Source organism: Euwallacea similis, chromosome 8, assembly GCF_039881205.1.
Source record: "Euwallacea similis isolate ESF13 chromosome 8, ESF131.1, whole genome shotgun sequence".
In the NCBI taxonomy this organism is placed as follows: Eukaryota; Metazoa; Arthropoda; class Insecta; order Coleoptera; family Curculionidae; genus Euwallacea; species Euwallacea similis.
The window spans coordinates 2,528,731-2,648,623 of NC_089616.1; the positions used below are offsets into that span (position 1 = coordinate 2,528,731).

The 119,893-nt window shown below is 33.4% G+C and overlaps 7 protein-coding genes across 16 annotated transcripts; 5 read left to right on the top strand and 2 right to left on the bottom strand.

Moving 5' to 3' along the window:
• Positions 1 to 309: 309 nt before the first annotated feature.
• onecut lies at positions 310 to 18,198 on the bottom strand. 5 transcript variants are annotated; one of them, XM_066392791.1, is made up of 5 exons: positions 16,166 to 18,198; positions 7,777 to 7,849; positions 6,516 to 6,539; positions 4,203 to 4,315; positions 3,301 to 3,430 (listed from the first exon to the last, which is right to left on the bottom strand). In XM_066392791.1, exons 1-4 carry the CDS (start codon positions 17,499 to 17,501, stop codon positions 4,204 to 4,206), a joined length of 1,545 nt encoding a protein of 514 aa, XP_066248888.1. In that variant the 5' UTR covers positions 17,502 to 18,198; the 3' UTR covers positions 3,301 to 3,430; position 4,203. The 5 variants fall into 5 exon arrangements, with proteins under 5 accessions (XP_066248886.1, XP_066248883.1, XP_066248885.1 ...); XM_066392790.1 differs by having other exon boundaries at positions 4,203 to 4,325; positions 6,514 to 6,539; XM_066392786.1 differs by lacking the exon at positions 7,777 to 7,849 and having other exon boundaries at positions 311 to 3,430; positions 4,203 to 4,325; positions 6,514 to 6,539; positions 16,166 to 18,196.
• A 3,739-nt stretch (positions 18,199 to 21,937) lies between these two features.
• Positions 21,938 to 28,936, top strand: LOC136410307 (calaxin). The gene is made up of 5 exons (XM_066392398.1): positions 21,938 to 21,965; positions 23,905 to 24,150; positions 28,026 to 28,146; positions 28,344 to 28,597; positions 28,690 to 28,936. The coding sequence occupies exons 2-5, from the start codon at positions 23,918 to 23,920 to the stop codon at positions 28,910 to 28,912; spliced, it is 831 nt and encodes a 276-aa protein (XP_066248495.1). The 5' UTR covers positions 21,938 to 21,965; positions 23,905 to 23,917; the 3' UTR covers positions 28,913 to 28,936.
• A 151-nt stretch (positions 28,937 to 29,087) lies between these two features.
• On the top strand, positions 29,088 to 37,455 carry Nhe3 (Na[+]/H[+] hydrogen exchanger 3). Of its 5 annotated transcripts, none has more exons than XM_066392264.1 (13): positions 29,088 to 29,540; positions 29,944 to 30,236; positions 30,791 to 31,080; positions 31,366 to 31,515; positions 31,594 to 31,694; positions 31,753 to 31,955; positions 32,023 to 32,134; positions 32,225 to 32,378; positions 32,431 to 32,482; positions 32,668 to 32,697; positions 33,357 to 33,575; positions 33,705 to 33,797; positions 36,026 to 37,455. In XM_066392264.1, the coding sequence occupies exons 1-13, from the start codon at positions 29,306 to 29,308 to the stop codon at positions 36,098 to 36,100; spliced, it is 2,007 nt and encodes a 668-aa protein (XP_066248361.1). In that variant the 5' UTR covers positions 29,088 to 29,305; the 3' UTR covers positions 36,101 to 37,455. The 5 variants fall into 5 exon arrangements, with proteins under 5 accessions (XP_066248361.1, XP_066248363.1, XP_066248364.1 ...); XM_066392266.1 differs by having other exon boundaries at positions 36,134 to 37,455; XM_066392267.1 differs by lacking the exon at positions 33,705 to 33,797.
• Positions 37,456 to 38,324: 869 nt separating this feature from the next.
• Positions 38,325 to 66,504, top strand: wdp (windpipe). The gene is made up of 2 exons (XM_066392751.1): positions 38,325 to 38,620; positions 64,284 to 66,504. The coding sequence occupies exon 2, from the start codon at positions 64,292 to 64,294 to the stop codon at positions 65,999 to 66,001; it is 1,710 nt and encodes a 569-aa protein (XP_066248848.1). The 5' UTR covers positions 38,325 to 38,620; positions 64,284 to 64,291; the 3' UTR covers positions 66,002 to 66,504.
• Positions 66,505 to 72,062: 5,558 nt separating this feature from the next.
• LOC136410558 (solute carrier family 41 member 1-like) lies at positions 72,063 to 102,696 on the top strand. Of its 2 annotated transcripts, none has more exons than XM_066392752.1 (10): positions 72,063 to 72,216; positions 90,231 to 90,333; positions 95,079 to 95,243; positions 95,452 to 95,618; positions 95,753 to 95,932; positions 95,991 to 96,135; positions 96,463 to 96,609; positions 98,169 to 98,319; positions 99,191 to 99,396; positions 102,180 to 102,696. In XM_066392752.1, the coding sequence occupies exons 3-10, from the start codon at positions 95,081 to 95,083 to the stop codon at positions 102,512 to 102,514; spliced, it is 1,494 nt and encodes a 497-aa protein (XP_066248849.1). In that variant the 5' UTR covers positions 72,063 to 72,216; positions 90,231 to 90,333; positions 95,079 to 95,080; the 3' UTR covers positions 102,515 to 102,696. The 2 variants fall into 2 exon arrangements, with proteins under 2 accessions (XP_066248849.1, XP_066248850.1); XM_066392753.1 differs by lacking the exon at positions 72,063 to 72,216 and adding an exon at positions 82,252 to 82,332.
• A 102-nt stretch (positions 102,697 to 102,798) lies between these two features.
• LOC136410157 (VWFA and cache domain-containing protein 1) lies at positions 102,799 to 111,894 on the bottom strand. Its single transcript, XM_066392167.1, has 9 exons — positions 111,553 to 111,894; positions 111,130 to 111,406; positions 110,260 to 110,514; positions 108,058 to 108,249; positions 107,593 to 107,805; positions 107,055 to 107,294; positions 106,670 to 106,995; positions 106,422 to 106,611; positions 102,799 to 106,204 (listed from the first exon to the last, which is right to left on the bottom strand). Exons 1-9 carry the CDS (start codon positions 111,706 to 111,708, stop codon positions 104,415 to 104,417), a joined length of 3,639 nt encoding a protein of 1,212 aa, XP_066248264.1. The 5' UTR covers positions 111,709 to 111,894; the 3' UTR covers positions 102,799 to 104,414.
• Positions 111,895 to 113,349: 1,455 nt separating this feature from the next.
• Positions 113,350 to 118,231, top strand: LOC136410520 (piggyBac transposable element-derived protein 3-like). The gene is made up of 6 exons (XM_066392713.1): positions 113,350 to 113,911; positions 114,023 to 115,350; positions 116,418 to 116,802; positions 116,880 to 116,912; positions 116,991 to 117,092; positions 117,870 to 118,231. The coding sequence occupies exons 1-6, from the start codon at positions 113,824 to 113,826 to the stop codon at positions 118,229 to 118,231; spliced, it is 2,298 nt and encodes a 765-aa protein (XP_066248810.1). The 5' UTR covers positions 113,350 to 113,823.
• The last annotated feature ends 1,662 nt before the right edge of the window (positions 118,232 to 119,893 follow it).

Consider the following 119,893-nt stretch of genomic DNA (forward strand, 5'->3'; position numbering starts at 1 on the left):
CTCCTTTAGGGGCTTAGACGCCCGGAGTCCCCCGGAGGGATCTCGAAGCGCCGGAGGGTTTCCCTAGTCTACTTATGTGCGAAGCGTTCTTTGCAAAAACTATAAAAGACAAGGTGAACAATTCGCCTCAAATGCATAGAAAATATTTTAGAAAATGAATTTTGTAACACTGTACTAAAATTTTGGTAGCTTGAAAGGTTCTTTTAATAACTATCCTGACAGATTACCCAAGAATTCCTTCCCAAGTTTGGGATTTTGTTCAATCATAACCAAACCCAACGGAAACACATGAAGGGGAAATCTTGTGTAAATGATCCCAAAAATTAAGGCTGGGAAAAAGGAATGGTAAAAAAAAACGACAAAAATTATAATGAAAACAAGAGCAAACGTGAAATATAACACATACAAATATTCTTGGGATCATTGAATTATACGAATTAAAACCAATACTGGACATCTTCCAATTGGAAAAAAGTGAGAAGTGAAAGTGTTTAATAATAAAATCAGCGATTTTAGCTTAAACTCATACAAATGCATGATATATAGTGTCATGTGCATCATTCTATTGTCTTGTAGAGATATTTTGCTAGACACGATACGTATTGATGTCAAAGCTTTGCTTTGTTATTGATCTACGTAACAAGATATTACTTTTTGTACATTTTCAACCAGTCCGCTTGTTTCGCAGACGGTTATTTGTGCTAAAATATAGTTCAACATTCATTACCAAAATATATAGTTATACAACCGAAGTACAAAATCTTTACAGCGTTCTTTCCTTTGATCTGTGTTAAATAGAGAACTGTATCACGGATCAAAGCGAAACTGAACCGACTAAGGATGGCTATAGAAGTACACAAATCATATTAAATAATCTATCATAATCCTACTTTTAGAATCTGTTTGAAACTGTCAGCTAACTAACTACGTATAAATTATTACTCTATACAGTAAGGTTACGTCAAAAACAACAAAAAAAAAAGATTTTTATGTACATTTAATACAGTTTTACTAGAATATTTTACAAAATAAATTGAGGTACACTCGTATAAAACAGCCAAAATTGAAAATGCAGCTACAATTGGAATGTAATTTATTATTTCGGTAGGTGTTTGTGGGTCTCGAAGACAACTACTGATAAATACAATGCGTTAAAGCCACAATAAATAAGTTTAATAATAAATAAACAAACAATAAGTAACAAATCCAAAAATGTTCCTTTAAATCCATCGCACAAATTTGCTAGGGCTGAGGCATTTAAGGTATCTGCATCAGTTTTGACAAAGCGTAACAGAGAAAATTCATTTGGATCTAAATTGAATTAAATTTTTTTCGAGTGCGTTCATTCCTTTAGTGTACAATTCTGGTTAAAAAAACTGATTTTATGTCTGTATAAATGTACAAAACGAGGAAAATTGTGAAAAAAAGTCCAAAAGTACCAAATATGATTCATGACATCGAGTTGAGGAGCGATGCAATGCCCATTGAACTGCTTCTCGCCTTATCACTCGTAACTGTGGCAAACATTGTCGAAAGTACTAAAGCTAAACTAACCTTCCGCATTGCTCAACGCTAACTGAGATTAAATCATAGAAGTGGTAACTAAAGGATCCGGTGTATTTATTGGTCCCATCGCCGTTGTAGGCGGTGCAGAGTGCAGATCCACGTTCCACAATTGCACCGTTCCCTACACTTCAACTTGATCACTAGGCGCATTCAAGGTTGTCAATATATGCGCGGAATAGTTATTATGAATGACTCAACGGCAATGATTGTGAAGGTGCCGCAGGAAAATGACGAGTAAACAACACTGGACCCTCTAGTTGCTGCTTTAGTTAGCATCAAGAAACATGGGAGATTACTTCTATCATCAGCATCTTTGATAATCAGAGCTAAGTGAAAGAAAATATTGGTAATTGTATGACTAGAATTATTGTCTTTAATATATGTTTAACACAGTTCCAAGTTTATTACTTTAGATAGGTATAGAAGTATTTTACACCCATATACAGAGGGTCAAATAAACGTAAAATTTCCTTAATTTGAATTTTAGAAATTTTACAATCGGTGAAAAATCCAATTAATCGCTTCCCTAAAATTCTCGACAACTTGAGCGATGAACTTACAGAAACATATAAAAGCGCAGTTAAAATCCCCTTTACTCATATCACAAATATGGCAATCTGCGTTTTCACTAAACAAATACGCATTTTTAAACTTTTTTAAACTAATTAAATATACGAGCCTGTGAAAAGTTCCACGGCTGATCAAATTACAATCGGAAATATCTTCCGGTTATCTCGGCCGTTGTCCAATGGAACTGGACGGTCGGCCGACAACTGTGACGGACGAAATGAATCCGCGGCGCGGGATCCGAGAATACGAATTCTTGATTGCGTCCCCCGCAGTTGTAGGCGACAGGTCAGGAATAGTTCCGCTGAAATACTGCTTAGACCGGAGGAAAATATTTCAAATTTTAACTAAACATACTCTTAAAAATGAATGACTTAGATCATATGGCATGAGTAACTTTTCAAATCTAACGTGCGAAAACTAATATAAGGAACAAGGAAGATGTATACATTCAAATTAAGTACGCATAAGTACAAAAATATAAACACAATGTCAAATAAATTCAATAAAAAGTTGTATCTGGTGAACAGTCAAAACTCGTTGGAACATGCAGTTAGGTAGCTTTAGCCGTAGGACTTGCGTGTTTCTTCTAGCAAAAAGAATTGAAAACGCTGTATATCCCATTTTTATGCCTGCCAGTTAATGTGTTCTCCCAGTTCCTGTTTACTTATTTCCGAAGTTTAAGGCTATTTGTAGTTATATTTCATGGTTTCAATTGCATCAATTTTTGATGAATTATTGGGTAACAAAACAGCAGCTTTAAAATAATAATTTCGCCACTTTTGGTTGGTTATTACTGTTGACCCGAGTGTCACGCATCGCTCGTGTCATTAGGTCATAAAATGAATTCAAATAAATAGAAGGGTGCAAAAGATTGTCATAATATTCGGAGGCAAATTTGCGAAATCATTCTAATATTAGCAATATAAGTGTCTTTAAAACGTTTAAAAAGGTCAAATACACAATTGTTATCTCGTGAATCTAAGTATTTATAATATGGCTCTTCACAAAAAAATTAGTGTCACAGCAGTAGTAAGTGACGATCCCGGAATGCATGTCACAAGACATCCTCCTGATCATCCATATCATTGTCCATATCCCCGTCTTGATCCAAGTCTTCGTCCATGCCTGGTGACATCTGTTGATGAATTCCTCCAGCAGATTTTGGATCTTCATCTTTCCACTTATCCATTGAACGCCTTCGCGCATTCATGAAGAAGTTGCCTACTGTTGTAGGCTCCAAACCCAATTGACGTGCGATTGTTACCTGCATCTCCTTCGACGGCCTCTTCGTTTCCTAAAAGTAAATTTGTATCAGTGCAAAAGGCAGAAAGTCCGCACAACAAACATCTATCTGGAATTCATATTGTTAAGAGGAATTACTCTCTTCCTAACAATATTAAGTTAATCCCCTACGGGAAGATGACGTGCGAACACATTAGATTCGAGGACGTTTTTTGGTGGGCATAAGACCATCGGTGAGCGTATGATATGTTTGTTCTAAACGAGGTTTTGAGATCATTGCTTTAAGCTAAAAATTGGGGCACACTGTACATAAGAGTGGATAATTCTTGGGTGCAGGGAGTAAGGTTTAGAAGACAGTTATGACCTATATACTAAAGATTGCCTTCTCTTCACAAAGAAACAGCAAGTCTAGCCACTTTCCTTCAAATTTTTCCATGAATTATTATTGAGCCGGTCAATTATTAAATAACATCCATAATCAAATGTCATTTCATCAATCGTCTTGTTCCCAACCGTTTTATTTTTAATACAATGTACAGTTTCTCGCGCCATAAACGGAAAATCAATAGTCCTTTAAAACTCCCTCCTCCGTAAGTTGGCGCTGCATTTTGAACACTAAATACACGTTTGCTATGTGTGTCGCTGAGTTAGCTTCGCAAACAAGCTGAAGACTGATGAGGAACGCAAGTTTTCGCTTAGTATGTAGTTTAAAGTAGAAACTCAATTCGTCGTCTTCGCCTCTTTGTTAACTTTGATGATGAGAACTTTAATGATGTTGAAATGTTTCTAGGAACCAAGTCAATGATTAACGGGTGGAACCATACCTTAAAAATAGCTTGTAGAGTACGCCTCTGGAGATCGGTGAAAACCAACCGCGGTTTCTTGGGTGTAGGCATCTGTTCGGTATTGCTCGTAGCATCCTCTTTCCGCTTGCAACCTAATTCGGAACCAATAAACAGAATATTATTAATATGAAGGAATCCCTCAGTGAACTGTGGTTTCAGAAACCAATCAAGCATCTTCATTACGTTCCTCGAAAGCATATTTGCATCGAAAATGTAATTGCGATTAGTTTCCGATAAGATTCACAATACATGTCTAAAATTAACAGGTATATTTGGTATATGCAGTACTGATACGGGTACCTAATCCAATTTGTACTCAGTTTCATATCTGAGCATTAATTAAAGTGGTGTGTGGCACAATGTGCTGCCAGCGAACCCGAAAGAAATGCTGAAACTTTTAAGGACATTTATTGGAAAGTTGCGGGCTTATGGAAAAGCTAACTTCAAGTACTAGTCCATTCCACAGCGCATAAACGGCTATCTTCGGGCGCACATACGCAAATATTTTTTTTAGTACTGCAACACACGCATGCGTTAAATAGTACACGCTGGTCAATTGCAATCGTGTTCGGTTGTGTTCGTTGGTTTTCGTTCGTCTAGTGCCAACGCGGTTTGATATAACAATCAAAAGAATTCGTTAGGAAACTGACAGTCAAATGGCATGGAACTTCTATTCGCCACTTGCCGTTCGCGTTGGCTTCGCCACCGCTGGGTCGTTTAGTGAGGCTACTTAGTATCTATAATAGCGAATATTTTATAAGTTGATTGTTCGTCTTGCGCCTAATGATATGATTTTAATTGAGACAGATCAGATTAGCTCAAATTGATGACAAAAAATTTTATCCAAATTCCCAGCTTCCTTATACCAAATATCATGATTCATAATAGCAAATATTTCCTTAGCTACCAATTGAGGACACTTCACCTAATCTAGCTTCAAGCAAAAACATTATAATTATTAGGAGGAAAGGAGTTAATTATAAGGATGTCTGTGTTACAACGTACGATCGATAAATTTGCCCATGTCCAGTTAGATCAGATACATCTTGTCTGAATATACTGAGGTATTCGCTTTGATTAATCGACTGAATTTTCTATACACAGAAACTCTGATGATAAAGTTACCAAACTTTATGATCCCTAACGGTAAAAATTCGAAAATTCTGTCCACCCCGTCTGAACCTCTGAATTTCTGCAATTGATTTATGTGGCAGCATTTCGTGTGTAACATGACCAGGTTATGTCCAGACCTCGAGCTGAGAGATCTAGTCAACCAAGTAGGAAGATAAAAAGTTTACCGATAAGGTCGCGTCGTGTTACGATCCGCAACAGCGAAGATTCCACTTGATCCGCTTGATCAATCAACTCTATAACTAATCTTGTCTACGTCCAGGTTAGTCAAATTGATTTCGAATGAAGTCTCATATGAACGGAAGCATAAAGGGATACAGAGCGGAATTTTCCATTTTCCAATATTCGTAAAATCAGTTGATATAATGAGCCGTTGCTGGCCAACTACGTATCTCCTGACGCAAACGCTTCATTTTCGAGAAAGTTGATCGTCGCTATGGGAGGCAACAAATCGAGATATGATAAAGTTGCAACTAAGGAACATTTACTGACTAACAGACACTGAAGGTAATGGCAAAAGTATAGTTTTGCAGGGAGGGGGTATACGACCTCGCCCTTACCATCGTAAATCCCGAGTTTTGCTCAAGGAAAGAGTCGGAGCTGGAGTTTTGACCGCGACGCGATTTTGAGCCCGAAATTTAAGGTCTGGGATGCGTGGGAACATGGCAATACTGTTAGAACGTAGACTTATGACCGAAAACCTTAAGTTTCTGCGTCTTCAATAAAACGACAATTGACCTATTTGCTTGTGAACTGTACTCAGAGAATTACTGAACATGCTTGAGGATTTCCAGGAACCACGAGCTGAATCCAACGACACAGATACTTCAATTCTTTGAAGTCAATTTTCGAAGGGGGTAGCTACAAGGCCCTGGAGTTTTCTATGCTGATTGATTTAATCGGGGAAATCGAATATTTGTGAAAGCATGTCGTGTTTGCTGAAGAACAACATTTCGGATGTTTGAGTGCTTGTCCATATTCGCACACAGACAGGCACATGCAATTTGGGAGCTCCTAGAATTAGGAGACATACTGAAATTTTTAGTTCTGTTGCGATATGGTTGCTTTAATGAGAAATTAGGTTCCTTATGCTCAATGACTTAACCTGTTAATTTTATACTACTGAATCTACCTCTACTCTAATATACTCAAGTTACTCACTGCCTCGTTGGGGTACCTGAGCAGCTGAAACAAAAAAATATGTTAATAAGTTCGCTCGTTATTTGAAAATTGTGTAATTCGATTACATGTTTATGAAGTGCATACAGGTTAATTCAGTTACAGCGTTAAATTTGACGGTCCTGAATTTTAAATATCGAATTGAGCAAAGTACGTCTCAAGTTTACTTAAAGGAGATTTATGGAACCATGGAAAGCGTCAATTGAGGTGACATTTTCTTGTTTATCGAATATGTACCCAGTAATATGTGCAAAAATGTAAGCAATCAATTCCTTTTCGATGAACTCAAGCATGTTCCCGCCTCTGTTGTTTACGGAAAGAGAAATAGATACCGATCCAGATATCATATATTTTCATTTGTGTTATGTGATTGATGTGTGTCAAGTAGGTGTCTAATGTGTAAACAAAAATTGGAGTAACCGGCAATATGAAAGAGGCTGCGCTAAATCAAGGTCAAAGGGGAAGTTCCAGAAAGATGAAACCTCTTTTCCAGGCGCTTTCCGAAGTTTTATGCTTTGGAAAGTGAATTTTTCCAAGAGACACATACTTCCATTATACCCAAGATAATATACATTTTTTAATTTCTGATTTAATGGTAAAGGTTTTTAAATAAAATATTAATAGTACATTTGCGAAAACTAGCGCCAATTCCTTCAATAATATTATATTTTAAAAAAACAGTAAAACGATTGCCTAGAAGGCTTCAAAAAAGCTACAAAATTGCTTATTTCAGTTTATCAAGAATCGCAGCATTTCTCAAAAGACTTGACATGGGCATTTCAAGTCTTGCTTATGGAAGGTTCATAATGGTTCCAAGCGGGTCTCCAAAACGTTCTGATGTGTTTCAACAGCAAATTTGTCAAAATTGACAATATGAGGCACACAATTAATTCTTAAAACGCCTGAAAAACTCATCTTGGCAATCATCTTGCTGAGCTGACGTTAAATACAAAACATGCCACATAGAACATTCTAACATTAAACAAGCAATGAATAATATTCAAAACAGTATTCTTAGGTTTTCTGATTATGAAAATTTGTATCGTAAACAACGAATGATCATGAAGTTGGTGAACTCAATAGGAGAGTGGTTCACTCTCCAATTGATCATTTTCTGAACTATTCCAGACTAAATCGAACAAGAAACTTCTTTCATTTTCGATTTCGAGCAAAAGCAGTTTCTTCTCCTATACAGAACATGCAATATTCAACATTGGAACATCAAGTGACAAGTAAAACTCACAAGCATGGTGATGGTGGCGATTTCCTTCGTTTGCTGTTGACTGCCCTCACGTTTACATTGCGCGTCTGGCAGTCTGCAATGAAACAAGAGAGTAGTCAACAACATCAAAAAGTATAATATGTGGGGTATAGAGGAAGCAATAACGTCTCTAAAAATAAGGATTAAAATTAAATTACATTTTCAAATATCTCAATATCTTTCGGAAGCATAGAGAGGAACAGCTCTATTATTGCAGCGATTCCGATGGTCAAGAGTAATTCTCTGGCCATACATGGGTAGTCAAATGACCAATGACCAATGACCAACAAAACTTAGTGAGTTTGGACACCAAAAGAAGCAGTTATGGTGAAATAGCAATTAGAGTTTGTCCAAGTTGCCCGTAGAGCTAGTTATATCTGAGGCCACAACGTACTTTACTTGAAATCTGAGTCACCTTAAAGTTATGCGATATGGTTTTAGGTCACAGTCAGCAGGGTGCGATTTGGTGGAATTATCACGCTCTTCCTAATTATCACCAACATATAAACTTTGGTATAATCCAATGTGAAGCTTGAATGTGCTGAAATAAACCATCACCGTTTCTCAAGTCTTCTATCGATAACATACTTATATTCTTTCTCTAACTACGCTACTTCCACATCTTTAGGTATTAGGTTTGTTAATGTCAAATCCACTGAACTAGTGAGCACAAGAGAGTTTCGGTGCGTAGTAAATAAACTCTATTTAACCTGACACTAAGAAGCACCGGATTCTGGAATAGAGAGACAAGTAGTGACGGGATAAAATTCCAGAAGAAGCATCCGCCCGATGACGACCCTATAACTATCTGCAAAGGAGAGACTAAAGGAGAAGCCTACCCCTACGATTAAGCTAAAAGTATCCTTCTCTACAACCAGACTGATTGTCAGCTGGATGTTGTTGAAACGCATCTCACATTCCTCTTAGCACCCTTAACAAACGGTACTGCTAGGCTCGATGCCAATGTATATACAAGTTTTCTCGATTGTCCGAAGGCGTTTGAATTTTGATACAAGTAGCTACAGTTAAACATTGTCTAAACGATCAGAACTTCTCGATGCTCACAGCTCCACGCTTCATCGAATCAAGAATTTCAGAACCTATTTTGGTCTTTTGCAGATTATAACGCCATTGCGGGTGTGAAAAGGAGTCAAAACTAAATTCATCATATTAACTGTTTTCCACTGTACAGGATTCGTGAGCTGAAAGTTTGTTGCTTTAATGTTACGTTAAATGCCTGTTTTACACCAACCACGCGGAAAAACAATAGACCCTAATATAGAGCCTGGATATAGGGATAAAAATAGGGATTGGTACTGGATACGTTGCAATTAAACAGTATTCTTGAGTAAGTTTACTTAATGCAATTCCATATAGGAAATTTATTTAAAAAAGACTAAAATAACCATAATTTTCACTAACAGGGATTATTTTATTAACTTCAATTCATATTGCATACGAATAGACAGCTACTAATTATTTATTCGTGCTGCATAAAGGGTTACTAGCGACCTCGTATTTAAGGGGGTAGGCACCCTAGTCGAAACCCGTTTTCCCCGGCAATTCAAATACATACATTTATGTTGGGAAGCCTTTTTTGGAGATGGATTCCAAACAAAATTAACGTATTGTGTTGTTGTGGCAGATATAAACCAGCTCGAGTTTTCGTTGGGGGTGAGTCACACTGAAATAGGTATCGCAGACACTGATAAAATAAGGAAACGCTAATTTGCGAATTGGTTAATGAGGAAAAGAAAATGGGACTTCCTTGGAGGGGGCTCAAAGACAAGAAACCCCATCAGTGAGTTAAAGACGATTTATCATTATCTACCAACTAAAGTTAATGAAAATTAGCCCTGCAGAGAACGAAAGAAGCACTTTCCGGTATTAAGTTAAACAGCACTGGTGGAAATTAAACACCGCTAAACTACAAAACCTCCTTCCGAAGACGTAGGTTTATAATTGATTCTCTTTATAAGTTTCTAGTTTATGAGGAAATAAAGTAAAAATTACGTTGAGCTGATGAAATAAGTTCTGGCAAGATTCGAAGACCGGACCTGGATGGCAATCATATAATGTCAGAATGTATTGATTGGCTCAAGTAAATCCAACACACCTCTTGAATTAATAGATTTTGATTAGCAAGGGAGTTTGGCCTTGCAATGCCAAGAAAATGATGGCTGTCTTAGTGTTCTGACCACAACAGATTCTCGCTAAACTCATTGTTGAAATGCATGTTCTATTCTACAATTATTTCTTTTACTTATCAGCAGAGTTTACCAAATTCCTCTAAAACTAAAAGGCTTATCTTGGCTCAAAATTCCTCCCCACACAACTCCCAAAAACGTCATATATGCCATTTTATCTCCGATAACCATCAGCCGATCCAGTTTCCAGAAAATGTGGAACACTTCTTATAACTCTGGCAACGCTGTCCTCGTGTGCTGAATAACGAAGGTACGGGAAAAATCGATATCAACGGGATGATTCACCTTCGCACGAAAAGAACAGCTTTTGAAGGCTCGCTTTTCTATCCAGGTATGAGCTCAAAAATTTAGCTTTTACCTGGATAGAAATGTTTGGATTTGGCATGTTTCTGGGGCAATTCAAATAAGGGGCCCTTTGATGTTTTATACGAAAATTCATTGGTTGGAAAATGTTTGCTCATTATGTAAACCAAATCGATATATCTATTGGAAGCCTCTAGTGACCTCGAGATCTGCTCATGCTTGATAACGGCAGGCTCTCTCTTCAGATAAGCTCATCGTTTGGACGAATGACTGATGTGGTTATTACGACTGCTCAGTCCCCATTGCTCCTACTCCGCAGTAATGTCACTTAACATATTAATGGCAATTAATTGGCATTGATAAAAACACTATTTCATGATCTGTGATAATGCCTATCTCGCAAATGTTCGTACGGGAAGCGATTTCCCACCTATGATAAAAAATCATTTATATTCCATGCATATCTTAAAATGTTGAAGTATGGTACGAATATGTCAATATTTGCTTCATTGATATCCAAAATTCTACGCTTTGTCGGTATTTGAGTGTTACTTCTGTTAAATACATACAATAAGGAGTAGCAAAAAGCTAGAAAAACCTAAAAAGGTGAAAATTAGGACCCACTTTCGCGTAGAACGTAATGATGCATCGAGAAATATTCCGAAGAAAACTTTCCGAGTTATGCAAATTCGTATGTTTTTATGCAGGCAATCTGCTTTTTGAATTGTTGAAAAACTTTACACCAGTGGTCACTACTGGCGCAAGTGATTTCAGAAGATGGCAGCCTTTTTCAATGTATGTGTGCAAACAATGCCACAAAAAGCCTACCATCGTTAATTTGGCAAGTCATCGAACTCCACCTAACTGGAGCCTGATATAGATACATAATGACCATCATACTGATCAGGATCTTAGTGACGGTGAAGGGTCAACACCAGGCAACGATTAAATTTCAATCAATCAAAATTAAATAACATCACCATCAAACGATAGTGAATTTCATGAAAAGATTTATTTTTTTGCGAGTAATAGTTTAAATTGGAAATTTTTAGGGTTTATGCAAAAATAAGTGCAATGAATATGAAAAAAGTGATAAAACTACAAAATGGAATTTGGCAATCAAATCTGCTTTGCAGTTTATCCATTGATTGCACTTGATTATTACAGATAAATAGAGACCGAAACTGAGCGTAAATGATGAAACTGAGCATCAAATGCCGCAGATAATTGAACAAATTAAGCAAAAAATTAGATATAATTCTATTTATGAGCCAAAGTCAACATACGGAGTAAACGAGTAAAAAATTTGGACATTTTTGGACAGAATGGTTACTTTTTGCAGATACGTAAAAATGTTTTTGGAACCTTTATCCTGAACCTGAAACCTTTGGATATACATATATCTCTATAAGCAAGCTCTGTTTAGTTGCAAAAAATCAGAGTAAGAGGTTAAAAGAACCCAAAAGAGTCCCTCCCTTTTTTGGATTCCTTTTCCGAATAGGTCATATTTAAAATAACTAAAAATGAGCTGAATACGTTAAACACCCTTGAAGCCAACCTTCGTTGGTTCACTTTCCTTTCAGAATATGAAATGAAGTGTACATTAAAGGAGCAGTAAAATTGAAAAAAAATATCTGCTTTTTTCTGACATTTGAATCGCGTTTTATGTAACTGAAAGTTGATAAAGCCTGCAAAATGATGCGGAAGAAGTTAGAAGTACCATGCCAAAATTATATTGTAGTTTCACTTCGTTTGGAAAACGTAGGCAATATAAGTTGTGTACGAGATATTTTGGCTGATGTAAAAAGCCGATAATGAAACATTTTTTAATTAAAAATCGGTAATTTTTGCAATTTAGTCCAAAAAATAATAATAAGAGGAAGAAAAAGTTAGTGATCTTTAAAGATCAATCAAAGTTTAACTAAGACCTTTTAGTGACACTACAGATAACGCAGTAAATATTTCATTGCTTAGGCATTAATTTTTTTTCAATCACTGCAAACTGCATAGATATGCGACAACAAAAGCTTTTTCTGCCTAAGCAGTAAAAAATTTTAAACGGTAAAAAAGGCAGTAAAAAAAAATCAAACGAAAACGGATTTCAATCGATATTAATCACAGAATGAAAAATTATGCGTTTTACTCGTCTTTGTTGTAGTAAATTTACTATTTTTTTACCTTGTGCAACATCTAACTTCTTTCAGTTGGTCTTCACAATAGTGCTTTCAGGAGAAAGTTCTTGAATTAATGCTAACATTAGCAATCCATTAAATACCGTAATTAGTACCATGCTAAAACTATCCAATACCCGAAGAGACAGGTGGTAGAACTTAAAAAACACATTTGATATTTTTTTCGGTGTCTACGTGTAACCAAGTTTTCGAACCCACACCTGCGTATACCGCCCGCACGTGCCACATCAATTTAGGCGTTGGGTGGGTAAAACAAGGGTTCCAATCTAATCACAGTCCGGATACTAACTTAGGGGTACACGCAGATGTTCATAGTGGGTGAAATTTGATAACGATATTTAGTGGCTTGTGACAAAGCTTCATTTATCGGCAACTGTTACTGATTCCAGTAACCGTCTAGAATGTGTTTATGAAACATACAGCAATATTATGATTGGGAGAATCCTCAAATTATTGATACCTGAATTCATTTAAACCATCTGCGGCGTTATCGCTAGTTGGCCCATTAGATAATGGAGGTGTTATGGCTTCAGGTGGTGCTAACAAATGTTGATATGCTGTACTGTGCTGACATCCATTAATCATTAAGACTTAAATGCAGGAGTGCAGAGAAATGAAAAATGCATTCCGCGTTTTTCTTAATTTTTCTCTCTTTGCTCTAACACCACTCTAATTTTCGGGTTTATACATCGGTTTATTATAGAAATTCTGCTACCTATAAAAGCAAAGAAATAAAAAAACGTTTATTTTATGCATTGTGAACAATTGTCATTGAAGTGTTTGTGTCAGACACTAATTTAAAATTGCTCCCTTAACATCTGTATGTTCCCACATTTAGCCCTCGGCCAACGTGTACTTACGGACAACCATTTTTGCTTTGTCTGTATTTCTGTATTTACAATGAAAACCCTTAAAGTTTCTAAAACTACTGTAGGTGTTATTTTATATAATAATTCAGTCTGAGGTGGTGAAGCGGGTCGAAGTCTGCAATTTTTTAGCGTTTATGCAGAAGTGGACACCATGAGTGTGAAGTAAGTAATAAAATTACAAAATGAAAATTTGCGAGTAAATCTGCTTTGCGGTCGTTCCACTGGCTGCAATTGATTATTAGATATCAATAGAGCATGAAATTAAGCATAAATAGCCGCAAAACAGGGTGGATAATTCAAGAAATTAGGCAAAAACATTGGTTTTGAAAAACGAATCAACCAACATATGGAAAAAATGGATCAAACACTTATCCATCTCTGGATAGAGTAGGTGCACTATTCATCAGTTCCATATGTTTTTCTTTCATTCACATGTCACATTTAATATCTTCGTTTATCAGCTTTTCTTGTGGCTATTTATGGCCAATTTCATTCTCTTTTGTAATTTTATTTTTAATATCTATTTCGAATTTTAGTACTCACTTCATAATCATTGCACCCACTTTTGCGTAAACGCTAAATACTCCAAACCATTTCTTGCAGAAAATAAATCTATTTGATTCTATTCACTTGGGTTGATGTTCCCAAACAACAACGGGACCCCGTTATGGTCTTAAAGGTCGGAAGCAGGCAAAAATCCTTTTAACCTACAAGGTGGAAAGGTGGCTGATGTCACACTATTGTCTATAACCATAAAAAAAATAACAGCTACGCAAAACCACCTATCTCTGCTTACAGTGTGATGTAGTATGACATAGAATAATGTAGTATGAGGTAGTATGATATAGTATGATGTAGTATGGCACCATCAGTCCTTGCGCAAAATCCTCCATACCAATAAATCTTCTAAAATAGCCTTGCAGTCAAATTTTATTTATAGACAGGACATAAAAATCCTTCAACAACAAATCATATTACTAAACAATAACAAGTTTTCAAATATGCAACTAATAAATCCAAACTGCGTTGAATATTTCATATTGATGGTCCTTGCAAAGCTCTTTTGAAAACGACTATAAAGTCATTCCAATTTAAAGTGGCATGCAGTTAAAACCAATTTCGATATCTGCATGGAAAAATGCCTACAGAGGTGGAAATGGGAATATCAATGAAAATAACATTTTCTCGATATAGGTTCAGCCAAATTTAGCTGCAAACGAAGGGCGTAGTTGTTCCAGGAATTTCACCAAAAAATTACAGGAATGGAAAATATAGGAAGTCGGGTCTCTTTCTTTTTTTTAAATCCAGATTGACTGTCTTGCCCAGAAATGTAGTCATGGCGTCAACACAGTGACAATCGTAAATTGCCACGTGTACGACATTCCGAAGTGTCAAGCATTTTCATTTCAATTTTCGGGAGCTAATAGTTATGTACGCCACTGGCAAGACAACAGTTTATCGTGTAACAATATATACCGTGTACAGAGTGATTCAGGTGTTCATCGAGGAAGCCCAACGGGTGATCGAAAAGTAATGAAAAAAATTCATATGGGGTTTTCGTTCATATCGAAATATCCGCCTCAAAAGACGTCAAATTACCATAATTTTTACACTGACTATTTTGACTAAACAGGAAATGACAACGACGTGCATATTCACCGTTTTTTCCGACGACGTTGCCAAATTGAACAAGAAGTCTGTGGTTTAGGATTTTTTTACGGAAATGAAATTTAAATTAGGATATGGTTAATTTCAATCAAGTTTCCTGCACAATATTTAGGAGGATGAAGTAGTTACTGCCTATTGAGATAAAAAATAGCCCTGAAGAGAAAAATGTGAAGAGTTGAAGAATGATGGATTTCATTCGATGACAAGGAGAGTTTCCTCCAGGTGTTCTAAAAGACAAGATTGATGTGCTTTTAAATATTTCTTTGCAGGACCTTCGGAGACCTGCGTTTTTGCAAAATTCGACTCCTAACAAAGAGTTGAGTATATGTCTAAAGCCCTCCATGAAACTGTTTCATTGAAATTTGAAACAAAAAAACTCATTCTTGAGATTTGATATCAGCTAAAAGTTAGACGGCTCTATTTAGAGCACGTGCCAGAGCTTAAATCCAAGTCTACAGGGTATTCAAATATCAGTGCGGAATTTTGCAATTTTGATACGCGTTTTTTCATCATTTCAAATGACACTGAACTAACCTGTAACTTTTGATAATAGCTTTGATATAAGTTTCATTGTGAATATGATATTTAATAATCTAGATTTAATAGTTATAGGAGACATTATTAAATATATTAAAAATGAAAAATTTTAATTTAAATTTTCGTTGATAGGTTTCTAAGCAAAACTATGGATAGAACGATATTTTGCATTTATAAAACTAAGGAGTAATAGAAAAAAAAAGTAGTAACTGACATACTAATGACTTACCAGCACGTGAGTCATTAAAATGAGATTGCACACGAGTTAGTAACGAGTTGTACTGGAATTTAGATAGGTAGGTACCCAAATTCGCAATACTTATATGAACTAATTTACAAAATAATAAATTAAATCTAAAACAGAGGCATGTGAGCAGTACCTAATGCCAATTTCAACAAATCAGTAATACTCTACGTGTTGTACATATTTCCTACATTTCAGTTTTCTTACTAGATTTTGTGCAGATTCGTAAAAAATAGTCTCCTATGCGTATATTTTCTCAATCTTTGGCATACTGTACTTTTATCCTTTACAAAACTAAACTAATGACCACCACACTCTACCTCAAAGAAGTTCAAACAAACCAATACGTACCTGCCAAACGGAGAGCTGACATTCTTTGAAATTCTGGTTCTTGCAACCATTTCCACATTCGTCGGAACGTTTCCCTTCCCGATTTCAACTTGGACCAAGGCTTGGGGTTCCGCAGAAGATCAGACAGCGTTCCTTGCGACCGACACAACACCCTTTGGGCGAAGATCGCCTGAGGGATGCTATACCTTTTCAATTCTGCACTTATCCTTTGAGCTAATTCTTTGGTATTAATTTCTTCCACATCCCCCGTAATCGAAGGAACATTCAGAGATCCAGGACTTCCATTCTTGATCTGAAGGGTTTGCTGAGTTTGCTGCTGCTGGGAGTGCTGCTGGTGTTGGGGTCCAGGAGGCGTTTGCTGCAAGGTAACCACTGGAGGTGAAGGTGAACAATCGCGTTGCGGTGGAGCGATTTGAACTAGAGTCGGGGGATGATTCTGCAACCCGAGCCCGTTTAAAGTCGTTTGTCCACTAAAACTAGTCACTAAGGTTCCTTCCGGCGAATTTAGCGAACCGGAGCCCGGTGGGCTTAATTGAGGACTGTTCAATGTTCGACTCACTATATCACCTTGTCTCGCACCATAGGGGGAATCGTAGCCTTGCGGGGACATACTTTTTTGAGGTGAAGCCAGTCCATTTTGGCTGTAAGCACTTTGGGGACTAATTGGACTAGATTGTTGCTGCATGCCCATTGTTGGGGACGAATAATTGTGTGGCGGAGTCATTTCAATATTGTTCATGGTGTAGGGTGTACTGGAATTTAAGCCCACAATACCTTGTATGGTATTGTTTTGCATAACGGTAAAAGAGCCAGTAACGTTACTGGCATGGCCGTAAGCAAATTTATCAGATACGGTGGAAATGGGCGGTAAAGGTTGCAGGGGAGTGAGTGTGGCATATGAGGAACTAGGACTATAAGCTGCCGGAGACATCCTGCCATTCACTGTGGTCAGTGTTTGGTAAGTTGGCTCCGGATTTAGATTTCGGTATTCGTTAGCATCTATCATTACCGAACTTGGCGACAATTTGGGACTAAGAAGTTCGGAATCCCTAGATTCTTCTTGGGGCTGCACAATGACGGAAAGAGGGCCATCGGCTTCCTCCTGTTTAACAACACGACGCTCCACCACGGCGCGTGAAAGGACCCTCATAGTCGTCACGACGCGCGTCTCCATTCCTCCTCCCGTTATGACAGCGTGCGTGTGCGCTGTTCCATTCGACGAATCGACCGCTTGTTCACGGAGTGACTGCTGCTCGATCATCTTTCCAATATTTTCCATCACAATATATTTGATGGGTCGCCTAGCATTTACTGCGATATCTAGACCGCTTACCATCCGGATACCTTCGGACGTTCATAACAACGTCCCCTACTGCCAACAATAGTCACACTAACACATCTTTTCCATCGAAAGGATAAACATAAACTGACACTTAAAACAACGTAAAATACTCGCTATTTCTATGTATTTAAGACGTCGCTGACCGACACTCGAACGAAGCCATCTCATCTTTATTTGTAAATAGAGACCTTTTCGGCCCTTTGATTCGGACTTATCTTTCGGATTCGCATGCTCCCTTCGATTGGGAACCCCCCGCACTCGTACCCGATATTTAGTTATTGGTCTTCGATTTCGATTAGTATGAATCCGTGGAGAAATTGTAACTTGGCAGCCGGTCGATACTGAATTGAATGGGGGAGCGGGCGACGCCAGGTGGTTTTGTGCGCGCGTTCTTTCGTACCCTCGTGCTGCGCCTTCGGGTTTCTGCGTCACTACAATATACTATTCGGCCCTTTAACGTGCCCTTTATGCCACCCCGTTTAAGTTACAACAAGCTTCCGCAATATGCAGCCGGACACAACAAAGGGAACCAGCCGGGACGCAAATGGTGGGAAAAACCCTGCCTACCTGAAGCAAATTTCGAATTTACATTAAGTCGTTCCACGCAGATATTTTCTCGTCCTTGGAGCTGCAAGGTCCGAAACTTGAAATTAAGGGCCTGCCCTTTTGCGAGCATTAAAGCCGCCGGGCTTAGTTGCCAAACCATGCGCAACATAGATCACACATATTTGAAACATTTTTGCGGCTCCTGGTTCACTCCGATTTAATTCAAAAATATCGGCATTTTCTCGCATGTTTGTTCGCGATGATCTTATCAATTTCTAGTTTTAAAGAGCCGACTTCATACTGCGCATTCATAGAAGACTCATTTGTATACAGGGTGTCCGAAGCTTAACCATAGGAATGTTGGTAAGCAGAAACGATACGAGGTCGATTAAATCAGAGCAAATTTGCTTAATTTGAAGTTCAAGAACATGTCGTTTTAAAATTTGAAAAAGGTCCATAATTTTCGCAGAGATTCGGAAAGAATTGAAATTTTAAGAAATAAGGTCGTGAGAAAACTTTTACTACGCGATTTGAATTCACAAAACGCAGAAATTTTCGAGGTTGTTTCGGAAAGGTCCACGAATGTGCTCTACGTGGAAAAAATGGATCTGTTACTCGAGCTGCAATTTCCGAATTGAACGTGGAAGGCACAGTAGCTCGAGTCGAGGAGGCCATCTTTAACAAACACTCAGTTAAAATTAACTGAGAATAATATTTATTCTTTACTGAGGGCCCCGATGAATATATTAAAAATTTAGTTGTAAGAACAGGAATAAATCTTATAGTTTGCCATTATATTTGCCACTATATTAGCGAGTATGGCAACGCTGTCCTATTTGTTTTCTTATTGCTGCAGGCTTTGTTGCATTATTGACCCATAACGACCGTTTTCAGTTCCTAACCCCCTTTTTATACCTGGTATTTATTATCAGCAGTAAATACCACACTAAGAGCCGAACTCTACATAGGTACTTCCATGGCTACCTTGCCTTTGACTGGTCAATACATCAGAGGGTTCTAGAGACATTTTTTATTGATTTGTATCGAGTTTTCTATGAGCCTTTTGAGAACAAGCTGATATGATGTCATTATATACTAGTCAAGAAATAAAGAAGAAAAACTTAGACTAATATCTAAAACGTCGATTCCAGATTTCCCCAGTCCAGAAATACTTACCTGAATAAATTTGCCAGTATCAAATTATTTTAAGACTAGCTTTGAACATAAGCTGAAAGTCCTTTTAACCGCCTAATAGCTATTGGGAAAGTGGCACTTGGGAAACCTTATCAAGGATGAGCTACTCTTGTGCGCCTCAGGCACATTATCAAATTTGCCGCTAATATCAATTTACAACTCTAACAAAATGGAAAACCATAATTTCGAATTGTGTAATAATGGATGGTATATATCCTCCATTTGCATTTAAATGAATTACTATGTTATTGATCGCCAATTCCTTTACCTTTGGTTACAAATACATATTTAAGTAAACTTACTTTGTGTATCTTAGTCCTTCTGTAGGTTTCATGTGTATTTTACTCATATACAGTAATGGCTATAATTATAGCAACTTTTAAAAAATCTAAATTACTTCGCCAAAATCATTTCAGTTAACTTGAATTTACAATACAATCTTCGTTGACTACTTTATTATTTATGGTTAAAAAAAGGACAATATTTTCTTAACACATAAAAAAATAAATACATTAATAAATATTGAGCTGGACAAAAATATAATAACTTTAATTTCAAAGCATATTTTTAGTAATTAAAAAAATTATAAAATAATTAATATTAATACTTGGCGTAATATCCTTTTTGTTTGATAACTTTTGCACATCGTCGCAGCATGGTTTCAATTAGTTTTTGGATATAGCACATGTCAAATGTATTCTGAAGTTCTGTGAAGAGTTCGTTAAGATTTGATATAAATACAGTTGACAATAAAATAAGTTTTATGCCTTATTTTATTGTCAACATGATCCCACATGTTCTCTATGGGGTTTAAGTTTGGTCACTGTGAAGACCAAGCCAAAAGATCGATGTTTTGATCTTGTAACCAATTTGTGATGAGTTTTGATTTGTGCTTGGGGTAGTTATGCTGGAAAATACTTTTTAAGGGCATTGTATCATGAAAATAAGGAACCAATTTGTTGTTTAATATGTTCTTGTACATAAATCGGTCCATATGTCTCTATATGTTGTAGGGGACCCACGCTAAAATCAGAGAAACATCCTCAAATCATAATGGAAACGCCACCGTGTTTCACAATGGGTGTAATCAATTTTTTGTCAAGTTTTGATCCTTCAGTTTGTTTGACATAAGAAGGCTCATCACTTCTAAATAAATTAAACTTCGATTTGTCGATAAAAATTACTCGTTTCCATTGTTCTAGCATATATTGAATGTGTTTTTGAGCAGAGTAAAATCGGGCCAACATATTCTTTTTGAAGAACAATAGCTTTTTTGCGGGTTTTTTGACTAAAAAGACCACCATCCAGTAACCTTCTTCTTATGGTTCTTGAACTTATCGTAGTAAGTCCCATTTCTTTAAGGGTGGCTTTAATTTGCCGTTAATGGCAAAAATAGATTTTGTTTTGACACCCAAATTATGCATTTATCGGTCTTTCTAGTCGTTTTCCTGACCCATCCAGAATTTTTTGATACTGTCATTTACCCAAATAAGCTAAATTTTTTGATAATTCGGGAAACGATTGATTTATTCAGACGCAAATATTGACATTATCAACTTGCTTCTCTTCATCTTCGTAACGTTAAATTATAATTTTTCTTATGGCTAACAAGACAGTTTTACCACGACCCATTATCAAAAATGAATAAAGAAGACTAAATAACTAACAAATAATTCACAAATATTCATCAAAAAGTCGCAAGGAGCAATGAATAAGGCGAGAATGAAAAAATTGCTATAAATTTATCCAACTCAAACTAAAAAAATGTGTAGATTTTTAAGTGATAAGAAAATGTTGGAATGTGTAATGCTGTAAACAACAGGAACTCAAACCGATAAATATTTTATAAACTCGTGCCAGGTTGAAATGGTCTGGCTTATGATTTTTTTAATTTTTAGAAAGATGCTATAATTATGGCCACTACTGTATTAAATATAAGTGAATTGAAGTAGCCTGATAACGCAAATACTTACTTTCTAGAAATATAATGAACTATAAAAAAATGTATTTTTTTCTATCGTTTTTCCCTTTTGAATGATGCTTTACAAGTTTCGGGTTCGACACCAAATTTAAACTATGTGCCTTTGAAAGATAATCAGTACGCTGAGGATTTTCACAATAACCTTATGGTACTTTATGGACATTATGGTGAAGGAGATTATTAGTGTTTTACTCGAGGAATGATATCTTAAAAGGTGAACTAAGTAACGAAGCACTTGCCTATTTATATTGATATAAAATTTGGGGGAGAAAGGGAGGAGGCATTCGATTTCAAATTTAGACTAGGTACCTTTGAGAGACAGTATTTAGAGCGTTTTGTAATTACCAGTTTTTTACAATACTTTATGGACACTATGGCGAAGGATATTATTAGGGACATTGTAAGTATTATAAGATTATGTCTCAGCATTTATTTTCAAGGTATCTATCTTCAAGACATTTAGAAACTTAACAGATAAACCGAGATCACCCGTGCTTCAGACATGTTTTTAAAAATTTGTACAAAAATGCCACTCTTTATATTTGTCATAATTCATCAAAGCACAACCCTGTATAAACATGTATATAATCAATTCTTACAAATTGGATCTGAAAATAAAGTGATTTATTATATAACACACATAATATGGTCTCTAAGCAACAGTCTCTGTTTAGCCAATATCGCCGTATTTCTTTAGTGACTATCAGCAGGAACACCGGCAGTGACAATTTAATAAGGTAAACAACTAGAACATAAGCTATTTTCTATAGAATGAAACTAAAAATCTTTTAATCTGCCTGTCATGATGTTGTAAAGGGGTTACGACAGTATTGCGTGACTAGTAATAAATTGGAAAAGGAGGGTGGATACCCAAATTTTCCATCTCGTCGCGGTTACACTATCATTCATGGTAATACAGTATTTGCACTGATTTATAAACAATGGTTCTCTATTTTGTCTCGAAACGTTTCTGTTGAAACAAATGCTTTCATGAGGTTACAATATGTGATGTATGTAGGAACGTAAATTGTATTCAATGATCGCTTCGTGATATTGATCAAACCTAATTTTGTGTAATTTATTGCGTGTCCTCCTTCAAATAGAGGTGATAGCATGCGAGAGTGCAGTGTCAGTAGTACTTTATCCTACCAACTAAATTGAATTAACCTGAACTATCCATAAATGGTTACTTTCAAGAATAAACAAAAGCGAAAATTTAAAAAAATTAAAAGAAAAATAAATATAAATCAAAATAAATGATTACCGGCAGAAAAAATCTATACTTAACAGAATATTTTCCATATGATTGTCTTGCTTTCCCTCATTTCATATTTTTTATTTCTAAGTTTTCTTCGGGACCTTCGTTACGAGAGATATTCTTGGTTGGACTCTTCCTCTTTTTATGCACACCAATATAACTAAAACTGATTAAAAGTTAAATTATATTTTAAAAAACTTGGTGCACTTTTCATCAAAATATTCAAATTAAATAGTCTGTAAGATGATTGTATAAGATGAATCGACAGATCTTAACTTATCTAATTTTACAATTGAGAGACCTATAAAATTCTGTTAACCTCCTATCTCGTGAAAGAAATTTCTGAGAGCGAGTCTATCTCAATATATGAATTAGTAAGAAATCGAAAACCGCATAGTACGGCGTGTTTGCACTATGTATTTTATTATAGTTTAAATAGGCATACGGATCTCCTTTTAGGTATAAAGGGCTATAAGGTACTTCATTGGTAACTTGTCTCAGGAATTAGTAGAAAATTGCAAAATAAGATAGTTTTGTAAGTAAACACTTTTTTGGAAAATGCATATAAAGAAACATACAGGGCGTGAAAGCGTGAAATTTGTTTTTTTTATAGTTTTTGCAATTCTTGAGACGTTTAGTTTAAAATTGCACATTTCTAATAAAAGTCCATATCCTCCAGAGGCAAGTTAGCAAATTTATAGGGTAGTAGTTTTTGATGCCTTAGGCCCATTTTGCCGCCCCAAATGTTGTGCACCACTGAGATTCCTGCACCAAAAATTTTAATTCCCCGTTCGCTTTAAAAGTTTTTTTGCTCGTGCATTTTTGTAAAAGTATACGGAGAACCGTCTCATTTTTATCATGATTTATGGGAGTTGTTTTTCCAACTAACATCCGGACATTCTGCCTCTGGTGGCACGAAAAACTTCATAATTTAATATTTAGCGGCAACCTAGCGAACAAATTCCAATGTTTTTGGAATTACGTGTACGGAAGTGTTCCAATTTCTGAAGTTCCGTGATACCTACTAGAGAATTACGACAAAAAAGACATCTATTTTCAGTTTATAAATATTTTTATCTAGGATTTAGATGCAGAGAGACTTTAAGTTACAATAACCCGCAGCATCTTCTCCGATGCTTCCACCAAGCCAGTTTCTAGTAGATACAATTATTATTGGAATATGTATGTGAGCAATTGTGTAGTTGAATTGGAGCATCTGGGTCAAAATTCTTTATCATCTAATCTATATTCTTGCTTCATGATACTTTGGAAAGAGGTTCAAAATCCATCTGATTCAAATTCATTTGCTAGCTGCAGCATCTCTTGATCATAACACGCCATTTTCCTTTCTGTTAAAATCTCTCCTCTTCTCATTAAAATCACATTAACCTTCACTCACATCATTTTTTCTTATCTAGAGTTTCTACAACCATGATGCCCCAAAAGCCCTCTCCTCGCCTAAGCATGCGCCAAGGGGCAATAGTTTTGAGGGGCATAGCTCGTCTTCTAAATCGTGTTCGGGTTCAACGGCGTAGTGGGGCTCCCAATCAGTCGTCGAAACTGAAATTCATAAAAAATAGGGAGAGACGTATGGGGGAGAAAGATATCTACAAGTGTTCGCCCAAACTAATCGAAAGAATGAAACGGGAAACTCAATTTAACAGGTGAGAAGTTATAGCTATATTTATCTTTGAGGTATTGAGGCTCTCTATTTTATTATTTTCGGCTATAGAGGGATATGGAAGCTTTTAGAGTATTAAATAGTTGCGGAGGTTTAGCAAATAGTATGTACATCGTGTATGGTAGGAAATGGGATTTATTTGAGGACTATATTGCGCCATGTAAATTTGCATTTTTATTGTTGAGATATTGAGATTTCATAAAAGTTTATGAAACTTTTATTTACGACTGTGATGTGCAGGGTGACTCTATTTATTTTCTGAATATTTACCTTTAAAAATGTTGTGAAATTTACTTTTTTAATAAATAAAACATTTAATGTCAATAAATGCGTATAAAAGTTCAAAAGTAGGTAATAATGGTCAGAAAACGTAATAAATACCTCTAATAAATTACTATCGCACGCTATAAATTACGCAGGGATTTGTATTCACTATGTACTAACACTCCCCCCTGCTTTAAAATAAAATAAAATCGCATAACACGTTTCTCAGGCAGCAAAGTAATTTAGATCTACTTTTGATGGGTGGCATGAAAGGCACTGCCATAATGGAATGGAAAACACTAATTTACTATCGATTACTGCTGACTAGTTTAGTTTCCAGATTCTCCCATATACAATTGAGCCCAACGTTAGAACTGAACAAATTAGGTATTTCAGTCTGCAGAAGTTTTGCAAATTTCCATTCAAACCATTATAGGGAGTTTAAGATGACTTGTTCAAGTTTTTTCTTTTTCTTCTTTGATTACTTGAAGAATACCCTTAAAAAATTAATATCCCGAAAGCCTTCTCATAGTTATTATATTGGGCGATTTCAAAAGATTCGAAACGAGCATTATTTTATTATAGGTATGTAATTGACTCATTTTGCATTTCCTTTCAGTATCTTAACAGTAAAATATTTAACAAGTGATAGGAAACGAGATTTTGGGGTAGTATCAGGTACCGCAAAGTCTTGTCGTTTTTCTTAATCCCAAGTTTACACACCCCCAATCTCTATATCATTGAAATAATGATTTATAAAAAAATGGATTCTTTTGAGATTAATAGATGTTTCTTTTGTTAGAAAACAATGCGATTAAAACTTAAACCAATTGATACTCTGAGTCTAAAGGAAAATTGTTACGATGATCACTCTAGAGAGAAGAAAATTCGTTAAGTTCTTCTTTCTAAAAGCAAACCAACAGTTTTTTTTATAAAAAAGGAATTCTGAACCCTGAATTACGTTGGGAAAAGGTTTTGGAAAGTGAAGGTGATTATTTTAATGAATATACAGGGCGTCCCAAATAAAGTGAGTTTCATGGGGATTATAGAAACGGTAAGAGATACAAGGTAGCTTAAATTAGCAAAAAGATGCGTGTTTCTATGCCCATTTAGAAAATGTTTTAAATAAAAAAATATGCACAGGGGTTGTCAAAATATGACCAAAAAAACTGAAAACTACGATTTTCGAAAATCATAAATTACGAGTACACTATTTGAGTAAATTGTACGAAATTTGGTAGTTTTTTATTATCGACAACTATCAATTGAATAGTGTTTTCAAAATTTTTCCAGGCCTTCTAGATTTCAAAAAATTATATCCAACTTTGTTATTTCTTATGGCCGCCATATTGGATTTTGGTGTTGTCAAATAGACAATAAAAAAAGCTTTTTAACCATATACCACAAAGGTGCCCTTGGACCTACCAAATTAGGAAAAATAAACAATAACTTTATTTCACCTTATAGGCTTAGAAATAAATACTTTAGTGTTGCTATGGATACTTTCGTTGCATGCAACGAACTTCAACAAAAAGTCTTCACTATTGTTGTATTTAAGGTAAATTTTTATTCTTTCTATTTCATTTTTATCAGTTTTACCCTTTCATTCAGCAGAAATTTTCAAGTAATAAAATTATAACACGGTTTTCAAATCAAGAAAGAAGAAGAAAAGCTGAAGATTAATGACTGCTACATTTTGGAAGAAATACAGGGAGAACTCAAAATATGTATCTCCACACGTCTCCAGAGAGGCGTCAACCTGGGCACGCAATATTTAATAGGCTTAGAGTAAATCTACTTAAGTATGGATCGTTTGAGAAGAAAGCCCGAAGATTAGTGAAAATGTTGAAAATTATGTTGTTGGAAGTGTTGTTGAAAACTCTCGCATCTCACTGCGTTAAATAGAATATAATATTGGTATACCTAGATCAACTGCTTCTCGGGTCCTAAAGAAAAAAAAATTAAACCATACCGAAAATATATTAGCCAAAGTCTTAGAGATGATGACACTGAGAGGAGACTTCATTTTTGCAATTGGCTTTTGAGAATATTTAGAGCAGATCCTGAATTTCCTCTTAGAGTTTTATGGTCTGACAAAACACATTTCCCAAATTGTGGAATATTTAACAGGAAAAACAAAATATACTAGGCTGGCGTAAATCGACGAATAAACAAGAAATTGAAACATCAAGTCAAATGGGGCTTTAATGTATGGCTTGGAATCATTAATGGACATATGATATTTGTAACTTTTAACGGAATACTTACTGGGGAAAGATATTTAGAGTTTCTGCAGCAGAGTATCGCACAAATGATAGAAGATTTACCACTTGCTACTGTAGCTAATCTGTGGTTTCAGCGGGATGGGGCACCACCACATAACTCATTAATTGTTAGGCAATACCTAAATAAATGATACATATGAAAATAATTGTATTGGAATTTGAGGCCTTATCAGTTGGCCAGCACGCTCCCCAGGCTTGACACTTCTAGATTTTTTTGTTTGGGGATATGTAAAAAATAAGGTTTACTACAAATCCTACAATACAATAGCAGAGTTGAAGGCTGCAGTTATGCAAACTATTCAAGAAATACCTCCAGATATGGTAAAAAGTGCTTATATGTCTATTGTTAAGCACTGTACAGTTTATGTTAATCATAATGGAGAAATATTTGAACATTTTTTATAGTTATTAGGATTAGTAATTCCTATTCATAGTAAGTAAAGGTACCTATCACTTCCTTGTGTTCCTTTGTTATTTTTGATTAAACTTATGGAATTGTAATTGCGTTGATATAAAAAAAAACATATTAAGTTTTTATTGTCCCACTAAACAGAATACGTCGTACATTAGTACTCTTTGAATAGTATAAAACATAGCACTTGTTGTTATTTTTTTTTATATCCATAGCAACACTAAAGTCCTTTTTTCTAAACTTACTAAGGTGAAATAATGTTTTTGTTTATTTTTCCTACTTTGGTAGATTCAAGAGCTCCTTTGTGATATATGGTTAAAAATCTTTTTTTATTGTCTATTCAATGGCACCAAAATCCAATATGGTGGCCATAAGAAATAACAAAGTTGGATATAATTTCTTGAAATCTAGAAGTCCTGGAAAAATTTTGAAAACACTATTCAATTGGTAGTTGTCGATAATAAAGAACTGCCAAATTTCGTACAATTTACTTAAAACAGTGTACTCATAATTTATGATTTTCAAAAATCGCAGTTTTCAATTTTTTGGTCATATTTTGATAACCCCTGGCATATTTTTAAATTTAGAACATTTTCTGAATAGGCACAAAAACACGCATCGTTTTTCTAATTTGAACCACCTTGTATCTCTTACCGTTTGTATAATCCCCATGGAACTTACTTTATTTGGGACACCTTGTATAATATTTAAAATATTCGTTTGCTTTTTCATTCTTTTTGATAACAAAAAAAAAACGATAGAACTTTTAGCGAAATCTTTTACATGTAACATGAAATATGTGGGTAATGAGTACCCATTAAAACTGCTTCGTGTGTGTGTGTGTTTTTTTAATTCGCTAGTTGTTTATCAATAATTAATAATGCTACTTATTTTCAGAACTGAAATTGAAGCTTTATATAAAATATACAAGAAACTTGTTACATTTAATAAGGCGTCAAGTAGACTGAACACTGCATCTTCTACAACCGGAATGACAAATCCTGTTCCTGTCTCTGAGGTAAATAATCATAACAAAAAGTACACAACGATAAATGAATATTTTGATCTATTAGCATTGACAAATTTCTTAATTTTTGCTTTTGAAATTTACCGAAAAATTAATTGTTAAAATAATTCGATTATAAAAATTTGAAAACTCTCGCTCTTCATCGCCCGGTACCACAGGGTGATATTTCGTACCCACCTTCATTTTAGGGGATTGACAGGAGTGTTTTCCGAGAAATTTTACACAACACCTTTGATATTGTAACAGAAAATATGTTAATGGACCGGATATTTTGCGTTTGGGATAGACTGAATTGCGGTTTGATAACTCTGGAAAGTTGGTTCCAAGGAATGTCTATTTTCCTGAAAAGTGAGATATCCAAACAATGCGAATACTGCTTCGCTGTTTATGATCTGAATGGAGACGGATTTGTCACCAAAGACGAAATGTTCCAACTTCTAAAGTACGTATAACTTATCACTGTCTTTCCCTTTAAGGCTGGCCGCACCGCGATTTTGGTATTAATTTTAGAGGTTATTTACGACCTTCTTTCAGAAACTGCCTGATTAAGTTCCCTCAAGAGGAAGATCCAGACGAAAGCGTCAAGGATTTGGTCGATATAGTAATACGGAAAATGGATAAAGATAAGGACGGTAAAGTGTCTCTGCACGACTATCAGATCACAGTGCTTTCTGAGCCGTTATTGCTAGAGGCCTTTGGGCGATGTCTTCCATCTGATATGTCCAAGAATACATTCTTAACAACATTAAAGTTCTAATAAAGATTTTCATGTGGCGTTTATCTTTTACTTTTTAATGAATCTTTCCCATATGCTTTCGTCTATTGACATTTTACATGTGTTGACCAACTAATTCGAGGCGTTTTGAAACATCAAGAGTCTGAATACGCCCAATGTCATACTGACATTGACTTTGACACAGTATATGATGGTAAATTAAGTGATAAGAATCACAGTAAATACGTTTTTTAAAAACTTCGTTAACACCGAGGTGCAATTTTGGACTTGTTAAATACTAAATTCGTGATATTTTGTATTGTGACAACAACTCAACACTAAAAGAGCCATTTCCTCAAAAAGGTTCAGCGTAAGCTGCTTAAATTTGAGGTTATTTTGTCCTCTAATATCCATCAAAACCAAAGCTTTTCAGCAATGTCATTGAATATAATTATAAACGTAGTGATACTACTGCAAATTGTGATAAACAAAGCTTATGGAGCTGCATCAGATATCCAGCTGGATGCTAAGGCCCAATCTACCCATAGAATAGATAGCTTAAATCTGTTGTCTTATACTCTTTTATTAATTTTAACTGTTCTTACAATATGGTTATTTAAACATCGCAGATTCAGTTTCATTCATGAGACTGGCTTAGCTGTTATATATGGTAAGTTAGGATTTTAGTTGTTTTTGAAGATTAAATACAATTTTACCATGAACAAAGCCACAAATATCCAAAGAAACTTACTATCTTTCCATCAATATCATGTCATCAAGCAATGATCTTTATTTAAACTTGCTTTAATTTTAATAACTTAAACCATTGAAAATCTTGCAGATTTTAACCTTGATTTTAACATTAAATATTTATATTTCTCAATGCTTTCTTGGCCTTTTTTGAGGCTCTTCATATCAAAATAATAATTGAAGATAGTGTAAAATAATTTGCATACAAAAAACTAGGGTCTAGAACCCAGGATGATATCTTAACATCAAGCTTAAACTCAGCAGAGTCTATAATTACAAATGTCAGTGTCAATTTATAGTACCAAGTAATGTCTTCTTTTAAGGCCTTATAGTTGGAGCTATAATCCGGTACTCTGGAGCAACTTCTCAAGTAGTTAACATGCAAGTTTTTGTGGATGAAACGAGGTATAATTCAAGCCTTCCACCTGACACTTTATCACTGTATATGCCAAGGCCAGGTGGTAGCAAAAACCTTACATTCCAGTATGTTTTCCGAAATGAAATTGATGATGTTAAAGAGAATGAGATTGATCTGAAAGCTACCTTTGATCCAGAAATATTTTTCAACATAATTTTACCTCCAATTATTTTCCATGCAGGCTATTCCTTGAAACGGGTAAGTAATGTTATTTGTTAATAATGGTCATGTTGACAATCACATGATACAACTAAAAACTCGCAACCACACGATACAACAAACAACTCGCAACCACATGATACAACAAACAACTCGCTATAGAGTATATTTAGGATTGCAGTTTAACATATTCTGATTGTTTAAATGAAGACCTTGACTAATATTAAAAAACAATTTATTGATATGAATGATTAAGTATAATATAGCTAATCAATCTATAAATAAACCCTGAAATGATTTGATTTATTAAGTCCTATTTTAGGTTTCTCTGGAGATTTATTCAGTATTTATATCTAATTGAGATACCACTTCAGCTATTTTCACTAGTTCCTTTTAAGAAAGTATTACATTTGTTATCTTTTTCCATTGGAAACAGTGTTTTTAAATTCCTTATTAGAACGTAGCAAATTAACTATTATTCTAATAAGTATATGGGGCACTTAATGCTCTCACTGTATATACATAGTTGGTGATGGCCTTACATTTTAAAGCAAACCCCCAATTTTACCTAAAATATTCTCTCCGGATTTCAGAAATACTTTTTCCGTAACCTGGGTGCAATACTAACTTTTGCGATAATCGGTACGACTGTTTCCTCCTTTATTGTGGGAGCACTGATGTATGGGTGCGTCCAGCTTATGCCCGCCCATCTGGCAAATAGCTTCACATTCCTGGATACACTTTATTTCGGAGCACTAATCTCTTCTACTGACCCTCTGACAATCCTCGCTATTTTTCATGATCTTAACGTAGACGTTAACTTGTATGCCTTAATATTCGGTGAAAGTGTTCTTAATGATGCCGTCGCCATCGTGCTTAGTGGGTAAGTTTTACAGTATTGGTAGAGTAGATTGTTGTAGTTTAGTAATAGATTAATTGGCGATTCAAGTTAAGCGATGGGCTGTGTGGGAAAAACATCTGAAGCTGACACAGCAGTTAAAAAAATAACGGCAATTTATTTCGTATTGAATTTCCTATTTTCCATCGAAGGTTTTTCCCCCAATGTGCCTGCATAAAAAAGCGCAAGAACCTGTTCATTTCACTCACCAATAGTAGTTATTGGTGGTGTTAACACTTAGTTATTTTTTGTTTTATTGGATAATTTTAGGTCGATTCAGCATTATGGAAAGAGATACCAGTTGGGAACTGGTGGTTTTGAAATAAAAGCATTTTTCCAAGCAGTAGGTGACTTTTTTGGAATTTTTATGCTCTCTTTGCTAATTGGTGCTGTGATGGGATGCATTACTGCATTGATATCCTTTTTAAATCTCGAGTTTTGCAGTCATGGTTCTAATTGCTATATTTAGTAATTTTTCCTTAATTAAGGTTACATGACCAAATTTACCAGGGTTCGAGACTTTCCACTTCTAGAATCTGCATTGTTTGTTCTTATGTCATACAGCACTTTTCTGATCGCCGAAGCTTCTGATCTCACAGGTAAGTATCACATGTTTTGCCTATCCAGGCCCTTTCACTTATTTTTTTTATTTTACAGGGGTGGTTTCAGTTTTATTTTGCGGAATCTGTCAAGCTCATTACACATACAACAATTTGTCCCAGGATTCCAGAATACGAACCAAGCAAATTTTCGAGTTGCTCAATTTTTTAGCTGAAAATTTCATATTTTCTTATATAGGAGTCTCCATGTTCACGTTTCCGAAGCATCATTTTGCTCCCTGGTTTATTTTCGCCGGATTCGTATCCTTTCCAGCGTAAACAAATTTAAATCAGTGCTTAAACGATTTCTTTCCTTAATTTTAGTTAGATGTGTGCGGCAATAGGCAGAGCCGCTAATGTATATCCTTTGTCATTCCTCTTGAATTTGGGAAGACAGCCTAAGATTCCCACAAATTTCCAGCACATGCTATTCTTCGCAGGCAAGTGCAGCCGGTTTTTGAATAGTTTTGCATTGTCTTCTTTGGTGATCTGAGTAAGAGGTTTTCAGTCATACAAATTTTATTTTATAGGTTTACGTGGTGCCATGTCTTTCGCTTTGGCAATCAGGAATACACGTTCAGAAGCCAGACAGGCCATGCTAACTACAACCTCTCTTATAGTTATTATTACAGTAATAATACAAGGGGGAGCAACAATGAATTTATTGAAGTGGCTGAAGATTCCGTAAGGGTGTTGTTCTCATGAAAATTGTCACATTATTAAGCTTTTGTTTTAGTATTGGAAGTGATGATGAAACTGAGGCGCTTTCCCAAAACGGAACACCCAGTGTAAGTTATTAAATCGCCTAATAAATGTAAGAAATTTGCCCTCATAGATTACCCAACATTTGCATTGATACTTTACACGAGAAATTTACATATAGAATTATTTTCTCATTTGCAATGTGTTTGTATTCTATACGGGCAGTTTAGTAAAGAATCGCAGAATTATATTCAAATTCAATTATTGGCAGGTATACAATTCGATGGAAAGGGGTTCAGGGGTAGGTACAAAATTTATTTTTTTTATCGCATGTGGGAGGATTATGCAGTATTGCTAAATTTCAAAGTGATGTATGGTCATAACTGCTATTCAAGATCTGTCTCAGATCTTGATGCATGTTAAGAGGGAAAATTGAAGGCATAGATCTTCGAAGAAAAGTAAGATTTTCTTTTTCTTCGCTAAGTTCATTATTGAGAGCTTGTAACACTATTAAATTATACATTTCAGCATGTTCATGAGATTTTTTATTTGTTGCATGTTGTCTCCGTGATAATGTGGGTTTTTGAAAATAATATTTCATGAGGTTTGCGTTCGGAATTATTCAACTTTTCCCATCGGACATTCAGTTATAATTTCTCAGGGCAATACGCGAGCAGTATTAGAGGAGTTTGATTAGTTTCGTTCAAGTAATTTATGAGTTGTTTTTATAGAATGCCATTAACAAGAAGAATAAGCTTTCATGTATCAGGTGTTTTATTAGTCCCCGCCATTGCATCATCAACGAAGAAATTTAGCTAGAACTCGTGTTATCTAGTTTTGGGCACCTACACCCTTGATTAAAAACATAGTCATATTTGTTTCTTATATTTATATATTAATATAACATTTAGTTTACTTTTTATGCGTAAATTTAGTTTTCTTTTCCTTGTACATTTACAGACAATTTCTACTCCTAAAAGCGACGCTAATGAGCCTTTTGGTCCTCCTGAACGCCCTAAACCTAACGACAAGGCCTTTTTGGCTCGAATTTGGGGATCTTTTGATACTAAGTACATGAAACCTTTGCTGACTCAGTCTCGACCAACTTTGCTGGATACTATGCCTGTATGCTGCAGTCCGGTAGCACGATTTTTGACTACCACGGAACAAATGACCCAGGTTTGTATACACTATAGATGTCAATTTTAACCAATTTAACGCCCGCAAAGACATTTTATAGACAATAATTCAGTTTATGCGTAGTGCAAAGGATAAGTGTCTCAATCCAATTCCTCCGTGCTATTTTAGGAAAGTGGAAATTTGGTAAAAACTAGAGATTCCGATTCGGATCTCTGTATCGAAGAGAATGACCTAACAACTAACTCAAGACTTAACACGAGAGTAAGTCAGGCTGTTATTAGAACGGTTGCAATAGACATACTTTATGTTGCTCTTTGATTTATTTCATTAATTCTTGCATGGCATTTGTAGACTTTTAGATATCTTCATGATTCGAGGAATGACTTCTGTTTTATTTATAGTACTATATAGTGATCCATGGTTTATTTTCAAGTTATTTATTGGAGCTGCTGCAAGTTACAATCATTTTGGAGAGATTTTGGAGGTGGGAGCTACAATTGTGACGGGTTTTATTAGAACTGGATTTTGAATAAAAAATCAGACCATTGATTAATATTTCGGAAGCAGCTAAAGATTATCAAAGAGATGTAGCGAACCTAAAAATTAAATAATATACAGGGCAACTCATTTAATATATCGGAATAGCTGCCTTTTTTTCTATAGGGTGTCCCTGAAATGACTGTACAACGCTTGATGCAACTACCAAATTAGTTTAATTTTTGTAACAAATATTCAAAATTTTAACCATTTTTCTGAATACACAAATAAATTCATTTCAAAAATGAATCTATTTTGGGTATCGCGTCGGGCTTATTTTCATAATAATTTGCTGTGTTGAAAATTCTGTGCATTAACTCAATTTTCGTAGTGATGGGGGAAGCATACACTTTTGATTTGAGAGCTCTCCATAGGAAAAAGTCTAAAGGCGTCAAGTCGGGTGATCTTGCTGGTCAGTTTACGGGTGCAACATTGCCTATTCCGATCCATCTATAGTATATGTTTTATTTAAAAATTCTCCAATACATCGCGTAAAATGTTTTGCAAGAAGGATAAATAGTTAACCGATTTGACATTATAATTGGTCTAATAATAAAACTATTAATCATACCTGCTTAAACATTAATTTTCAATTAATGCTGGAAATGTTTCTCCTTGATTACAAAATGATTTTTATCACTATACACATGTTTATCATGTAATGTACATTCGTAATTTCCGTTCTCATAAACGCAGCTTCGTCTGTAAATAAAATTTTCTTATGAAAGGTCGCAATTGGCATTCTCATTGTTTTGATAAAACGACAAAACGTCAGCCGACTTTCGAGATCCATATCCAAAAGATTTTGCAAGTGTCGCACATGATACGATTGTAGTAATTGCTCTCTTAAAATATTAATGGTATAATGGTAAAACGCCAATTCGAACCCCAAGTATCTATAATTTGATTTGAGATCATTTTGAATTCTGTTTAAGACTGCCTCTTTGACCTTCACTGTCCTAATTGTATATTAGCGTCTTCGATTAAGATTATCTGGATTAAAACTACCCGTTTCCCGAAGTTGCCTTTCAATTCACGTGAAATTTTGATGATTTGGAATTCTGTGATTTGGATATTTGTTACGATAGACTCTGACGCTTATACGTTCATTTCCCTCACAGAATCCATATACTAGAAGCATGTTAACCTTCTCAGCGATAGAATAATGTTCTGTTTTAAAAGACCAAAAATTATTCAATTTACAATAAACTCAACTTTGACCAACAACAAACATAGTAAGCACTGTCAGCATGTCAGATATATGGAATATTTATTTTATTTGTTGAGTAGGAAACGTAAAACTTAACTTTTTTAAACTGTTTTCACAACAAAGATGAATTAGAAAGTATGGTAAATATTTTTTTGTAAAGAAACTGTATGTCTGGTGAAAATTTTGCAAGAGACAAAAACTTTCAAAATAAAGTCAGCTTGTGGAAGAGAAAATATTAAAATCATTCGTACAGGGGTAACAAAAATACAAGCTTATTTTTTATATTTCAAGGTATAAAAAAAGATCTCGCTAGCGTTAAAACACGCCAATTTATATAGTAACTCGTGGTTCTAAAAGTAGTGAAAATCGATAAAAGTATTTGGCAATTATTTTGAGAAAACTATTCATTTGAGAATTTTAATGCCCTTTAGTGGCAAAACGCTTTATTTTCCGTTTAGAAGTTTTTGATTAAGCATTGTACAGTCATTTCACGGATACCCTGTGTAACTGCCAACGTCGCATGACCTGCCAATGATCATGAATCGCCCTGTACATGTGTATGGGTATTACAGATCGAATATCGTTTCCATAAAATCGTTCCAATGTATGTATGTATTTTATTTTTGATCATCCACTGGTATTTTTCTTAAAGTTCCCCAAAATCTCTCTTTCCTTTCTACATTGACACATACCAACACAATCAGATTTCTAGCCACCTTCTGATATTTATCTCTTCTTTTAGTACAGGGTGGTTAACTACGATGCGAATGGAGATATAAATATAGCATTCAGGCTAGAGGATCTTAGAAACTCGTAAAAACTGGACACTAATGTTGAGTTTTGTTTACAGCCAATCACCTCTATCAGCGGACATCAAGTGTAAAATGATATAGACCTCTACTTACTTCGTTACTTAAGCATTTTCTAGTCATGATATAACGTATCTTTTAAAGTAGCTGTCGTTAACGAAGTGATATTTACATACCACAATTCTATGTTTGGAGAGCTGTATTTACGAGTTATCATTAATAATAAGTGATATAGGTATTATTAATTTTAAATATCACTCATACGGATACACTGATTTTGGTTGTAGTTGCATAGTGAGTATTGACTGGAAGTTCCTTTTCTTGTTTTTATTACAGAGGTTAAGTTTGACGTTTTGTTTTCCTTATTTATTTTAGTTTAGACTATGTTGAATATTCCTTATTTATTAGCAAATCTTGAAGTTATTATACTTATTAATTATTAGTAGCACATTCGCTACTCCTGTCGAAGGCTAAAATTATTGAATTAGATCATAGAAATATGTATTATTCGCTAGAACACAAGATTTATTTCTTTCGAAAGCCATTTTAAGCTACTCATTTCAATAACTTTTCAGTTGTTTTCATTTTAGGCTTAGTTTTGGTATGCAAGTAGACGCGGTTGAGTTCTGAAAAGAATATGTCAGAAATCTTAAAAAATGGCATAAACACTCCATTTTAAACTGTTTAATTGAACAGAAGTTGATTCCTTAAAATTCTGCAAAACAAGGTTGTTTTTGTGCTGACATTAGCTTATTATTTGCTTTAAATCAGGGGGATATTTCTTTTGACTGGATTAAAAAGTCAGTTTGTTGATGTGCAGTATTATTAATTAAAACTAGCGATTTTATATAATTAAAATCTTGGATTAAAATTTTAGCAAACTAAAAATATTTGTATACTTTGACATTGTGCTACCTAGTAGATTCCAGGTAATTATTTTCATTAAAAATCTATTCTGTGATAACTCACCAGTGCTAAGTAGATCATAGGTATTTAGTTCAAATAAGGCATGTTCCTAAGTCTGAAAAATTTTGGGCTGTTATCTAAACTTCACCAATAGGCAGGCAAACTTTGATTGCTTGAAAAGATTTATTTGATAATACCTTTGAAAATCAGTTTGATTCAACTTCAAGTATGCTTGTTTATCAGGTAATTTCCAGTAGTCGATTATATTCCAAGAAATGGATACAAACAAAATATTCGGAGAGAATTTTTGATTAGCTATAAGATTGAAGGTATGTACGTACCATTTTACATACCGACTTAATTCAATTTTGAAATGTTTTTGAATCATATGTTATATGAATATTTGTTTCTTTATTTGTTATTTGCGTCGAATATTAATAAAGTTAATTTTCAAGTATATTTTGTTACTGTTATGAGTAAGCTGGACTCTGACTGTTTTGTATTTATATCTATCCACATACCTAAATCCTAAATACTACTATAAAGTAAAATGTTAATTCAAGACATTGAGAAGGTAGCACTGGTTCATAATATAGCATGCAACCCCTTTAAAATAGTAGTATTAACTAGTATAGCTTTATATAATTTTAATCATAAAATATGAAATTAATTGTCATTACCTCACTCTTCTTGACTTTTTGGCGAATAATAAAAACCTACAAATCTAGCGCCTACTGTTACTAGAGACTGCTAGCGCTAAGTAATGTATTTTTAAAAGCTAAAGATTATTCTATAAGTAAAATTCTGCATTCCCTGTGTAGTGTTTTAGAATTTAATGGAAGAAGTGCGATTGCAAGCAATACTTTACACTTACAATATTTTCAGTAAGTGTCTAAAGCGAAGAACTATGAAGAATGTATAATTTGGGCATCACACAAAAACTGTAAATTTGAAAATTTTGAAAATTTATCACAATATGAAATTCGATGGTGATATTGCTACTAAAAGATCTTCAAGATGGATGCACTTCCTATTTGGACCGCCTAACGAATTTTAAGAATGGGTCGACAAAATTTTTCCGTAAAAAAATTCATGGAGATGAGTACGTATTTTGACTCCATATATGCGCTGTAAAACTATAGTTTTACAGCGCCAACCCTACTCTGTGAGCATTTGTCTATGCGCTGAGGACTGCCGTTGTTCTGAAGGACGCTAGGGTTAAATTGTCTGCAGTACTCAGTACATTATCAAAATGAGCCCTCCCACCTTAATAAAAATCGACTACGATATGCACGATGCATGATTACGCAATACAGTTACGTTATGAGTAGGTCTGTCTACTTTCATTTCACCAGCTTATCATTCAATACTACTCCGTGGAGTGATACGTGCGTGCCACCGGTTTGCCCAGACCGCGCATCGTGTGACTTGCCGTTTTCCATCTAAGGAGCAAGAACAATTCGCAATTTCTTTTTCTAAATATTTTCCTTCAGTTTTAATCATAGTTTGCAGCAATTTTTGGGCCGTTTATGCAGCATGAACATGCTTTACTTTTGAAAATCAAGTGAGAGAGGGAGATCATTTCTTTAGATTTGTGTGTTTTTGAAGATCCAGTTTATTGGGTAAGTTTATTGAAGTCTCTCAGTGTTTTTTTATTTATTAAAGTTGATTATTATTAACTAGTTTTGACATACATAATATTCTATTAGTTTGTATGCTAATACGTAGCATGTTTTGGTTCAAACAGCAACTTTGACCAGAAAAATAGTGGTTCTCTTTGGACCACTAAACTTCAATTTTTTTTTGTTTCTGTAGGTTTTTACCATTTTTTGCCATTGTTTGTAGGTATTAAAAGAATATTAAAAGACTAGAGGTTTGTTAGATTTTTGCAAAAATAAATAAAAATTCCAATGCAAACTTATCATCGCAACATAAGTTCCTCATTCAGATTTTTAATATGAAACTTATAAAGAATTGAAAAATGCTATTAATTGTTGTGTGATTTTTGAACAATATTATATTTCAGTATTCCTTGTTTTAACGTTATATGACTTACTGATATGAAAAAAACATTGAATATTTTAATCCTTGAAGCACTACCATTGAGTAGTTTATTTATATATTTGAAGATCCGATTTGATAAATTAAAATTATTAGATCATTTCATTACTTCTATCCTTATGCACACTCCCCCTATAGGGATTTAGTTCTGTCCTTATTCAAAACTACCTTTATCGGGATTTAGCTCTGCACATATACGATGGAACGATAAGTACACATCAATGTGTCTGTTAAATTTAAACTGAATGAGAAATTACATTCAGTTAGCCCTGCCCTTAAATTTGCAATACACACTAGGAGTGCATTAGCATTAGTACTCGTAGTACATTAGCATGAAATAGCCATAAGCAAACAGTCAAAGTTTATTGCTCATATCTATCAGTAATGGCTCATTAGGCAGTAATCGGGAAGGGCTTGACATCAAAAATGTACGTACCCATGTTCTTTTGAAGTTTATACTCCCGATTGTGATGTTTCGAATGGTTTAAGAATTAGAGACATTCATCAAGTTCAAGTTTTCTAAAGATAAATTACATTCATAGATATTCTTGTTCTGTCTTTTCCTTTAGAGTTATTTGCAGAATCTTCGGTTACTTTATCTTCCATAGAACGTATTATCTGCTTCTTTATCATTTCCTCATCTCAGAGTAATCAAGGCCGACTACAGACATTGATGGATTAGGTATTACTTAACTATAATGTGTTTCATTTTCAAAATTTGCCTTGGTTCTTGTTACAATGAAAACACTTATACATATAATAAATAGGTAGATCTAGCACAGTATACAAATCCGAGTCAGTTGAAAAACTGAGAGCAATAAACCAGACAAATTTCAGTTATTTGACAACAGATTGGACAAGATAATTAGAGATGAATAAGCCAGGTCAGTTCCAGATTACTTGAAAACCGAATGGGAAAAGATTAGGTCAGTTCTGGTTATCCAAAAACACCGTAATTTTTTTGGAAATTAGGGTGGAGAAGATCAGGTTAGGTGAAAAAAAGTTGAGGAAAATCGGGTCGGTTTAGGTTATTTGAAAAAATATCGGGTCCATCCATTCAGGACACAAATTGCCATAATTTGCTTCATTCCACAACAATTCTCCTAGATGATTCGTTGGTTTAGCTTTCTCTCTCTTAATTTGTTGTCTCTCTTGCTTCCATTTCAATTAAGATTTTCTATTTAATAATGGCAAACTTTATCTTCATAGTGTATTACCAATGAGAAATGCGGCATGAGTTTAATAGCGGAAACCTCTAGCATATATAGGCAATAAATATCCATTGTTAGTATTTTGATAATGATTGTTCTAAGGGAGGTGGAAATACATCAAAGAAAGGCGGTAAATGGAAGAATATTGGTTATTTTCCGACTTCCTTTGTATTTCATCATTCGTGGGGAACTTAATGATAAATCAATTTTTTCAATACCAGTGATCGTTTTAATTACTTCGACTTTATGATATTTTGAAAACTAATGCCAACATTGCTGCAATTGTATAAAAAAAATTGGCAAAATCTATAGGATTATTTTAAAAAAAGTAAACGAATGAGGATAGGATGATAGGTCCTGTGAGATTTAGTAACCGGTTAATTTTCTCCGAAACTAACTAAAAATAATACTTTTTTTACCTGGTAATTAAGCAGTAACCTTGGTGGAGTCAAGATTAGACGATTTTAATTTTAGCCCGACTTATTGGAAAAAAAATCAGGTTCTTAGCAACCCTTAGAGAAATTTCCATATTTTCTAACATTTTCTCGTAGTAGCATATTCACTACTGATAGCAGAAAAGAAAGAACTACTTTGGTAATTATTTTTAACTTAACTGGCCCAATAAGGGTACTTAAATACCTATATAAATTTCAAACATAAAGTCCAAATTATTCGCAATTTAGGGGAGCCCCAAGGACGACATTTTATTAACCGTGAGCGTGTTAAGAACTGCCTAAAGTCATGCCTTAGTCTTAGAGTTAAATGAGTATTTGATATAATTATGTTAGGCTAAAAGAAAGTCCTTTGAAGTAAATTTGAAAGCAAATTTGAACGTTACTTAATTTTATGTATAAAATTTGGGTTTTGATGGTCGTAGTTCTGGTTATGTACAGAAATCTTATTCTATATTTGTTTCGCTAGATTGACAAGGTCGATCTACCTGAGGTGGAAATACTGAAATAACCATGGCAGCTTTTTTGGGAATTAAATAAATACAGGCAGGGCCGGCCTGAGCAAGCCTTATGTCCTGGACGAAATTTTTAATCACTGTTTCTCTACTCCCAAGAAAAATCTCCGACCACGAAAATCAGCCGCTCTTTCTGATCTGTCGCCCTGGCGGGCGCCCAACCTCGTCCCTCATAAGGCCGCTGTTGAATACAGGACTATTGATTATTACGCATTATGAATAATAATCTCAGGAAGAAAAATTTGGGTACCAGTACCTAATTCTATTAGTTCTACATTTTACACATTTCATCATCTTCATTTCATTAGCGACTTTGGTGATACTAGAATTAACAGTAATGTAAGTATTTTTGAAAAATTGTTGAAATACATAATTTTTACCATATCTCAAAAATTGAAAAATCTCATGCTGCCTTACATTAATTAGTTGACATTTCACTGAGCCTGAAAGATGCAGTGCTATAACACGTTCTTGGTGCTCCTCATCGTTAAAGCAAAGTATCCGTTTTAAATATTTAATTCCATGTTAACATGAATCTACATATATAGCACGAGAGCAAGAAAATCTGGTTCTTTGAGTGTCGTAAATTTTTTTAAGCGAAATGAATGCCAAAAGAAATAAGCAATGTTTCACACTTTGGCACTAAACTTTAATTAACGTTATTTGCACAAGGAGCCAAACCATTAAAAACACTTGTTAAAATTTTATGTACGTGGGTTATATAAAAAGTAACAGATCAGCATGGAATTTCTTATCATTGCTATACCATATCGATTTACTAAATTGTCAGGAAGATGGAGGGCTGAGTTGTAGCATCTCTCAGAAATGAGACGTCTGAAGATGTCACGAAAGAGGAAAAGGGGATTTTATGGTCATAAAAAACGTTAAATTGAGATATCTCTGTTGATGAAGGCAGCTCTTGCATGTCGTACCTTCCCGCAGAAATTGCGAAATATTATGTCCGACCTGCAAAATTTCACTTCCAATTCGCTGGTGAGGACTTTTATTACGTTCAATTAAATTGCCACTAAATGTGCTCTAATATCATAAATTGCGCCGGGATTCATTCCGGGATACTCTAAACGGTCTAAGGTGATGCAGCTACCGGCACTCTCCCTCGTGGCGGCTCAAATATAGGGAGGGTCGCTCTCAACTCAGCCAGCTCCATTCTGCCTTACCATAATGGAGATTGAATGGAAATAAAATGATCGTTGTTAATTGAAAGTGAACAATGAGTTTAAAATTAAATTTTTTTATTTGTGACAAGATCAAGAGGCAAAGGTCTCGGCGTATCAAGGCCAGTCATTATGCTTTCGTCCAAAAATATCGTCAGTCAATTATTCCAATTATTGATTAAGCATTCACAAAGGGAAATTTATTTCTGAAATTAAGGCAGCTGCTATTAATAGACAAATAATTTATTCTCAAGATAAACATGCGTAATTTAGGTGCTATTAGGCGTCTTTGGAGAGGATATATAAAACTATTATAATGCCTTGAGGTATAAATAATCATCCTTTCTTCTAATATCTAAAATTATTCTATAATATAATCAGTTTTTAGGAGTATCTATTGCCTTCATTGAGAGCTGATGAAAGTCAAGTTTTTAAAGGCTCGTTAATGGCAAATCTGTTTGCAAGTCATAATTTGATACGGCAATTTCTTTTTAAGCTTGCGGTACTAAGAACCAGGTCTTATTTTAGAAATGGGAGTGAAAGCTTTAGGTCGTAATCAATATGATCCAAGATCGTATTTGTTTTGGACTAGTGTGTGAGTAATCCGTAGACCTGAAGCTCGAACTGCACATGTGTCGCTTTTTCCTACAACTACCGTGATATTGACCCAATTCTCCGACCTCCGAATTGGCTTCCTTGGCTTTCTAAGATGAAAGATTGAGTAATTGAATTATTGTGGCCTGACCTAGCATAATATTAACTCTAAAGACCCGTCAACGATCTATTACAACAATTAAGGTGTTATGGAGGTAGGCGACTACATAAATATAGTTCAGCTCTCTTAGATTGTAGAAAGTAGAACAATGCCATATATGATTGCGAATATGCCGTGGACAGTAAAGAATGAAAGTAACTTTAGGACCAATCGGTTTTATTGCGTTTTGAAAAGTGCTAAGTGATTTTGTTTTCACTGGTACTTAGGTGAAATTACTGGTTGGACGAATGTTTCACTCTTCTGTAGATTATTGGGCCTGTCCTGAATAGCGAAGTAGGATTTTCTCGATGGGAATTGACGGAGTGGGCTTTAAATTCTAGAAAATACGGTTAGGACCACTACTCTCCTTATCTCCCTAAAATGCACTGCACCTCACGCGCATCACTTCTTCACTTTACTTCCCTTTTTCAGCCCTATAAGTTCTATTCTTGCCTTTTGCTCACTTTCTTAGTCCGGTGCTGTCCACCTATGTAGGTGCCCCACTTCTCCAAATCTATGGGATATGATCCTATTTAATGAGAAATTTCGTAACCTTTCCAAGGCTAAATTAGAAAATTTGCAAGTTCCGAATATGTTCCACAACACTTCTCAATATAAGAATTTCTCGATGTTCGAGACCTCTCCATTCTTTCACTTTTCTTCAGCATCTATTTCGTGTCTATTTCTTTTAAACAGCCTTTATCTTGGTTGGAGCTGGAACAATTCGGAGAGAAATTCTCTAACTTTTTGCGATAATTCGTTACGTTTACGTTACGCATGTTTTTATGCAAAACTTCGAGTTGCCTCAAAGATATACAGTGTGTCCGGGTTAAGGATTTAACACTTTCGTAAAACCTTTATTTCTTAATCGATTTTGACGTTTTTTTTTTGTTAATTAGATATTCAAAATGCGCATTCGTCTAGTGGATACGATCCCTCTTTATCCATAATCATAACCAATTACGTGCATTTTTATGGGATCAAATTTCGGAAAATACTATTAGGGCTTTTTTTGGGATAAAAACGAAAACAGATTCTTAATTAGAATGACCTAAAACTTACCTGTTCCGATTTTCATTTTTCTACTGTACAGGATTTTCGAGAAAATCAATAAAACATGTTTTTTACGTAAACAAATTTTAAAATTGGCAAAAAAATTTGTTTTAACAATAATTAACTAAATTTTGATATTTTCAATCAACCCCCCAAATTCTCGTATACATTTTTCAATACGTCGACGATTATTTCTCAGTACTTTACTTAGTTGTTGTGGAGTTATGCTCTGACAAGTCTCTCTAATACGCGCACAAAGCTCTTCTCGGGTCCGGGGTCTTGTGGCATAAATTTTATTTTTTATTGTTCCCCAAACGAAAAAATCCATGGGTGTGATATCCGGAGATCGTGGTGGCCAACGAATAAGAGGACTATTTCGTCCGATCCAGCGATTGGGAAAATTATCATTTAACCAATTTCTCACATTAACCACATTATGAATGGGCGCTCCATCAAGTTGTAAATGTAAATTGTAGTGATAACTCAGGGGAAGCTCATCAAGTGCGTCACTAAACTCATTTTGTAAGAACCTCAGGAAACGAGCAGCATTCAAATTTTCGTTGAAAAAATATGGCCCAATAATCTTTTGATTTAAGATACCACAGAAAACGTTTACTTTTGAGGAGTATTGTTGTTTACATTCGATTATCCAATTCGGGTTCTGATCACTCCATATTCTACAATTTTGTGTCGATACTACACCATTTGTCGTAAACGTAGCTTCATCGGTGTATAGGATGTTTTTTAAAAAGTTAGGATCATCTTGATATATACTCTGGAGCCATAAACAGAACTCCATTCTTAGATTTTGGTCTCCAGCTTCAAGTGAATGAAGAAATTTTGGTTTAAAAGGTTTCTTACCACTTCTTTTTAAACATTCCCAGATATGAGTTTTAGAAATGTTTAAATTTCTGCTAGCATCCCTCAGACTTGAATGCGGATTGGTATTAAAGTAATCTAAAATTATTTGGTTTCCTTGAGACTCGCGATTACGTTGCTGGTCCGGTAGTTTTACAATTGTCCCATAACGATTAAAACGTCTGTTGATATTTGCGACTGTTACATGATTAATATTGCGTTCTGGATGTCGTCGATTAAATTCATTTGCTGCTTCACGAAAAGTACGCGTCCCATCACCAACTAATCTTATTATTTCTACTTTTTCTTGCAGCGAATAAGACATTTTTCGAACTTTTTACTTCTGTGAAATTGATTATGTTACGAACAGCAAACCAACAGTTAGTACCTAACAGTTCGTAACCATAGCAATATATTGTTCGTTTTCACAGCACACTTAACTTGTGGATACCGCATACATTGCAGGTAGCAAAGGAAAAAGGAAGCAAAGTAATGAATTAAAAATATCTGTCTAATGTTTAAAACACTTTGGCATAATTGAAAGAACAAAATTGCAATGTTCTTCAACAACTTGTATTCTGGAATAAAAAAAATCTTACGTTTTGTGCTCGTATTACTAGTAGAAAAGCTTGTCAGAGCATAACTCCACAACAACTAAGTAAAGTACTGAGAAATAATCGTCGACGTATTGAAAAATGTATACGAGAATTTGGGGGGTTGATTGAAAATATCAAAATTTAGTTAATTATTGTTAAAACAAATTTTTTTGCCAATTTTAAAATTTGTTTACGTAAAAAACATGTTTTATTGATTTTCTCGAAAATCCTGTACAGTAGAAAAATGAAAATCGGAACAGGTAAGTTTTAGGTCATTCTAATTAAGAATCTGTTTTCGTTTTTATCCCAAAAAAAGCCCTAATAGTATTTTCCGAAATTTGATCCCATAAAAATGCACGTAATTGGTTATGATTATGGATAAAGAGGGATCGTATCCACTAGACGAATGCGCATTTTGAATATCTAATTAACAAAAAAAAAAACGTCAAAATCGATTAAGAAATAAAGGTTTTACGAAAGTGTTAAATCCTTAACCCGGACACACTGTATATATTTTTTTAAACTTGAGGAATTTTCCGCAATAGGTTTCTCTTGGACGGTTTTTGGGCGACACTTGGACCTCCAACAATTTTAAGTCTCACAGTTCTCTAAGCGGATTAAAAGATTGTCTAGGGGATGTCAGTTACAGTGGATTAGAAAAATATTTGGACACCTATGCTTTTGAACAGTATTTGCTTATGACTAGCAAAATAATGAAAGGGTGTTCGTTTTGCTTTTTAATATGATTTTGTAGTTGCTTATTACTAACAAAAATACGTAAATATTTTCATATTAATACAAAAAAATAGATAAAAATTTAATCCCGTATCGATTTTCGACACCAAAAAAATATTCGGACATTTGTTGATTCTTCAATATTCTAATGTTTGTTTCAACAAATAACTCAATTTGGCAATGTGAAATCAATGTTATCCGTGAATTTAAAGTTGGAAACAAAGAAAATGGGTCGAATTAAAAATAGAAGCAATATTAGTTTTGACTTAAGACAATTAGTGATATTCAACTGTGAAAAGAAGCTTTTCTGTCGCAAAATCGCTGAAAAACTCAATTTTGCGAAAAATATAGTTAATGACATGATTCAACGTTATAAGAATGCAGATCACATTTTTCCTTTAAAACAAATCGGACGTCCGCATGCTTTAAACGAACGAGAAGAAAAGTATTATTATGAAAGAAAAATCCCAAAATTAACGCCCTTAAACTGCAAGTAAACCTAGAACAAGAAACGGGTAAAAAAGTATATCTGCTGAAACTATTCGATGCTGCATACCAGAAATGGACATAATGGGAGGGTAGCTAGAAAAAAGTCCTGGTTCAATAACAAAAATAAGAACTTCAGATTCAGATTTGCTTCTGAATTTATTTTAAAAGAAGATGGTTTTTTGAATGACGTCAAATGGTGTGGCGAAAGCCAAACAAGGAGCTAAATTCAGATTTCGCGGCGGTTCAGTGATGGTATGGGGCTGTATTTCGTCTCAGGGAATTAGTGAATTGGTTTTCATTGAAGGTATCATGGATAAAACAATGCACTTAAACATTTTAAAAACGAATTTATTAAAAAATGCAAGTGACATGGGCAGAAGGACTTTTCAGTTTTATCAGGACAATGATCCAAAGCACACTGCTAAAATTGTGCAAGAATGGATATTGTATAATTATCCAAAAGTCATTAAAATTCCCGTCTAATTCCCAGATCTTAATCCCATTGGAAACGTATGGCATTATTTAAACACAAAGATAAAATAACATGATATTTCAAACAAAAATTAATTAAAATGAATTTTACTGGAAAAAAATTGATATAAATTTTATAAAAAATCTCATGCTTAGACATTTGCAATATGTGATAGATCGGAAAGGGGGTTATACTAAGTATTAGTTACTTTTTTGATGTGTAAATAGCTTTAAGATTGAATGTCCGAATATTTTTGTGATGTCCAAAATATATTGTTCGTTGTATTCTTGTTAAATATTATAAATTGTTGAAATAATAGATTAATATTTTTACGTTGTTGTTAATAATATATCATTACAAAGACTACTATAAAAAATCCATTATCTATTGTTTCTTAATACGGTATAGACACATGTACGCTATGCTTATATATAACGTAAGTGTCCGAATATTTTTCTGATTCACTGTATATTTCACATTTATTTCAATAGAGCCGCTCTGTATTCCTATAGATTTTACGTTGGAAATTAGTAACTTTCATTGAAAATTATCTCAAAAATGCGAGAATCATCTGAGTCACTCCCTGCAAAAGCTTTTGAAGATCCAACGTATTGTAGTCCTTAACAATCGATTACATCCTAACTGTAAAGGAAGCGTCAACACCCAAACCAATAATGGTATTTAGTTAACATATCAAGAATTTACCGGACGCCTCCTGACATCCATTATATAGATAATATTTAACCGTCCATTACCGAATTGAATACAATGAACTTATGCACAATATAGATATGTACATATGTATATGAAATAATAACTGCCAGTGCATGTAAGACCGCTCGTAAAAGCAAAAGTCCATGATCAGAATGTTTTTCCATTTTTAATAATACGATTTAATAACCAAATATTCCTCAAGATAAAGCTATTTTGGGCTTTATTGTGAAAGATGATAAATTGTAATAGGTAGCTTTAATCATCATAAGCTGACATAAAAACAAATGTGAACTTGATCAAGTCCAAAGACCGATGTGATAAATTAATTAAATTCCCATAAAGTCACGTGGTGGGTATTCTAATTGTAAACAAATACGTTCGTAGAAATCCCCAAAAATTCACTTATTTATGCATAAAGAAATATATTTGTGACGTATCTCCAGCAAAGGACAATGGGAATGTCGTGAAATCCGCATAGGTGCGCTATGGACTATGACTCTTACTCATGGTGCGACTTTCAGTGATTTACAGAAATTTCTTTTATTGTCGACTAAACGTTTTTTCTCCAGCAATGATCCTTCCAGTGTTTTGCTTATTTGCTTGATATGGTTTAGATCTGAATTGCTCGGCAATTATTTCGAAAGTTGCATTACACGTGCCTAATCAAAATTGAATTTAACAAGAATAACGCCTGCAAATGTCTTGTCTCTTAAGTGCATTAAATGTTTAGGTGATTTGGGGGCTTGCGGGCCTTTCTCCAGAAAAGTTCGCTGAACTTAAGAAGGAAATAGATCTCTCGGTTACATGTGATCCTAATACAAGAATAGAGCTCGAATTAAGCTCGACAATCTTTTGAATTGACGGCAAAAATGAGTTCTCGCATAAAAGCCATCGATTTAAATACCTGCAAATAGTATTCCCCATTAAAATAATCCAAATGTCTTTTGATCTCAATTGAAAACCTAACTGAATGGGCAATTTTTAATTTGAAAACTGGTTTTTCGAAAAATCTGAAAAAAATTACACATATATAGAAAACCCTCGCGCATTCGCCACATTTTTTTCGTTTTTTTTCTGCTAATTCTAACCTAAAAACGACTTTTAAAATTTCAAAATAGAATAACTTTTTTTCAGAATGGGTTGCATGTCTAGTTTTTTCTTCTAATGATGGACATTCTTATGGCAAATCTAAGTGTATCTAAAATGTGTTACTTTTTAGGCTGCACCATATTGAAAGATGTAAAAATCTCAATTTTTTTAGCATTTTTTTCAGTACCTAATTAAGCATTTCGGCTTTTTTGGATATTTGACTCATTTTTTTTATAATCCAATAGTATCTATTTATCGCATTTTATTTGCTGTTTCTCAATTGAAATTAAACGGTTGTTTACTATTTATAAAGACGGCTTTAATATGATTACGAAATATATAGAATTGAAAAAATATTTTATTCACAAATAGATATATAAAAAATGTATTAAATGCACAAAAAAACGGAAATGCTTAACTAGGTATTGAAAAAAATGCTGAAAAATTAAGTTTTTTTACATTTTTCAATATGGCGCAGCCTAAAAAGTAACACATTTTATATACACTTAGATTTGCCATAAAAATGCTCATCATTAGAAGAAAAAACTGGATATGCGGCCCATTGTAAAAATAAGTTATTCTATTTTGAAATTTTAAAAATCATTTTTAGCTTAAAATTAGCAAGAAAAAACGAAAAAAATGTGGTAAATGCGCGAAGGTTTTCTATATATATGTAATTTTTTGACAAACCATTTTTCAAGTTAAAAACTATAATTGGGAAGATAATGGTATAAGGTTTTTTTTGGTCTAGGGGTAGGGATAAGGGTATTTTGCACAACTGATTGGCATTAGAGGGTTATAACTTATGTACTTACATGCATATGCTCATTCAATCAGGTTTTCAATTTAGATCAAACGGCATTTTAACTATCTTGGGGGGGGGTTACTTTTTTTATGTATATATAATGTGAAAAAAATGACAATTCATTTTAAGGAATATTAACTCAAAGATTAAAACAGCATATAGATGGTAGATCAGGGAATTTCGCGTACCTAATCCAGAGAAGTACTCATGAGTTAAACGTAAGCAGGTATCTTTTTAGATCTCCATGCCTGGTAGTTTGAAACTCTAAATCTGTGTAGATAAATTTGAGTCAGCGAATTAACGTTCGCCTGATAAAAGGTTAATGAAGTGACTAATTCGGACTTTCGAATCGTATTTTTAGTTGGATGATTTGCATTGTTATATACGTATTTGTGGATTTACGTAGACTGAGGATGACCTAACAAGTTTATTTGTTTAACTTTATGGCTTTGTATATGTTTTGGAACAGAATAACAATACTAAATTTCCCTATTAAATAAATCGATTTTTTAATTCAGATCCCTCCAGGTCAGCCCAGGTTAGCAAGACACCAATTAATAAATTACAAAGAGGAAAAATATTTTTTGATTTAGTCTCAAGTTTTTTTTTCAAGTTTAAATATTATATTTAGGTCATTAATCATGTCGAAACTCGTTGGCTATTTAAGTTACAATTTTCACAATTTCCCTATCGTGAAGCCGCTTTTACGTTGCTGTCTTGTGGTCGCAAATGATGGCTGTTTTACTCCTCTGTTTCATAACCAATTTAGAGTATTTTCCTAAATTTATTGGTGCAAGAGATCTATCTGTGTTAGAGCAATTTTCAAAATTTCTTCCACTTAATGCACTTTTTAGCTACAGGGTGGCCCCTTTAAGAACGCATATTTCCTTATCTCAGATTACATACTCCCATTAGTAAAAAAACAAATTCAGGGTTAGGTCGTGTTTGGATCCCTTGAGGTTAATCCAGGTTAACAAGACACTATTTAATAAATTCCAAGACAAATACAAATATTTTTTGAACGTAATATATAACCATATAGTGCATACTGATTTGATGTTCTATAAATAGCTCCTTTGCTCCACTATCTTCACGAACGAGTCGTTTTGAGCTCAGATGCTGGCTTATTGTAATAGAAACGTGATTTTTGCTATGGCAATATGTGAATTGCGAGGCAATTTAGTGGTTAAATATCGTTATCCCTATGTAATGTTTATTTAAACTTTTGAACTTGGAGTGCTGAAAACTAACCATTATGGCCGTTGGAAAGACTAATTTATGGAGTATTTACTATTCCGATCAAATGCTCTCATATTCTAGTCAGATATTTAACGATCACCAGCACCGTTTGCAGGGCAGTGCCACTGTGTATTTGCAGAACAATAGGCCTAATAAATAAAGTTGCTCGAAGGCATCAAATAAAGGCACCCAATGGAAGTTCTCTCACCCATTGTGAAATTTCCACGAGAAATCCTTCCCTCAGCTGAAGACCATTGAGGTTGGAGAATTTCTAAACGGAAAATTTCGCAGTGATACTCGGTGGGAGCCTGCAGTTTCATCTCCAGGCACGTAATTCCGAATTATTGCTCCATCTAGGTACTACCTATATACATCTAGATGGTACTACCTAGATGGTACCTAGATGGCACTACCTAGATGTACAATTAGTACAATTTCTCACTGCGATATTATAGGAAGCTGAGCGGTACCGGTACCCAGTTTTACTATTTATTAGATTTTGCGCCTTTTAAAGTACCACTCGGGTAAATATTACTCTATTTATTGTTGATTCTCCCATGCGTCTGATACGTACAGGGTGACCCCACTTAGCTACTGTTACATTACCTTGCAAGCAAGATAACTCTATGATTAATTCTATTGCAAACAAGATAATTCTGCTAATAATTCTTTAGGGGGAATTCGCAGTTTAATGATTTAATCCGCATTAAAGTAGTCACATCCAGGTTATGCAGACATTTGTTTTGCTCATAATCAGTCTTTCATAATCTTCACCCGAAGGACAATAATGACTTTTTACATACGTTACCTAACGCATTGATGTTAATAATTTTGAGCATAATCGTTTCTAAAGATCTAAAGGCACCGCGGTGTTACGTCTCCTGAATGAAATCCGCAGAAGCATATTTGCTCCATCGGCTTTTTCTATTGCATAACGAATTTGGTCTCGGTGTGACTAAGCTGGTAATACCATGGTACCACTGACCTTAGAATGATCTAGAAGTGGCAAGGTCTCGGACTGTCGTTGAGTAAAAGTTGGTAAAAGTGAAGGTGCGTACTATACGTCTGTGTCCGGTCTTTACGCTACTGATAAAATTTCCCCAAGCGTATTTCGGGTCACAGAGCGGGTACCGTTACATCAAGATACCAAAACTAAACCTCCATTGTCGTTTTTTTATTTCCTTATTGGGACCTCACTTTGGCAATTCGGGGTATGCATAATCTCCTCCGACACCAATCGACCAGAACCGTACTGAAACTGTTAGTGTACGGAATAACGAGGTACTCAAGACTTTGGTAATCTTAGCGGCAGGTAGTGATTATTCCACAAAGGAAGTTGCCACTTTTTTTCGCAACATATCAAAGAGAGATATGTAATTATTGAGGATGACTCGGTTACTATAGATTATGCTGGTACTGATTACTGCTAACTCAAAACTATCGTCCATTATAGGCAGCAGTTGCTTTTAGGGAATTAACTACTTACTAGGCGTTTATTCATGAATTTTAATGAAATATGTTTTTGTAATGATGAGATAATCATTCAATGATGGCGATCTCTGGCGGGAAAATGAATGGGGAGGCTAATATCCACTCTTGGACTTTTAATCTTTTACTGGACTTTAAAAGGTCATTTATACATGGTGTTTCTAAAATATTTCCCGGGATGATTGCCCAGCTCAAAACATAAAAAAAGTTCATATGATCATAGGTCCGCAAAGGCTTCGTCTTCAAGATAGTGGACAAGCGCAGGAATCTCTTAGGCGACAAGCTGAAGCATGTGTAATGGCCAATGGAGGTAATTTTCAGCAATTTCTTTAGTGTAATTCAATTATTTTATTATACCTTATTCTTTCCTTCTCATAATGTTGCATTTTTTTACTAACGCAGCAATATTATTTATTCTTTTTTCTTCAAATCGATACATAGTATGGAAAACAAATATTAATTTCTAACGCCCTGTATCTTGGAGACAAACCGTTTGCGGACCTATGATCATATGAATTTTTTTATGTTTTGAGCTGGGAAATCACCTCATGAAATACTTTAGAATACTTAGAAAATACCCTGTAGATAAAATTGTTATCGGAGGTTATGGGAGATGTGGATGGATTCATCAACTCTCAATTCTGCTCCTGTGGATTTGTCCGCAAACAAACCCATTACAATGATATCTCTCGGGAGGGAAGGACAGGTCGGTTGGATTCGTTCGGGTAGTTTGTTTGGATGGGATGACACCTAGAGAAGTCGGTTGAATTGGCCTATTAAGTATGTCGCGGCATTGTGATAGATGAGTCTTTTGCTCGTCGAGCATGTCTAGAGAGGCAATCTAGAATTGCAAATGCTTTAGATTCACAACAAACGCCAATGCACAGTTTTGATCCTCCAACACCTTGTATTTCTAAAATCCTAAAAAATCAAGGATCTTGAACTCTTTCAAATCTACTATCAAAACGGAAGATCTAGATTTTTGCGTACCTAAATAAAGCAGTTTGGAAATGCCGAAAAACGAGTTTTTAATACCATTTTACTTATAAATAATTTAAAGAGTTCGTTTTATGCTAATGACCAATTGCTGCTAGCACACATTGTTCCGAACGACAATATGATTTGCATATTATTTTTTATGGTTTCAAATCAACAGGAAGTCAGGTGATGCAAGCAAATGACTTTTACTCAAAATTTTCTGCGGAGTGCGTCAAATGTACATATGAATAAGTGATTCATGCGTACGTTGCAAAGAAGTTACGTGTGGGAGGTCTCAAGAACTGATGATATATAGGGTGTCTCGAAAGAATTTTGAACATGAAAAGTGTCACTTTATTTGTTAAAATTAGAAAAAAGGGTGTTCCCCATTGGTAAATAAGATCGACGTTGAATCAGAGCTATTTTTTAATCTTTAATGGTAATACCATTTGTTTTAATTTTATTTTTATTATCTTTTTCTTCTTTATTTTCTTTATCTTTTGTGCCTTTCTTTCTCTCTCCATTTATTCCAAAACTTAAAAAGATTTTGAAAATTTTGAATTTAGGCAACATTTTTTTACCTAATTCGACCTGAACTCACTTTTATCTTTCTTAATTACTTCACATTCGTGGCCTTTCGTCTACGAAGCATTCCTTCGTTAACACTAGGCATGATCATAGACCTGTTTAGTTGGACTAATCCTGCAAATTATGCTAATACTCCAGTCAGCACATTTACAAATTTTTAGCTTAATTTTAGCTACATTGGAAAATTCTCAGGTTGTTCAGCAAGTGAACGAACTCTTCACAATGAGCTTCAAAATGCAAATGTAGTTCTTTTTCAAGTTTCAATTGGAAGATATCAATCAATCCTTATATTATAATATGCAAAACACTGTTTCTGAATTTCCTCATTTTGATGATGTATGTGGTCTGCATAATTAATTTACTTGGTTAAAATGCAGCGGTGACCAGTCATAAACGAACGAGCCGACATAAATCAAAGTAGCTCCGCACCTAATACGTTTATTTGGTTCTTGAACCTATAAACACGTTGAATCAGTTTTTTGTTTAGTGGTCAGGTTAAGTTTCGATCCTGGAAAATTAGAAATTGCAATTATAGGGGTGAAAAAGTAAGGAAGCGAGTAATGATAAAATCGTTAAATCAGAGAATAGGATGAAGTAAAAATTATGGTAAATAGGAGTGATTTTACTTGAAACAACTTCGATCAAGCTAGAATAGCCGGTCCTTGACGAAACTCTGCTATTCACAAAATTAAAAAATTCCAAGTTACGCCAATAATTGATACCTGTCGGTTTAAAATAGATTATAACAATCATATTCAGTTGGAACTAAAAATAGTGACCCCTAAATAAAAGCAAGCTCCATCATCGGGAACAACAAATTACTAGTTATTTTAAATTATTACGGTAGTTATATAATTGTGCATAAAAAGAACCAATCCAGTTGTTGCTAATAATAGGTGCTCCGACGTCTGGTAGCCTAAAGCAAGGCCATTTAAAATAGACATTATGCAAAATAAGTAATAAGGTCAGCAATTTGTAGGCAGTGAAAGCTGCAAAAGGTTGCATCGTCAAGCGCAATACCTATTCCTTAATTAGCATTACGCATTATATCGCACAACATGTGGAAACTCGTAGATTTTCCTCAAATCTCAGAGAAAACCTCGAGTTCTTATAGAATACCTTAAAACAACATGCCAAGTTACAATTCTTATCTGCACAGGCGGCCCCGTCTACGGACATAGTGACCCCCCAGGGCACAGCTCGAAATCCGATTTCCTTAAAAAACTTTCAAAGCACTGCATGTAGAGAACTTCTCAAAACAAGGCATTTCAAATAAATTTGTTTTAATATAGTTGGTCAAGGATGGACAGCAGATTTTTTTCTTTTCAGATTCTTTTTTATTAGTACTTTTTTTTTCACCCTGTATAATGGAGATGTGGCGATTTTTTTTCGATACATTGGAAATCGTATGTTGCGTGTTAAGAAAAATCCTGTGCATAGGTATCTGGACATTTTCAGGTTTAGAGAATAGGCACAAGGCATCTTAAATTGGTAAGGTAGAAAAGTCGACTTCGCACCTTCTTTTCGGTGTGTAAAAAAAAAAATGTAAACTGCTCGAAAAGTGAACTCATTTGGGAGAAGCTTTTCTCAGCAACACCACTTTTATCTTCTAGAAGGCTCTAAAATTCCATCATACCCCAGATATTTTCCAGTCGAAAAAGACCTCATTCATCTCCTTGACTCACGGTATAGAAATTTTAATAACTTTCTAAAACTTTCGTCATTTCCCGTCAATAAAGCTAAAATTTAACCGACTAAAAACCGAAGTTTGGCATTTTTTCGAATGATAATTTACAGCCAGGTTCATTTATTTCCAAATTCTTACACATTTAACTAATACAAATAGACGATAAGTTTTATCACCGTTGAAGTAAATATATTAATCAAACACTGGACAAGTTCTCTGTGGTTGTCGTCGGATATAAAGTTAACTAACTATGTTATATCTATCCCTTATCACATACATACACGTCAAGGTACATCTGCATAGTTTACCATACGTGTTTTATGAATTTCGGAGAAGATACCAAGTTATTTGCAGTGACACGACACTTCTCCTTGGAAAACCCCAATGACATTAAACACTTCTCGGAAAGGGTCGTTGGTGCTTTTTGATATCTACATTAATTGAGTTTTAATTTCCCGTTGTATTTTGAAATTATGTTGTTTAGAGCTCGTAAAAGTGAATTCCGGGTCAGCAGTTCAACGTAATCATTATAATATTGGATGTTTACAAGCGCTCCATGAATTGAGCTTATTCTAGTAACTGAATATTTCAGAAACTGCATATTTCCAAATATATTTCTCGTTGACATTGGATCTGACCAAGTTCTGAATTAGTGAAGAATGGCAAAGATAAAGAGAGTTATTTTTGTTTTCACTGTTATAGGGTATAGATTACACGTGTCCGACATATCGGCGCTAATGCTAGATCCAGAAAAATGTACAACATTTTATAATTTGTAGAAACAGAGATAAGGCATATCTTAATCTCTCTTAGGTATAATCTGAAATGGCGCTTATTTAAACTAAGATGATGAATTGAAAAAATAGTGACTTAGGCTTGATGGAGACGCGCCTCTGCGTTATAGAGAGTGTTTCTCAAGTAAAACCACGAACACTTTGCAAAAGTTTATGGATGGAATCGCAGTCAATCTAGTTAAGGGTTAACGAACACCATTTTTCTTATACAAGATATAATTTTATAGAATTTATAGCGTGGGCATTAGCAATGCACTGGTTTCATTATCCCACGATCTGTCGCATTTCCACTAATATGTACAACCTGCTATTTTGAAACCTTGTTCAATGAACATTTCCGGATATTGACCCGACATTCCAGCTACCCCGTATATTTGATGAGCTCGGGCGGTGATTATTTACGCTAGCTGAATGAGTCTTGCTCGCTATCTGATAACATCCAATATCCATCCAAATAGGTGAGTGTTATCAGCTTGTGGAGATTGTTACGTAGTTTCAAGGTTCAATTCCGGTTCGACTGAAATTTTAACATATATGATGAACATTCGTTTTCTTTATTTTCAAACATGCGACGTGAATAATTGCGAGATGTTGCGAAGTGGTAAAACAACGTTCACAGCTTCTTATCAGACATCTCGTAGGCTTGGCATTTTTATGAGTTTTGTCAAAAGATACAGTTATAAGGGTCGGAAGATATGTAGTTAATGGCTTCTTTATTAAAGATATTACATTTCATTTTATATAAAGCGAAATAGAGACTGTTCCACTATGATTAGTTACACGCCGAAATCGTGTAGGTGACCTCTTAAAGACCAATTTAAAGTCTTTCAAATGTCTTATAATTCGATGCACATTTTTTCTATACAAAACACTATTAAGTCAACAAATAAATACAATTACAATCGCCTTCTAATAATCCACTTCTATATTTAACAATAAGCATTTAACAGTTTGTTATTCTTTACATCTACTATGTGCAGCTTTTTTCTTATCATAAATATTTATAATTATTATTCTTAGCCAACCATCGCCTCTGTTATATAACCAAAAATTCTTGAATAATTCCCAAAATTCTTGAGCACTTTATTGACTTATTGTAGCGCGCGGCAGATAAGGGCTTTACGCTCGTCGTAACAATATGGCAGGGGGTTAATAAGAATACTTAGGAGGGAAGGCGCGTGACGGCAAGACGGAAATAAATTTTCTAGGAGGTAGATATGCACCCACGTAAGTTAGTCACTAACGAGTTACTCGTTAAGAGAGAATGCACCCACTTTTCTACGTATTTCTCATTTTTTTCCTTAAATATTATACGTTTGGCAGGATGTGAAAATAATATTTGATAGTTTTCTGTAAGTCCAGTTATAAAAACTCTCGAAATGCAGTACTAAAGATTGTTTATAATGATTTTATGGTCATTCAGATTTAACAACAGATGATCTTTGAGAAACTCTCGCAATTTATCAAGAATGTTAAGAGTTCCCTCCAAACTGAATAATTGCATTTTTAGTTTGTGCATAGAGAACAGAGATGTGCATGTTACAAATTTAGTATTATTTTAACTAGGTGCTTTGAAGTTAATTAATATCGACATGTTACGAAGTTTTTTAGTTTTAATAAGCGAACAAAGCTTTAAGCGTAATCTATAACATTACACATACATTTTTTATAAAAGGAGTAGCTCACTAGAAAAATACTTTGCGTTTGCATTAAAAATGAAAATCAGTAAGACAACGTAAAATAATGGACCAAATAATTGATGAGTTGTTTTAATCTATGCTTGTGACTTGAGACGCATGCTCTAATTCCACACGTACCACAGGTTGGTCACAAATATATTGCGCAGTAAAACTTGTACCTACATTTCATACAATATTTGTATTGTTAAGCATTTTCAGACAAGTTAATTGTGCTTTTAAGGAAGTTTACATTCCTCCTTTAACATGTAATTTAAATTGACTTGAACCTGTATGGCTTTCTCGGAAAGATCGTAAAGGCGCGATCTTATGTTTAATAACGAATGTAAAGCAATTATTACGTTATTGCTTAGGTACAGTCGTAATTGATATGACGATTTAATCAGATATATTCCTCTAATGGAGTCCTTGAATATCATTTTTGGACATCTTGTGCTCTTGAACAGTGTTAATAGTTTTCTTATATTTTTCCTCCAAGTTCAAATTTGGCGAAACTCCAATAAATTAATAAAAATAGAATACGTGCCATAAAAAAATGAATAATTAATTTTTTTTTAATACTGAAAATTAATATATTTATCAATATTTGATAAATGACAGTTATTCGAGAATGTTTAAAAAATTGTAATTTGTTGATTGTTATTTTAGCGAATTGATGTAGAAAAAAAAGTAATTATTATACTTTATATGTAATAGTCATAAATAATGAATATTTCGTGTCAGTACAGTAACAATCAGTTATCTATTTCCAGTTACATCTATCGTATTCCATAACATTACAGCCTTCTTCCTCCTTTTTTTTATTGCTTTAAATTCTTGTTTTTCTTGAACTGAAGGCTTCATTTCCATTTCTACCTTTGAGAGATAAATGCTAAAATTCATCGATGCTGTTCTAACTTACACGCGTCTAGTATGTGATTACATCATGAAATTTAAGCAATGACTTAGCAAGCTCCACTATCATGTAGGTAGATGTTGCATTTTGGACAGTGTTCTTTGCTCTTAGCCTCGATAGGTCTTACGAAATGCAAAATATCATTATATTACGTTGTCCACGCCTCTGCAAAATTTAAAGCAACATCCGTTGAAGTGCCCGTATGCACTATATATGCGGCTATATATGCGGATATTAAAGATTAGAATATAACAATTACGAAAACTGTTCCCTATTAGAAACGACAATTTTTGCTAATAGAAATCATCGTTCTCCCGTGCGAATCTAATGTCACAACCAAATTGTCATTCTATTGTTAGTGACTCTTGACTATTACGCAATAAGTTTAAATGAAGACCGTTTAGTAACTTATGGAACCAATTTCAATAAACAAGCTCAGAATACCGGGTAATGGCAAGTAATTGTCGTTTAATGACGCATTCTAGTAATTATTTTTGAAAATCTTCACAAGCTGGTGAGACTCATTTTAAATGCTTAAATTACAAAACCAAACAATTTTTAGCATATTTTAAGAGTGACGAATATTTTATATTTGAGGCACCCTGTATATTGAAGAGGGTGCATTCAGCAGCATGTCGCCTGCGCCACAAAACCTTGAACCATTGAAATTTCGATTGCGCATATTTAGATGGAGATAGGTCTCCATTGGTTTTTAAGGAATTTCAGAAAAACACATTTTTCCATTACAAAATAAACCTTTTGTTTTAACTCCTAATATATCAACCCACTAAGACCCATGGACACTTCAGTGCTTTTTTGCAGGAAACATACTGGGGAATACAAATATCATCAACAGTAAATTTCGCCCCACGTGACAAGAAACTTACGCTTCTTCAAGTAGAACCAACATAGTAATGAATGAATAAATTAAACGTTTATTATTCCAAATGAGATGATCGTGTATGGAATTCATCAGCTTAGGTCTGACGACGTAAGTCCGAACTTGCCGGCAGTCCATCTCAATCATCAACATTTGGTCAACCCATTGACCGCTTCAATATTCATTCGAATCCAAAGAATCTCAAAATATAATGAAATAGGTAATTGCAGGTGGGGATCTATTAAATAGTTTAGGATTATGCACTGCAATGGAATACCTGACACCAGCGGCAGGCGTAATCCTCAGCAAAAAGTCATTTTCAGCACGTGCATTGTAATCCTAGAAAAAATTATTTTTTATTATTTCGTTTCGAATTCTTGAAATGAGTTTTGAAACAGTTTTTAAGTGTGAAAATGCAAAAGAGAGTTAAAAATTTAAGTTTTTTATAGTGACACCTATGGGCGCATTAAGAAGGAGGAACATCACGGGCATGCACTGCTATAGTGTCTTTTTGAAGAAAAATATTGCTGTATTTTCATGAAATATACTGGCTCGCAAAAGCCTTAGTACCCATCTATCAAACGTATACTATTGCCTATATCTTTTTACAAACAGATTCATTTTTTAATTACGCTTTATTTATTAATTCATACAATTCTTCTACATTTAATAATATAACTAATTAAATATATAATTATCGCCATATACAAAAAAAAATATTTTATCAACGGACAAAATAAAACCTCGCAAAAGTCTTGGTACGAGTCAATGCAAGTTTATTTTTATTATTTTTTATTTGATATTGTGAAATAAAAACAGGAAAGGACAACTAGGGTTTACTAAATATATTGTAAATAGATCATTATCAATTTGAATTTGTCCCAGTTTAACTAAAAATGGCACGAAATGAATTAAGTGTTAAAGAACGAAAAATCGCAATAAATTTGCATAAAGAAGGAAAATGACATACCGAAATTAGACACAGATTCAAAAGAAGTAAATCTACAATGCAGAAAATTATCAATAGATATAAGACTGAAGGAATAATTCAAAATAAAGTACTCACAGGCCATCCACAGAAATTAACACAACAAGAATAAAAATTTATACTCGTGGAAATCAAAAAGAATACCAAGAATAGTGCTCCAAAAATTGTTACTGAATAGCAACTAAATGGAAAGATAATGCATGAAGATACAATTTGTCGAGTATTACATCGGAATGGTTTTAAAAGTTGTACTCCTTGCAAGAAGTTATATGTTAACAAGTAGAATAGATTGAAGCGGTTGAAATTTGCTCAGGAATATAAAAATTCATCTCCTGACTTCTGGGATAAAATGATTTAGTCCGATGAAAGTCAATTCAACGTTTTTGGATCTGATGGGTACATAAAAGTGTGGCGAAAATTAAATACAGGATTACATCCAAGCAACACTATTAAAACAGTGAAATATGGAAATAGCGGTATCATGGTTTTGGGTTGCATGTCGGTAGCTGGAATGGGTAATCTTCAAATAATTGATGAAATCATGGATCAAAAAGTCTACCTTAACATTGTAAAGGAAATTTTAATACAAAGTGCCCGAAAATTAGGTCTTTCTGAGGATTCTCACTTCCAGCAAGACAACGACCCCAAACACAATGTGTACAATATGCGTTAATGGCTAATATATAGGTTTTTTTTTATAAATTGCGAAAAATTTTAACCACGGATTTTACATCGAAAAATAATGCTAGTTTGCTGTATAAACCATATTCCGAAAATGCATAGTTGAAGAAATACAGGATTTTGAAATTTAATTTTAAAAAATGGAAATTTGCAAATTTCTTCAAAGTGAATAGAAATATTTTAATGACATTTTGTAGGTTATCTTTTATTAATAAAAATTTACAAAAGCTGTTGAAAATGACTTCCTCTTACTTCAATATCAGCATCTATCCTCCGACGCATTGACTGTCGAACCCGTTTAAAAATTCCAGGCGTTCAATTGTCTCACAAGATGCTATAATACGATTTCTTAATTCATCAACATTTTCAATTGGACCACAATAAACTAATTGTTTCAGATGCTCCCAGAGATAGAAATCAATAGAATTTAAGTCTGGAGATCTCGAAGGCCAAGGCTGTGGTACCATTTGTTCTATCCAGAGATTTGAAAATGCATTATCCAAATCCAAAAATGTGACAGTAGCTACATTTAGACAAATGCAAAATAATGCTATTGTTCCATGACTAACTAAGTTTTTAATTAATATCCATAAACATTCATATGATAATTTATTTTCTTGCTCGAAAATGGTTCATCGTACGAGAAAAACTCAAGAGGTTTTTTTTTTCAGAATTGAACGAGGAATTAAAAAAATATTTTTAATTTTGGAAAATCCAATGGCGTATTATTAAATTTCAACATCTGTATTTCTTCAACGAAGCATTTTCGGAATATGGTTTATATAGCAAACTGGCATTATTTTTCGCTGTAGAGTTCGTGGTTAAAATTTTTTGCAATCATTAAAAAACACCTGGTATAATATCCCACATTTGTTAGAAACACCTCCTCAAAGTCCGGATTTAAACCCGATTGAACATTCATGGAGAGTTTGAAAGTTTAAAATTCGTCAGCACTCTATTCAAAGCAAAAACGATTTAAAACGGGTTATTTTGGAAGAGTGGCATAAGATAACCATCGATATAACAAAAAAACTTGTTTATTCAATGCCATATAGGCTACTAGAAGTTATTAAATTAAATGGATGCCCAACAAGGTACTAATAATATGTGTAGTAGAAGTTTAATTTTATTCTGTTATATGTACCAAGACTTTTGCAAGGTTTTATTTTGTCCGATGATAATTTTTTTTTGTACTTGACGATAATTATATCTTGAATTAGTTACATTATTTAATGCAGAAGAAGTGTTTAATTGTGAAATTAAAAAAAAGTGTTAATGTGAATTAATAAATAAAGTATAATTAAAAATTACATTTGTTTGTAAAAAGGTATAAGCAATAATATACATTTGATACACGGGTACCAAAAATTTTGTGAATTAGTGTAAGTAAATAGCCAAGAAAATATGAAAAAATATATAACATAAATAATTATTATTATACAATAATAATAAATTCGCGACACGCGACCGTCGTTAGCGAAATTCTCTACCTGTCTAATTAATATATCAAATGCTATTTGTTTCCCTGGGTGTATCATCAGCAAATCAATGATTCAGTAAAAATTACTAGTTTTACCAGAAAATAATTTAACGGTAGTTTTGAATATGTCCTCCACTGAATAACCAATTCATCGGTTCCTACACAAAAGGCCATGGTCTATTTCATCGTAAACGGTAAATGCATGGCTAATTGGGTAAACCATATATGTATTCAATTTACGAGGGTAATTTATGAGCGTTTTCTAAAAACCAAGGAGACCTTCTTTACAGTTTAATATCGCGAAACTCGTATTCGATCATTGTGAGTACTAAAATCTAAAAACGACTTTATGTCGGACATTATTCAGGCTTTACCAGAAGAAACGCCCTTTCAAAATTTCGAACCACTAATGAGCTTTTAAACTACTATACACTACCTATACAGCTCGAATGAAATATTCACATGTTTGGTCATCAGTTTATTTTGCATGCGAACAGTAATATGACTTCAAATTCAGGGTATGAAGAATTTTGTTAATTGGCCAATATGGTAATTTTTATTTACGAAGCCGTGTCAGGTTTGGTTTGCAACGTAAGTAAGTATTTACACGTTTGTGGTATGGATTAAGTAAACTGAAGAAACTGTATGTCATAACAATTTGCGATTTGAACAACTTGCGTTTTTATGTTACCTCGACTATATTTCTATTCAGGTTTTAATGCCCTCAATATCCTTCACTATTATGGTTTGAATCAGTAGATGAATCAGTTTGAATTTAGACATATTTGGTTTCTTAAAAATTGTTTGTTGCACGCAAAACAATTTTCTCAATAAATTCTTTTGGATGTTTTATATTTTAACTTTAAATTTTATTTCGTTTCTGATTACTACAATAATTTTTCTTGTTTCAGGTACCAAAATGTGGTCCATAGCACTCGCACTCTTATCACTCTCCGGCTCGATACTCGGAGCAGCCATCTTCCGCTGTCCCAAAGGAACCTCTTGCTCAGAGCTAGGATCAGTGTCATCTACATCCTTTCATTTCCTGAAAGAGTTGAAGCCAAAGCAATTCTTGACCATTAAAAAGTTGTCAGTGGTCAATGCGTCCCTTGATAAACTTCCAGCGGAGCTAAAGTATATGAGAGAGTTGCAGTATTTGGATTTGTCTGATAATAATATCGAACTGCATCACATTCCCCCATTGACGTCCCTGCGGACTCTTAAACTGACTAGGAATAAAATAGCTGATGTGAGCTTCTCCTTATTGCCCAAGCATCTTGAGGATCTTGATTTATCTGCTAATTCAATCATCCACTTACCACAAGACTGGAGTGCCCTACCTAACTTAAAAATAGTGCATTTGCAGAAAAACCCCATCGATTGTGATTGCTATAATGACAACGTTGTAATTTACCGCCAGTTAGTCAGGCGGGAAATATTCATCCCAGAACCCATAACTTGTGAGTTACCTGGATATGTAAGAGGAAACAATATCGATGAAATAAGTTGCACACCCGAAGACGAAATGATTAATGACGAGCCTGTTGAGGGTTCAGGTGAAGGTGCTGGGGATAATTTCAACGATCCTCTGAAATCTGGAAAACTCATTGCTGACGAAGGCAAAAGATCGGAGGAAAACAAAGTTATTGATGAAAAAGTAGAAGTTCCACCTGAGGAATTATTTTTACTAGCAACCAACACGTCTGACGCAATACAGCCTGATGAGGGCAGTGGCGATGAAGGTAGTGGGTTTATTCCCGTTGGGATGGAACCTATAGCAGCGTGTCTCTTCGATTGTGCCACCCCTAGACCTGTAGGTTTACAGGATGATAAAAATGATACCGAGTCAGGTCCAGGACCTACAGACCAAATGAGAATACTTACTGAAGATATTTTTGGACCAGTCTTGCAGGAACCTACCTCGTCAACTTTTATCCCTCCTACTACTACTACCACCACTGAAGTTCCAACTACTCCGGTTTCAAGCACTTCTTCAGGAAGTGAGGTAAGTGAGGAGACAGTGAGCAAAGATGCAAAACAAACTCTCATAAAAGAGTATAAGCCAAGCATCGATGAAACTCAGCTGTTGTCAGAACCAACCCGAACCGGGGAAATGGAAAAAGCTACAGCAATAAATCAAAACAATTACGCCGTATACCTGGTGGTTGTACTCGGACTCGTAATAGCTGTGCTTTTCTTGGCGTGCTTCATAAAGAAGCGCAAGTCTAACCGATTGGAGAAAAACCGCCATTCTGCCTTGGAAGAGGAGATGAAACCGCTGGAGAAGGTTCCAATCCAAGCTGTAAATGAGCAAAATGGAAAGTCGAAGACTCACATTCCCGAGCACGTTCCCTTAATTAACGGTCAAAATGGGCAATCGAAAGGAGAACCTGTTCTGAAATCATATGTGCCTTTGGAGCATCCAGAATCACACTCGCTGAGCAATATAGATGACGAAGAAGAACCAACAATCCGCGAGAAGTCTTTCCCGGGACTGTTAACTCCCCACACAGAAAGGGTCACTATACGGGCCTCGGAAATACCCGAATCCATTCCCAAAACTCCAGTGCTAGTCCATCGCTTAAGAAACAGTGAAGGTGAAATAATCACCACGGTAGTACCACCATGAGTATCAAACAGGGGTGTCCTTGTTCGTGCAGTATTGACGATTTGTAATGTAAATGTGATATAGTTGCGACTAACTTAATGTGGTTCCTATGAGTGGCATGAAAAATCGAATCTGCAAATGGAGCCGAACGTAGTTCCGACGACTATTTAAACTGGAAAGTGGCTCAGACTGACTTATGTACATTTCTGCAGTATATCTTTGTAAAGTTCGATTGTATAATACGTTATTTCACTATCTTTATGGTGTAAGATTAAGCGCATTCGAGGGCAGTTAAGTAGTTTGTAAGATTTATGTAAGTAATTTATGTTATGTTAAGAGCGCCTAAGATATCTCATATTTATGTTCAATTCGTATCAACAGGCTAACACAAAGATAACCCAAATCTTATAAAATAAGCGTTATATTGTTCTTGGCGGTTGATGAAAAATCGATGTTTTACGAGTGTTAGTTTGAAGACGTGATGGTAGCTTGGAAAAGAGTAATAAAGTTGTGATAGATGATAATGTGTGTAATTGATATTTTCTGGCTCGTGGTCCATTTACCGAAGACCTTCGAAGAGCTGCGCTACTTCCAAATTGACCACATTACGTTGTACCAAAACTCGGGATTTCATGGTTATGCTGGAACTGCCTGAAGTAGGCCGTACGTATGCGATTTTATGGTAGGCATGCAACAGCTGACTATCCAAAATCGACGAAACATTATATTTACAAGTATATTGTTTGCCTTGAATAAAAACATGCCGGTGGAACAAGGCGATCAAAAAGGCGATTACAAAAAAATTATAATCGCTTTTGGTGAATTCTAGCCATTTTTTGTATTATTCCTCTATTTCGTCCAAATCCACTCAATATCTAGAATCAGCAGGAAATTCAGCATTTCCCTCTTGTTCGGGATGTCGATCGGCGAGAGGAATCCAGTTCTCTGATTATTTGTTTTTATTCAACTTGCTTATAGAATAGAGTCTTCTTGTCTCTCACTTCCCAATTTGCTCTATTTGACCATTTTTATAAATTCTATTGGGTATGGAGTTTATGAATAATCTTACACAAGATATTTCAATTTAATTCTGTCTTTATTTGAAGGCAGTCAGAAGGCACGACCGTGTTAGCGTTACAGAACTGATTTTTTGATTTGATTGACTATACAAAATGATTAGTAAGTTTGTCACCATTCTGTACTTGGGGGCCAATATTGCAGGCGATTTTTGATTTATCATCTTGGCCATCTGGTTTTCATATGAGGAAAATGTGAAATTTCGAGTAGTCAAAAATAAAGAAAGATCGTTTTACACTTCTTTCCGTACAATAGAAAAAGTCATAAATTTAATAAACTTGGCTCTTCCAGACAGTAAATTAGAAAAAAACATAAAGACCGTTGAATTTTGAACATAATTGATTTTTATCAGAAATCCAACAAATTCTTTTGCGTTAATATGTTGGAGTTGATTCTCCATCACTTGCTGGGTCTGGTACATCTATCTTCATCATCTCAATATCTCCAAGATCTCTTTTTTGCTAATTGATAGTATTCTAGTATTTTCTCTTGATAATCAACTAGTAATGGTGCAATAGATAATCTTCCTAGTTTGTCTAGTTATCGCTAATTTAAAGGTAATTTATACATTTAGTAATAATAAACTTTAACAAACCATGTACTTCCATTGATGAATTACACCTATTGAATGAAATAACCAACTTTCTAAAGATTCTCATTGTACTACGCAAAACATGTTGTTTACCACGGTAAATTCGCAAAAAATATTGACTCATTTTATTGATCTTTTGTAAATATTACTAAGCAAATTCTTCACAATAAACGATTACTGCGTCAGTGCAACGTTACCTTATTCCCTTACAGCAGGTACGTAAACCCTGTTATACTACACGACTTTGCAATCATTTTAATTAAGTTTCGTAATTTTTCAGAAATGCGGTTCACATGAACACATGAAGACGCAAAAAATATATTAAAAACCTGAGAATTTACGCGGTTATTAAGTTAGTGAGTTCGTTGTTTTCCCTACAGTATTTCATTATGAAAATTATTACTAGAGTATTATTGCTCGGACTTTACGCAAGTGACATCAGGCCAAGGATTTTGCAAAGTTCATTTGATGGTTAACACGTTATTTATGATCAAATATTCGTTTTTCCCAGTCATAAATGTAATGTGCTTTATCGAGTTTGATAGTGATAGTATTGCTGGTTGTTTAACAGAATGTGCAAATAAAGAAAGATGAATAAACATGCAACAATCGGTAGTATGTTTGACCCCTAACATCCTTCATTTAAAATGCACTCAAATTGTTGAATTATGTTAAATAATTGAATGAATATAAGGAGAAATTACGTCGGAATGATATAATTTCCTGCTCTTCTTCTGATGCTGAATCATCTCAATATTCCCTGGACGTCTATTAATCGGATAATGTGGGTAGTTTTGCAAGGTCACCTACTTCTAATACGAGCACAAGAATGTTCAATCAAAATCAATTTGTATGAGTTCGTGTCACAATAAAGGTCTATTTGCAACACAGCATTCTATCCAGATACTGAAGCAGCTACATATAATTCCTTATTCTGTGCGGATTTAAATTGCCCCCCTCCCCCAAATTGTCAACAAATTAAAAAAAAGGCAAAAGCAGCATTAAATGGGACAAAACTATTATCTTTTGACATTTTTTATTTCTTTTAAATGTTACTTATGTCAACGGAGAGGAAAACACCTATAATTTCAATTGTTTGTTTCAATTGCTAAAAAATGAAATACAAACTTGGTTAAATAGAATGTGACAATAAAAAAATGTTTTTGTTGATAGAAAATTGGTTTGTTTTCGATTTTGTATTCACAGAAATTCTTCTTTATTCTTACAAATTCTTCATCATGATATTCTTGACAATAGGGTGAATATAATTCATATGAGTTGATAATGGTACCTATTTATATTGTCACCTTTTTTCTATTAATGCAAAATTGTCTGCAAAGAACTAGATGAAACTCCCTGGTTTCACGTATAACTGTAGTTGTCAATCATATCTTTGATCTCTTTGTGTTGGAGCGTTTGGAAAAAGGTAAGTTTGGACGACACGGCTTTAAGTAATTGTTTGGACTGGGGTTACTTCAAAGAAAAAAAAAGCGTTTGATGGTTTTTCTCTCCTGATTTGGCTTAAGTATTAATTATGTTACTTCATTTCTCAAAATGTTTTTAGGTATTACATAAATTAACCGAAAAATTTTTAATAAACATTCAATATATTACTACATACAAGTTGCAAATATCTTGACATATGGGTGACCTGTTAATCTTCTAGCCGCATCACTATAAGTACTCAGTAATGCAGCTGTATTATAATGTTCCAATTAGTAACTGATTATTTTCTATGTGTGTTTCGGGAAACGTTTCGTTAATATTAATATGATGGTCAGACTTTCTCGAATTATTAAAAGTTTCTTTAAATTTTATTAGGTTTGATAATTTCCATGCCACACGGTCTCTTTCAAACAAATGTCTTCTTTTTTTCTGCGTTTTAGAAAATGAAGTGCAAAAGCCCAATTGAAAAAAACGACTCTTAGGTGTTTTTAATGCAATAGTTATCCAAAAATTGTAATTTCATTAAAATATTTTTTAGCGGAAACAAAGGCCCTAAGTACCTGTACAGGGTGTCCCAGAATATGTGGGCAATTTCCCGTATCCAAATAGTAAACGTAAAAATAATATAGTGAATATTAATAATATAATATACTGATACAAGCTCTATGATAAAGATTTAGGGATTATAACTTGAATTGTTACTGGGTAATAGTATTATATCTAGTATTCACTAGTAACACTTTATAAAAATATCGGCAAGATAAGAGTGGTTTAGAATGCTTTATGTTTAAAAGATTTATATTTATTGTCTTATTTCTTTTATTTCATCCATTGTTATGGCAAGCGAAATATTTATGTAAAATCACTGCACACAAAGTAAATTAAATTAAAGTAAAAAGTTATAAAAGATATGAGGATCTCAAAATTTGATATAATAATGGCCGGGACCAATTAGAATTCGAAAATTCTTCCCTCACAATAAAGTTGATTTCTCCAAGGTATTTCAGAACTATGGCATCAAACTTATAAAGATTGCTCAGTGCAACAATAATCGACGTCTGAGTATAAGAATTCGTCTCAGCAAATGTCTCCTTAAAACATTACGGCCTTATGATGCTTTGAGACAGTTATGTGGAAAAACATTTTTATCGAATTTTAGTACGTTTCATTTTAATTTATTTATACAAAATAACATTACAGTAATCGTTCAAAATGTCGTCCTTGAATTTTATTGTACCTGTTTAAACAACGTACATGGTTTCTACGGATTTGGTTAAAAATTTGATAACCGTTTTTAACTACTTCAAATGCTGCAGTGATTCGTGCAATCAGGTCTTGCTCTATTTCCACTGACGTTACATAAATCACAGACTTTACATGTCCCTACAGAAAGAAATCTAAAGGTCGGAATCTAAAGGAGGAATCTAGATCGGGTGACCTAGAAGGCCAGGAAATTGGACCGCTTGTGGTCCGTACCACTGGTAATCTGAATTGACGAAGTTCCAGGACGACATTTTGAACAATTATTGTAATGTTATTTTGTACAAATAAAAATAAAACGTAATAAAATTCGATAAAACATATTTTTGCACATAATTGTCTTAAGGCATCATAAGGCCATAGCGCCTTAGGGAGACACTTGCGAACATGGATTCTTATACTCCGATGTTTTCCACTGTTGAACTGGACAATTTTTAGAAGTTTCATTCCATAATTCTGAAACACCTTGTAGATGATTTTTTTTTATTTCGCTTTATTATGCATAAGTACTGCTGGGCACAGGGGAACCACAATTTTCCTACCTACCACATATTAAAATTTAAAACAATACGTGCTTTAAAAGTATCTTATATCCCATAAATTATACATAAGCATATTCAGCATGCAATACACGAATTGGTACATGTATTAGGAAACTCGTCCCAGTGGGTTTTATGTTTGACTGTATAAGGTGACGAATTCTATGAATTCTGGTATCTGGTACTTCCCAGTGCAATTATGGGTAAATTGAAATCTAAAAAAGAAGAAAAATCTAAGATTAATTATTGACTTCAAAGACCTAATCAGTATTTACGCCGGAAAAGTTCGTGTGAATAGTTTGAGCACGTAAGAGTTGAATGAGAATGCGACATGAATAAAATTTCTAATCCAAAACTGGCACAGTTAAGCAATGGGTTTTTTACATTTATCTGGAACAAAGGAGGATTACAATATTGCGTTGTTGTTCGTTTTGCAAGCACCTACCTATCTACTTATTAAGTGGAAATCTCAGTAACGTTAAATGCCCTTAACTGAATAATCACCTCAAACAGTTTTTTGTTTTTTATTTTTGTCATGTTTGTTTCCTTTTTAATTTTAATTTTGTTTAGTTCGCCTTGCTATCATTTCCCTGCCGTTTAGGGATAAATGATTGTGATTCCATCGAGTTTAAGTTTTTAATAAATATTTAATTGGTTTAATTTGTGACTTCACGTTTCTACGAAATTATTAATATAATTTTTTCTTCACTGCATGGTTCTCTCAGTTTTTTTCCAATTCTCAGTGCGTTTTCGTATCCTTTATCGTATTCTTATTTCTCTCAATCATTTTCCCATTATCCTTTTATACTGAATTTCCTCCTGCACATCTCTAGTTTCCCTTCAACTTTTATAAATAACGCTATTAACAGTTATCTACCAGGATGTGCTGAAACATAAATCGAAATCTACTTCTTTAAAATCACATCCCTAATGATTGATGTTTTGATGTTAAAGTAAAACTATAAATGTATATCAAAGCACAAACATTAAATACGTCACAATTTGAAATGTCTCCTTGAAATAGGCTCACTTCAGGTACGGACTTTCCAATAATCAACATATCGACGTAATGGTTATCAGATGAAAGATGATTTGAAATTTTAGTGAGCCAATCCGGCTCTGAACAGTAATCAGCCATTATAATACACCTTGACGAGATAGGTCTAAATCGGATAGATATCTGATGTATTTAAGAGTGTTTTACTCCAGTTGTACCAGAGTAAGGTGGAGGGAGAAAATTACTGACACCTGTTAGTTAGTTTGACGTAGGTTTCGCGCATTGATAAACGTTGGGTGTTTGGATCTGTATTCATCGCCGTAAGGTAAGTGCCTTAACTTACTTTTTTGTGATTTATAATTTTTTTTCGAAAACAAAAATTTATTTTTATTTTAGTTTTGAAGCTATGTTTCATTTTAATTTTAATTGACGATTTTTTTTTCTGATTTATAATTTTTAATTTTTCAGCCAATTAAATATTTTTTGGCATATTATTTTGGTAAAGTTTCTTCACAAAACTGTTTTATTTAAATTTTCTTTTGGTTAGCACATACGAGTAATATGAATTTCTAATGACTTAATTCTTTTCGTTTTTTTAAGGCGTTTTCCTTAAGAGTATTATCCTAAATATTTTACCTCTTCATTAATATTTCCGTTACAGATTTTAATAAAATTTAAAATTATGAAATTTTATCATCGTCTTGATTTTCCGATTTAACCAGAAATACCTTCCTATGTCGATTTAAAGTGTAACCCATCAAATTTTAATAAAATACCTATTTGCATTCGTTTTCCGTGACGTTTTTGTAATATATCTAATTTTCAATAACACTAGCCGATAGTAGTATTGTTCTACTGATCATCGATCAAGGCAAATGGCTCAAATGTCCTACTGATTACATTCTCAAATTTATTGATGTGCATTTTTAGAGTGTAATAATTTTAACTTTATATCCTGCAACAATTTTTATGCTTTTATGCGTTTTTCGGGTTCATTGATTTTACGCGCATCGTCAGAGTCTCTGAAATGAAGGATCTGAATAATTTGTTCCAATTAATCCAAAAGTGTTAAAAATGATTAAATTCATAAATTCAATAATTAATATTTCATAAAGTTATATAAAAAAGACAATGCCTCGTTTTATTGATATATTTCAACGCACCGTAGGCAGTTCCGATATAACTGGAAGGACTATTTCTAAAAATATTGGAATTGAATTGTAAAATGAAAACAAGCAACTTTTGTGCAATGCTTTTACGGCTAGAGAATTATTCCACCTGCTAAAACCTGCCTCAAGTGCGTTTAATTAAACAGAACACCTTGTATATTAGCAAATACGTTGAAGGACAATCTAATCTCCTTTAAAACCATGTACCACGTTCCTATGACTAAACCTCCATATTTTATGTATCGTCTCTACGCATGGGATTATTTTGGCCTTATTTGGATGAAAATAAACGTGGACAACTATGATGAATATAAACAAACCATCGTGAATCATTTGCGTGGCATATCTATGGTCTCTGGGCCAAGCTAAAAATTATGTTCCAGCTGCAATTTCCTAATTGGACCTAAAAAATACAGTGGCTCGAGTACAGGGCAGTGGCGTAGAAAATGATTTTGAAATGTATGTATATTGGGTGTCCCATTTAAAGCTGTGATTGAAGATTATTCAAAAACGGTATGTTGTATGAAAAAAAGGTTCAAATAAAAGTTGACCGATAAAGAGAGAGACATGTCATGAAGATAGTGACTTTTAGCCAAAACGTCATTTTAAGGTAATTTCAAGGGCAACTTTTTTTTCAAATGGCAACCCAGTATTTTTTACAGCTCCTTGTAGACCTTCAAAAATGGATATCTTTTATTTGAACGATTTTTTTATTAGACGTTTTACTGTAGAGTTATCCTTAATTTTTGTCCAATTTTTGAGATAGTCGAAATTATTGAATTCTTTTCTAGAAAAATTTTGCAATGCATATATTGTTTAAAACTCATAATAATCCTTATATTTAATAAAAAAATATATATTTCTATGAAAAAATTAAATAAAAAAAAATTCTATAAAAAAAATAATTTAAAATCCTGATTTGAGATACAGTGCACGACACTTGATTACTCTCACCATTTATTTGGTCTAATTTTCTTTAATGATAAAATTTTTGTTTAGTAAGCTACTTATATAATTAAAGTAAATGTTTTTACAATATTTGTTCAACATTTCTTTTAACACTTTCGAACTTTATAAGTCCGATAATATTTTAAGCAAAAATTTAAATTCATAATGCGACACATGATTACTCTCACTTTTAGAATTAAGCCAAAAATTTGTATTTAAACCTAATTCCTAATCTTAATATTTAGTATATCCTCCTTGCTTCTCAATGACTGCTAACATTCGATGAGGCAATGAATTGAATAAATTTTCTATTAGGTTCATTGGGATTGATTTCCAAGCGGCTGTAATGGCAACCATTAGTTCTTCCCTGTTGTTAAACTGTCTTCCCTCGGTATAAACGTGTTTGACCAACCAATCCCATAAGTTTTCGATAATACTTAAATCAGGGGAAATAGCAGGCCATTCTAAAACTGGAATATTATTGGTAGTCAACCATATTTCGACTACTTGGGCGGTGGGAATTTGCGCATTGTCTTGTTGAAATATCCATTCTTGATCCGGAAATAAAACTCTTATGTTATGAACCTGCCTTTGAAGCAACTCCAAATATTTTTGAGCAGTTTGCCGACTTTCTAGAAACTCTATACCAACTTTCCCTTGACTTGAAATAGCGGCCCAAATCATTACTGTCCCTGCCCGGCTGTGACGACGTGCCAAAACTTTTTCTTCCTTCCTTATGTCATGAAAGTAATATTGGAAACCATCAGGACCATCCAGGTTAAACTTTTTTTCATCGCTGAAAACCACTTTTTTCCATTCCTCTGTCCAGCTACGATGATTGCGTGAAAACTCCAAACGTTCTTGCCGATGACGTGTGAGAAGTAAAGGTGTCTTGCGTAGTTTTCTTCTTTTCAAATGTGGATACTTCTTTATTATTCTTTGGATGGTTCGCACGGACGCATTAGTTCCACTGTGATCCCTAATTTGTCTCGCTGTAGAAGAACAATTTGACGTAATTCGAAGAATCGCACGACGTTCCCTTGGTGTTGTTGCAGTTGTGGTGCGTCCTCGCCGATTGTTGCCATAATTATTGATATCTTTTAAATAAGCATTGATTACTCATGAGCTTCGTCCGATTTTTCTTGCAATTTCTCCATTTGAACAATTCTCCTGTCGATATGCTTGAATGCTCCCTCTTCCTTCCAAAGATAAAGTTCTACCTCGTCCCATACTAATATCAAAAGCATTTACAACGTGCAAATTGTTATCAATCGATTGTCAATCTGTTGTCAAGTGATCTGGTCTTGTTTATTCTGCGTACATAGCCATCTAGGATTTCAAAAAGTTAATGAGAGTAATGAAGTGTCGCAGTGTGAATAATAGCATTTGCTTTGAAAATTCTTCTAACTTTAGAATTCGAAACTATTAAACGGAATGTTGAACAAATATTGTTAAAATATTTAATCTAATCACATATGTAGCTTGCCAAACAAAAATTTGACTGTTGAAGAAAATTAGATCAAATAAATAGGTGAGAGTAATCAAGTGTCGCGCACTGTACTTATGAAAGCAAACTTATAAGCATAATTTTTGAAGAATTTCACACAAAACAATTAGATTTATTGTCGAAAAAAGAATATAGATTTCTTGTAGATCTGGTTATAAGGTAGACTCCAACAACAAGAAGAAATTTAAGAAAATATTTTTTTTAATTAGATAAAAGGATTGTTATGAGTTTTAAACAGAATATACATTACAAAATTTTTCTAGAAAAGAATACAATAATTTCGACTATTTCAAAAATTGGACAAAAATCAAAGATAACTCTACAGTAAAATGTCTAATAAAAAATCGTTCAAATAAAAGGTATTCATTTTTTGAACGTCTACAAGGAGCTGTAAGAAAAATACGGGGTTGCCATTAAAAAAAAGTTAACCTTAAAATGACGTTTTGGATAAAAGTCACTACCTTCATGACACGTTCCCTTCTTTATCAAACAACTTTTATTTGAAACTTTTTTTCATACAACGTATCGTTTTTGTTTCAATCACAGTTTTAAATGGGACACCTTGTATAATTATCATTAAATTACATTTGAAAATGCTTTAATGGAGCGATTGAAAGGCGAAGGAAGCGGGATTGTCTTATTTGCCTTATAGAGCAAAGAGGGTTAGTTTAGAAATAATTATGATATTTATGAAATAAAATCCCTCTTTGTGAAATAGTGTGAAACGCTGTAGAACTACAAGAATAAAGAGAAATATTATATTGAGTGGATTAAATTTTCTAAAAAATAGTATTATTGACTTAATTTCCTCTTTGTTTACTCCGATTTGGATATTTGATTTAAAACGCCCTATTTGTTTCATCTAATTTAAGTTTTATCATTGAGGTCATGGGCTTTTTTTCAGCTCCATAAAACTACAAAAGAAATTCTGGTTGACAGGTTATTTGTTCACTCACACCACGAAACGGCTTAATAATAAGTGGACCTTAAAAAACCATTAACCAACTTTTCTATATTTACTTTTACCAACTTTGTATACAGAGGCACAAAAAAAGCTAAACTCTGCAAATAATTGAATATTATAATTACGATATTTTCATTTTTTTAGTTGCATTGCACTCTTGGTTAATGTTTATGAGCATTTATAGGTAACACGCTTGGCTAGATACTTAAAAATAGGCCTAGGATGGTATAAAAAAATTCAAGTTTGATGTTACGAAAGCTCTTTGATTCGATATTGCAACAAATCATTAGGCAAGTTACAGGCATGAGTTTATTTGGGCATATAGGTATTAACTACATTAATTAATATTTTATAATTGTTTCAGTATTCTTAAGAACGAATGGACTAAAGTATTAATTAAGTCACCATTTCTTGTTTATGAAGAATCACCAGTTTCTTTTATTACGGTGTAGACTCATTACCTCCACTACAAATACTTTGGATGCGGTCATAAAAATGCCAATTATACAATTGGGACAGACCAAGAAAAATTGTCTAATTAATGGTAAATTTTCTGGTCACAAAATTGTCAGGTGTTGCACATTTTGTTAGCGCACAACCATCAATACCTAAATTAAAGAAAGTTTTTCGTTAGTACCTGATTAGTGGTCAATTCTCATCAAAGGCTTAGAAAGTCACAAATGCAATTTATACATTTTTTAGTCAAAAATTTATTCATTTAAAAAATAATATCCATTTAAATAAAGTTTAATTTTTTGTTTTTAGGTTGCAAATATATGTAAAATTAAAAAAATAGAAGCCTGATGATTTAATAAATAAATTGTGCTGAGAGTATAGCAACTACCATTAACTAAAAAAAAAATGTATGAATAATTTTCTGCAAATATATAATTACTCTTTTTTTCACGTCTGCCCTGTATGTAAGGCAAAACTCCAAATTAGCCCCCTGTGACCTACATGTTTAATAAAAATAATATTAAGTGAATTCCAGTCAGTAAATGCGGTTTACCACAATATCCATTGATTTTAAATTACAGTTATATCTTCAATTTTATTACGAGTGTTTTCCCAATATATATTTGAATTATTATTTCGTCCATTTCTAAGAGCTGAACAACATTGTTTTGTTTACTGATAGAAGCTTTTCAATAGAATTTATTGGTTTATATTGTTATTAAATAGTAATTTTATATTGTGTTATTGAATTATATACAGGGTGGGCCACGAGTAACACCTCGGAATCTCATGACAAAGCCAAGAGATTTTTTAACTGTTTCTTTTTTGAGATGTATACAGACTAACTAGAGTTACATTTTAAAATTATTTTCAAAGTATACAGAGTGTCCCAAACACATGTAATTGATCAAAGTTGCATTTTTTAAAATGGGATCCCCTGTATATTATATAATTTTTGAACTCAACCATTAAAATAAAATTAAGTTGTATTAAGGTTTATGGTATCTAACTCTAGCAGTTTTTGAAATAATTCAGTTTTTGTCAAGATGCAAGATAATTTTCAACACCCAATCTCTCATCCCATATTTAAGTTTTTAAAACAAAATTTTAATAGGAAGCCGTCAAGGGACCAAATTTTATACTGTAAGTTTCAAAAAGTCGGCGAATTGTACAGGGTGTTCTAAAAATAGCCCCAAATTCGTTCAACTTTTAACTGTTAATAACTTCTTTAATTTAAATGGGACACCCGGTATGTTGTGTTACTGTTAGATGCCAAATTTACTTATCTATCGAATATCATTAGGGTTCCCTATACCTAGCTCTACTCATTTTCGCAAAAAACATACATTTTTATAAAAATATGGATTATTTTTTATGGGGGTATGTAAAAAATGAAGTTTATAAGATTCCTCCTACCACGACTGATATGAAAATAAGAATTAGAAATGTTTTTACCTCTATTACGTCACAAATGCTAGAAAATGTCAGAAAATCTTTTGAAGAAAGAATCAAAATATGCATAGAAGAAAATGGTCATCATGTAGAACACCTGATATAAATTTTTTTAATTATACTTAGTTTTCTGCTTTTTGTTAATATTGTTAAAATTGTAATATACAAATATACGCAAGTAAATAATTAATTCTCCTATCACCATAATCATGTCTATTCGTTCTGGTATCGAATAGGAAAACATCTTTCCAATTAAAATTTTTTAACACTTCAAATAAACAAATCACTTTTAACTAAATATGACAGACCTAAACAAGATGGCAATGTAACTTAATGTCAAAATTCCATGGATATCTTGGCAATTTCATATGGCATAATGTTAAAATTGGAGATTTAGATATTTTTATAAAAATATATGTTTTTTGCGAAAATGAGTAGAGCTAGGTATAGGGAACCCTAATGATATTCGATAGATAAGTAAATTTGGCATCTAACAGTAACACAACATACTGGGTGTCCCATTTAAATTAAAGAAGTTATTAACAGTTAAAAGTTGAATGAATTTGGGGCTATTTTTAGAACACCCTGTACAATTCGCCGACTTTTTGAAACTTACAGTATAAAATTTGGTCCCTTGACGGCTTCCTATTAAAATTTTGTTTTAAAAACTTAAATATGGGATGAGAGATTGGGTGTTGAAAATTATCTTGCATCTTGACAAAAACTGAATTATTTCAAAAACTGCTAGAGTTAGATACCATAAATCTTAATACAACTTAATTTTATTTTAATGGTTGAGTTCAAAAATTATATAATATACAGGGGATCCCATTTAAAAAAATGCAACTTTGATCAATTACATGTGTTTGGGACACTCTGTATACTTTGAAAATAATTTTAAAATATAGCTCTAGTTAGGCTGTATACATCTCAAAAAAGAAACAGTTAAAAAATCTCTTGGCTTTGTCATGAGATTCCGAGGCGTTACTCGTGGCCCACCCTGTATATAAAATGTACAGGGAATTCCTAAAACACGTACGTACATATTTTAAGAGAAAATAGCTCGGGAGATTTTAAGATAACTGCATTTAAACGAACCTGAACGAGCCCGAATTACGAAACTGGATATTAAAGTACGAGTAGCTTAGCCGACACTTCGCGCCCTGGTGCCATCCAGCCTACGTTATGATGTTTCTTCGATTTCTTTCACTTGAAAACAGCAAGCAATACAGAAACGGATATAGAAACAAAAAGTGTTTATGTTGCATTAGCTACTGAAATTTTTTAAATTCAAACAGCGGAAGTATAAAATACCATGTAATAGCTCTTTTGCTCTCAGAAAGAATATACTACTACGTTGTACTACTATTTCGAAACTACATACAATGAAGTTTCGAAAAATGGTAAATGAGCTGAGGTTATAGTCAAAAATTCACTTACATATATTATTTTATATATTGGTGGGATTTTGTACAATCCGTCCCATCTACTTAATCATTATTTACCTACAATGGGGATTTCATGTCAATGCGGTCATATTCAAGTTCAAACTGATTATTAAAAGTGATCACATTAAAATAGTTCTAACCAGTAATGTGCATCCTCAGTACATTCAATAATAATTAAAGCCACCGAGTTAAATGAATCCATGGTAAAAGTAGTATTTAGACTATCACTCTGAACATGTGGTGAAATTTATGTTTCGGATTTAATTATCTATTTGGCGATATCACTTCCCTCAGTTAATACTCATATATGAAAAAGTCTGCAGTTAACAATAATAAAGACATCTGATAGGTCTCTGTAAGGTTGTGGTCAATCAAGTTCTTTGTATGGCTAGATGACAGTATACTCGTAGTGCACTGCAGGCATAGATGATAAAATGTTGCCATAAGTAATAAAATGTTGTCATAGGTAATAAAATGTTGCTATAGGTAATAAAATGTTAATGTTTCTTTTCCATTACATTCACCTTTTTATGTCCCAAGGCATTCTTTGCTATTCCCATCTCTGAGTATTTAAATATAAAGAAGCTAAAAGTTATCAATACTACATATGGATTGTAATAGCGAGTTCTTGAGAGTTACCTGTGTGATTGCATCTAGGCTAATTGAAATTATATGCGATGTATGCGCAAAAAAAAGAGCTCTTTTGTTTACTGGAAATCTCATGGGTCAATCAAATTTGCCAATCCTGGTTGCGTGGACGTGTTTTATATATAAGGTGTCTCAGTAACTCTGTTGCAAGGCGATATCTCTGTTATGGTTAGAGACACTCGAAAATGTTTTGGGGACAAAGTGGTTGGTTTGATGAAACGCATTATGTGGTGGGACTTTACGGTTATTATCACTTCCGGTTATACTGGAAGGTAATGTCAACTTTTTTATTTTAAATGGAACACCCTGTATATTTTTGTATTTTTGGATTCCACACATTAAAATGATTAAATAATTATTAAGTCTTTCTATTCCTGGATCTTACGTTTAAATGCCATATGCAATTTTTGCCTGCGTAGAGGTCAAAAGTATGCCTACAATTTCGTTTACACTCTCCTAATACAGAGAAATCATTTAAATTTTATATCTAGTCAGCTGTGAAGTTTGTTGAAGAAAAGAACGTATGTCGACAAAAGTAAATAAAGCAAAATAATCTCACTCGGCTCCTTTATCAAAAATTAATTTTAACGTCATTTTGCGGCATATGATCAAGCTACGACCTACTTTTTATCTTCTATTTCTCTGGTGTAAAATTCCACAACTGGCTAGATATGAAATTTAAATGACCTCTCAGTATTATAATAGTAACATATCTATGGAATGATTTGCCATTCTTAACCAAATTTTCAAATTTTAATATGAGTAGTAATAATTCAAAATATCTTTGTTAGCTTTGCAAATAGTATGCTCGATTTTTGGCAAAATAGCGTAGTCAGTAGTAGTTTAATTGTTACCATGGAAACAGAATTTTGTTTTGAATAATAAGTAAAATATTTCTGGAATGTTTAAATGGAAGTTCCTCTGAAAATTAGTGTTTATTTAATTTATATTATTGAAATTTTATCAAAATTTAGTTAAAAATGGTTTTAGTTAGCAATTCCGTAACCATATTATTAGTATTAAGAGAATGTAAACGAAATTACAGGCGTGTTTCCGAACTCTACGCGTGCAAAAATCGTATATGACATTTAAACATAAGATCTAGGAATAAGGAGACCTAATAATTATTTAATCATTTTAATGTATGGAATCGAAAAATACAAAAATATACAGGGTGTTGCATTTAAAATAAGAAGTTGGCATTAACTTTCGGTATAACCGAAAGTGGTAAAAATAGTGAAGTCTCACCACATAATGCGTTTCATCAAGCCAAACAATTCGTACCCAAAACATTTTCGAGTATTTCCAATTATAACGGAGATTTCACCTTTAACAGAGTTACTGAGACACCCTGTATATTTGAATTTTTCACTAATATTAAGCCTCAATTATTCAAATTAAATACTGGCTTCTGATAGAAGATTATTTAGATAATGACCAAATTAACTCGTTATCTGGTAAATAAACATTAAAATTTTGAAGGATTTATTGCTTTAATTCATATTTATTATTTCCAGAATCTTTAAAGTACACCTTCCACGTAACCTAATCCGTGTGATAAGTCGACTCTAGACACACTTACTTAAAAAGTCAACGCAATTTGAGTGTAATTACAAAAAGAAAAATTAATTGTTTTTTTGCCTTGAGAATTGGGAAATCATGTGCGATACAGGTAATTTAAATTGGCAAGAAAGCTCGTTTGGAAAATGTAGGTAATTCATATATTTTCAAGAAAAGAGCGATAAGACAGTCAAGGCTTGTGTTTGTCGTATTTAACAGCATATCGTATAGTAACTATTTGAGTTATAAGTGTTTTTGTATTGTGCTTCTGACTGTCCAGAACGCGTAGGTATTTATAAAATTTTGTTAAGCTATATGAAAGGGAATAATTAAACTTACTTAAATACTAAACAAAGAAACCTCTTTTCATCCTTTGCTCAGATCATCTCTTCACGGCTAAAAATTCTACCAAATTCGAATCTATTTCCGGGGTCATTTTCTAATGTGGGGCATGATTGTTATTCAAACAGAAAATTCTAGTAATTTGCGGTATGGAGAGAAAGTCAAAATAAACTGCAATTATATCAGCACTTCATCAGTTCCTACGCAGTATACCTTAATTTGAGTAAGTGCAATGCTCGAAATCTGCACGATCAGTCAATTCGTAGTTGATCTGAACTGGAAGGAAATGTGCATTTTCCATAGGAATTACTAATAGTGTAAGCAGTTAGTCTAAACCGAGAAGCAGCATATTTTCAACACAACTTAATATATTCTGTAATTTTTGATCAACTAATAACTCCTTTTTTTAATTATTTATATTTTTTTTAATTATTTATATTTACCACTATTTTACATAATAAATATTTTGTTGTAACTATTCGATTCAATGGATGTTCATCTTGTAAGACTACAGGAATCATATTCGCTATTCATTATAAATCAATTATTTACTTAAAAGATTAGCCTTTTGAGTGATTAAACACACTTGACACATATTCTTTGGAAAAAACAGGAATTTTTAATCACTGTGTAGTTGCCTACGTATATCAGTAAACCATCTGTAACTTAATGAAATGCAATAAAAATAATACACACATGTTTTTGACATTACTAAATTTCAAGTTTTCTTATCTACGTCGTTTTTGTCTTAAGAGGTTTTGCAATAAAATTCTTTAGTTCTTGTGCTATGCAAAAAGCAGAAATTTGCTGGTAGCTCCTGTTGCCTACTTACTGTTACAGCCTACGGCTTTATTACTGACCAGAAGGAGAGGAAGTAGATTAATTAAGTTTTCGACAGGAAGCTAGTTTATGTTACCTCATTATTTTATAGTAAAAAATGCTGATTGTAATAAAGCGATTATATACCTGTTGAAAATTAATGATATGAAATTGTTGTAATATTTTAGATAATGAAGTCATGGAGATGTAGACATTATAAAATTATATAGAAATATTGACTAGCAATACAGTAATGCATCGAATTATAGCAAGATTCAATAGGTTTACATTTAGCTCCGCTTATTTAACCGCACAAAAATATCGCCCTGATAGGTTCCTTAATGCATTTATGAAAACTATAAGAGTCTTTAAGGCAACTAAAATCTGACGAATTATCTAAGTCGGCTCGAAAATCTATATTGAAATCTCTAATACTAGTTAGTCTGCCTTTAAGTCCAAAAAATAATATAGGAAACCCCCAATTCGATCCATAGACAGAGTTTGAAAGGCAAGACATATTCAAGTCAGAATAATATTTGATATTGGGAAACTCGGCTAGGTCCAGAATCTTGAAAACATTGACGTATTTAAGATATCGACATGGAATTAGTGCTCAATAAAAGATAGGAAATATAGACTGCTATTCTCGAAAAAGCTTACTAACCTTATTTTAATTTTTTAATTTTAATTTTATTCTTATTTTTATCCTTTTGCCGATAGCTCTTTGACCTCTAATCTTAGTTGAAACTGACGATAACAAAAATGTTCTTTATTTGCGATAAGCACGTGTTAACTTCTCATTTCTCAAGATTGCCTTTTATTCCCCCGCTGGTTGGTTTTCCCCATTTCACTGATATAATTAAAGTGTTGTCATTAAAGTGTTGTAGATGTTTTTCAAGCACACAATAGAAATAGATATTTTTTCATATTAATTAATTTTTTTAGAATAATAGATTTTATCAGTTAATTTGATGATTAACTAGTTTATCGTTTAGCTTAAAAACAACAGTAAAGTACATTTTTATCGTTATTGTCTGGTGAAATGGTCTTCATTGGTGTTTCCTAAGAAAATGAGTGTTTAAGTTTTAAGCAAGTTTCTTTTCAGATGGTTATTACTCAACACTTTTTGATGCATTTCGAGTCTGTGGAATTTAATAAAACACATAGGGGCTAAAATACGCGTCATTAATTGTTTGTGTAGTTAAGAATGCACTTAAATATCAATAAGCACCAATTATATGATAGATCATTTTCAAAATTAATGTGATAAAACAAAATGCCACACAATAAAACGATAATAAGGAAAATTATTATGTAAGATAATAATTTTTAAATTTTTTTGAGATTCAAGAAGTGAAACTTTACGCAAACTTGAGGTACTCTATTCTAATTTTCTATGTACCTTTTCACGTTACTCATCAAAGTCCCCTTTGAAGCCTTTGAACAAGACGCTGGAAAATACCTAATTGAAAGATTTCCTCTAAGCACTCATACATTAATGTAAAATTCTGCGCAATTCATTGTTCAAACAGCCAATAAATCACGTTAGGTATCTGAAGTGTAACAAAAGTTTCCAACCAAACAATTTTAAATAAAATAATAGAAATAGATGGACATGGACAACGTTTCAATGCATATTTTAAGCAAGAGAACAATGGTCAATATTTGCGGTTTGTTGTCAAGAAATGATCAATTGACCGAGACAATTTCCAAAACAATTCGTAGTCATACATGCCTGTTGTTTGACGTCACATATAGGGATATACGTTTTTCCCATAAAAATGAGTGAAGATGTGTGAACGAAAATGTATTGAATGTCACACAATGGATTCAATTACAATTAACAAACATGACTAGTGAGTGTTTATTTTCTGGTTAGATAGAACAATGGGTGACCCTGATAGTGTGCTTTTCGAACCCCAAACCCAAAATGTGATTTTATTCAGATCACTATGTCCAGACAATCCCTTAGATGACAAGAGAGTGTATGTACAGCTTATATCATTTGTTAAAATTTGGTATTAATAAAAATTAACTCTTTTTCATTTAATCATTCAAACCATCAACGATGCACCATGAGCGCGTGCAAAAACTCCTCTAATCTGAGCTCTCAGTCTGATGACTATAACGGCTCAAAATAACACGACTTTACTGCACATAGCTACTTACGCAACCTGCATTAAGCTGACTCATAGTGCAACAACACATGCTATATTTCATTTTCTAGTTATTAAGTTTTATTTTTTAAACATTTTATTGCTCATTGCATTTTTATGTAAATCAGTTATACATATGTATTTACACACGTTGGTAAAATGGTAAATTAGTGGGGGCGTATAGTAGTAATTACGTGTCCTGAGTGTTCGCAAAAAGAAAACTCTCTCCTAAAGTGGTGTTTCCTGACCTCCTTAAGACGTTTGACCCAGTAGGTCGCTAAAGATGGAGTTAACAAGCGAGTGAAAATTGACTCCTGGTACATTATGTGACGGTTAAAATCTCAGGAAAAGATACAATATTGTCGTTAATCTCTGGACTATCAAAGATGACCATAACATGTTTACAGAAGTCAAAATATTAATAAAACTGAGATTGGACATACATTTCCTGTAGTCACTCTGTAGCCACAGGACCTAATATTTGCAGTTTCATAAGGTAAAAAATAATCTATCAGAGCTGGAAATATTCAGACCAGACGATTGCTGGTGCAAAATTTGAGACGCAAATTGTTAATTGTGAACCTAACGTACTGTGGCAAGATACTTTTTAGTGTTAAGTTCAAGTTCAAGTTTTATAACAAAAACGGAAAATTATCAACCAAATTAGTCTCAGTTCGCAATTAGCTAATACCTGTCGAAAGGGAAATAATCGCAATCACACTGGGTCAATCGTATCTTTGAAATCAGATTTGCGTAATACTCATAACACTTTTGTTGAAACTTGGAAAGTGGGTGACCGGTTTCTCTCGGTTTTTGGTTTGAGTTTTTGTTTGGTCTTTTCACGTTTACACTCGATATTATGATCAATCAAGCGAGGCTCAGGTACTTAAATAATGTTTTGTTAAATTTTCAACGGAACTGATACTTAGGGTCACTTTTTTCAATTGAGAGGTTATTGGGTTCTCCCATGAACCGTATTCCGAGATAAATGACCGTAATATTCAGTTTGAAAATAATGTGTCTGTGGTAGTTCAGTTTTGTCGGTCTAGAATTTCAGATATGATGAGAAATACTTCAGAAATTGAAACCGTAAGTAGGAAAAATATGTTCTTTTCAATTTTTCATTAAGGCTCAAAACGAATCGCTATAATGACAAATAAGTCGATTTTGTTTCTCCAATCTCCATTACTTACATACTACTCACACGTGAGGCTCTTTAAACAGGAAGTGGCAGCAATTTTACTCTTTTAAATAGAAAGCTCCACATATATTCTTGCCTATGAAGGAAGAAGAAAATATTGGTGCAGTGGTACATTACGTTGATATTTAATTTCGGAAAATGGTATAAGAACATAAACGCTAAAAAAGCCCTTAAAAAAGGACCCTAAGAAGATTCAGGAACATTATGGCCTTCTCAGACTACCAGAAAGATCTTCTGGGGGGTTACAGCTACTGCACCAACTGGAAGCCCTGACAAAATAGATGAGAGGTGTTTCGGAAGATCCATATGAAGCAGGCCTATTACTGTTGTTGCATTTATTAATTAATGATGTATTGCCTGATTTTTGCGTAGAACATGTGGCGAATTAAAATCCCATTAATAAAGCTATAAACATTATAGATATATTGATGTGCCAGTATTTGACACAGTACTCGAAACAGTACTCGAAACCACACGATCTAACGTCTATAAAGAGAGAATATCGCAGATGTTTTAGCAATAAACAATAATCCCTTTAATAGCATGGCAGAGATATGTTAATCCACGCAGCTGCTGCAAATTTCATGCTCATTTGAATTTGATACAGTGTTTTGTGATAGCTCTGTCCAGTGCTTTTATTGTGTTTACAGAATTATTAAAAATTTGTAGAGTTGTAAACGATCTTGCTCCATACTAATTAAAATTTCTCTTATCTGCCTCGGTATTTCAATGAATCCCATGTCTACTTATATTATAGTTCAGTAAAACTGCCTAGGCAGTACAGTGCCTGGAAAAAATTTTACCTTGCATACTTAAATCGTTTACTCAAAAACAAAAACAGGAACTCATGTACCTGATTAAGTAATTTTATCCTTACTTTCTCTGACACACGACCGTCACCATTTAAAATCTAAAGGATAAATATAAAGTATACATCAATGACAATTGGATTTCGTATTTATTTTTGAATTAGCCATTTCAAGTTTAAACAATGTAAATAGAAAATATTAATATCAAATGTACGTAATAATTTATTTTCGTGTAATTAACCTCTTCATATAAGTCCTCTAGAACAGAATTGTAATCTTCATACCAAGTACCCTTGAGAATTACATTTAGTACTTATCTACGTCATATATCGCCTTTAAAATGGCTAATTACTTAACGAGAATTTTTAAGTACATCTGGTACTATTGATAGCGAAAAGAGCTTGCAGGCCTTTCATAAATGAACAACAAGAGCTAAAAACCAAATATTTTTATTTTTATTGTAAGATATAACTGACTATAAAAGGTATAGTAGATGTCGTGGGTATAAAAGACTTTGCAAATAAATTTAAAATGCAGTAAAAATAAATTAAGAAATATTAGAAAATGAAAATTACAAGCAAATCTGCCTTGCGGCTTACAATCATTTAGGAGATATGTCCATTGCAGATTACAGTTGGAAAAACAGCAAAGAAACAGCGGTTCAAAATGACCTAAACATCACTCAATTTTACTTAAAATGCGAGATCCGATATACAGTATTGGCCAAAATACTTGGAACTTTCAAAATTTCCGTATTCCTAAAATAGCTCTGTTTTAATGTGAACAAATTTAACATGGCCAATATGCCTTGATATCGTTCAACAACAAAATGATAGTAAACATTTCTAGCTTGCATTCTTTTATAAAAAAAATAATAATAATCGTATCATGTTGGACAAAATAGTTGGAACTTTTTTCTTATCGGATTTAAAGGGCATGTTTTGCATATTTTATGTATTTTCTTGGTCAGTTCGGTTTGATATCTGAATTAATTATAATGGCAAAAGGAAAAGCCTATTCGATTGATCTTAGAAAAAGAATTACTGATTTTTATAAACAAGGTATTAAACAAAAAGATATTTCCACGAGATTAAACCTCCGGAAAAATACTGTGTCGGAAATTATCAAACAATTTCAAATAAATGGTCATCTCATCCCGAGAAAAAGTACAGGCAGGCCTAAAAAGACAACTGCAAGACTGGATAAAAAAATTATCAACCTTGCAAATAGTGATCCGTTCCAGTCATCCTCAAAAATTTTGCAAAAAATTATGGCCGATGGAGATCTTGCAATATCACCGAGAACTATTAGAAGAAGGTTAGTAGAAAATGGCTTAAAATCCTATCGTCCAGCTAAGAAACCATTGTTACGGACGAAGAACATCAAAGCACGGTTACAATTTGCACTTGAGCATCTTCACTGGACAGTACAAGATTGGAAAAAAGTTCTTTTCAGTGATAAATCGAAATACAACCTGTTTTCCAGTGATGGTATAGTCCATGTAAGGCGTCCAAAGGGCCAGAGACTCAATAAAAAATATATTAAGCTTACTGTTAAGCATGGTGGCGGTAATGTGCTGGTTTGGGGATGTTTTTCTTGGTATGGCATGGGTCCCATTCATCGCATTTGTGGCAAGATGGATCGATTTATGTATCGTGACATATTACGAGACATAATGGAACCATATGCATTTGAATCAATGCCAGTTAATTTCATTTTTCAACAGGACAACGATCCTAAACATTCTGCCAAACTTGTAAAAGAGTGGTTAGAGCTGGAAAAAGTTCCTACCATGAAGTGGCCAGCACAAAGTCCGGATCTAAATCCGATAGAAAATTTATGGGACCTTGTAGATCGTAGGTTAAGAACAGGAGAGGCCATTAGAAATGGAAACGAACTTTTTGAAAGGCTCTTACAAGTTTGGCATAATGTAGATCGTCGGTTAATAGAAGAACTAATCGAATCAATGCCTAGGAGAATGGCAGAAGTAATAAAAACAAAAGGACATCACACCAAGTACTAAAATTAAAAATACTTTAAATTCGACACAAATTTCCTACCAGATGTTTTAAGTTCCAACCATTTTGTCCAGGCATTTTCGATTTTTTTACAATATCATTGAGTTTTTTTTAAATAGTTTTTATTTTTGGTATAAATTAAATATATGTTTAATAAATATTGAAAGTACAATAACTTTTGATTTGATTCATGCGAAGTTTCTTTATTTTTGGGGAGGTGAAGAAAGTTCCTAGTATTTTGGCCAATACTGTAAGCATGCATTGACATAATACTAATAAAAGCATCTCATAGGGTGATGAAGACCAGGAGTTGGAGAATACAAAGACTGTTACCATACAGGTGGATGAATTCAAAGAGAAGGTCAAAATTGCAAGTAAACTTAACACTTAACGCTGCTGTGACCATAAGCCTAAAGACCCCTAGATTTACTATTGTCTACAAGATTTCTTAGAAATTCGAAATATCTGTGTTTTAAATCAGTAAAAACAGGCTACAAGCAACGAGGAAAACAATGTAAATGTCAGGGTGAGATTCTATGTACAGAAGACCAGTCTCAATCGAATCTTCTACTACTTTCGCCCTAAAATCGTATCAGAAGGCTGCACTACTTTCGTTTGATTGCGATTAAAAGAGCAGAAACCCTTCAGTTTTTATAGATTTGTATTCACGTGAATTTATCTTAGTCAAACGAGCATGAATAAATAAATATTTATCCATTTCGATATTTGGCAGATTCTCATCTCTTTGATAAGCTCATATCATTTTAGAAATTTCTCCAACCACATTCATGTAGGTCAGTTCAATTCCTGATAGCTAACTTAGTTTTTGATTTTACTTTCAGACGAATGCGGCAATTGGTACTTCCCACGTTCCTTGTTCCTCCCACAACGGCTATCCAGGCCCTGCAACTTTCTAACATATTTGCAAATATTCAACCAACACAGGTAAGCGGTAATAATTCGGTAAACAGTAAACAAGCGTTAAATGGTAATAACAATGTATAATATTTCATTTAAATTAATAATTAAATGAGGTGGAAAGATTTGCTATCATCTTTAAGGAACAAGGCTCTCTGCATGGATGAGAGAAAACGAAATCATCAATATCAGGTATATGAGTAATTCGATAACAATTTTGTTGTCAGTGCTATACTAACTATTGTGCGGGTAAATAATTTAATTTTTCTTCAAATAGCTTTGGCAAAAATATTTCCTCAAACTTAAATCGTTATGGTATTAGATGATTTAATTGAAATATTAAACACTAGCAAATTCGACTTCGTTTTGGTAAATACTAAATCGTCGTTTTCTGAACAATTAATTTGGTTCTGGTTAATCGTCTGAATTCTTCCTAAGAACGTTACTAATATTATGAAGTAGATAGTCAACACAGACGAGACAATAGGAAAATACTTAACACTTTTTCCGTTTTGCTTTAGAACTGAGCAAATTTAACTGATGATTAGATAAATTATATAAACATAATGCTGCATGGAGATGAGGACAGTGGATTAACTTAGAAAAAGTTTACAATTCGCGTTCGATATAAAGAACTAAAAAAAATGATTTTACTTTTTTTTCATACTGGCATAATTTTTGAGAAGTTTAACATGTTACGAAATTTTCAAATTTGTAACATGTTATGTTCTCCCCAAAGGCCCTTGGGGATGAGCCCTCATTTTGTCTTGGATGCCATGGACCAATTTATAGGTAAACTTTACACCCTGTATCTAGGTCATTAAGCGTCATCTAACCATCCCAGTATTTTTTGATACATTCATCAGCAACTTAGACCGCTCTGTATAGCAAATCAATTTAAATTTGTATATAATTCTATAATTTTCCTAATAACAGTAAATAATAGGTAAGGTAAGTAATAGGCGGCATATACAATTCTATTGCTAGTTCCCTACGAATTAGTACCTGAAACCTCATATTAAGCTATAATAAAGGTAGTAATAAATATGATGTGAGCATAATATAAATAATTAACAGGAAATAAATTATTTAATCAAATGGTACTGTTCGAAATCAGATGTATAATATATAGAAATTCTCCAGACAAAAGGATTTTTATGCAACAGTTCTTTTGGCGCTATAAATATATGTTTTTTTTTGTATTATTTGACGTCATCAAATTTTGCTAAATCACCCGCATCCCACAATAGTCACTACTATCACTAGATTATGGTTTAAACAAGTGTGTTCTGTAAACATTTTTGTAAAAAAGATTGGAAAAATACATGCTAAGGACGCGGAAGAAAGTAAAATAATTAAATGAAAACAAAAAGAAGTATGGAAAATGCACAAGAATGTCAAATAAAATTGAATAGACATTTTCAGTTACGTGAAAAAAAGACGAGATACAGGCAATTATAGAATTTATAGACCATGACACGAGATAGGCAAGCAATGAGGTTCCGTGATATAGAAAAGGTCCAACCCAAAACTCAATGAAGGCAATCTAGTGGATTTTTTTCAGGCTTAATGCAAATGTAATTTTGCTCCAACTTAAATTTCGACCATGGCATTTTCAATGACTTTAAATGGTCAAACCGTTCCATTAACATGTGAACCATTCTAAGGTACGATGGGATGCGAATCGTTATTTCGTAGCAAAGGGAGATTGTGTAAGTCGGAAGTCCAATTTATCCAGTCAGAATTGTGACAACTGTATGTGCTTAACTTCAATGATGCTTAGGGTATCCTGTAAAAGCAAAGAATTTGAGACATCCTGTACTGTACAGGAAGTTTCAAAACATGTATTGGAAAATGAAGGGTGTGATTTTTTGGCCCATTTTAAGAAAAAAAGTTCTTATTAACATGGGTCCGCAAACGCACCGTTTTCGAGATACAGAGTGTCAAAAAACAAGTTTTTTTTCAATTTTTTGAAGATATCTCAGGAATCGTTTGAGATGCAGAAAATACATTTTGTACACCTATTATCATTAATATTATACTAGTTACGTTTCGAGCGCTACTTCAATTTTTCCCCATATGCCAGAGGCGGAGATTTTAGGGTTGCGTGAGATTTTTTTGCCCCTAATTTTTACGCCACTAGGAACATTAGTATTTTAGAGGTACGTTTTATATCGCCAATATGTTTTACACAAAAATGGTACCCATGCTCAAAAGCTCTAATGCGAACTATTGTTGAGAAAAATGACATTTTGTGATGAAAAACATTAAAAAAATTAGCAATATGATCAAGAAAATGTATTTATGCAAAACTATAAAATTAAACAAGAATTACAACAATTGTTGGTTGAAAGATTACCATAGTAGTAGGCCCCCTGTAAATATTTTGCAAGTTTTTGAGTTTTTGTCGTGTTTCCTATATTTCAATTAAAAGAAGTTGATTAAATCTGAAAAACACGATCATAGTGATTAAGAAATAACAACATTTTTAAAAATAATAATTTTTCGTCAGTATTGTTTACATTTACAATGTTATCTGCATTTTTAATTGATTTTACCAGTTCCTCTTGCAAGGAAAATATTTTTTATCAAGTATTTGAACTGCTGAACAATAGCGCAAAATTGGTGCCATTAAATTCACGATAATACCTATAACTGCTAAGCGGATATAAAACTTCATATTATAACTATCTTTCAATAGCAAATTATCGACATTCGTCGCAGTCGATTCTTAGTACGCTATTTTACGGTATTCGTTAACCTGCTTCTTATGATGAACATAAACTTAAATATTCATATATCATAGTCCAGATTATATTAAGTGATCATGTCGACAGATGCGAAGTAAGCAAGTAGGTAAGCAACTTCTTCGCAATTCTGATTTGTAGTTTCTTCCTGCGATTGTAAAATGGTGCTGGCAGAAGTATTTTTGCCTGAATGTTTGTGCCAGGTGAATAGAGTTTAATAATTAGGGATTGCCATCACGGGTTAGTATTCCCGATGAGATTAGTGGTCTCGAAAATCTCGGGACCGAAAACAAGTCCTGAAAACTCCCATTATCATCCCATCAATCCATGTATATTGACGGGGTTTCACAGGTGAGACGACTTCGGGGTTTCGAGCACTATGCAGCAACGCAGGGAAGCACTAACTTACCCTCTGTTTACCCCTATTAATAATTACCTGGATACCTTATTACTATAAGGTTCGATAGCTCTTACCACATTGTTTGTTATTTACAATGCCCTTGGACTAATGATAATCATATAGTAAGTTATCTTTGTGCGTTTATTGGCAATTATCTCGCATATTTCTATACGATACTTTTCACACTATAATGTATGGAATATTAAGAATTTTATCGTCAGTATTTCGGTATTCTATATTTCTACGAGACAACGAACAGATCTTTCGAGTATTTCCTAAACTAACCAAATTTCAAATATACTTTGGAGAAATAATACTTTTCTCTTCTATCTTCTATGTATCCTCTGAAGGGCGGCATCTCCCTGTAGTAATTTTCTCTCTTCTGCGCTTTCAAGGGAGTAGTCTCGTTATGTAAATAGATCTACAAAATTAAGTAATATCTTACCATAATTCGTTAAAAAAAAGAAATTCAATAATTTTGTTTTTTTCGAAACAACTAAAAAACTAAAATAACTTTGTAGATCTGTTTGCACCATTAAACTACTCATTCTAACACGAACTTTTCTCCTATTTAACTAAGTCTATATCGTTCAACGTTTTCGAGATTCTTATGCGAGACATCCTTATGTTGGACACACTTTATTACCACACTCCCAAATAGTAATTTTCGAGGACAGTAAAACCCCCCACAGTAAAACAGTAAAAATTTATATGCAAGTGATCATAGTTGACGTACATGTAAATAGCTTTGTCTGCAGTAAATCCCCGAAGGTTTAATATTAGAAAGTCAATATTCCTAGAACTATGATGGCGATATCCTTCAGGATTGAGCGATGATTATTCCAATCGGTTTTTAATGGACAGGGCAGAAGGCAATGAATTAGGTCATTCCTGTCACATCTATTAACAAGGGCAAATTTCTTCTTTTTTTTTTTGTATAATAATTATATGAAAATTATAAAACTTTTATTATCTCGAGAGTTCCATAAGTGTTCTTTTGAGTTCAAATTACTCAGTTTCATCAATTTCTACCTGACGATTTCCCATCTGAATGGAGTAGTGCTGCTCTTCAGCACTTATTAATGAACATAATGCGAGGAAAAATATTTAATTTTATTTCATTTAATTTCATAGCGGCTCCAAGCGACAAGGAATACTCTTGATAAAACAGCAACCAATTGATTTCAGGTAGAAGTTTTAGAAAAATTGGGTTAACATAATAACCAGGTATCTGCGAGTGGCGATAGCGTGCATAAACAATGGAAATATTTTATACATAGCATTACTCAATTTTTATTGACATGGGAAGGATAAAAATTAATTAGAGAGCGGGACGTTTTTGTAAAATTTGAAGGTGCATAAATGAGGTACTATAATCGATGTTGGAGGTGTGAGAATTTCACAGGATCCAGAACTGCTGATCCATACTTGTGTATTTAAAATATGTATTTCCATGAGGATTGTTAAAAATGCTATAATTACAAAAAATGGTATTTAGTGATTTGATGGTAGATAATAACAGAAACGATTTATGAACATGTTTGTCTCACATAATAGTTCAAAAACTATAGGCATTAATTTTAAACTGACTATTATTAATTTTCATTATTGTTCTTTCATTTCAGCTATGAATATAAAGAACCCAGAAACATTCGATTCAACGGATGATATGAGTACAGGCTACTACTCCGAGAAAGCAAACGAAGATCCCAAACAATATACGCCGACAATTATCAGTTTCTCGCCAGAATTCAATTTTAAGAACGAGCAAAATTGTGATGGAAAAAAAGGTAGGAGGAACGCGTTAATTAAAAATAATACAGTAATACATATACGTAAAATGTAAGTGCAGAGAGAATAAACACTGATACTATTGCAGAGCATTTTCAAACATTGACGGTTTTCAAAATTGAACATTAGCTAACCTGAACTAACCCGATATGCCTATGAGTGAACGGTATTAGTATCTAGTCTTCTGTATTTGTTATCCTCTTTTAGGTTTTGACAAACAGAAGTCTATAGAATCTGTACTATCTACAGACACAGTAATAGAAGCGTTACCAAAAAAAGAAAAATGGTATTCAGTCTCTATTCAGATCTTTATCCCATTTATGATAGCTGGGATTGGGACCATTGGAGCTGGAATAGTTTTAGGAAAAGTAGAGGTAAAAATACTATTTTCTATAGATTATTGAGACCAAAGAGTTTCCAATCCTATTTTGCAATAAAACTGAATATTTCTCATTTTTCTAGAAACCTGATGAATTTTTTCTCAATTCCTTCATCTCTTTTCTTAAAGGAATATGAAGTTTTCAACCTGGTAAAAGCACTATATGTCCTAGTTCCTGCGTTACTAGGCCTGAAAGGCAACTTAGACATGTGTCTTGCATCCAGGCTCTCCACACAAGCCAACTTAGGCAATATGAAAAAAAAGAAAGAGGTGCTCAAGATGATTATTGGAAATATAGGTCTGGTTCAGGTAAATCATGATCAAGCTTCCTGCAAGTACTTTAAAATAGAAGTTTATGCTATTTTAGGTTCAAGCAATTGTGGCCTCGTGCATCGTTTCAGTATTTGCTATCACCGCTTCTACCCTTATGAATGGTAATTTTGAATGGAACCATGTGTATCTCTTGGCGGCCTGCTCTATTTTGACGGCTACTTTGTCCTGTTTCACCTTAGGTGGGTACTCGCTTTATGCCACCACCAATATTCATCACAATTTGAAAATTTAAGGTGTTCTCGCATTATCTTTTGTCTGATAATGACTTATACAATTCTAATTTCATATAATTGACTGTAGATATTTTTCTATAATAAGCCGACATTAAACAAAAGGCAAATAATATTGTATGCTAAATGCAGATTACTATCTATAGATTATCACAATAGCAGTGTTCAGTAGGTATTTCGCTATTATCAAATTCCTTGTTCAAGGGTTGATTGAATTGTTGAAATTATTAAAAAAGTCATTCAATTGAACTCTATAATAATGTTGCTTTTTTTCAGATTTCTTGCTAATTAGCGTTATTTTTATTTCCCATCGCATTAAGCTGAATCCGGATAACTTGGCCACTCCGTTAGCTGCAAGTATTGGAGATGTGGTTTCACTTTTGGTGCTCTCTAGCTGGGCCAGGCTACTTTACAACATTCATGGTAAACATACTGACAATTTACACCAATCAAAATGAATTTGATTCACTTTAGTGGGCATTGATTTTTTCCCCTCAACTAATAATAAAAATGGGTTTTTACTCAAAAAATGAGATGTGTATATACAGGGTGTTCCACCCCAGCTAGAACATTCGATAGCTCCCAAACCAATGGAGATATAAAAAAAATTATTTCATAAATTGTGTTTCGATTTAAGTGCTGCACATTCTAAAATTATTTTCAAATATGGCGGACTTCCGTTTATACCGGAAGTTGACACTAACTTACTTATTTTAAATGGAACACCCTGTATATTATTACATTTTTGGATTCCTTATTCAAAATGAATATCAGTTCATTAAGCATATGGAAGCATTAATTCGTACCATTCACAAGTTATTAGACCATTTATAATAAAATTGACGTATGCATAACTGAAGAAAAAGTCCAAAATCAAGGAAAGTAAAAGAGATAAAATTTTGGGGTTTCTTTCATTTCAAAGAGCAGAAAATAGACTACTACAGCAGCTACGATTTTTTTATTTATTGCCTAAAATATCAATTTTCTAATACTTGTCAAATGGAAATATTCAACCACCAACAACTTAAAAAAATTAAAATTAATTAAATTTAATTAATTAAAATTAACAAACAGTTTAATGACAGGGTCCAGTTGTGCGCTGAAAATAACGGTCAACAATTTGAACATGTACTTTGAAATCCCATTGACATTCTTTAGATAACCGTTTATTTTTTGCATCATTTTTGTTGTCCCTTAAAAATATTCTTGTTGCGGATTGATTTAAGAATACTTATTGATAATAGTATATCAAATGAGAGATATTTTTTTTCTGCGTCGGATAGACAAAAAATAATTATATCATTCCATTTGAAAAACTGAAGTTGTTGGTGGTTGAATATTTCCATTTGACAAGTATCAGAAAATTGATATTTTAGACAATAAATAAAAAAATCGTAGCTGCTGTAGTAGTCTATTTTCTGCTCTTTGAAATGAAAGAAACCCCAAAATTTTATCTCTTTTACTTTCCTTGATTTTGGACTTTTTCTTTAGTTATGCATACGTCAATTTTATTATAAATTGTCTAATACCTTGTGAATGGTACAAATTAATGCTTCCATATGCTTAATGAACTGATATTCATTTTGAATAAGGAATTCAAAAATGTAATAATATACAGGGTGTTCCATTTAAAATAAGTAAGTTAGTGTCAACTTCCGGTATAAACGGAAGTCCGCCATATTTGAAAATAATTTTAGAATATGCAGCAATTAAATCGAAACACATTTTATGAAATAATTTTGTTTGTATCTCCATTGGTTTGGGAGCTATCGAACGTTCTAGCTGGGGTGGAACACCCTGTATTTGCCAAAACTGTGTAAAAGAGACAACGGACAAATAACGAATCAATTCACACAAAAAATGATTGAATTAAGGTGCATATGTTATATTTCCAAGCAAACATATGACATATGAACCTTAAGTACAACAATGCATTTCTAGAATACTATCGAAAACTACATGGACATAATATACTTTTCCAGACAGTCATCAATGGGTAATGTTCACGATAGTTGGGGTATACGTCATGCTGATCTTACCTGCCTGGGTGTTGGTAGTGAGGAAAAATGAATACACGAAAACTGTGTTGTATCAGGGATGGACGCCAGTGCTTTGTGCATTATTCATTAGCGGGTAAGTGCCAAATAAAACTCTTTAGAAAAAGTTTGTCTTGATGGGGTACACAAATGAAAAGTAAAATCTTACGTAAAAAGTTAAAGCAAAAAACTGCCTACTTATTATATTGGTGGAGAGGGGTAGAAGGGGGGGTCAAAAAATCTATAAAAAAAAGTCTCAGCTAGGAAAGCTGTAGATAATCTTATCCAGAGCGATACAACAGCTGGACCACCTTGTCATAGTGATTTGTGTTATACATATATTATATATTTTGTGACAGAGAAACAGGTAAGACCGAACTGCAAAAAATCTTTAATAAAGTAATACATGGCCAGGATGGTTATAAAGTTTACCCACTCATTAAATATCTATCTAAGTACATATGTACCTATTCAACGATAAAATGAAATATTTCTCGTATTATCTATATGAACAGATATCTATGTGACTAGAAACTATAAATAATGATGTTGTGCAATATTTAAGCATTTCTCTGAATAAATAGAAATATTTTGTATAAATAAACATAAATCTAAGGAAAGGCTAAGGCAATTACATTTCTACTTATTGGATTCATCAGACGTACTATGTGCGTAGTATACGATGTAGTTACACGCGTCTACTAACTGGGTAAATCGTAACAAGGATTACTGGCAAAGCTACTGTATACTCTACATTTATTCTCGAATTTGAAGAAACTTTGGGTGCTTTAACCAAAGGCTATTTCTTTCATGTTTCCTCAACTGCACCAAATATATGCCCACATTTTCTTTCTTTCTTTTATCAACGGTATCGGCTATCCTAATTTCAGTTTCCTCATTCTTAACTTTCCCACCTCACATCAGGACAGAAACGAGAAAGCTTAAATAAAAGAATTAATTATTTTCAGGGGTGGAGGGTTAGTCCTGGACCTTGCAGTAGATCGATTCCCTGGCTACGTAACATTCCAGCCAATCATCAATGGCATTGGAGGAAATCTAGTGTCAGTACATGCCAGCAGAACATCCACTATGCTTCATAAAACATCAATAAAAGGTGTTATTCCTCCCCATACTAAGCAGTGGGTGGCACCATGGACGGCTCTTTTAAAAGGAGGTGAGTTTATAAGATATTATGTATCTATGTAGGGTGTTCGATTTATCATGCACATGCGATTTTCTCGAAAATCAAGAAGTTAATACAAAAAATTTCAAATAAAGTTTGTTTGAGACAAAAGAGCGCTTCTTTTGACATTTTTTTTTCCAAAACACTGTCATTTAGAAGGTCTTTCCAAGGTCATTCACATTTTTTCTAATGGGAATACTATATTTTTTTAACAAAAATGGATACACCATTAAAAACTGAAAAACATTTATTTGAAACATTTTTCGATTCAAAGCTCTTTTAAGTAGTTTATTCAAAGAAATTATCAAAAATTAAGTAAAGCATGAAACAACATAAAAGTTTTCTAATCCAATAAATGTTCAAAATTCTATTAATTAACGTTAATAGATTTATAAATTGCCTTGCAAGTTTTTTTGAACAAATTGTTTCAATAAAAAATAAACGATAATATAAAATTTGATTGATAAGTGTTAGTAAATAAATAAAATGTTCAAATCATTGTAGCAGGTGAGAGGTGTTGTTCGAATTGTTTCTTGGTGATTAAGAAGTATGGCAAGTGTGGCAAAAATGGCACATTTTTCATTAAAAGAAAAAAATGAAATTATCCTTATTTATGGGGAAAGTGGTCGCGATATTTCAAAAGCAATAGTAATGTACACTGAACGATTTCCAGAAAAGGTCATGCCATTTAGGTTTACATTCAAAAGACTTGTGAGGCAGTTTGAAGAAATTGGGAATGTTGATGAACAGAAAAAAAACCTTAAAAACACCGTAATAGTTCCCGACATCAGGAACTTCACGGCGAAGATTTTCGGAATCGTATGTTGTTTTGTCAATGGGTCAAAGACAAATAATTGATAACTCAACCTTTTTTATGTCAGTTTTGTTCTATAACAAATCAACTTTCACTAATCATGGTCAAATTAATCGCCACAATATGTATTACTGGTTTGCAGAAAATCTTAGATATATGTATAAGGCAAATTGAGCATCAGCATCCATGGTCTGTAAACGTGTGGCGTGGAATCATAGGAACAAACTTAATTGGACCATATTTTATTGATGGGATCTTGAACAGGAAAAAATACCAACGATTTTTAAAGCAAAAATTTACCATTTTACTTGAAGAGCTGAACTTAAGAGTTCCAATGCTCCATGTGGTTTCAACACGACGGTTGTCGCGCATTTTTTTATGGGTGCCCGACAAATTCTTGATAATGATTATCCAAAACGTTGAATTGGACGCAACAGTCCTATTAAGTGGCCAGCAAGATCGCTATACTTGACATCTCCAGATTTTTTTTAAGGGGATATTTAAAGGATAAAGTTTACAAACATTCCAACAACCCCAGAAAATATGAGACAGCGGATTAGGCAAGCTACTTGGGAAATTAGTACTCAAACATTATTATGCGTTCATGAATCATTTAAAAAAAGTATTTTAAAGTGTATTGAAGTTGGTGAAAGAAATTTTGAACATTTATTAGATTAGAAAACTTTTATGTTGTTCCACGCTTTACTTAATTTTTGATAATTTCTTTGAATAAACTACTTAAAAAAACTTTGAATTGAAAAATTTTTCAAATAAATATTTTTCAGTGGTGTATCCATTTTTGTCAAAAAAATATAGTATTTTCATTAAAAGAAATGTCAATGACTTTAGAAAGACCTAAATGACAGTTTTTTGGAAAAAAAATGTCAAAAGAGGCTCTCCTTTACCCCAAACTTTATTTTAAAAATGTTTGTATTAAATTCTTGGTTTTCGAGAAAATCGCACGTGCGTGATAAATCGAACACCCTGTAAATAAACAAATTATATTCAGTATTTACCAAATTTGTGGGATGAGATTTTTCTGATTAAATCGGAATTATTGGAACTTATATTCTTTTTAAAGTTTTACTGTTGTTTCCAGTCTTTACCAGACTTGACAATAATAAATTAACACTCGGATTATCATAATAAACAATAAGGTACATGTACATAATTTATTAGTCTCATAATTATTATTAACAAAAAGTGAATAGTAATTTTTACAATGAAGGGTGTAAAATCAATTGTATCTAGAGACAAAATAGTAGTATAGGTGATCCCAACAATCTCAATTAAATAATAAAGTCAACTGGGACGGTATAAGGAAGTTAAGCCCTTAAAAAATTTTCAGCCTGTAGATTTTCGAACTGGCTTTAAGGGCCAATTGGAGTTAAAGCTTTCCATTAAATTGACAACCTATCTTCACCTTGAATTAACCATCGCGGAAGAATGTGAGCATTCCAATATTAAGAAATCTTTTTAACGTAATTTTATTTTAGCTTAATTTTGCCTAACTTTTTAACTTAAAATTTTAAAAAAATCTAAACAAAAACAAAATTATAAAACCTGTTAAATGTGTCCTTCTCCTAAGATATAGGACTCCACTCTTTGTCTTATAGACCAATGGACTCTCTCAAATATTAAAAAAGTATTGCGAATAATGATTTTAAGAAATTTGTTTAAATGTTACGAATTGCTTCAAATGGTTGATAACCGAACCGGATTTTTAATTTGCATCGATAGATATTTTTGCAAATTTTACGAAAACGGTGAGAAATATTAAAATACTACAGGAGACTGAAAAACTAAAAAACTGAAGAAGGAATTTAAATTTGGTATCAAAATTCATACAGGGTGTTTCAAAAAAGATAAAAAGCATAAAATAGTATAAGCCAAAAAACTCTGTAGCTGCTGATGATTTTAACATTTTCTTGTAAAGACACTATATAAACTTTACTTACAGTTTTCCCGGCCAAAACCGCAAGGCTCCTTTTGGCCATGTCAATACCAGGACAGATAGTTTTTGTATTGAGTGCTGATATAATATCAAATGATGGGGCCCTCGTGGCGCGATTTCCTTTCATTGCGTCGTACCTCACAGTGACTGTCATCCAGCTTATAATCCTTCTCTACAGTGCTCACCTGATGGTTCACACCTTGTGGAAATTCAAAATCGATCCTGACAATTTCGCAATACCATATTTAACCGCAATGGGCGATTTATTAGGATCTACACTTTTATTACTCGCATTCATGTTTTTGGAAAGTATCAACCAGGAATACAGACCAAGGACGTAAGGTGTTTGAAATTTTAGACTCTGATCATATCGGTTGTGGACAACAATCGAGATTGAATGTATTAAGTGATGGTCTAAGTTTATTTCTTGGAGATTACCTACATTTACCATGTATATGTTATTTATTATTTATATAAGTTTTATGGCTGTGTAAGAAAATAAAAGAATAGAAAAACATTAAAAGTGTGCATTGATTTCTATCCCTTTTCATCTCGAGTTCCTTCAATAATCAAGATGTTGTTACAAATGCAGTATTAATTGACAAATAAAAGTATTTTCAATGCATATTTAAAAAACAGCATTTATTAAAAAGTTTTGCGATTATAAAATTAGTTGTTAGGTACAAATTTCTTCCATAAGGGGAAATAAAATGCGTTAAATAGAAAATCATAACATTTGAACTTCAATCACAATTTAATAATGGCAGCGGTATTCATAAATGGTTAATACCATATTATTCTACTTCATATAGGCTTACAGTAGATGTTAAATACGAAAATACTGTGCTTGGTAAAGTATACAAAAAGTGCGTTTCATATCTACGGGAGCGTTAAAACACTCAGGAGGAATCAGCAATTTAACTTTGATTTACAAAATTAAATTACTGATAAATTAACCAATTGTTTAAACCGGGCGGAAAATATTGGCATCGCAGGACATATATTCAGAGAAAAATGGTACGTTACACAAATTCATAAAAATCGTCAATAAATAAAAATAGTAAGTACTCATCCATAATTGCACAAAGATAATTTTTAAAAAATACATATGGTGTATCCATTAAACACCCACCTAAATGCATAATAAATTCAAGGTAGGGGGTAAAAGTACAATTTTACATCCACAACTTGAGGCAAACCAACAAATAACACAAAAATATTCTAAATTTATTGTGGATTGACACAGAACCTTACTGTTTTGGTAAATGACCACACAGGAAAACGAAATTCACTTAGATTTGCTAAAAACCAGAATATTCTAACTTTTTTCGTTTACTCGTGATTCAACCGTTCGGAACATGTGCCCAACGTTGTATAAGCTCCTTCTAATGTTATTTATTAATAGTCAAATATTGGTAGAATTTTAACGATGAAAAGTTACAATTTATCTTAGTTATAATAATATAACTGATTGAATATATTTCAACGTCTGAATGATTAAAAACACAATTTATTTAGAGATGGTGATGTATACTACTAAATTATAACCGAATATAGGTTACACAAAATATATTATTAAATTAAAGACAGGAAAACAATTACACAATAGTGAAATGCGTATTTTAGTCCTAGATTGTTATAAAAGAACTAAGTATATAACTCCAAGCGATTTTTTCTACATATCTTCATGAGCCACTACGAAGAATCAGAACTCGAATGTCTTAGACAGCTCGACAGAAATTTGGGATGCATGCATAAGGCACTAGACTACTTCGTATTTAATATTTGGCAGAAACTGCAGTAAAACCTCCTGTTTATGGAATCTGTCACAGTTAGGTCGATAAGATAACTTACTCGAATTTCAGCATTTTTATAACCCACAGTAAAAAGCGCAATTCTCACTGCTATTAAATTATACAGTCCCTCCAGATGTTGAAAAATTTCCACAAACTGTTTACTAGCCAGAGCCATTCCGATCTGCATCGCGAAAAGCGATTTGCCTTTTTTGCCAACAGAAGAAAAATAATTCCGTACATACTAATGCGTTATTTTTACATCCTAAAATTCACGATGGCAAGAGGCCTCAAGTATACTTTAAAATGTATTTATTATGACATACTCCACTAAAAGCTTAGGTAAGCTAACCTATATCAAAAATAACATAGATGTTTTAAACCCATAGGGATAAATAACAGGAAACAGAAAAATAGGTAACTAGATAATTATAGGCCCCTGGTCTTCCTAGGTGGCTTCCATATTTCTATGAACCGTAACCGGCACCACAACACAGTTCCTCTGGGGAATTTTAGTAAACATAGGAGAAACAACATGGGACGGGTTGTTTTTCGTTGAAATACTTGTATGAACCGAAGTACTATCGGACATAAGATCGTCCTCTAAAGAATCAGCTTCCATGGGAGCTAAAGAAAGGTGTTCGGACTCTTCATGGGGAGTCATCGTTGAATACCCATGATCCGATTCAGCCGCTGCATTGTTCCTCCTATAATTACTTGGAACGCAATAAGGCGAAGGCGCGGGTAAATCTTCTTTTAATAATTTATCTCTATGATTTCCCGAATCATGAAAAGTTTCATTGACGTTTAAATCGCTCATTCTCAATTGATCTTGAGTTGAAGACAGGTATAACCTGTCTACTGAGGGGTTGGTGTACGAGCGGTAACAAATATATAATAAAATAAAAAGCATAAACATTGCTATTATTAGACCCAAAATAGGCCCTAAAGGGGAATATTCAGATTCGTTAGCAGGAGGCACTCCCGGCGCGTCATTTCTATAAGGAGTAGTCAAGCCGTAAACACCATTAAAGCAAGTGGAGATGGCAGAACAAAACGGCTTTTTTAAATTGTCGCCGTTAATATCGTACTTGCACCACTCACAACCTAGAACTCCTATACATTCTGAGAGAGACCTCTCATTCTGACAATTAATAGGAAAACAAGGTTCCAAACTATTATCTACGTCAACAGTAAAACTAGCTTCAATAGGCGAAGTTTCCTCGGCAATCCATTTACAAGGCAAATTATCAGTCAAGTTTTGATTGATACCTTGACAAGAACTGGTTTCCGACCTTAGCGAACATTCACACGGACATTCACACTCTTTTTGTTCCATTCGATTGCAGTTCAAACACAGACGGTCAACTATACTACAAGGACAGAAGGCTGGAAGAACATCACAGGAAGCATTTACAACACCTACGAACATATTTGTCCCTTGCACTGAAGTGATGTGATAGGTAACACAATGCTCCCCGGGAACATGATTGGCCAAATCGCCGGTAAAGCTCGTGTTCAGTCTATAAAATCGTTGTATCGTATTGTCGGCATAGTCATTGCACAAAAGTTTTTTAATGAATAGTTTGTGATTTAAAATGTCGTTGGCTACTAATGACTCTCTGTGTACAATATGCTGTTGTTCCACCGGTCGGGCTCCATTGATGTCCGTTAAATTTCTATGATAAATTATATAGCCTTGATCGTCGATGAGAAAACACGTTACTTTCTCATTCATGCAATAAGGCATGTATTTTAAGAGCATCTTCAGCATGTAGCCGTAAGTGAGATCCACAGCCACCACAAGCTGCGAGGTAGCATAAGCTACGGTCACGATATAACCCGCCCCCCCTTTATCCAAATACGGCGGAATAAAAATAGTCTTATCGCGATGTTGCAACGCCCGTATAAACCATAACCTCTTGGTAGTCTCCAACCCGTTTGTTAATACACTTCCAGGGAACATCTGAAGCACTCCGCTAAATGACGATGCATATCGCCTGACAATGTACTTGGACATTTCAGACGACAAATGTCTTTTACGCAAAAATTCGGAAATATGGCCTAAGGCGATAACCTCATCTTTAACTTCTTTCTTCAATCCTGGATTGATTAACATCCCAGTCTCATCCTTTAAGTAAGCCAAATAACCCTGGTCTACTAAACTTCCTTGGGACGTCCTAGACGCTAAAAATGGCGATTGGAAGCACGAACGGCTGAGATATAAAGAGGCTACGTCTGCAACAAAAATCCTTTTGTTTATGTTTCCATTGTAGATTTCAATTGTGAAACTCAAAAAACGAACCAGTTTCTCCATTTCTGATTATTACAACTCAGAAACACTGATATTATACACACTTATATGAGTTGTATATCGGAGAATTTGAATTCTCGGATGGTATATTTTAAATTTTTGTTTGTTACATATACCCTTTAATTGTAACTTTATACTTACCTAATGTAGCAATTTGAGAAAGATGCCTGCAGAATTTGTGGTTTTCTGATCCATCCAAATTTTGATACAGAAGTTTTCTTACTGATGTGCTAGGAGGCGCTTTGAACGGGTTATTGAACATACCAAAGTCCCGGTTTAGAACAATGCAGACAACGTATTCTTGCCCGACTCTCACCCATGTATATTCCATCTAATTTAAGGCATTTATTACATATTTCTAACTGTCAAGCTAAAGAACCTATCCTTACCACCTCACTGGCATTGTTTTTTGTAATAAAATTTCCGCTAATTTCAGACAGCATTCTTGTGCGCAACAACTCAATATCAGGTACAATTTCGATTAGCTTAATATCGACAAAGAATAATTGGTGGTTAACGATCGATGGACGTAAAATGGACGGGTGAACTAACACTCGGCCATGCATGTCAATCAAAAATGCATACGAATACTGTTGATTGCTGCTGTAATAGGTTATATCTTCCACGAGATTTGAAAAATAAACATCAGTTCCGAGCATGTTAAAATTTCCACCGCTCTCTAACTGAGAGCCACTTGTAAATGATACAGTAAAATCTAAAAATGCAATCAGCTAATTTAATGAAATATTCTCCAATTTGAAGAAAGGAACTTACCTCCCGTCTGGGGATCCCAATAAGGCAAGGAAATTTTCTTATCAGTACTAAATAGATTGTCCGTATTAAAAACGCTATAAAATCTATTTACAACAAAGCCTATATCATCAGTCTTATTAACAGTTAACATGTAACCTGGATGTCTAAAATCGTGTGCCACATAGGAAATGTTGTGCTTGGTGAAGTTTTGTTCTGCTATGTCGCGCAAAAAATGCGTTTCATACATTATAGGCTTTAATTCTAAAATGAAAGTTGAACTTCAGTGTTGGGCCATTAAAAATATTGTCACCCATAAGTGTAAAAAGTCTTGTATAGTTGAATTATTCATAATCTTGTTATGAACGAAAAAAATGAGCCAATACACAATGTTTCATTGCAAAGTATAAATATTTGAAGACATTATGACGAAGGTCATATCCTTTCCTTTATCAAGGATTTAAAAATCTGTGTTATTAATCATCGAAATAATTCAGCCACCAAAGCTTTTTTACACCCAACAGACTAATACAACCCATTTATCGCTATCAAAAACCATTACCGTCAATTACAGCACATGTGTGGATATAAATTGGCCAACGAATGTAATCAGTCTGCTGAGCAATAACTTTTAAAACGCTCCGAGCTTCAGTAAGGGAAGACAATAAACCACGACTAATATACGTAATAACAGTGACATCATTTTCGGATAAATTTGGAGTTTTTAAAAGAACATCAATGGCTTTTTGCATTCCAATAACATGGTTGGTTGCACCTAAAAATATAATTTGTTGCTTGAAATATACAGCCTAAAATACTGGAAATATGCATTACAATAAAAGCTAACTTAAAAGAATATAATTCTAAAGAAAACATTCTGAAAATTTTGAAGATATCCAGGAGATTAACATGTTTTAAAACAAAATTACAACTAACCTTTTCATACTTAGTTTAATTGATTTTTACAAAAAACTAGCATTTTCACTAATTAATTGATTTTTACTTTTAAACCAAAACATCTGCTTACCACTGCCTTTAACAAGAGAATCGATGAAACTATTCAAATGCGATAAATATGATGATTTTGCATCCTGTAATGATGCATTTTGTACAAAATTCTTTCCATTTAAACACTCTCGTTCAGGATAACTCCAATCTGAAGCAACAGCTATCAAAGCAACTCTGTCAGTTTCCTGGAGTGATGCCAGCATTTCCTTAGCTAAAATTTGCAGCATCATTTAAAAATGCTCTTAGAAATCAATAATATAAATATATTTAATTAAATAAATTATAAATGTTTACCCAGTAATAAACTATGGTATACATATCGTCTATATAGAATTATACTGTCGTAAGTGTCAAAATTTTGAAAACTGATATTTCTTTTTTTCTTGAAGAGTCTAACACTAAAGCTTCATAAAAAATATCGTATGTAATAAGTTTTTTCTTTGTTAATGTAAAAAATTTGGAATTACGTAGTCGTTAAATAATAATAATAATCGTAATAGTACAGTTAAATATTTGGACCTCATTGTTTCTGATACAGGTTAAATGTACATAAATATATTATATTATATTATACTATACAGGGTGTTAGTGAAATAACTTTCGTAAATTTAACCAGTGATTAAGAACATCATTTTGAACAAAAAAGTTCCTTACAACAGGGGTCGAAAACCTAATAGTTTTTTCAAAAAAAAATGTCAAAGTTGGTAACCGAAAAGCTATAATAAGGTTTAAAATTTGAATAAAATGTGGAAAAATGTACTTGACACATTTTGGTTGTTTGACGCGTAACAAAAAAACTTAAAATAATTTAACAATAACATTGCTAAAAGCAATTGAAAACTTAATTAATAACTTAAGCGGTAAAAAAAAACGTAAGTGGCAACGCCGCACTGAACGTTACCGAGGAAGAGAAGTTTATTTTCGTCAGGGTTGTTTTTTATGGCCCTTATGAGGGTCGCTCACCCACGTTGCGGGTAAAGTGATAAGGCATTGGAATGCGCAGTAAACAGATTGACTTAGTACCTCAATAGTACATGAGTTATGTAACCATCTGCATTTTATCCCATTTTATGTGACATATGATCCTGGGCAAACATGCCTGGCGCCATGGACATGTGGAACCCATTAGTGACCATCAAGAAGAGACAAAAGACAAAAACCTCCCTTATTTTTCAAATTTGTCATGGACTGTATGTCCTTCCATACTTTTAATATTTTAGTGTGATTTCGGTCTCGCTAAATGCATCTTCTGTCGGTACACGCAACAAATTATCCGCAAAGTTAATTTGGGCGAGCTTTAAGTGATTTTATCCCTACTTATTAATAGTACCTACGTGACAATGTATTCTGTACGCGAGTATCATGACATGCTTTTGATCTATGTAGAGGAATTACAAAATTCTGAAAAAGTTCGGCGCATTTACTACGGTAATCGTTATCCAGAAAGAAAACTTCCAGCTCGACAAACATTATGCGAGTTTCCCAAAATCTTCTGGATACAGGGAGTATTGTTTCTTTAGATCAAGAACACGAGGTCGACAGAGAAAAGTTGGTTCTGAAGCCGAAAAACAAATTTTAAATCTTGTTCAAGAGTTCAACAAGGAGACCCGGAGTAGAGCATGCATGGACTCAGATGGTGAACATTTAGAACATGTAATGTACCAAAAACAATAATAAATTTGTGTTTTTGGATGTGATGTGAGTGGTGTAAAATGTGTAATGTGTCATGTTAAGTTAATTAAAGATGATAACAATAATTTCAAGGTAAATGGCTTTTCAAAATAATAAAATAAGAATCATACAATTTTTAAATTCCATGAATTTAGGACATTTTATTAATTATGTACTGTAAAATCTATCAGACCCAAAAAAAACGTGTAAAAAGCAAACCCACTTCATGCGGCTACTTAGGTAGGTGTGAAAATGAAATAAATACTAGGCGACGTTGCCAATTTTCAGAAAATGTTTTTTTGATTTTCCAGGGAAATGGTTGTATTTACGACCCCTGTTGTAAGGAACTTTTTTGTTCAAAATTATGTTCTTAATCACTGGTTAAATTTACGAAAGTTATTTCACTAACACCCTGTATAATATAATAAATGTACATACGACAGTATAATTCTATATAGACGATATATAAAAACTTTAAAAGAAAATATAAAAAGTACACACGACCAATTTCGCCATTATTGATGCTCTTGTTGAAACTTCAATAACTTACCTATCAATTTTGCAATTTGCAGCTGCCTCTTACTCAAAGATCCTCCATGATCAAGAACCAAAACAACATTTTTTGTAACATACTTTTGATGAACCATATAATTTTTCCATATCAACGCTTCATCATGACCACTACACTCTGACAACCGAGAGTGCTGCCGGTGCTTTATGTCTTGTTCTGAGATGAAATATTGTTGTTTCAGAGCAGACAAGAGTGGTTTATGTTGAGAGATGTTCCTTTTCATTTGATGTAAAACTGCAAAAATACAATTTTAAAATATTTTATGCAGTGTCTCAGATTAGTAGGCCAATTTGCTATCCGGAGATTCCTTATGCAAAGATAATTAGACTTTCCTTATGGCACTTTTTTCTTTGGCGCTTCAAACTCATTGTATAGGGTGTTGAAGTTAGTAAAAAAAAATACTTTTGTTAATAACTTTGGTGTTTGTTAACATATTTTAATGAAATTTTGCAGTGATGTATAGTTCGATTAGGGACATTTTCTATGATCTGGGTAAAAAAATTTAGAGAAACAATGGAGAAAATGGGGGGTTGTGTACACATTTTCCCTCCAAATTTTTTTTTGCATATGTCAATGGTGCATTTGTTTAGTTATTCATATTAGTTCTTTTATTATCTGGATTTCTTCATTCTTGTAAAATTTTGAATAACAGCTTACTTTAGAAGATGTTACAGCTTATTACTTTTTTACTAATTACACCCTGTATAGCAAGTATAAAGTACCAAATAAAAAAGTGCCATAAGGAAAGTCTAATTATTTTTGGATAAGGAACTCCCATTTAGTTGATTGGTCTACTAACACGAAACACCCTATTTATTATATTTTAAGCACTTTTATTACTCAACTTACTGTATTTTGTTCCCAAAAAGTCATTAATATTGCTGTTATTAATAAAGCTACTTCCAATCAATATATCTAATGCATCTTTTTTTTCACTAAGGCAAGGTAACAATGTCGACAAAGCTTGTATGTTGTTTACACTTAAATCTTCCAAAAGCTTGCTGGCATTCTCCATACCCAAAAATATGTGGTTAATTTTATCTTCCAGCTTTTGAACGATGGCTTTAACATGGGAAGACACTGGATTTGTTGAATTAGGTGCATTTTTGAAGTTGCGAAACAATTTCTGGAACAAATTAAGGCTCTTATATATACTTTCATACCCAACAGTCTCTGGATATTGACAGGATCTTAGCATAAATATGCAAAATTTGTAATGTGAGACATCTAAGGATATGGAAAGTACATGAAGAGCTGAAATACTTGTCTTACCTCAATGAAAGGGACACCTAGCTCCTCATTTTTCAACAAATTTACGTCCAACTTTATTTTATTGGAAACATTTCTAATATCTACACTACCTGGACAAAAATAACACAAATAGGATAACAATAACATCAAAATAGTAACTTTTAGTATTGGATCCATTCTTTCTCAATTTCATGGTATATCGTAAAGTTATATTTAAACGAAAATGTTGGACATTGTGGCTGAAATAATAAATAAAGACCCTTTTCTGTGCACTATGTCTAGAATACCTAACGAACACATAATTTCTTAGTTTATAATAGAAACATTTGTATAAACAAAAAATTGCCTAATAGACTTTTAACATGGCGGTCATCGGGACATAGGACAATCATTTCATTTGTTTTAGCGGTGCTGGTAATTACCAATTCTCTTGCTATCCTTACTTATTGCATTGAGATAACGAGAGATAAAACATAACCTTAATCAGCAATTTAACAGCAGTCATGTTTAATTTTTCACCGTCACGTCATCTTTCCGACATCGACATCTGACCAACGACGTGGCGGAAAGTTTCCGACTAATTAAGATAAACGATGAGGTCACGTGAGGATTTTGAAGCGAATTGGCGAATTTCACCCCAAAGCGATTTCAGACTGATACGCAGAAAATCTGCTTTTGTAACGTTATCGGCCACTATTGGTTTGTTCTTAAAAAATATCACATTTTCAGGACCGATTATGACCACAAATAACTGTATATAAAATAAATAATTTATATTTTCATTTTTACGGTCACCCGTGCATAGGGTGTTAAAAAAACTATAGTTTCTACTTAAAATAAGTAAAAGTTGCCAAAAAAATATTAAAGAAAGAAGTGAAAAAGGAAGAACAAGAATTTTACTTAAGAAAGAGCGGGCAGAAATGGACATCGTTCACAGCCTTTATACATTTCCAGTACATCCACAGATGTGTCCTCATGCGGTATGCCTTTATACATCTATCCCAGTGTTAAATAATGACAAAGAAAAGGGATTGATTGACAAAAAAGTAATGAAAGAAGCACAGTTCGAAAAGTAGTGCACTAATTGTAAGAAATGTCGCCTATGTATGTTCACTCCATTGGGAGGACTCAGCATTTAAGTTCTTAAAATGCAAATTAATGTTCAAATCGTCATTTTTTCAGTCCGAAATAGTATGTATACACTTAGGCGTGAATCATGTTATAAGATGCTTACTGTTTAAACTTATCATGGTAGTTGCGATTCATTTAGAAATTTCCTTGATATTTCGGTGAATTAGAGTTTTTTCAACATAACACACTATGGCTGTATTCAATTTTAACCCATTTTGTCCCAGTGGTGCATTATCGAACCACACATTTTATGATTTTTTTTTGCTAAATCCAATATATATTTTTTCATATCTATTTAGAAATTTTATTACTATTAGTATTATAGAACTTAGTATCGTACATACTGTTGATTTTTGTTTTAAAACAAAAAAATTATGACATCTTAGAGTCATGGAAAACGCTGCATAATTTTGTGTCAAATGTTGAAGTGATTCAAATATAGTAAGGTAATTTATTTTTGCAAAGTATAATCATTTTTGATAAGTCTATAATATGTAGATTACATAGTAGAAAAAGTGCATTTGAATTGTCATATAAATTATCACTTATTTTGTGTAAATAATACCGGTGCCTAAACGCACCACTGGTTTTATATATGAAATAAAATCAAGTTATTGCAATTTTCGAAAAGTGTGTGCATTCAGAGTGAATAGTCGCTGATTAGTGTTTTGTTTAGTATTCATTTGTTTCTTGTGTTGGGAAAATACCCAACACTATTCTAGAATAAATAAACCCATCTATCTGCCCAATTTATTGCTCAGACTAAATAATGTCATTACTCACAAAATCTACCCAAATTATTGCTTAGACTAAATAAGGTAATTACCGATAATGTTGATATAGGCATAAATTTCCAATCAATTTATAGGTTTGAAAACTGATCCTCATGAGAAAATCATTTGGATTTTTATTGACTCAATACTCTTTTTTGTGGCTATGATCTCACGATGAAGAAAAAACGAATTAGTTGGTTTGAGTCTCTCTAAGCGAACAAAACTCACATCTCTCTATAACCCAGGTGCCTATTAGAATTTCAGTAACTATACAGTGTAGTTTTGTTGAGTGACCGTGTATTCATCCAGTGTTTTTTTTGTATCGGTTCAGCGCCATATAAGCTGTAGTCCGTTCATTTGATATTTAATTACAATAAAAAAAATCCATATGTCGTTTTCGAAGTATTTTACTCAAAAAGAATTAGAAGCAGCCTTGGAGGAGATCGTGACGGATTTGCAGAATAATGATGAAAGTCGTAAGTATTACTTGTATTTACATATTTTTATATGTATATATTAGATGCAATGTAGTAATATTAAGTTTTTTGCGAATTTAAGCTAAAAGTAAAAAAAGATAATATTTTCAGAACATATTGACGCTGTTTATATTCCACCCGACGTGGATACTTTGACCGATGAAGAAGATATAAACTATGAAAATAATCTACAAGAGTTTGAGGAACCAACTGATATAGTTGGAACTTTCGAATTGCATCTACCGGAATATACAAATCAGTCGTGTACGAATCAGTCCTGTACTTTGTTGACCAATGAAGCTCAATGGGATTCATCGGATGATGAAACTTTGGAGTCCAAAAGGAGACGTTTGCTTTCGGCAAATGAAAGGCTTGCTTCTACAGTCAAATGGAAGAAAGGTCAGATTGAATATACTCACGCACCTATATCCGATGAATTTCAATCACGCGAGAAACTAAAAAATAGGCTCTCGGGGAAAACTCTCCTTGAAATATTTTTTATGTTTTTTGATGACGAAGTGATTGACTTGGTTTTAAATTTTTCGGTAAAATATGCTCAAGACAATAACCGCCATGAATTTTTATTATCAAAAAACGAATTTTTAAATTTTATAGGAATTTTACTTTTTTCTGGTTACCATTCATTACCACATATTCAACATTATTGGTCTACTGATGAAGACAAAGGAATTAATCTTATAAAAAAATGTATGAGCCGTAATAGATTTCAATTCATAAAGCAGAACTTGCATTTATCGAACAATAATCTGTTGGATAAAAATGATAAATTTGCCAAAGTTAGACCCTTTTTTAATGCAATAAACCAAAAAAATATACAGTTTGGAATATTTTCACATAACTTATCCATAGATGAACAAATGGTACCTTACTTTGGACGCCATACCTGTAAAATGTTTATAAAAGGTAAGCCAGTTCGTTTTGGATTCAAACTTTGGTGCCTTTGTTCATCTGATGGGTACCTATTTTATTCACTTCCATATAGTGGTGCTCAAAATCAAACTCATTCTAGCCTTGGGCTTGGCGGTGACGTTGTCATGAGTTTACTTTCTGTTGTAGATAAGCCAGTGAATCACCAAATTTTTTTTGATAATTTTTTTTCATCATTCAAACTCTTGGTACATTTAAAAAATAATGGTTATTTCGCTACCGGTACTATCCGAGAAAATAGAACAAATAAGTGTCCAATTGAGAATTCCAAATCATTCGGTAAAAAAGTCCGCGGATCCTATATTTCAGCATATGAATCTGAATCAAAAGTTTCTATTGTGCGTTGGCATGATAATTCGGTTGTAACGGTAGCAAGTAATGTTTATAGCGTAGACCCTGTCCAAAATGTTAAACGCTATAGTAGAAAACAACGAAAAGATATATACAGGGTGTCCCAGATAAGGATGAACAGCATGGGGATCTCGGAAACGGTAATAGATACAAAATGGTTTAAATTGGGAAAAAGTTAGGCAATTTAAAGCAAATTAATAATCTGTTTTTATATCGACGAAATTCCGAATGGTTACGAAGATATCCGGAAAAAAACGAATTTGGCGGTTTTCGTTTTTTGCAAATAACTCTTATACGGTTATAGTTAGAGGAATAAAAGTTTTACATTATTAAAGCACTTTTTTGAGAACTGTTTAGCAGTGTTGCCAGTTTTCTTGTTACATCCTTACTTTCGGAGAAAAATGAGTAAACTTTTGATTTTCATATGGGCGTGATATCAATTATTTATATTTTCAAAATCGTCATAAAATTCCCTTTTCAGCCATGCATTACATTTAATATTTTTCTCAGAAACTCTATGAGTTATAGCCATTAAAGCATTTTTTGATAAGTAGGCCATGATTTTGACTTATAGTAATGGTGCACATTAAATAAATGAATGCTGTGGAAACGTCAACATTATTTAAAAGTATAAATATATTACTGGTATCACCCTAAAATTAAAAAAATAATTGTTTCAAATTATGTATTTAATAACAACAATGCGGCTAAACTTGGATCGAATCAAAATCTCAAATTATAACAAATGTTCAAATAAACCACCATTATTTTCCAGGCATAGGTATGCTTATCAAAAAATGCTTTAATGGCTATAACTCATAGAGTTTCTGAGAAAAATATTAAATGTAATGCATGGCTGAAAAGGGAATTTTATGACGATTTTGAAAATATAAATAATTGATATCACGCCCATATGAAAATCAAAAGTTTACTCATTTTTCTCCGAAAGTAAGGATGTAACAAGAAAACTGGCAACACTGCTAAACAGTTCTCAAAAAAGTGCTTTAATAATGTAAAACTTTTATTCCTCTAACTATAACCGTATAAGAGTTATTTGCAAAAAACGAAAACCGCCAAATTCGTTTTTTTCCGGATATCTTCGTAACCATTCGGAATTTCGTCGATATAAAAACAGATTATTAATTTGCTTTAAATTGCCCAACTTTTTCCCAATTTAAACCATTTTGTATCTATTACCGTTTCCAAGATCCCCATGCTGTTCATCCTTATCTGGGACACCCTGTATATACCCCAACCTTATGTAATTGCCCAATACAATGAATATATGGGTGGGGTAGATTTACATGACAACGGAATTGCTAATTATAGATGCCAAGTATTTGGGAAAAAATGGTGGTGGCCTTTATTTTGTAACTCATTGGATAGTTTAGTCGTCAACGCATGGAAACTATATAATGTTGTAAATGAAAAAAAAATTTCTCAAGTAGATTTTAAATCTTATGTGGCCCTGCGGCTTTTAAAAACAGATAAAACAATAATTCAAAGAAATCTTGCTCTTCCCATAGACGAATTACGTTATGATAATAAAGGTCATCTCATAATTCCCCATACTAATAAAGTACGAAGGAGGTGTAGAATTTGCCATAGTCACACAATTTATATTTGTAATAAGTGCAATGTACATTTACATAATTCGTGCTTTGCACAGTATCATCAAAAATGAAACCGTCTGTTACCAATGGTGCGTTAATGCACCATGAAATATTATGCTGTTTTTTATATGAAATAAAGTTTTATGTACAAAATAATTCAATTTTAGTTATTTTATGTAAGATTGTAACATTATGGTATAAATTTTCGTTAAAATTATTAGTAGTATCCTTATGTGTCCCAAAACAGTATTTCATATATATTCTCAATGGTTCGTTTACGCACCAGTATTTTTTTTTTGTACATAATTTTTTTCCAGTTTTTTTGACATGTGTAATATATTCTTAAATGTAACAAAATAAATATTTACAAACAAAAAATTCGTTTTTTTTAATTTTTCGATGCTTGGGACAAGATGGGTTAACATCTCGTTGGTGAAATTGCAAAACCAAGTAATTAACAAAATTCAAAAATGAATTTTTGCGCTCTTTATTCGATTATATGAGGCCATATCCATGTACAAAAGGTCTTAACCAATAAAAAATACCAAGATTTTGAAATGTGCATATTCAAAACCAGGCGTCTAAATAATTAAATAAATGAGTCAGCAAAAAACAAGTATCTTACAGTTCGCCATGTAATTTACTTCTAAAATTGTTGATGTGTTCAATTTTTAATGGGTAAGCACGTTATTTTGTTTAAACCAAATATATAAAAACTGTTAAATTAATGTTAGGCAATACATTATTAACTTCTTTATGAATATGTAGTGTTCGCAGAACAAAAACACCTTAATAATCATTTTAAAAAATACAATGCAATTACGTGTTTTTGCAAATTACAATTCTAAAACATTTTTACTTATGTTTGCAGATACTTGTTTTTGACATGATACGGAATAAATCACCTTCGGACTTGGAATTGCAGAAAATTCTAGAGAAGGATGAATTCTTTGAAGATTTTTTGGTATTTGACACAGTTTCGAGCTCACTTCAAAAAATCCAATCAACCGATGTAACAGAAACAACATAATATATCACTAATTAAGGAACTAATATTTCAAGTCAAGGCAATATTTCACTAACTGTTAAATTTCTGAATGTTACTGATTCAATTCAAATTGAAAATGACGACATCCTAGAATCTGAAGAAAATTATTACTGTCCAAATGAGAAGCAAAATGTATCGCAGTTGGATAAGCCTATGGAAAAAGCTGAACTCATGGAAATAGATAAATACAAAGCAGAAAAGGATTTAAGAAAAAGAAATAAGAAGTTAAGAGAAAAAGATTATAGATATCAAACATTAAGAAAAAGTAAAATTACTGGAAAATACTCTTATCTAAACGAAAATGAAAAGAGAAAATTGAGACAAACCTGTAAATTTGTTTTATGCAAGAAGGCAAAATAATTGCTGAAACTTTAACTACTGTGACAAACAAGAAATATTTTCAAATTTTTCGAAAATGTCATGGGATATGCGAAAAGTGTATGTTTCATCTTTAATCAAGACGACAACTACTTGACGTCCTAAAAACAATAATTCTAGTCGTCTACTGACATTTGAATATTACCTAAAAAAGGATGATGAAAATCTCCGGATATGCAAGAAAATGTTTTCAAACACTTTAGACTTAAAGAAATGGATGGTAAAAAACTGGGTATTTCAAGCAACAAATAATAATGTGAGTGTTAGCAACAATATAGCTATGCCCAATAAATCAAGAATACCCGTAGAAATAAAAAAGCATTGGAAGTGCTAAACAGATTTTTAGACAAACTTCCCAAGTTAGAATCACACTATTGCAGACAATTAACTCAAAGATTATACTTGGAACCACTGTTTCAAACAAAGACTGATATTTTCCGGTATGTAAAGAATATTATGATACTAATGATGCTAAAGCACTCAGTTTAGTTCATTTTAAAAGACAAATGAAAATAAAAAATATTTACAAACCAAGGAAAGATCAATGTGATATGTATATTGGATATACGACCAAAAATATATTGCAAGAATATTATGATAGCCACATAAAAAGAAACGAGGAAGCAAGAAAGGAGAAAGAAACAGACAAAGAATTAGCAATGAAAATGGAAAATAAAGACTACAGTTTTAACTATGGATTTCCAGTTTGTAAAGCTTGCGCCTCTACTTCAAGCTTCTATAATACTATTTACTACAAAATTAAGTTATACGTGTACAATTTTACTACATTTGACTTAATTGACAAAGAAGTCTCTTATTATTTATGATATGAAGTTGAAGGTGGTCTTGAAGCTAACATTTTTGCAACGCTAATTACCAAACGTTTTTCGGATAAAAATCTACATACAAAAACTATCATACTTTATAGCGATGGCTGTGGTTATCAAAACCGTAATTGCACCTTGTATAATTTTTTATACCACTTTGCTAACGAAAAGAATATCATTATAAATCAAAATTTTTTAGAAAAAAGACATATTCAAGGGGAAGTGGACAGTGTTCATAATTTGATAGAGAGAAAACTCAAAAATAAAGATATAAAATTTCCATCTGATTATATTGAAATTTGCAAGAAGGCTCGCTTAAAGCAATCTTTAGAAGTAAAATTCTTAAATCACACGTGGTTTTTGGATTACTCAAACTTGCGATATTATAGCAGTATTAGACCTGGTAAGAAAACGATTGATTTATATGTGAATGACATAAGATGCCTGAAATACGAAAAAAATATTGGAATTTCATTGAAGAGTCATTATTTTGATGCTTGGACTATCTTATCTCAAAGGTGTAAGACTATAAATAGACAGCTTAGCCAATTATATAAATCTCGTATAAAAATAAAAGAACAAAAATATCATCGTCTACAACTACTTAAAACTGTTTTAACTTTAGATGTACACAAATTTTATGACTCGTTACCTCACTAAATGAATATTAGATTATAGCTGATTGCATTTATATTTGTTTTGGTTTATGTTTTTCTTCTGTTTATTTTGAGAAAGAATATTTTTTATTTTTTGTACTTTTAACATTAAATAAATATTTTAAAACAATATTAAACCGTACTTTAATATAAATGTAAAC

Bases quoted from the DNA above. Each gene is read 5' to 3' on its own strand.
- wdp (XM_066392751.1), top strand. From the start codon at position 64,292: ATGTGGTCCATAGCACTCGCACTCTTATCACTCTCCGGCTCGATACTC.
- LOC136410307 (XM_066392398.1), top strand. From the start codon at position 23,918: ATGATGCCCCAAAAGCCCTCTCCTCGCCTAAGCATGCGCCAAGGGGCA. The intron at 28,147-28,343 runs GTAAATAATCAT...CCTTCATTTTAG, and splicing joins ATCCTGTTCCTGTCTCTGAG to GGGATTGACAGGAGTGTTTT. The intron at 28,598-28,689 runs GTACGTATAACT...ACCTTCTTTCAG, and splicing joins GAAATGTTCCAACTTCTAAA to AAACTGCCTGATTAAGTTCC.
- onecut (XM_066392786.1), bottom strand. From the start codon at position 17,501: ATGGTAAGCGGTCTAGATATCGCAGTAAATGCTAGGCGACCCATCAAA. The intron at 6,540-16,165 runs GTACGTATTGGT...TTTTTGTTTCAG, and splicing joins GTCAGCTCTCCGTTTGGCAG to CTGCTCAGGTACCCCAACGA. The intron at 4,326-6,513 runs GAGTAACTTGAG...CTGTTTATTGGT, and splicing joins AGGTACCCCAACGAGGCAGT to TCCGAATTAGGTTGCAAGCG.
- LOC136410157 (XM_066392167.1), bottom strand. From the start codon at position 111,708: ATGGATCCAATACTAAAAGTTACTATTTTGATGTTATTGTTATCCTAT. The intron at 110,515-111,129 runs GTAAGTTGAGTA...GTATTTTTGCAG, and splicing joins CTTTTTGGGAACAAAATACA to TTTTACATCAAATGAAAAGG. The intron at 107,295-107,592 runs GTAATGGTTTTT...CTTTCATTTTAG, and splicing joins CACATGTGCTGTAATTGACG to AATTAAAGCCTATAATGTAT.
- LOC136410558 (XM_066392752.1), top strand. From the start codon at position 95,081: ATGAATATAAAGAACCCAGAAACATTCGATTCAACGGATGATATGAGT. The intron at 95,933-95,990 runs GTAAATCATGAT...ATGCTATTTTAG, and splicing joins GAAATATAGGTCTGGTTCAG to GTTCAAGCAATTGTGGCCTC. The intron at 99,397-102,179 runs GTGAGTTTATAA...CTTTACTTACAG, and splicing joins GACGGCTCTTTTAAAAGGAG to TTTTCCCGGCCAAAACCGCA.
- Nhe3 (XM_066392264.1), top strand. From the start codon at position 29,306: ATGTCATTGAATATAATTATAAACGTAGTGATACTACTGCAAATTGTG. The intron at 31,081-31,365 runs GTAAGTTTTACA...GGATAATTTTAG, and splicing joins GTCGCCATCGTGCTTAGTGG to GTCGATTCAGCATTATGGAA. The intron at 31,516-31,593 runs CTTTTTAAATCT...AGGTTACATGAC, and splicing joins TGCATTACTGCATTGATATC to CAAATTTACCAGGGTTCGAG.
- LOC136410520 (XM_066392713.1), top strand. From the start codon at position 113,824: ATGTCGTTTTCGAAGTATTTTACTCAAAAAGAATTAGAAGCAGCCTTG. The intron at 115,351-116,417 runs GTAATAGATACA...ACCGTTTCCAAG, and splicing joins GCATGGGGATCTCGGAAACG to ATCCCCATGCTGTTCATCCT. The intron at 117,093-117,869 runs GTTCGTTTACGC...TCACTAATTAAG, and splicing joins TTTCATATATATTCTCAATG to GAACTAATATTTCAAGTCAA.